This window comes from Brassica napus, chromosome C9 (assembly GCF_020379485.1).
Source record: "Brassica napus cultivar Da-Ae chromosome C9, Da-Ae, whole genome shotgun sequence".
Taxonomy (NCBI): Eukaryota; Viridiplantae; Streptophyta; class Magnoliopsida; order Brassicales; family Brassicaceae; genus Brassica; species Brassica napus.
In genome coordinates this window covers 28,224,513-28,368,691 of record NC_063452.1, presented here as the reverse complement: position 1 = coordinate 28,368,691, position 144,179 = coordinate 28,224,513, and the positions used below count along the sequence as shown (strand labels likewise).

At 36.4% G+C, this 144,179-nt stretch overlaps 11 protein-coding genes, 1 long non-coding RNA gene and 2 other non-coding genes across 15 annotated transcripts in view; 8 read left to right on the top strand and 6 right to left on the bottom strand.

Annotated features, from left to right (window-relative positions):
* LOC106391462 overlaps positions 1-356 on the top strand; it is a 3,393-nt gene extending 3,037 nt beyond the window's left edge. The window contains exon 2 of the mRNA XM_013832105.3: positions 1-356. This exon is cut by the window's left edge and continues 2,139 nt beyond it. Coding sequence (XP_013687559.1) covers positions 1-206 — 206 coding nt within the window. The 3' untranslated portion in view covers positions 207-356.
* Positions 357-1,195: 839 nt separating this feature from the next.
* On the bottom strand, positions 1,196-5,237 carry LOC125592844 (uncharacterized protein At3g43530-like). The gene is made up of 6 exons (XM_048768327.1): positions 4,334-5,237; positions 4,180-4,260; positions 2,854-3,612; positions 2,619-2,780; positions 1,647-2,526; positions 1,196-1,565 (listed from the first exon to the last, which is right to left on the bottom strand). Exons 1-6 carry the CDS (start codon positions 4,868-4,870, stop codon positions 1,300-1,302), a joined length of 2,685 nt encoding a protein of 894 aa, XP_048624284.1. The 5' UTR covers positions 4,871-5,237; the 3' UTR covers positions 1,196-1,299.
* A 101-nt stretch (positions 5,238-5,338) lies between these two features.
* LOC106416700 (probable sodium/metabolite cotransporter BASS5, chloroplastic) lies at positions 5,339-7,658 on the top strand. The gene is made up of 7 exons (XM_013857617.3): positions 5,339-5,606; positions 5,704-5,751; positions 5,840-5,895; positions 5,968-6,095; positions 6,171-6,617; positions 7,039-7,375; positions 7,477-7,658. Exons 1-7 carry the CDS (start codon positions 5,459-5,461, stop codon positions 7,537-7,539), a joined length of 1,227 nt encoding a protein of 408 aa, XP_013713071.2. The 5' UTR covers positions 5,339-5,458; the 3' UTR covers positions 7,540-7,658.
* An 8,037-nt stretch (positions 7,659-15,695) lies between these two features.
* LOC106416722 lies at positions 15,696-17,871 on the top strand. The gene is made up of 2 exons (XM_013857639.3): positions 15,696-15,976; positions 16,306-17,871. Exon 2 carries the CDS (start codon positions 16,570-16,572, stop codon positions 17,074-17,076), a length of 507 nt encoding a protein of 168 aa, XP_013713093.1. The 5' UTR covers positions 15,696-15,976; positions 16,306-16,569; the 3' UTR covers positions 17,077-17,871.
* A 9,763-nt stretch (positions 17,872-27,634) lies between these two features.
* Positions 27,635-30,163, top strand: LOC106417168. The gene is made up of 4 exons (XM_013858014.2): positions 27,635-28,700; positions 28,827-29,141; positions 29,216-29,392; positions 29,475-30,163. The coding sequence occupies exons 1-4, from the start codon at positions 27,635-27,637 to the stop codon at positions 30,161-30,163; spliced, it is 2,247 nt and encodes a 748-aa protein (XP_013713468.2).
* Positions 30,164-39,547: 9,384 nt separating this feature from the next.
* Positions 39,548-41,082, top strand: LOC106418478 (zinc finger A20 and AN1 domain-containing stress-associated protein 7). The gene is made up of 2 exons (XM_013859202.2): positions 39,548-39,804; positions 40,344-41,082. Exon 2 carries the CDS (start codon positions 40,377-40,379, stop codon positions 40,902-40,904), a length of 528 nt encoding a protein of 175 aa, XP_013714656.1. The 5' UTR covers positions 39,548-39,804; positions 40,344-40,376; the 3' UTR covers positions 40,905-41,082.
* A 6,854-nt stretch (positions 41,083-47,936) lies between these two features.
* On the bottom strand, positions 47,937-57,107 carry LOC125592843. The gene is made up of 2 exons (XR_007328511.1): positions 48,514-57,107; positions 47,937-48,405 (listed from the first exon to the last, which is right to left on the bottom strand). It is a non-coding gene; the product is annotated as an uncharacterized LOC125592843 (long non-coding RNA).
* Positions 57,108-76,968: 19,861 nt separating this feature from the next.
* On the bottom strand, positions 76,969-78,409 carry LOC106418624 (ATP-dependent Clp protease ATP-binding subunit CLPT2, chloroplastic). Its single transcript, XM_013859363.3, has 5 exons — positions 78,043-78,409; positions 77,919-77,957; positions 77,741-77,850; positions 77,487-77,666; positions 76,969-77,272 (listed from the first exon to the last, which is right to left on the bottom strand). The coding sequence occupies exons 1-5, from the start codon at positions 78,288-78,290 to the stop codon at positions 77,115-77,117; spliced, it is 735 nt and encodes a 244-aa protein (XP_013714817.1). The 5' UTR covers positions 78,291-78,409; the 3' UTR covers positions 76,969-77,114.
* Positions 78,410-83,648: 5,239 nt separating this feature from the next.
* On the top strand, positions 83,649-87,345 carry LOC106417795. The gene is made up of 5 exons (XM_013858541.3): positions 83,649-84,616; positions 85,797-85,949; positions 86,055-86,191; positions 86,279-86,509; positions 86,615-87,345. Exons 1-5 carry the CDS (start codon positions 84,199-84,201, stop codon positions 87,107-87,109), a joined length of 1,434 nt encoding a protein of 477 aa, XP_013713995.2. The 5' UTR covers positions 83,649-84,198; the 3' UTR covers positions 87,110-87,345.
* Positions 87,346-95,130: 7,785 nt separating this feature from the next.
* LOC106417169 lies at positions 95,131-98,081 on the bottom strand. The gene is made up of 4 exons (XM_013858015.1): positions 97,932-98,081; positions 97,034-97,868; positions 96,466-96,887; positions 95,131-96,321 (listed from the first exon to the last, which is right to left on the bottom strand). The coding sequence occupies exons 1-4, from the start codon at positions 98,079-98,081 to the stop codon at positions 95,131-95,133; spliced, it is 2,598 nt and encodes an 865-aa protein (XP_013713469.1).
* Positions 98,082-105,267: 7,186 nt separating this feature from the next.
* On the top strand, positions 105,268-105,340 carry TRNAK-CUU. Its single transcript has one exon. It is a non-coding gene; the product is annotated as a tRNA-Lys (tRNA).
* Positions 105,341-105,859: 519 nt separating this feature from the next.
* LOC106416514 (protein transport Sec1b-like) lies at positions 105,860-110,529 on the bottom strand. Of its 2 annotated transcripts, none has more exons than XM_048768326.1 (21): positions 110,140-110,529; positions 109,806-109,864; positions 109,613-109,694; positions 109,441-109,519; positions 109,315-109,365; positions 109,119-109,215; positions 108,978-109,010; positions 108,603-108,728; positions 108,324-108,515; positions 108,172-108,255; positions 107,977-108,075; positions 107,781-107,857; positions 107,599-107,695; positions 107,340-107,465; positions 107,163-107,258; positions 106,942-107,064; positions 106,762-106,836; positions 106,494-106,672; positions 106,299-106,389; positions 106,119-106,208; positions 105,860-106,035 (listed from the first exon to the last, which is right to left on the bottom strand). In XM_048768326.1, the coding sequence occupies exons 1-21, from the start codon at positions 110,210-110,212 to the stop codon at positions 105,979-105,981; spliced, it is 1,986 nt and encodes a 661-aa protein (XP_048624283.1). In that variant the 5' UTR covers positions 110,213-110,529; the 3' UTR covers positions 105,860-105,978. The 2 variants fall into 2 exon arrangements, with proteins under 2 accessions (XP_048624283.1, XP_013712882.1); XM_013857428.3 differs by having other exon boundaries at positions 106,762-106,839; positions 110,140-110,525.
* Positions 110,530-139,416: 28,887 nt separating this feature from the next.
* On the top strand, positions 139,417-139,523 carry LOC125593630. The gene has a single exon (XR_007329530.1). It is a non-coding gene; the product is annotated as a small nucleolar RNA R71 (small nucleolar RNA).
* Positions 139,524-142,661: 3,138 nt separating this feature from the next.
* LOC106418050 (ankyrin repeat-containing protein BDA1-like) overlaps positions 142,662-144,179 on the bottom strand; it is a 2,629-nt gene continuing 1,111 nt past the window's right edge. Inside the window, exon 2 of the mRNA XM_013858731.3 lies at positions 142,662-144,179. This exon is cut by the window's right edge and continues 53 nt beyond it. Within this exon, the coding sequence (XP_013714185.2) occupies positions 143,211-144,179 (969 nt within the window). The 3' untranslated portion in view covers positions 142,662-143,210.

Below are 144,179 nucleotides of genomic sequence, written 5' to 3'. Positions count from 1 at the left end.
GGGAAAGTTATGAAATTCCAGATGAAATCCTATCTCAGGTTGTCTACCCTCCGCATGTGGAAAGAAAGAAAGGAAGACTACAAGAAACTAGATTTCCATCAGCTGGGGAATATCGGAGGAAGAAAAAGAAGAAGTATCCACCATTGGTGTGTGAGAATGATGGAATTGACAGCGATGAAAGTGGAAGCGATGGAATTGATGAATGAGTCTTACTTATGTGTTATGGAACTTGCTTATGTCTTGTGAGTCTTACTTATGTGTTATGGAACTTGCTTAGTCTTGTGAGTCTTACTTATGTGTTATGAAACTTATTTATGTGTTGTAGAACTTATTTATGTAATGTGTTGTTTCTGTCAGGTACAACAGGTACAATTGGTAAAACTTCATTAAACCTAACATTCATGTTTTTGTGTTGTTATACTGGTACAACTAGTAAAACTAAAAATAAGTTATACTGGAATAACTAGTTCAACTATGTCTAGTTTACTAAAATAGGTTCTACTGGAATAACTAGTACAACTATGGAGGATCTGAAATTTAAATATTATTTTAGGTTTTTTCATATTAATAAAACATTCAAATGGTCTAATTTTAAGTGTTTGGATAGGTTTCTTTGTGTTTTGTATTGTTTTTTTTTTTTTTCTGGATTTCTACCTCCATCACAAAAGTTTGCTTGATCTACCTTATACTTTTAAGGTTTGTTAACATATTTGTCCACATATTTTTTGAAAAACATACATGACAAGTATTTTCACAATAGTGATGATTTCATTGTATCCGGGCAAACACATGTTAACATAAATGAGTGGTACAACTTAGATAATGGTATTTCTCTTTGGTACAACTAATATATTCAGGTTTCACTGCCAAAGTACAACTCTGTACAAACTAGTATAACTAATAAACTAGTACAACTTTGTGCAAGCCAGTATAACTAATAAATTAGTACAACTTTGTAGAAACCAGTACAACTAAAAAACTAAAACAACTTTGTGTGCATAATGAGTTTCAAATAAGTGGATTCCCAGATAAGTCCTACACTTTTTAATTTAACACTAGGTGTACTAGTTTTTCTAGTTATACTACTTTCATATTTTTTGGCATAGTTGATGCTGTAATGTTGTTTTACTTCCCACCTGTAATTGCAACCTGTTCAACCACCAAGTTTGGATTTAGGTTTTAAAACACACACACATACAAGTTTTAGGTTTTAAAACACACACACATACAAGTTCATCCGTTTTAGGTTTTAAAACAAACACATACAAGTTCCAAAAACAACAACATAGTTCAGCCAAATCAGTTTGGCGTAAAAGGAGACCTCAACAAATGAGAACGCTTGGGCACCCTCTTTGGCATCTCAGCAGGATCCTGTGAATCTCCAACCGAAGCTGTGTTCTCTAAAGCGTCATCAACTCTAACCTCACCTTCCTTCTCCAAAGCATCATCATCTACAACCTCATCTGTCTTGTCCACAACAGCTTTTTCCGCAGCAGCCTTCTCAAATCTCTCTGCAGTGTCTGCCATAATTTGAAGTGTAGATTGCTCATCTCCATCTTCAGTATCTACATTGAACAAAAATACATCCTGACTTAGATCATCATCATTAAAAATAAAATTTGAAGTTATATGTTATCATGACTTACCTTGCATCAACTTCTCAGCCTCTACCTCGATATGTTTCTCACCATCCTTCTCAGCCTCTGCCTCAATCTGTTTCTCACTATCCTTCTCAGCCTCATCACCCTTGTCAGCCTCTGCCTCAATCTGCTTCTCACCATCCTTCTCAGCCTCATCACCCTTGTCAGCCTCATCACCATCCTCGCCCTCCTTATCAGGCTCATCATCACCATCCTTATCAGCCTTATCACCATCCTCACCCTCCTTATCAGGCTCATCATCACCATCCTTATCAGCCTTATCACCATCCTTGTTAGTCTCATCACCATCCTTATCACCATGTATCTCACCCTCCTTATCACCATGCATCTCGCCCTCCTTATCACCAAGTATCTCAGCCTCCTTATCACCATACATCTCGCCCTCCTGGAACGACCAACTTTCTCTCTGGATTTTTTCTTCTTCCAACTCCTTTACTCTTGCTTCCAGAAGACGAATTGTTTCGTCTCTCAATGCAAATCCATCATCCATTCTTTTGTTCAACTTCAACTCTAATTCTCTTAAACTCTCACGACCTGCTTCGCCCCCTGTTTGAACTCCTGCCTCACCCCCTGCCTCGCCTCCTGCCTCGCCTCCTGCCTCTCCTCCTGCCTCGCCTCCTGCCTCGCCCCCTGCCTCGCCTCCTGCCTCCTCTTGTTGCTCTCGGGTTCTCACATCCATCTCATATAGATCCGGCCAGAAGATTTTTTTCCCTGGTTCCATTAGGATCTTGTTCCAACTGTCAACAGCTATGTCTAGCGTATCCGAATCATCTATCAGCTCCAAGTCTTCAAAAGTCCCTTCATCCATTATTTCATACAAAAGGTCTACTTCATTTCCTTTTGGTTCCAAAACACTGATAATCTCCTGAAATGACCAACAACAAATTACACATTTAATTAACTATGAACTTGAAGAAAATGACATAAACAACACTTAAAAAAATTATAAGCTTTTACCTTTGTGTTTCCTAGCGTCCGATAAATCATGTCAAGTGGAAATCCTGTTGTTCCGGTCCTCTTGAACTTCCATTTGCACATTCTTGGACAACCATCAAAACAGTTTGGAACAGGCTCTCTGAATCTTTCCCTAAGGACAGGGATACATTCAAATGCTAATATCTGCACATCATTTCACACAATCACTTTAGTTATATTATAACAAATATGCTTATGAAAAATGTTATTCATATACCTCCAAAGGGTTGATAAACCCAGGAAATACCCACTGTGCATGCTCTGGGATCCCATCACGAAAATGATCCCTTACATGAAAAATCTCCTTCATGCAATCATCAAAGGTGTAACGGCCCCATGGAAATTCGGTGCAAAACTCCAAATCTTCTACTGCTTGGAGAAGGAAATACTCAATGAAGTATCCTGCTTTGGACCTTCCTCTTAAAACTGTAGCCAGAAAGTAAAGAACCGCCATCCTCAGACGATCGCCACTACCATCAAATTTCATCTTCTGAAGTTTCTCCTTAACATCCGCTTCTGTCACTTGCAGACCCTTTTCCTTCCCATCCTTTGTCTTCTTCACTTTAAAATACTTTCTCGCAAACTTCAGTCTCCCTATGCTCTGATAGTTTTCTGGATATGAGTGGCAGTATAAACCAGAGAGGAGGCTATGTTCCCTGATAGAGTATCTAATTGGAACACCGTTTACCCCAAACCAAGCTTGTCGACCCTTCTCTGTATGCATAGTACGAAGTAGCAACATCCACAATCCCATCACTTTTCTTGTTGAGGTACAATCCATGTGGAATATATGCTTGAACTGAGGATGTTCCTGAAACCAACTCTTCTCTGAGGCATCCAACTTACCAATCGTCTTGTTCAGAAAATCGTGTTGATGGCACCTTGAGGAGAGCTTGCAACCCTTTCCATAGTTGCTCGGATTGAAGAAAAAACCAGCAGGTCTGTCAGCTTCTACGGTCATATCATCACTCTCAACCTGAAAAATACAAACAAAATACAAAGAATAAATAACTGAGTTATACAACACATAAACACTTAGTTGTACCAGTTACACTAATTAAATTAAAAATAATATTACTAGTTCTACCAGCAAGCCTAGTTATACAACAACAACACCATCTCATTAAACAGTTATACAAAATACTTCTCTAGTTATACTAGTCAGACTACGTATAAGAAGCGTAGTTGTACCAGTTATATTACTTATAAAAAAAAATTTACTAGTTATCCTGAATTTGTTTACAACATATTATTACCAGTTGCACCATTTTCACTCTTTTAGTTGTACTAGTAATTTAATACTCGGTTGTATTAGTTAGACTAATTATACTTTTCATAGTTATACCAGTTATATTAGTTATAAGAAGTGTGGTTGTACTAGTTATACTAGTTCCATTGATTCTGTTTTACAACATTTTATTACCAGTTGAACTAGTTTCATTCTTTTAGTTGTACTAGTTACACTTCTTATATAATCACTACTTATTTTTTTTTTCGACCCTATGATAAATATTTCTAGAACCATTTAAGTTGACTTGTTTACCGTTCTTGGAGCGTCGTTGTCAATGGCAGCAGATCCAATAGCAGCCTCATGTGAATTTGAATCTATGTTGTTAGATCCAATCTGCTCACGGTTCCTATTTGTTAGTCCAATTTTATCATAAAAATTCCAAAACCATTTTAATTGATTTGTTTACCGTTTGCCCGTCATTGTTAATGGCAGCCTCGGGTGAGCCTGATTCTCTGTTGGTAGAAGTTATTGGAGCTTGCAGTGGATTCTCCGCCTCATTGGGTGTTTGAGTAGGTGATTTTTGTGGCTCAATCGGAACTGATGGGCTTGGCGTACCCTCTCTATCATCCTGCGAAGGTAACTCCGTTGATAGTGGCGGATAATGATCAGGATCGGCTTGATGTTCTGGTGAAGATGCGGTCTGAGGCCGCTTGGTTGGATTGGACGAGGACTCATCGTCTACACCACTGTCTCGCTTCCTCTTCTTCTCTGCGGTTTCAATCTTCTTTTTCTCTGCATCTCTTTTTTTTTTAACGGCTTCTCTCCTCCTTTTCACCGCTGCTTGTTTTTTCTTTATCACAGAGTCTTTCTTCTTCTTTTCCGCCTCAGCTTTCTTCTTCTCCACCGCAGCTTTCTTCTTCTCCACCACTGACTCATTCTTCTTCTTCTTCTCCGGCGCACCTTCTTTGTTCGTTTGTTCGGTGAAACGAGTCTTTGGAGCCATAGTGTTTCAAAGAGTAACACGAAATAGAGAAACAAATGAGATAGAGGGAGATCGTGATGATTGTGGTAGAGTTTGATTAGTGAGATGAGATAGAGGGAAGGGGGAGAGATCGTGAATTTTTTTCTGTTGGTTATGTCGGGGAAGAGGAATTAGGGATTTAGTTTGATTTAGGGGGAAGGATCCGGGAAGGGCACGCGGGTCGGGTTAGTGGGTGGGGTAGGTTGGTTGGATATGTAAATAAGTTAAAGTTTTAGGTTTTATAGTATTTTCAGCTTAATTTCGATTTATTATTAATTCATTAAAAAAATAAAAACAGAAGTGTCCTTTTCCAGATTTTTGTGTGCCCATTTGGTCGATCTCAGCATTTGATTCAAAAAAACGAGTGCTTTTGAGACGATAGGTTGGTGTGGCGCTCGCACGTGCGTATCACGTAGATGTAAATATTTTTCCACGCCTAGTTTCTAATGAAACGTTTTCTTATTTAGGTTGATAATTTGGTACGTCGTGCTTATAATGATGCTGCGTTTTGCTTCCACGTATCTCTCTGATCAAGATAGTCGTTTTGGCTATTTCTGAATCAAAAATAAAATGGGCGTGATCTCTCCTATCGAGACTCTGTTCTTGAAGTCTCAACATCGTCTTCTTCAACCTCGAGATTATTCCTACCCTGTGGTTTCTCATAAGACTCAAAGAGTTGCAAATTTCCCCCACTGCAGCTTCTCATTTCTTTCTCTAGGTTTCACTTCTTTGTCCTTTGTTCTAACACTTTAATTCTAACCATTTTATATGTATATGTCTTCAGTTCTTGTTATTGATGAGTTTGATTCTCACAGGTTCATCATCTGTAGATTTTCCATTACGCAGTGATCTGATTCTGCAAAGTAAGTAAAATATGGAACAACTGTGTTTTTGTTTGGACTGAAGCAATTTAATTTTGGGTGTTTCCTTGTTCTACAATCCAAATTAAAGATGGTAGGTTGAGTTTTCCTTGGAGGAGATATGTCTCAGAATCTGAATCAGCCGAGGTAAAACATAACCGTACAAGATCCAAGTCTTCTTTCGCTTTCTTGGCAAGTAACAGTTGTGTTTGGTTTCAGGTCTACAATGAGAAGGTTTCTATAATGGAAGTGCTAAAGAAAGCCAACTCTTTTATTCCTCATGTGATTCTCTCAAGTACAATCTTAGCTCTTCTCTATCCACCTTCTTTCACCTGGTTCAAGCCAAGGTTTGGATCAACCTAATTACTAACTTGATCATGATCTTAATTACAAATCTTGAATTACTATTTCTCCGTCTTTAGGTACTTTGTGCCTGGCTTAGGGTTCATGATGTTTGCTGTTGGAATCAACTCTAACGAACGAGACTTTCTTGAAGCTCTTAAAAGACCAGACGCTATTTTCGCCGGTTACATCGGACAATACCTGATAAAACCTCTCTTAGGATATATGTTCGGCCTAATAGCTGTCTCCCTTTTCAAGCTACCTACTCCAATAGGTGCCGGAATCATGTTGGTATCATGTGTCAGTGGAGCTCAACTATCGAATTACACAACTTTCTTGACCGATCCTTCACTCGCGCCGCTTAGTATTGTCATGACATCGATCTCAACAGCTACCGCGGCACTCGTTACACCCATGCTTTCTCTCTTGCTCATTGGTAAAAAGCTTCCCGTTGATGTGGTTGGGATGGTCTCTAGCATTCTCCAGGTCGTGGTTACACCAATTGCCGCAGGACTTCTTCTGAACCGGTTAGACACAAGCTCAATCAATTAGAAATGCATGCATGTCAGATTTATGAGGCTTCAAACATATACGGCACGAGTTGTTGGGCTTTTCTCAAATTCATGTGCAACTCTATCCAATATATGATATTATCCATTTTGAACCTTATCTGCATAGATTTTTTTTTTTTTTTTTGGTTATTACCTAGTAAGTCTAATATTTATTAGCTTTGGACACATGACATTACATATATCAAACATTTTTTTGTCTAAACTTTCGATTTGACACTTTGGTTGATATCTGTATGGGTCGGATCATACTTGTCCTTAGGGATTTTTCTAAAACCAATTTTCATATTGATTAATTTGGATAGGATGAGAGTTTATCCAAAACACTTTCAATGTACGGCTACCTAAAACTAATGTTACATGAGAAATGTGACTACAGGTTATTTCCAAGGTTGTCTAATGCGATCAAACCATTTCTCCCGGCGCTAACGCTTATCGATATGGCTTGTTGCATAGGAGCACCCCTCGCTTTGAACATAGACTCAATCTTGTCTCCGTTCGGTGCAACCATTTTGTTACTCGTTATCACTTTTCATCTCTTGGCTTTCGTCGCTGGTTACTTTTTAACTGGGTTGTTCTTCAGCAAGGCACCTGATGTAAAGGCCCTACAAAGAACATTATCCTATGAAACAGGAATGCAAAGTAGTCTTCTTGCTCTGGCCCTCGCGACAAAGTTCTTTCAAGATCCTCTTGTTGGAGTGCCTCCAGCAATCTCCGTGAGTTTAAAAAACCGACCTCGTCTTGTTACATCTCTTTGCTTTTAGTTCTTAACATGTTTTTTCATTCTAATCATAGACAAATTCTTATTTTTTGGCAGACGGTGGTTATGTCTCTGATGGGTGTCTCACTTGTTACAATATGGAAAAATAGAAAGGAGTAGTGACATAAACCCTAATCTAAGATGTTCGAAGACATTTATAGGTTGTTTATGTTGGCTGTTCTAATTATTTCTGTAATGACTCTTATGGTTGTTCTTTTTAAATTGTTTCTGATACAACACCCGGTTGACTAAACCAGAACAGAGTCGATAAGCCAGAGAACAGTACGACTGTACGAGTTATGAATCAGAATTTTATGGAACCAATATATTAATAATGGAGAAATTCTTAGGTTAGCTCCCTAGAGTGAATCTTTCACCTAACAAATAATATCTTGCCAACTCACGTTCAGTTTTTGAAAAAAAAAGGGTTAAAAATTATAAATATAATAATTAACTACAGGAAAAAAGGAAAACCATAAAAGTTAAAGTTAATAAGCAAGCCGTGGGTCTCAATGGTCTCAATGCGTCTTCTTCTTCATGGGTACATAAAAGAAAAGAGCCTGTGTTTGTGATTTTCAAGTCTGCTTTGCTCGAAAACAAAAAACTTGACAGCCACAACACAATCCTCTTCCTCGGGAGAAAATGAGGACACTGCTACGTTGGTGACCATCTGAGTTTGGCAGTGAGGAAGAGCTACTTCTGGTAGAGACATACATCTTGGATCAACTTTATTTTCTTCTCTTTGTTCCAGGTACTTAAAAGGAGGACCCCAACCACTAATGTATATACTTAAATAAATCATATGACTGCGACTTGTGCCTCACGAAATCAAGAAGTGGAGGTAACTATGCTGTCTAAGAAAAAAAGGCTTAACAGTTTAAACACTTGCAACTGCTAAACTAGATTCTTGCCCTTGAAAACTTATTTGTCTGTATCAAATCTGAACAGTGTTCCAAAAGAAGTTAAGAGATCTTCCAGGGAGCTTGGTGTCGCAACAAGCAGTCTGCCTCCATTTCTGTGTGTAAACCTCTTATATTTGCATTATATTCATTGTTTTTTCAGGTCTTGACTTCTAGTTTGCTGGCTTCCACAAAACTCTAGAGTTCATTGCCACCATTTATATGTCTCAGTGCTGCTCCATAGTGATTTGATTATAGATCTGGAACAAAAAAAATGTGAGTGCAAAGGGCTCAATGTTTCTCCATCTCAGATTCAGGATTCAGTTTAGACTGTCATGTTTCTCCATCTCCAGACTCAGGATTCAGTTTAGACTGTGATGTTTCTTCATCTCAAGGTCCAAGTTTAAAAACGGTTTGCCAAAAACTGAAGACTAAAAATATGTTGCATTCATCACTTAAAACTCTACATGATGAGGTAGTAGTAACTAGTAACTGAAGTAAATGAAATATATGTGCTGTGTATTGGGGTAAACTATCTTTGCTTGAATAAAAGAGAAGCTAAAACAAAACAAAACAAAAACTCTTAAAATAGATGAATTTTGAGAAACACAAAACTTAGTATGAGCAACGAGGGAGGAAACAAGCCAGAACATCAAACCGAAAACTCACCTCTTCCTCGTCTTTCATCTTCTCAAGGTTAGCCATATCGTGCTGAAGAAATCTTAAAAGTTAAAACTCAAATTTTCTTCGTCTCTTTTCTGTAATCCATGAAGAAGAAGTTGACGGAGTTAAGTTTATCTTTTTCCTTTTTTTCTGTAGATAATTATATTTCTAATTATTTACTTTTTTTTTTTTTGAACAATACTTGGGTACCCATACCATGTGGCGAATTGTTAAATTCATCTCACCTTTTATAACTAACATGTAAGATTAGTTAAAAAAAATGGATGAGAAAAAACAACACTGACGATAATGTCTTATTCAGAACCCAAAACTCTAAAAATCTAAATCTAAACCCTAAACTTTAAATTTCAAATCTGAAACTCTAAACCCAAAACTCTAAACCCTGAAACCTAAATCCTAAACTCTAAACTCTAAACCCAAAACCATAAACCATAAATCCTAAACTCTAAATTCTAAATCCTAAACCCAAAACTCTAAAGCATAAATCCTAAATCATCAGTCTTAAACCCCAAATTCTAAATCTTAAATCCTAAACCCGAACCCTAATCAAGTGATGGGTTTAGGATTTAGGGTAATGTTTAGGATTTATGGTTTAGGATTTAGGGTTAGAGTTTAATTTTTAGAGTTTATGATTTAGAGTTTTGGGGTTTGGGTTTAGGATTTAAAGTCTACGGTTTACGATTTGAGGTTTAAAGTTTAAGTTTTAGGTATAGGGTTTAGAATTTAGTTTTTTAGAGTTTTGGGTCATGCAGACGACATTAAAGTTGGTTTGTTTTTTTCAGCCATTTATTTTTAATTTTACTACCATTTTAACTAATCCTACATGGCACTTTGGTTGGTTGGTTATAAAATATGAGGTGAATTTAACCATTCACCATAGGGAGTAAACCTAAGTTTTGCTTTTTTTTTTCCAAAAACTGAATATGAATTGGCAAGATATCATTGGTTAGGTGAACCTTTGGTATGGTATGCATTTTACCTAAGAATTTCTCTTAATAATGCAATTGTGTTTATGCAAAAAAAGACACTTAATTTTGGGATTGCGTTATACGCAAGTTTTGTTTAAATGGTTTTCTTCCGTATCTCATTTTATTGAGTACAACAACCAAACAAGAAGATCTAAGGGGCATGTGCCAAAAATACATCTATCTATCTATACTATTAAAGTAGGATCCTATTTTAAAAATTTTGGATTTTGCCCTTGACTTTTCATTATATTTACATTTAATGTCATTTCTTTTTCATTCATAAATATAATTAATTTTATTAAATGAATTTACAAAAAAACAAGATGAATATGAGTTTCCTTATAAATCATAGGTATTATATTAAATTACCTAATATTTAGCCAATTTAAAAGATTGCAATCTTTCAATTTAATACTTAACAAAAATGATTTTATAAATAGCATATATATATAATCATATCTAATTTTAAATTTATTGAATATTCTCAAATCTAGGTTATAAATTATTGTGAATAATTATTTGATTTTGTTTGATCTATGTGGATGCCGGTTTATTTTCACAATGTAAATTTTCACGTGTATTAATTTTTTTTACTAACTTTTTTTTAATGGTTTTTAACTAAATTTACATTATTTTGAACCCCAATAAGCATGAGAGCCGTAGATATTAAGATTTTTATACATAAAATACATTGATTTAATTTTCTATTTTTTCAAAATAAAAAAAAAATCTAAACATTGTTTTCAATTTTTAGAAATGAAATAAACATTTCTTAAGAAAAATACAATACAAATATATTTTTCTAAAAATTAAATGATTTTGGTCAATACAATTTCATGAATCTAAATAGATGATCAATACAATTTCATGAATCTAAATAGATAATATTATTGAAAACTTAAAAGTAAATGAGTTCAAACGGCCGAGACATATATGTTTTCGTCGAAAAATGAGACGAATTTAAATAAGGTGGATCTACAATTTTATCATTTTTAACAAAGCATTTGATGAATTTTTATTATATTTTTACAAAGTATAACATCCCGCGCTTTTAAAGCGCGGGTCAAAATCTAGTATTCTATTAAAACTGAAGTACAAAGCATTGCTTGCCTAATTTTAAGCGATTTCTTACATCTTTTTTCATTTTTTTAAACTAATTTTAGCCACTTCATTTATTGTCTTTTCCAAATAATTCGACAACATTTATTACACAAATTTAAAATAGAAGTTACCTATTTTAATTGTTTTATTACATCTTTTACATTATATTTTTAACTCTTCTTAACTACTTCAGTAATTATCTTTATCATAATAATTGGACATCATTTATTTTAGAGTTTTTCTTGGGTTCAGCCCCTAGTAGGGCTGAGCCAAAAAACCGAATCCGAAGAACCGAACCGAACCCGATCCGAAAAAGTAGTACCGAACCCGAACCGAAATTGATTAAATATCCGAACGGGTTCAAAATTTTGGTATCCAAAAATAAGCAATAATTATCAAAAATTATTTTTTTTTTAAATATTATTAACACTGTCAGCAAAACACTAAATCCTTGGATAAACTCTAAACTCTTAGGTAAATCTTAAACCCTAAATCATATACACTAAAAACTAATCTTAAAAACTCAAAATCCTAAACACTAAACCCTAAACTCTTGGGTAAACCCTGAACCCTTAGGGTTTAGGATTTACCCAATTGTTTAGGGTTAAGGATTCTGGGTTTAGTATTTTTTAAAATATAGTTTTAATGTTTATGATTTAGAGATTATGATTTATTCAAAGGTTTAAGTTTTAACCGAGGGTTTAAGATTTAGGATTTAGGGTTTAGAGTTTAGTGTTTTGCTGACGGCGTTAACACTAATAAAAAATTCTCTTTTTGGTAGTTACTAATATTTTTTTTCTTAAAAATATAGTATAACTTCACAAATTATTATTATCTTATTTCTTTTTTTAAAAGATATTGAATCTTTTTTTTTAGCAAGATAGATAAACTTTTTATTTTACGTGTTAACCATAATAATATCTTTGATTTGAATGAAATTGTTTCATTCGTGACAAAAAATTAAACCAATTAACAAAAAAAATTTTATTTGTTTACATAATAGTTAGACATTAATATTTAGGTATCCATTCGGATATGAAACAGTTCTTTCAAGTATCAAGATTTTTTGGTTTTAAAATTAGGTTTCGTTTGGGTATTATAAATTTATTGGCAGAATTTGAGTCGGATCCTCCTGGATTCGGGTCAGTTCGGTTAAGATGTGTACGAATCTAAAAAATTTCCAAATAACCTATGTATTTAGAAATGTCATTACACAATTTATAAAAAGGTAAACAAATTACATTCGTGTGCGCGGGGATCAAGATATAGTAAACCTTAAATTTGAATACAAATCTATAATTTAAATTCAATCAATGGGAATTTGCCAAAATGATTCAAAACTTGATTGTAAATGAAAAATTATACCCAAACTTCACACAAATGTAAAAGTAACCTAAAATCTTTGCGAAATTATAACAAGCCCCTTATGACCAACCAAAAATCAGAATGCATTTTTACAAATAGTGATCTTAAAAATAATTTATAAATTTTTTCAAAAATATTTTGATGGGGTGGGGGGGGGGAATTGAAATAATGTAATTATAAACATTTGTAAATGATTTAAATCAAGGTGTAGTAAATTGAATTGTTTTTAACATAGACGTGAAGGTAGTGTGTCATGGTTTTTTTTGTTTAGGGTTTGGTAACATATGTTGTAATATTGTTTGTGTTAAGGTTAGATTTTGAAAGCTTAACTTTTTTTTGAAAAACTAAATTATGACTTATATGCGTTTAATTTTGTGTATATTAAACATTTTAAAAATTGATTTTAAGTTTTATGAAGTGTTTGTTTCTACTTAGTTATTTTGAATTTAAAGTTTAGGTGACTTAAGTCTTCCAACAAATAATGCACTAGAAGACTTAAGTCTTCTGCGAATAGTAAATTTAGGGTCTACAAGACTTACTTGAAAGTCTTCTGAATCATAAATATGTAACCTTATTGGGATTTTTGTTTCCCTATATAAAGAAAATTTACACATTTTTTTTTCATTTCAAATGGTTGCAGTAAAAAAGTTATGTTTGTCATTGTAAAACTCTCAAACCTCTCTCTAATCTCTTTGAATTTGAAAACACCAAATTTTATATGAGTTTCTCATTTTATCTCATGTTTTTCTCACTGGTTTATTTTGTTTTTGCAGGTTTTTTATTACATGGTTCTCATCTTTCACTCTTTTAAAGGTAGATCTATAAATCATATTTTTTTTTCATTTGGTAACTTCTTGTTGTTTAAAGCTCTTACCTTTTGAAAACTTTTTCTATTGTTTCGAACTCTTACTTTATTTTTGAAGTTTTTCTATGTTTTGAAGCCATTTGAATGCTTCTGGATATGTAATTTTTTTCAGATCTGAGGCAGACTTGGAAGACTTCCTGGAAAGTCTTCTCGGAAGTCTTCTAACATTTAATGCACTAGAGGACTTCATGCGGAGTCTTCTCCCATGTCTCCCCTTCCATAACAGATCTGAGCATTTTAGTAAGTCTCCATGTCTTATTTTTCTTCGTTTGCTAACTTTTTATTGCTTAAAGCTCTGACCTTTTGAAAACTTTTTTTGTTGCTTAAAGCTCTTACCTTATTTTTGATTTTTTTGTCTGTTTTAGGCCATTTGAATGTTCTTAAATATGCAGGTTTTTTAGATCTGAGTCAAACTTTGGAAGATTTCCAAGGAAGTTTTCTCGGAAGTCTTTTAACATATAATGCACTAGAAGACTTTCTGGAAGTTTTATGACAGAGTCTTCTCCCATGTCTCTTTTTCATAACAAATCTTAGCGTTTTGGTAGTCTCCATGTTTGTTTTTCTTCATTTGGTAACATTTTGTTGCTTAAAGCTCTTACCTTTTGAAAACTATTTTTGTTGCTCAAAGCTCTTACCTTATTTTGAAGATTTTCTTTGTTTTGAAGGCATTTGAATGCTTTTGAATATGCAAGTTTTTCAGATCTGAGTCAAAATTTGGAAGATTTACATGAAATCTTCTCGGAAGTCTTCTCGGAAGTCTTCTAACATATAATGTATTAGAAAACTTCATGGAAGTCTTCTGACGTGTCTCCTTTTTATAATAGATTTGAGCGTTTTGGTAAGTTTCTGTATCTGATTTTTTTTCATTTGGTAATCTCGTGCTGCTTAAAACTCTTACTTTTTTTCAAATTATGCTCTGAATCTTTCATTTAGTTTCAGATCTGGAGCTATCAAAGTGGAGGAGCTTTCCAACTATCTGGTAAACAGATCTGAGTGTGTTAAAGTTAATGGAAGTTTCAAGTTTGAGGAAGAATTCATGCATGCGAAGACTTCCTAAAAAACTTCCTGGAAGTTTTCCACGCAGTCTTCAAAAACCTGAAACATGAGGACTATCAAAGTCCAAACTTATCTATGTGGAGGAATGATCTCTAACTCCAAGTGTAATAGTTTTGATTAATATACATGAGTTAACAAGAAAATGTTAAACAAGTTTTATAATTTTAGAGAAAATGAAATTTTATTACACATTAACTTGGAAGACTTCCAAGGAAATTTTCCATTTAAGTCATTTTTGCTATTGTAAATATATAAAGAAAGACTTCAAGAGAAGTCTGCAGCAAACTTTTATGGAAGTTTTACTTTGTAAATATTGGCTTACTTTTGTTTTTTTAAAAATCTAGAAAATACCAGAGAAGATTTACTCGGAAATCTTCTCGGATAAAATTGTTAATTTTGCAGTTGACCGAATTGTGTTAGAAAGAAGACTTTCTCTATAGAAGACTTACATGGAAGTCTCTTCAACTGTCAGTGGAAGTCTTCTCACCGTCCCTGAAAGTCGTCTTAGGTTACTTTTGCAACTGAAATTAAAACTTAAATATTTTCGTGAATAATCCGAACTTCTGGAGTAACTAATGCAAATAAAAGTTCCAAAAATGGTCATAGGTTTGTTTTGCATTTGATTTTATGTTTTGAGTCATTTTTGCAAAAACCCCTTCAAACAATGCAAAAATAATCTAAAATAGTAAAATTACAACTATACCTTTATGACCAAAAAAAATGTAAACACTTTACAATTATAACCTTGGAAAATCTTCTCCTAAAACACTTCTCACAAGTCTATTCATATACTTAATTTTTAAATTAATTAAAAACTTAATTAAAGATATTCTGAGATAAAATAAATTGAAATCATGTAAACATATAAATTTTAAATCATGTAAATTTAAATTTAATAAGTTAATTTTTTTCACACAAATGAGTGAATATAGATTGTAAGTTATAATTGTCCATTAAGTTAGGATTTGATAACATATGTTCAAGTAATGTTGGTACTTTAAGGTTAAAAATGAGAAATATCCTATGATAGCACTAAAAAAGTTTTGGTCACAAAAATAGACCACAAGAAGGAAAATGACCAAAATGTTTCATTAAAAAGATAAATATACATTTATACCCTAGGGTTAACTAATTCAAATCTTAGGGTTTAGAGTTAAGGTGGAGATTTGGGATTGATGTTTAAAATTTTATAAAATAAAAAATAAATATTAAAATTTTGAAAATAAAAATTTTAAAAATAATTTCAAAAAGTATTTTCGAATTACAAAAAGAAAATTTGAAAAAAAATAAAAAAAAAATCGAAAGAAAATTAAAAAAAAAAATTTATAAAAAAGTTAGAATTTGAAAACATATAAGCGTAATTAGTTACGCGATCTAGATCTTCGATGTTTTCGGCGGCGATGAGAAAGGCGATCTAGATCTTCGATGTTTTCAAGGCGTTGGGATCCTGGGATTTGGGAGGTTTATGAGGATTGGATCTGCGAATCATTTGCTAATCTTCGATGGTTTGATTTGGGAAGGTGGAATTTGGGAAAAACATGGCGAGTCAGAATCATAGCGACTCGGATCTCGAATTCGATTTCGATCCTCATTAAGACCGAAATCGAATCATTATAGAGGTATCGTCGCTCTTTCCTTTCGTATAATCAATCAAGGATCTGGGATTAGCGCATCATCTAGAAAAGGGAATCACGATGGAACTGATGTGGAGATAATTTGGGGATTATGGGTTTCGCGATCGAGATTGTCCGGGGAGATTGAATTCAATTACAATTATAGGAGATTTCGCGAAAATAGAGGAAATCTTGGGAACGGAATTATGAGGATTTGGGATCAGTATAAAAGGAACATGGAGTTTACGCTTTTTTGCATCATTTTACTCGAAACTTTCTCTCTTGCTCTAAGCAAAGATCAACGTTTCTCTTTTCTTTCTTTTGACATGACGCAGAGCCAACTTTTGGGTAATGTGGGGGAGGTGAAGAACGGTGAAGGCACTCGCAAAAGGCTGAAAATTTCGGTTCCCCATTTCGATAACTCAGCCTTGATCAAGACCTTCTCTAAGACCTTGCTTGGAAGATGCATGAATCCTGAGGAGCAGGAGATGAAGGCGCTGATTTCGAACCTTCCAAAGATCTGGAAGTTAGAGGAAAAGGTGGTTGGTACAGATTTGGGTTTCGGGAAGTTTCAGTTTGATTTCTAGAAGGAGGAGGATATGGAAGGGGTTCTCAAGCTTCAGCCCTTTCACTTTGATTACTGGATGCTCTCATTGGCACGCTGGCAACCAAAGAAGTCTTTGCTCTACCCATCAGAGATCACGTTTTGGGTTCGTGTGATTGGCATTCCGGTGGAGTTTAAAACATCACCTACTTTTGAGAGCATTGGTGATGCTATTGGAAGGACGGTGGCTGTGGACGTGGATCATTCTCGAGTTCAAGTGGTGGTTGATGCGTTTAAGGAGCTCTGTTTTGAAACCACAGTGGATTTCACTGGCGGAGAGTTTTATGAGGGTGAGGAAGCTCCAGTGTCGCTGCGGTATGAGAAGTTATTTGGCTATTGCCAAGTCTGTGGCAGCCTTTGTCATAAGGACGAAGTGTGCCCTTTAGACGCGAAGAAAAACAAGAAGAGTCCGGAGAAGAAACGGGAGGCAGAGAGGCAAATGGTTCGTGGTACAAAGGTGGAAAGCATGATGACATGGAAAGGAGCTACAAGGGTGTTGTGATAAACGGGAATTCACAGAACAAAGGGAGAGAAGGGAGAGATTACTATGGTAAAGGCAAGGGCAAAATGGTGGAGGAATCAGAGTTTAAATGGACGAATGTACCAGAGAGAGGAAACAAGAGGGCATATACTAATCGAGGAAACTATAGGGGAGAGGGTGATGCATCTCGTCACAGATCTGCGAGGAGAGAGGATACACGATTTGGAGCTCAGAATGAACAAGCTAGAGAGCAACAAGGGAAAAGAGGGGTACGTGAGGAAGCTCAGGAGGAGGAGAGATTAGGAGTGCAAGGGCCAGGAGCAGGGAAGCAATGGCCAGGAGGAAGAAGAAGTGGCTTATGTGGAAGAGGAGCAAGGCCCGGTGGGAGGTGATACAGTGAAAAAGCACGGGTTATGTAAGCATTTGTTTAAGCCCACGTTAAGCACGGTGGGAAGCTCTAAGATGATGGTCTTCAATGCGCTGGCGTCTCCACGAAAACGAGCTGGAGCTAAGACAGGAACACGGCAAGGAGACAACAGTAAGCAAACGGAGAATAAGGGTCCTTCAAACCCGAAATCTGGTTATCAGAAACCTTGATTTTATAGATAGAGTCTTTCTACAAGAAAGGTCGCGTAAGCAGTGTTTGTTTTATGGTTTTGTTTGTTTCCCGGTTCTAATAAGCTTTAAGAGCATTTGGGTTTTATTTGAGTTAAAGAATAAGTTGTGTCTGGTCTTTGCTTTGTTTTTATGGGTGTTGGTAAGGCTTTCTCTTGAGAGTAAGCAATGGATTAATAAAAATGCTTTGTGGTTTTGGTATTGTGGTTTTTTTGAATTATGTTGCATTCGGATTTGGTACAAGTGTGACAGTTCTGGTATTGTGGTTTTTTTAAATTATGTTGCATTCGGATTTGGTACAAGTGTGACAGTTCTCTACAGGGATATGAGCGATCTGATGTCATATTTAGGTACTGGAATATGGATAGTGTTGGTTTAGTTGGTTTCTTTGGTTTATGTGGTTCCTTGGTGTTAACTACGGGCCTCAGGGTTTACTGGATTGATCAGTATCTGTGGCAGCAGTGGGGCAGGGGCATAGTTGTTATGCAATGGAGGATTATGTTGCGGAGTTTGGATGGTGTCGAACCAAGAAGACTATGTGAGGTGTTTTATTTTGATGGTAAGGCTAACACAGTTCTTTGGTGGCATAAGCACTTCGGGATTTTTGGATTAGTTAGTTTTGTATATGGGATCTCAAGGTGTAACTTTAATCAATTGCTTAATGTATGTTATTATATTGTAATTATAAAGAGGAATGTAATTGTTTTACTAAGACTTCAGTTTGGTGGGGGAGATTTCATGCTACGTAAAAGGTTCAGATAGTATATGTGTTTCGTTACTTGGAAACGGTTTTGAGGTTTTCCAAATTAATACCTGGTGTATTTTAAATAATATACATAACGATACAGATTCATGCTGTGATATAGAGGCATTGTTGTTTTATGCTTTGAATGTGAATTGGGAAAGTGGTAAAGATGAAGAAGACAAAGGGTTGGAGTTATTATGGAGTTTTATGGAATGGTCACAAAGAAAGGAATACGCTTGTTTTGGAGGCATAGGGTATCTTTACACCCGTTGTTTTTGGCTCGCCGGAGCAATTAAAATATTATTTTTTAAATGAGGGTATTAAGTTGGAATTGTCGAAGAATGGGAAGCAAATGGACTATAAGCTATTTGAGCGAGATAACGCATAAATATAAACCGAATTTTTTATTTTTAGCAGAAATTAAGCAAGAACCAGAATTTGTTCAAAAATTTCAAGCTCACTTTGGATATGATAATCTGGTCACAGTAGATCCATTGGGGAGAAGTGGGGGTTTGGCACTTTTTATACCAACTAGAGTCGTTGGCCGCGCTACGCGCGGAAAATGATTTTAAATATATTAAATTTATATTTATCATAAATTTTATAATTTCAAAAATTCTATGAAAATTTTAAATATTTTACATAATTCAACCAAAATTATATAATATATTAACACCAAAAATTAAATGGTGATAACTTGGTTATTACTTTGTTATTTCTTAACTTGATAAACTAATATTTATCATAAGTGTATATGTTGAAGACTGCCTTTCTATAAGTATTTTTTTAAAGATAGTTATAATGTCTATTGTTTTTTGAAATAAGATCTTATTTTAGTATTGAAGCATTTAACAACTTTCATTCAATGTCTCAATTAAAAAAATAAAAAATATAAACATTGTTTTTAATTTTATCTTTATCAATTTTCTTTACAATTATTTTTGTATTTTAGTAATACATTAAAATATTATGTACATTATTTATAATATATTTTTATTATTAATATCATTACATTGGTCTCTAAAATATTTAATAGTTGAAATAACTGAACTGAGCCTATATTATATTCTTATAACTTTAGTGGATATAAAAATATATAAGTTGTTCAGCCGTATGTTCTTTGACAAAGGATATCCCAATTCAGTCATGTTATTGTAATGACCGAAGAAGACTCCTAGTTATAAATTTATAAACATGTGTAAGAAATGATGTATTTATATTTGGTTAAACATAAAAATTACACCATATTTAATAATCATTCATTTACTGAAAATATAATAATGTGAGCTTGTGTTAAAATGAATCTTTTGAAATAACTCAACCATAAATTAAGAAGTTGGTAAGATTAGTTATGATATTCATTATATACTTTGTTTTTTGGAAGGATTTTGTCTAGCGAGATTATAGTTTTGATGGGTTAGACTTCTAGAATTCATTTACTTTGTAACCTAATTTCCATTTTGTATCATACACAAGAGAACACTGAGGTTCGTTTTTGAACAATTTGAAAACTAAGGGATAGACTTTGCACTGCTTCAAGTTCTCGAACACATTGTTCCTTAAGTCTCAAATGCATTGGCTTCATATAAGCAGTCCTCTGTATCCTCAGTGTACACTGACCATCCGAACAACTCTCATGGAACATGGCTTGAACAATCTCTGGGTGTCACATCCGAAAAGGAAGACATTTCCTCAGTATATCATCTGGCTATAACAGTATCCGTTGTGCTTCATAGTAGACAACTGATCATGCTCGATACATTTCTGACTGTAACTGAATAAACCAAGTTGGTCACTATCCCAAAAAGTCTCAGGAGATGTTTGATTCCTATTTTCAGCCTGACATGAAAGTTTGAAGAACACTTTTTCAGTTGTTTGTCCCATGTACAGTTCTTCACTTTCTCCACCTTAGTATTACTTTTCTCGAAGAATTCTTCTATGGTGCAAGTTTTTTGTGGTTCCACTACGTCTCGCGTAGTTCCAGCGACTTCTGCAATAAATTTTTTCACTCTGCAAGGTAATATTAAACCACCATTTGAAATGTAATGTTGTTATATTTGAATAAATTGTGTTAAAGATATGAAAAGGATCATTGTGTTCAATACTTTTCTCCATGTATTTCAAAGACTTGAATTCCCGACGTTCTGACGCCCAATGATGCCTATCTGTAACGTTTCAGCACGGAAGACAAATGAAAACTGAAAATGATTGCTAAAACATCAACCAATAGAGTTACAGTGAACCTGAGGGATATTTAACAATAGGCTATGAACAAAACTTTAAATATTAGTTATCCATTGGAAAGAACGTATTTCTTCACCTAGTGAGTTCATCACGATACTTACAAAGAAGTGTTCTTTAATACACAGGACATGCATACTATTTTGTATAAAACTATGATGATGATGATGATCTCTTGTTCCTGCTCCACACAACAAATCAGCATGTTGGTTTGCTTAGTTCTTCAAATCAAGTAAAAGAGGTCAATACACAGTTGCTTTGATGTGTCGACAAAATCAGCAATTCAAATCTAAGTTTACACTTGCATCAGATATTTTTAAAAATTGGGAAACATGAAAAAAAGAGATCAGTGTAACCTTCTTCTTCTTAGCTCAAGGAGATTTATAAACTGTACCAAAAACACAGCCAGGCTTTGTGAAATTGAGAAACAAAGATATGTTTTCCCACTTATGTGTGCTTCATGTTTAGGTTTTTAGTAGATCTAAATGGTGACTGAAACGCCAAAAGCAAAAGCTTAAAAAATTGAAGAATCTGAAGGTTGTGATACGGATAACCTTACCAGGAAGAACAGATGAAAGACCCTTGGATTTTGTGATTTTTTTCCTTGACGAAAGTGATCGATTTCGCCGGTGTGTTTGCATATGATACTTTCAACACGTTCTTCAACACGATCGAGGAGCAAAACCTTGTGAGATATATAGTGAGTGGGATGAAATATGAAACCTTGCATCACAATCCCCTGCAAGAGTTAAAATAATTCAGGTTTAAGGATGCTATTTATAATATTATCGACTGAAAGTTGGGGAATAGAACTCATACCTTCTCATCGATGAGTAGGAGCTCTAAGCCAAGAAAGGCCCCAGCTTTGGCTATGTTTTTTGCCTCCTAAAAATGGATTAGCCAGAATCGAAGCTGTGACTCAGATCGTCCTGGTGAGATGTCGATGAAATACATGGTGACGGGAGATTTTCTGGTGGTAAGCTGAGACTTCGTGGTGGATTTCATAGCCATGGATGTAGCTTTTGCAGAGTTGATTTTTAGATTTAGGTTTAGAGATAGAGCTATATATAGGAGAAGTATCAAGCGGAGGTGGAGCAAAACTTTTAAGAATTGCTTTAACATCGTCATTGATTGAGAATCTAAAGGGGAAAAAAACAGAAACTGGAGAAGATGAAGTGGAAGAGCCTGGGAGAGTCGCTAAGCTTAGACGAAGAAGCATGTTTATCTACATGGGCTGGATGGGCCACACTGATAATCTTAATAAAACCTAAACGAAAGCCCATTCTATCTAAGCCATATATGACATGGCAAAAGGAAGTCTTCTGATTGGTCTGAATTTCCAATCTGATGTGGATCCCCTCAGAGGGCTTTATATCTGGCTTTTAGTATAGTTTTGATGAGTTTCAGGTGAAGGTATTATATTCTAGCAATCGAATGATTGATGTGGAAGCGGAGGCTCTTGGTAAAAAGTTTTATCTCACTTTTGTGTATGAGGATCCAATGCGAGAGCAAGTGTGGGAACGGTTAACTAGGTATGGACTGGCGTGATCTGATCCCTGGTTTATTATTGGTGACCTCAACGAGATTACAGGAAATCATGAAAAAGATGGGGGATCTGTGAGGAGTGCAGATTCTTTTATTCCTTTTAACAATATGATAAGAAATAACGGTTTACTCGAATTCCCGGCCCGGGGGAATAAAATGTCATGGCAAGGGAAAAGAGGAAAAGAAAAAGGGGCAGTGACGGTTAGATGCCGTCTTGATCATGCTTTAGCGAATGAAGAATGTCACACTTTATTCCCATGTTCTTTTACAGAGTATTTAGGAATGGTGTCCTCTGATCATCGGCCAGTGGTAGCTTATCCTGAGGATAAATTTCCTAGGAGGAAAGGACAATTTCAGTTTGATAAAAGGTGGATTGGACAGGCGGGTCTCATGGAATCAATTACATCAGGTTGGATAGACTATAACGAAGGAAGAGTTGAAGGGAGAACACAAAATATAGTAGAAAAAATTAGTAATTGTCGTTACGAAATTGCTAAATGGCGGAAAGATAATCCTACAACAAGCTCTTGAGGAGGTACAAACAGATAATACTAGGTCTCAAGAGGATATTCTGGAAGTATCTAGGAAATTACAAGATGCATATAAGGATGAGGAAGAATACTGGCACCAAAAAAGCCGGAACATGTGGTATGCATCTGGGGATCTTAATACAAAATTTTATCATGCTTTAACACGTCAACGACGGGTTCGCAATAGAATTGTTGGATTACATGATGTGGATGAGAATTGGATTACAGAGGATAATGGTGTGGAAAAAGTGGCAATAGATTATTTTTAGGATCTCTTTAGTACCACCTCCCCATCGGAATTTGATAGTTTTCTTACAGAGGTTACACCGGCCATTACTCCTCAGATGAATCAACTCTTGTTGAGACTAGCGACGGAGGAGGAGGTCAAAGATGCTTTGTTTATGATGCATCCAGAAAAGGCGCCAGGGCCGGACGGCATGACAACTTTCTTTTTCCAAGACTCCTGGCATATTATTAAGAATGATTTAGTAGAGATGGTGAATAATTTTTTGGTCTCAGGGGAAATGGACACAAGATTAAATATTACTAACATATGTATGATTCCAAAAACAGAGAGACCTACGAGGATGACATAATTAAGGCCAATTAGTCTATGTAACGTAGGCTATAAAATTATTTCGAAGGTTTTGTGTCAGCGATTGAAAATCTATCTTCCATTGCTCATCTCCGAAACTCAATCGGCATTTGTAGCAGGAAAGTTGATTTCTGATAATATTCTTATCGCCCAGGAAATGTTTCATGGATTACGGACTAATAAAGCATGTCAAGGAAAGTATATGGCAATCAAAACGGATATGAACAAAGCGTATGATAGAGTGGAATAAGACTTTATTAAGGCCTTATTACAGAAATTAGGATTTGACCTCCATTGGGTCAAATTAATGATGGAATGTATATCATCGGTTCAATATAGGGTTCTAATAAGTGGTCAACCACGCGGCCTCATTGTGCCCCATAGGGGCTTACGTCAAGGAGATCATTTATCGCCTTATTTATTTATTTTATGTACTGAGGCTCTAATTGCAAACATAAAAAAGGCAGAGAGGGGGCAACAATTAACGGGGATGAAGGTAGCGAGAGCTTGTCCGGCGATATCACATTTGCTTTTTGCGGATGATAGTCTATTCTTTTGTAAAGATCAAAAAGAAGAGTGTCAAACCATTCTTAGGATTTTAAAGGAGTATGAGGCAGTTTCAGGACAGTTAATAAATTTTGATAAGTCTTCAATTCAATTTGGACACAAGATTGAAGAGTCCGTTAGACAAGAATTAAGAGATATCTTGGGCATTCAGAATCTTGGAGGAATGAGATCTTACCTTGGTCTGCCAGAAAATATGGGGGTTCAAAGATTCAAGTTTTTAGTTTTGTACAAGACCGGCTAAATAATAGAGTCAATTAGTGGACTTTTAGGTTTTTCACAAAAGGAGGAAAGGAAGTGATCATTAAATCAGTGATTACAGCATTACCAAATCACACGATGTCCTGCTACCGTTTACCGAAGGCAACTGTAAAGAAGCTGACGAGTGCGGTTTTACAATTCTGGTGGAGTCCAGGGGGAAGCACTAGAGGTATGCATTGGAAATCATGGGACAAAGTATGTGCAGATAAGGATGAAGGAGGTTTGAGATTCCAAGACATCACTGATTTCAACACGGCGATGCTTGGTAAACAGTTTTGGCGACTGATAGAAAAGCCTAACACTTTATTTTCAAGAGTTTTCAAAGGTCGGTATTATAGAAATGCTTCACCATTGGAACCGATTTGTTCATATTCTCCGTCTTATGGCTGGCGGAGTATTGTTTCTACTAGATCTCTGGTAAGCAAAGGACTAATCAAAAGGGTGGGATCAGGATCTTCTATCTCTGTATGGAATGATCTTTGGCTCCCAACCACTCGCCCGAGACCAGCTAATAAAAATCAACACAATTTATATCTGGACCTTAAAGTTGAGTCTCTCATTGACTCTACCTCGCGCACTTGGAATTTAGAGGCAATTTGGGTTCTGGTGGATCCACAGGACGTGAAACTTATAGAGAGCATACCACTGAGCAGGACTCATCGGATAGATAGAGAAGGATGGCACTTTACAAAAATTGGGAAATATTCGGTCAAATCAGAATATTAGGTAGAGCGGATCTATCCAGATAGAGAAAGACCACCATTACTGATTGGCCCCACAGTTGATGTTTTGAAGGCTTACTATTGGAAAATACGGTGTCCACCAAAGTTGAAACATTTTCTATGGCAATTAGTGATAGGGTGTATAGCAGTGCGGAAGAATCTACAAGCAAGAGGGATTCAAGGGGATACTTGTTGTGTAAGATGTGGAGCTCATGAGGAATCGATAAATCATGTGTTTTTTGAATGTCCTCCAGCTCTCCAGGTTTGGGCTCTCTCGAAGATACCATCAAATCCAGTTTTTTTTCCAACCAGTTCCCTCTTCACAAACATGGATCATCTATTCTGGAGAGTTTTTCCGCAAATGGAGGATCACCAGTTTGCATGGATACTTTGGTACATCTGGAAAGCTAGGAATAATAAAGTTTTCAGTAATTTGGATATGAACCCTATGGATACGCTTAAATTGGCAGAAACGGAATCGACATTGTGGGCTGAAGCACAAGTATTACATGACCAGAGGACGGCTCCACAAATAAATGCGATATTACCGTCAATCCCAGGAAAAAGATGTTTTACAGATGACTCGTGGAAAGAGGGATCTAGTTTCTCAGGACAAGGTTGGTTCAGTACTTTGGAAGGTTTTGATGGTTTGTTGGGAGCGAGGAATGTTAGGGCTAGTCTCTCATCTTTTCATGCGGAAATGGAAGCGTTACTCTGGGCAATGGAATGCATGAGGAATTTACGTCAATTTCAGGTTACGTTTGCAATGGATTGTTCCCAATTGGTGAAGATGGTTTCAGAAACAGAGGAGTGGCCAGCTTTTGCAAGTTATTTGGAAGATATCAGGATCCTGAAAGAGTGCTTCACCTGATCAGAGCTTATCTATGTACCACGGACGCAAAATTCAAAGGCGGATAGTCTAGCACGCAGTGCTAGGAAGCAACCGTCTTTTGTCGTTCACATGGATGCAGATCACCCGATTTGGTTTAAAGAGTCAGTATGAGTCTGTATAGTTGATGATAAAAAAAAAAAAAAATCTAAAACTATAAAAAAAAAAATTATTTTATTTTTTATTTTTTTATATCTAGGGTATTAGTGTCATTTTACCTATTAAATGAAACATTTTGGTCATTTTTTCCGTTGTTCTATTTTTGTGACCAAAACTTGAAAATGGTATATTTAGGAGAATTGCCCTTTAAAAATTAAAACTTGACAATAAGTGTTTATTTTTTAAATATTAAATATTGTATAAATTGATTTTATGTTTAATAAAGTGTTTATCACCATCTAGTTAAAATATTTGATTTCATGGTGTAGGTTTAAGAAGTCTTTTAGAACGTAAAGTAAATTTATGGTTAAAAGATGTCTAAAGTCTGCTAAACTGTAATGCCGTATTAGAATTCTTGAGAAGTATGCTAAATTGTAATACACTAGCATAATTTTTAAGAAGTCTACTATACCAATTTTTTTAACCTAATTGGAATTTTGTCTTCTTATATTAATTATTTTTACACATTTTCTATCTTTCTATCAATTGATTACAACAAAAATATAATGTTTTTCAATACTTTCTTGCCTCTTTCTTACCTTTTTTAATTTCAAAACACCTAACTTTATATCAATTTTTCTATCTTTTTAGGAATTTATATTATAATTTTTTTTGTATATTTTAATATTTTCTAATTATTAAAATTTATTTATAATTTTATTTATATTTTTGTATATTTTAATATTTTTAGAATTTGTATAAAACTTTTAAAATAAAAAATTCTTTTAATTTTTCATAAGTTTAAAAAAAAAAAAATTATGACAAATTTTTTGTGGAATGCTAAAACAACTAATTTGCCGGGAGAAGGTCATTGGGGATTCATCGAAATTCTTGATTTTTTGGCAATTTTTTTCTCTCGTCGAAACATGTTCTTTAGAAACGAAGACGACTTTCTTAAGGATATGGTTATCAGAAAATAGCGGGGTTTTTTAATGTATGTGTTTTAGACTTTTAGCTTACCAATGAAAATGAAATATCAAGCTTTCTTTTTTATCCTGAGTTTTTAGGCCTAAAAATTAATTTCACGAGAGCTTGTTTTCGGATACGCGAAACCCTATCGTTGAAGACGCAGATAGGTAGCCAATGCTACTCGAACCCAAGGTAAAAACTCCAGCCGGAACTCATTTACCACTAGGCCAAGCCGAAACCCATTTACCACTAGGCCAAGACGACTTAGTTTTTTTATTATTTTCCTTTTAATTACTAAGAAGTTTTTGACAGAAATTCATAATTTGGTAAACTCAATACTACACCATATAATATCAATTTTTGTCTCAAGCGTTCTTAGTTATGTGATTTTTAATTGTGGGTTTTTGTATTTTAAATTAAACTAACGACAATTGATCTATACATAAGTTTACTTGACGTTGTGACTGATTCTATTTAATACAAAGCAACTATCAGATATCGAACTCAGCAACTAATCAAAACGAGAAAAAAAATGAGAGGCGATAGAAACGGTGACGAGAGGGGAACTAGGGTTTTCATCTCAGATCTTCTATTCTGATCCCAGATCTGACTCTTTTCACTTTCGAAGGGTGAGGTAGACTTAGGTTTCTTGTCGCAAGTCTTTGGAAACCAGATCTGGCAGTTTTCGTCAAGATTGAGAAGCAGATCTACGACCTTCTGGTTCCAAAGTTCATTCTACCTGACCTCCTAGCAGTCAGTGTAGTTCATTAGGCCTGTGTAGCTTCGATTCTGTTTTGATAAGCGATGAATCGCCCTAGAAAGAAGAAGGAATCATCGTTACTCCATGAGCTGAAAAAGCTTGAGCTATTGGAAGAGGGAGAGCTTGTGGATATTCCAGAGCTGGAAAACGAGGACTTGATAGAAGAAAACTCGATGAGCATCATCGTCAGATGTTTAAACCCTACAGTCCATAAAGTGGGGGGCTTGGTTAAGGCGCTACCTCCTATCTGGGGGATGGAAGAAGTGGTTAAGGGTAGAGGCGTGGGAGAGAATAAGGTTCAATTTTTCTTCCAGCACGAGAGGGACCTACAGCATGTACTCACCAAGGGGCCTTGGTTCGTGAATGGCTGGATAGTCTCCCTCGATAGATGGGCCCCTAACGCAGGACCAGAGTTCCTATGTAGAATCCCCTTCTGGATCCGTATTAGGGGGATTCCGGTTCACCTCCTCAAGAAAGAAGCAGTTGAAGGCTTGATAGGGCCGCTGGGAAAAGTGGAGAAAGTTGAGCTCCATGCGAAGAACTCCTCTTCGGTGGAGTATATATGGGCTTTGGTTTGGATTAATACAGAGGAACCTCTACAGTTCAGGAGGATTGCGCGTTTTAAGTCAGGGGAAATAGTTCCAACAGAATTGGAATACGAGAAGCTGATCAAGGTGTGCTTCATCTGTAAGCGTCTAACACATGACCAGATCTACTGCCCTATGCAAGAGGGCCGCGAGACGCTTGAAAGTGGCCGCAGGACAGCTGTCAAACAGGAAGGGGAAGCTGCGATCTTAGCTAGCTCCAGAAGGCAAAACAAGGAGTCGGCGGAGAGGAGACCAATCACTAAGAGAACTCCAAAAGGAGGTCGAATATCAAGATCGGAGCAATCTCCACGCAGAGCTGTGAGCACACGCAAGCGAAGTGAGGCTGAAAGGAAAGGCAAAAATGTGGTAGGATCCTCTTCGCAGGTGTGGCAACCAAAGAGTTCTCAAAGTCTGCCTACTAAGCAAGTTGGGGGTTCACGGAGCACAGAGGAATCATCAGCCGTTCCACGGACTAGGAGTGACTCTCAGGGCCCGATGACAAAAGGAGCATCCTCAGGAGCAAGTCACGAATCTCCATCTGTCTTTAATAGGCTTAGAGGAAGACAAGACGTTCATCCGCACTCTGGCCATAGCTCTGAAAAACAGAGAAGTAATGAGAAATAAAACTCATCGGTTTTTGAAAGACTAGGGGAACAAGAGGCAAGCCCCATTCCGGAAAAAAGAATCACTGAAGCAGAGCCAAGTGGTACTAAGAGAAGGAGGCTTAGCAGAAGTGACGAAAGGATTCCAAAAAAGGCCAAGGTTGGAGAACTCCAAGAAGAAGGAACCCCGTCGGTCTTTGAGAGGCTAGGCTCGCAAGGCAAGGGTTCTGGAGGAAGAAGTTCGGGAAGTAGGAGCTCAAGTGAGAAACATCATTCTGCCTCTGTGGCAGCCAATACCCCTAACCGTTCCGCGCAGCGGATAGTGCTAGGGAGTGGAAAAATTGTGGAAGAAGGGTTGATGGGTAATTCCAACCCTTCGAGCCATTTAAGAGGATATTGAGCTGGAACTGTCTGGGGCTGGGGAATACCCCGACAGTTCGTCAGCTGCAGGAGATACACCGGGTGTATTCTCCTGATATAATATTCCTCAGTGAGACAAAGAACAGAAGATGGTATATGGAAGAGATCATGGTAAAGCTTGGATTTCATGATCTTAGAACAGTGGAACCAATTGGTAGAAGTGGAGGATTAGCCGTCCTATGGAAAGAGGCATGTAAAGTGGAGATCTTACAAGCCGCACAGGCGGCTAATTGATCTAAAGGTCACCTGGAAGGATAAATCTTTCTTCCTCACAGGTGTATACGGAGAGCCAGTGAAAGGAAATCGAAGTGGGGTGTGGGAGAGACTCACCAGAATAGGAGTTAACAGAGATGCGCCTTGGTTTTTAACCGGCGACTTCAACGAAATAGTGGACCAATCAGAGAAACTTGGTGGAGCTCTTAGGAGCGATGTAGAAGGAGCAGAGTTTAGGCAGATGATGTCGGACTGCGGCCTCTGGGAAATCCAACACAAGAGCTACAAGCTTTCCTGGCATGGGGTTAGGAACAATGATCTGGTACAATGCAGGCTTGACAGATCATTGGCAAATCAGGAGTGGCTTCACCTTTTCCCGTCAGCTTCAGCGCGCTACCTCAGTAAAGGCTGCTCTGACCATAGCCCGGTTATGAACTTTCTTGATGGAGTGGAGTGGAGAAAGCGACCTATGTTCAGATATGATCAGCGGTGGATCAAGAAGGAAGGTTTCTCAACCACTGTGACGAGCAGCTGGTGCGGTAGAGAAGCAGGACAGGTGAGCTTAATGCAGAGAGTAGCAAACTGTAGGAAAGCTATCTCAGGATGGAAGAAGACTGCCAAACCGAACTCTGCTATCAGGATACAAGAGCTCCATCATCGGATGGATGAGGCTTCCCGCAGGAATCTTTATGTGCCGGGAGAGCTAAAGCAACTAAGGCAGGAGCTCAATGAGGAGTATTACAATGAATAAATATTCTGGAGGCAGAAGAGTAGGCTGGATTGGCTGAAGGCGAGAGACCAGAACACACGGTTTTTCCATGCAGTCACTAAGAACCGTAGAGCGCAGAACCAGATTCATAGCCTGGTGGATGCAGATGGAAAGGAATGGTTTGAAGAGGGGGACCTGGGGAGAGTGGCGGAGGGTTACTTCAAGACCCTTTTTTTCTTCAGAAGATGTAGGCATCAGCTTGCAGGAGTGGGAGAATATGCCCCCAAAGGTTTCTCAGGACCAAAATGAGGAGCTCCTACAGGAGGTAACTCTGGAGGAAGTGAAACGAGCCGTTTTTGAGACAAATCCTCAAAAATGTCCTGGTCCCGATGGCATGAGTGCTTACTTCTACCAACATTTCTGGGAGACTGTGGGCAGGGATGTTACAGAGATGGTGAAGAAGTTTTTCCAGACTGGAGAGCTAGAGGAGGGGATTAACAGAACCAACATTTGTTTAATCCCAAAGAAGCTTAATGCAAACAAGCTAGCAGACTTCAGGCCTATCAGTCTCTGTAATGTGGCTTTCAAGATAATCACAAAAATATTAGCTAAGCGTCTCAAACGGATCCTTCCCCTCCTTGTCTCAGAAACACAGGCTGCTTTTATTGAAGGCAGAGTTATACAGGACAACATTCTGGTGGCACATGAACTTCTCCATGCGCTGAACTCGAATAATAAGTGTTCTGAGGAGTTTATAGCAGTGAAGACAGATATCTCCAAAGCGTATGATCGGGTAGAGTGGCCTTTTTTGGAGATGGCGATGAAGACCTTGGGCTTCTCAGAGCATTGGAGAACGCTAATTATGGCTTGTGTGTCATCAGCTCAGTATCAAGTTCTAATCAACGGGACTCCGTATGGTGATATCAAACCGACAAGGGGCCTAAGACAAGGTGATCCTATCTCGCCGTACCTCTTTGTAATTTGTACCGAGATGCTCATGCAAATGCTAAGAAGAGCTGAGCAGAGAAGAGAGATTACGGGTTTGAAGGTGGCTAGGGGAGCCCCGGCGATCTCCCATTTGCTGTATGCAGACGATCGTCTTTTCTATTGCAAAGGAAGTACGGTGGAGCTAGACAACTTACTGAATCTTCTGAGCAACTACAGCCTAGCCTCTGGTCAGCGGATCAATCATCAGAAGTCATGTATTTACTTCGGAAAGAATATTCCGCAGGAGAGAAGGGACCAGATTAAGGCTAAGATGGGGATAGAGCAGGAAGGAGGAGAGGGAACTTACCTAGGGCTCCCAGAAGCTTTTGGTGGGTCCAAGGTTTCGATCCTTAGTTATCTGAAAGACAGAATGCGTGAGAGGGTTTAGGGCTGGCAGACGAGGTTCCTTTCGCCGGCTGGCAAGGAGGTGATGCTGAAAGCTGTCGCTCTTGCCCTCCCAACGTACACGATGGCGTGCTTCCTATTACCCAAAACGGTCAGCAAGAAGATTGTTTCCATTATGTCGGAATTCTGGTGGAAAAACAAGCTGGAAAGCAGAGGTATTTTTCGGAAGAGCTGGGATCAGATGTGTAAGCCGAAAGCAAATGGGGGTTTAGGTTTCAAAGATATCGAGGCATTTAATCTAGCATTGCTAGGGAAACAACTGTGGAGAATGTTGTCTGTTAAGGACTCTCTGTTCACTCGAGTCTTCAAGAGCAGGTACTTTGCAAAGTCTGATCCGCTGAGCGCAGGATTAGGATCGCGGCCATCTTACGCTTGGCGAAGCATCCATGCAGCACAAAAGCTGATTCAACAAAGGGCTCGAGTTTTGATAGGCAGTGGAGAGGATACAAAAGTATTCCAAGATTCAGGGATCGGTCAGCAACCCGCAAGAAGAGCACAGGTGGTGAGGTGGAACAGTCGGGACTCAAGACAATACCTCCGCCACAATCTAAGAGTAAGGGAGCTGTTGATCAACCAGGGAAGAGAGTGGAACATGGAGCTTTTGACAAGAATTTTCCCAGATGATGAAGCGAGAAATATATCAAAGATCAGAACATGTGGGAATGGCAGTAAGGATATCTACATCTGGGATTACAACAAAAAAGGGCACTACACGGTCAAATCTGGTTACTGGGTTCAAGTCAATGTCCTTGATAGATCTGCAGCAGTGGAGATTGATCAACCAAGTTTAGACCACCTATTCCAGTTAGCGTGGAGCACAGAAACAAGTCCCAAAGTCCATCATTTCTTGTGGCGGTGCATTAGTAATCTGCTACCAGTCGCAGGGAATCTGGCTAGAAGACATATCGCAAAAGAAGCTGGGTGTCTTAGATGTGGCTGTGATACCGAAAATGTCAATCATGTTCTCTTTCAGTGTCCTTTTGCACGCTTGGTGTGGGCACTGTCACCTATTCTGGCCCCTCCAGAAGGTATTATAATGAACTCTTTGTACTCGAATATCTATCATGTTCTCAATATAAAGAAGGAATATCCGAGAGAAGATATACAAGCAGAGATAGTGCCTTGGATATTATGGCGCCTGTGGAAAAACAGGAACGAGCTGTTGTTTAAAGGGAAAGAATTTGAGGCAGGGAGTCTTATTCTGAAAGCTCGAGAAGATCTAGAGGAATGGCAAGGAAGGTGTCAGGGGGAGATAACTGCGGCTGAGAAAATTGAGGCTAAGAGAGCTACCACTTCTGTCCAAACACTTACTTGGAAGCCACCCCCCACTGATTGGTTGAAATGCAATAGTGATGGAGCTTGGCATCAGAATAGAGAGACCAGTGGGCTAGGTTGGATTTGTAGAGACGCGAGTGGTCATGTGTTATGGGCAGAGGCGAGAGCGGTAACAAAGATGGACTCATCCATCCTTACGGAGGCTGAAGCGTTGAGATGGGGAGCAGAAACTTTGGCAGGGTTTGGGTATAAGAATGTCATCTTCGAAACTGATTCTCTGTCATTAGTTAAGATGATAAATGGGAATGAGGAGGTCTGGCCGGTTCTGCAACCAACTGTCGAGATGATTCGCCATGCTTTGTTACGGATTCAGAGTTATGAAGTGCGGTTCTATCCTAGAGGAGGAAATAAGGCTGCTGACAGAATAGCAAAGGAAACTATCACTTTTGTGTCTAATGTTCTCCAGTTATATTCTGTAGTGCCATTGTGGTTGAATTATCATGTGAGGTCTGATAAAACAGTATACACAAGCAATATTGGCTAATGGAAGTATTTGATGAGTTAAAAAAAAAAAAAAAAGCAACTATTAGATGTTATAAGGCCTTATCTTTTTAGCACTTCTCCTTGGTTTTATTCTTTTAACTTCTTGTTCAGAAAGGTAGGATTCTCTTCAGATAAAGGAAAACAGCAAGGCGTTTGGTTATGCAATGTCAAAACAACATGATGACTTGACATTAAAGGTGGGTAGGGTCCGTAGGGATGTGTAAGCCACTCATTTCTGCATGTCTCATGATTGTTCAATTTGAAAGTTAACATACTTTAGAAAATTAAAGGGGTCTCTAATAGCATTGGTTATGAATCATGGTGGAAGATGATTCAAGCATTATCTACAGATTATTCGTTGTTTTGCTCAAAAGAAGAATGAAATGTCTGATTAGAACAATTAATTTCTATATATTATAAGTATTTTATGAATGCCTCGTTCGTTTTGTCAGAGTATCGTTTGATGCATTAATGCAGCTTTTTAATCTTTAACTAGTCTTTGATCCGCGCGGTCATTTTTTATAAAAATAAATAATTTATATACATTTTAATATTATAGATATATAATATTTACTATATATATATATATATATATATTATATGACATGTCTACACCTAACATTATTATTGTTTATACGTTGTAATTTTAAGTGTCCCTATAATAAATTATTTTAGTTATTTGTTTATCTGAATTAGTGTTTTTAAAAATCGAACTGATCTGGTGGTTGGTCCAAGTTCGACCTTGAACCGGTCATGTAGTCGGATTGGATCCAGTCATTGGTTTGACCATGAGTCATATTGGATCTCAAAGTTATTGAATTTAATAAAAAATATTAAAACGATCAGAATTCTATAAACCAACCATATGAACAAAAAATAGTTTATATTTATAGAGTTTTATATTTGATATTTATATATAATTTAATTATGTATGATATTTACTATTTTACTTTTTAAACCGTGGTCTAAATAAATATTCGGTTTGAGTTCCAGTCCAGTTTTAAAAACATTGATATGCATGTATTTGTACATTGTAAAAATTTGGAATATAAATTAAAACAATATATAGGAACATATATATAAAACACATTATATATTATATGTTATAATGGTGAAACTCTTATTTTATTTTTCATATAATTTCACTATTGTAAATCCATTTTGGTATATATATTAGTCTAATCCACAGAGGTTTAATTAACATATTAATAAATCATATTAGTAAAATAATTTATAAGTAAATAAATGGGCCAATGTATACATTAGAATAGCCTATTAACATAAACTGCCAGATTAAATAGCTAAGGTAAATTTTAAAAAGTAAATAAATGGGCCACGACTTTTATTTCTTTAGGACTAACTAAACCAATCTGCAAATCTAACTAATTTTTTTCCGGACCATTCATCTTCCCATCAACCTTGTATTTTGTTTTTTTCCGGTGAAGCCAAAAAAAATATTTCCTACTCTCAATTCATCGACCTTAGAACATGCGCAATAAGGAATCATTAGCTCGAATCCATAAAAAAGAAATATTAAAATATTAGTGTAAGGCACAAATTTTGTAAGGATCAATCAGAAAAATCCTAACATAAAGATTGATCCTAGGTGCTTTTCGTTACTGTGTTGTGGGCCCTATGATACGTGGCGGCTCACGATTGATCCCTTTTTTTTTTAATTAAACGAAAAAAAAAAAAAACTAATAAAATAATTAAAATTTAACATTGGAAATCGAGCTCTCCAGTTCCACCATTGTAGGTGCCCTTAACGGTATATCTTCGTATCAAAGAGCATAAGTGGATCCGCTTAAATTTTTCAAGGTTAGAGTCTCCAAAATAGCACATTTCTAAGTTTATGTCACAAAATAGCTCTCAAACACTAAAATGACCAAAATAGCATTTTATCTTTTGAAAAATTTAATTTTATTTTATTTTTCAAAATTTGAAATCTTATCCCAAAACCATACTCCTCAACTCTAAACCCTAAACTCTAAACTCTAAACCCTAAATCTTAAATCCTAAACCCCACCCCTTAACTCTAAACCCTAAACTCTAGATACCACCTCTAAACCCTAAACCCTAAACCCTAAACCCTAAACCCTAAACCCTAAACCTTAAACTCCACCCCTTAACTCTAAACCCTAATGTCTAAATTAATTTACCATTGGGGTATAAATTTATATTTATCTCTTTTGATAAAACATTAAGTGTTATTTTGGTCATTTTTATTCTTATAGACTATATTTGTGACAAAAACATTTTTAGTGCTATCCTAGTCATTTTCTCTTTTTTTTTCAGATCCGTGTAATAATTGTTTCATACATATTGATTAGGTAATTCACATAGTCAAGGATAATCGGTGATTGTACAGATTGAAACTCGCTTTAAAAAACCTTCGGCGAAGATCAATGTTGATTCTATATTAGAGAAGTCAGATTGACTTAATTGCAGAATCTTCGTTTATATGCTAGAACAACAAAGTAATGTGATAATAGGAGTCACAGAATCGACATTGCAAGTTAAATTCAGATAATCTAATATTAGATGAATACTATTCCGAGTTTGGGCCAATTTTTCTCATATCTTATTTGCTTTCATACATTCAGTATTAGTAGTATCGACAAACTACTCTTACTGGAGTAAGAGAGGGACAATATTGATTTATACAAAAGCAAGACTAAAGGGAGAAGAAGGACAGAAAAGACGAAAATCAGTTGTTAAAACTCATAGTGAAGGACAAAAGACATGGTACGTAATTGTTAAACATTTATGCCCTTTCATAATATGTCATATGTTTTATAAAAAGAAACTATATCTTTATTTTTAAATGAATTATGTTGAACTTTTATACAATCTATAATAATATTTGACCTTTTGAATGTTTCGCACGATATTGGAGTTCTGAGAACCAAGTTTCAGCAAACCAGCTGCAAGCTGCAAATGAAGACAACAACCTTGCCGACCAATAGAAACAGAAAACGGTTAGTAATTACTTATTTATCTTACCTAATACATAAGATGATAGTAATATAGAACGATTTAGAATAAGTTAGAAGATTGAAAGAACCTTTCCTTAACTATATATGTTTGGTTTCATCTTGACTAAGTGATGCATTTCTAGGTACATGTTAATGATAGTCTTATATAAGACCAACATTTAAAGTAAAATAAATTCAAATAACCTTCTGAGAATGAATATGTTTGTCCAAAACTAAAGAAAAAGAATCTTACTATAGGATTATTTATCATGGATCTTGTTACCCTAATAGTATAAGAAAGTAAGCAATTGAAGTTAACAAACGTTTAGAAAGAAATTTACCATTTGAAAACCATCTCGAAGGTATCTGCTCTCCACCAAAAGATGTGTTTTGCTTCCATGAATGTAAGCATTTAACTTGAATTCACCATTAGTTTTTAAAAGGTCTATACTTTTGTGAGAAGAGTAAAATTTGACGCTAAAGACATGTTTAGGTTGAGGATCGTTCAATGCTTTCTTTCCTTTGACGCAATAGAGATGAGGTATATATAGTTGGCTTCCGTAATAGTAGGTAAAATAGGAGAGATATAGAAAATATTTTGTTAGTTGTGATTGGAACGAATTGAAAAGAGAATATACGGTTTTGAATTATTTACTAAACATTCTTTTTTTAAAAATATTGAATCATCATAATAACCAGAATATTCGTTTTTAAAGATTAGCAAAACGTGATGGGAAAGTTTAGATAACAAAATATTCTGATTTTGTTAGTTAATTGATAGTTTTTTATTATGATAGTTGCGTTGAAATAGGAAACAGTTTTGGTTGATTATTGAGTTTAGGAAAAAACGAATTTATTAGTTTTGATTTTGTGCAGTTAATTGTCGTTACTTTAGTTTTGATTACGGGTTTATAAAAACATTTAAAAATATTAGATATGATTTTGAATTAAATAATTCAAACGATAATATCATATTGTTTTTTTCGAGTGGATGTTGAATTACATAATATCGATTTATATTGATATAACTTATGATCTAAATATTGATATTTTCAGGCTTTATTGACGTTGCAATGACATGGACTTTCAACTATCTAATATGGTGGTTTTGCTTCTGCAGACCAAGCTTAACCAAGGTATTATCACAATGGAATTTTTGGTTTAAGTAAAATTATGAAAAACTATGTAGGAGTGTCTCTATTGACTAATTTGATTCAGTAGACGAAGATGAACTATGGTCACATAACAATTTAATTAGATGTTTTATGTTTTATGAATCTCGGGTCAAACGATATGTAGGAAATTGGAACCATAATGTTGTGGTTAAGTAATGGTTTTGTAATTGTATCTAATAATAATTATAAACAAAGGTAGGTAGACATCAGCATATATCGTGCGGTTTATAATTGGTTCGACATTTTCTGGTTTAGTAATCACGCATACATTAATATCGGTTTATAAAAAAAGGCAAAATGTTGTGTTTAGTGCCAGTGACATTCACTTGTAAATATCGAGGAAAACTAAGGTGTATTTCCTATTTGTATTCCTGTTTTAATAGTTTAGATTCTTACAACTAGTACAAAATTTAAACTCAATCTCTTGTATATTAATCCGACAGTATTTTTAAAGCCCTTTTAAATGATAAGTTTTAATAATTCAATATTTACGTGTCACTTTCTCAATTATCTTTACAGTTCTTATTTTTAAAAAATTCTATGTTACTAAAAATATTATAACTGTGCCATGGAATGAACCACTCAATTTTATATATTTCTCATTTAATAAAGCAATCATATACTACAAAACTTCTTTTCAACCGATTAACTAATTAAACCTCCTTATTTAGTTCAAGTGGTATGACTTGATCGTTTAGCCTTCTCTTTTCTCACTCTATCATCTTTGGGAGAGATGACTTCATTTTCGAGCACATATTGATCGTTTTCTGGTAGGCTATGTTTGGATTGTTTATAGTTTAGTCGCTTAGATTCGGCAATTTAAACAGACTTATATACATTCTACAAATCAAACTGTTAGTTTCATATCCGAACAACAAATGACGTTTACTTTTTTGCAATACGTGTGAAACTGTCTGCCTTTGGATTCTACGTCCGTGGTATATTAATGAACACTGATCTGTTAAAAAATTTCATCAAAATCCTTATACCTTCCATATAACTTGCAAAGGCTGACCATTATTCTGGTTCCAAAACCATATTCACCAACTTTGAACAATTCGTTGTAAATGTAACAGTAAACTGTGTTAGATTCTTTATGCATTCCATTGTCCAAATGAAAATTTTATCTCCAAGTAAAGTGGCGACGGACTCGATCTCGTATTCCTGGCTCCTATTAAACTGAAGTCGCTTTGATCAATTAATTGAATAAATCTACTGTTCTCAGATCGCTTTCTTCTCCAATCTAAGCACAAATTTAGTTTGGTATTTTGGGCTTTTCTTCTTCTCTACACGCTATGATTTCAACGTCGGTTACAGACTCTCTTGATTCTTCTGTCTCCAATATTATTAATCATTTTAAAAAAGATCGTAATATTGACCTTTATCATAATGTCTTTATAGAATCCAAATCTCCACGGTTTTAAAAAGTTCAGAATCGAAAAATGCATACACCATGATTGATTGGATTACAGTTTTAAATTAAACTATAAAACATCTAAAATCGACATTTAACCAAATTAAGACCATTATCAGATCCAATTACGAGTCTAATTCATGTCATTTTTATTTCAGAATGTTTTCCTAAATCTAATTAGGGTCTTAATTTTTGTTTAATGTTGATTTAAAATAGTTTATAGTTTAGTATAAAAACAATAAACCGATTATAATTATAGTCTATATGGGTTTTTAGATTTCACACCTTAAAACCGTGGAAATATAAATCTTAATGTGAATAATTAAATCTAGAACTATTACTTTCTATTTTCGGAGAATGGTTTACCATTTTTTTTTTTTTAGAACTATTACTTTTTCTAAAAGAAAGATTGAAACTATTGACAAAATAGTAAGTTTCTGTGAGAAAATATTTCGAAGATAGTAGAAACTGTGGATTGCGGGGAAAATGGGAAAAGATAAATTTCCTTTCTAACCTCAAAATGGATCAGTAATTACGCTAATATCCTGACCAAGGGTAACCGTTCGATTAAAGTCGGCGTACAGATCCAACGGTAAATAACGATTCAAAAGCACGCCAAGACTGACGTCAAAAAATGAAACCCAAGACCGACATAACCGTGTCTCGTACCCAAATTATATAAACGAAACATTATTCTAATAAAACCAAGTTGCGTGTTTGGTTATCTTTTCTTTCGTGTAACCTAAATTAAGGGATTTGTTCTAACAAATCTCTCTAGAATCCAAAAGTAAGAATCCCGTCTCTCTCTCATCTTCTTCTCGGGAAGATCAGAAAACAGCTTTTTGTGAAATTCCATCCCCAAGCTTTGAAGATCGCAGGAAAATTCTCGTTTTGATCTGACCGTTTCTGGTACGTGAACTTTCTCTAGTTAGCTCTGATTTGTTTGTTCTTCGACAGATCTGAACATGTTTTGGGATAAAATTGTCTTAGGTCATGCGTAGAAATGTTTCTTGGTGTTTGGGTCATTTCCTAACGATTTTTATGTCCATTTAATTTGACTATCTCTGAGGCATCGATTGAAAGCTTGAAACTTTCATGTTTTTTTTTGTCCTAGAAATAGATCTTATTCGAAGCTAGGTTGAATCGAATTGAATCAAATTAATTATAGAAGTTGTGTTAATCGAATTGAATCGGAGCTGAGTTGAATCGAATTAAATCGATCTGATTATATGGAAGTTTGGTTGAAATGGAATCAAGTCAATTTGATTATATCTAATCTGGGCTTAATCAAATTGACTCAAAATGATTAAAATCGGAGCTGGGTTGAATCGAATTGAGACAAAATAATATTCTTTGTTGTTCTGATTCAATGGCAACCTTTTTTGAAAAAAACTTTCTTCTGTTGATGTCAGAAGTTAATTTTTGTTTTTGTTTTTTGTTTAATGAAGGTGAAGAAGACAGGATTCTAAAAGACAACAACAATGAGCTCTGAGCAAAACAACAGCACAAGCTTCCCACCAACAGAGCCAAAGCTCTGCGACAACGGGTGCGGATTCTTCGGGTCACCCTCCAACATGAACCTCTGTTCCAAATGTTACCGAAGCCTACGTGCCGAGGAAGATCAAACCGCAGTTGCAAAAGCTGCGGTGGAGAAATCACTTAAGCTTCCATCTTGCAATCTCATCACCGCACCAGAGCCAAAACAGCCTCTGGAGACCAAACCAGCCTCGTTGGAAACCGTTGTGATTGCTGGGACGTCTTCTGTTCCTCCTGTAGCTACGGGACAGGACGAGGGAGAGCCTTCGAAACCCACACGGCCGAACAGGTGTTTCAGCTGTAACAAGAAGGTTGGAGTTATGGGGTTCAAGTGCAAGTGCGGTAGCACGTTTTGCGGGAGCCATAGGTACCCGGAGAAGCATGAGTGTAGCTTCGATTTCAAAGAGGTTGGACGCGGTGCAATCGCAAAGGCGAATCCTGTGGTCAAGGCGGATAAAGTCCAGAGGATTTGATTTGATGTGATGTGATCTGTCTATCTTTCAGTTTATTCCGAGAATGTTGATGTGATGTGGTCATGTTCCATGTTGGGTTTCTATGAATCAAAATGAAAATTGCTGCTATTGGTTTTCTCATGAATCCTTTTTAGTGCTTTTTAAGTCTATTGAAATGGAGTCTCTCTTTGCTTCTCAAGATTTGCTTCTTGGTTATGTTTTGATTCGCAGCTTGATACAGATGAGTTAAGAGATTAGTGCCTTCGTTGTCGAATACCATTTACTAGATAAAATGGGGTATCGATCAGTTTGATGTATTGTGTCGGTGTGAGTCATCAGGTAACAGCTGTGACCTGTGTTGGAAAGACGATACAATTTGGAAAATGGAAATAGATTTTTGAGATTAGTTCTTCATTTAGTTGTCTACTGAATCCACTATTACATTTCGAGAAAAGGTTTACCATCTTACTGGAGAGTTGGTATACCAAATATCGGTGGTGGTGAAAAATATTTGGATCTGTCTGAACAGTTTGGCTGGAAAAAAACATGTCCATATCTACGTGAAAGAAAATGTCCAGAAGAAGGATAATGGGTGATAAACAAGATTTTTATCCAAAGCTAGGTACTTTATGCCGGTGTACTTATAGAATTGTTTTCTACTGCCTTCTGACTCAAAAAATGTGAAGGCCTAGGATTTAGAGATCTCTTGAAATTCAACCATGCCTACTAACTAACCAGATTATCTAAAAATCCAAACCAAAATCCGATCAAAATATGACCCAAAACTCAACCCAATTTTTAACCCTAAATCATTTTTTCTCTTCTTCTTTTTTTTCTGGTCAAACTATGATTGCATTGCAAAATAAACAGTTTAGCCTCCACTGTAGGAGGGCAAGTTTACAAACACGAGAGCTGATTTTGCCACTAGATTAGCCTCAACATTACATAACCGAGAATTTTTTTTCTTCTTCATTGACGCTTTTTCCAACGTAGAAACAAAATCGAAAATAAATAATCACTCACCAGGTTTTTGTTTTTTTATCCCAAATCGATCAACTCATAGTGTTTTTAATCAATTATTTTTAATCAGTTATTTCTTATATGAAATCAAATTTCATCATCTACGTATAAGATTCATGATAAATAATAATGCAAAATATTACTAGTACAATTTCAACTAATACAATTAGAACAAGTATAACTATTACAAATAAATTGAGTATAACCTATATAACTGGTACAACTAGAACATGTATAACTAATACAACTTTGCAATTAATATGGTGATATTTGATTATTTTCATTGCATGAATGATCTTAGAAAAAAAGATGTTGTAGAATAAATGAGACATGTTGGTCTAATCTTTACCCGCTTGTATGTTCCAAAATTCATAAATAACCCGTATTTAATAATATTTGATTTGATGATCGCCTAGCACGTAGTGTCAGGAAGCAGCCGTCTTTCGTCGTTCACATGGATCAAGATCTCCCGGTGTGGGCCACAGGGTCCATATGAGTCTGTATAAGTCGATGACAAAAAAAAATATTTGATTTGATGATTATTTGTTTATACGTTGTACTAGTTATACTAATTGTACTATTTTTAGAAAAAAATCATCTTCATTTTTTTTCTCTAATAGCCGAAGAAAGTAGATGTGTATCCGAAAGAAGTTTCAGTAGAAGAGGATCTAGAATAATATATTGCAGAAGATGATGTAGAGGCCATCACTGAGTTCGAGAAGATGCATAAGAATTCATGTTTGGTATTTGGATTACGACAATAATGGCCTAAGTGGGACAACTGGTTTAACTACGGTGGTAATATTACCAGTTTAATTGTCGCAACAATTGAGTTGTGTTGTTTTAGTATTTGGGTGGAAGGCTTCTCGCCTCAAAGTCCAATATTATCTTGATATCCGCATGAAAATAAGATAAGAGATATACATGTAAACACATATATAAGAACAACATGGTGAAACTTGCATGTTTTAATATATTTGCATAAAAAGTAGTGAAAAGTGATGATATATATGATTTTCTATGAGATGTTGCACATGCTTAGAAAATTTTTTAAGATTATCAATAGATATATACTTCCATCAAGAGAATGAAAGCAAAATTAGAAAAAAGAGTAGATTATGTATGACATGTATAATTGATACAACTAGTACAACGGAAAAAAAAAAAAAGTAAGATTAGTAACCGGTACAACTAAGTTATTTTAATAATACGTAGTTGTACCGGTTTTGCGTTTTATCATGTTAAACATAGTTGTACTTTGGTTGTGAAACTAAAAAAACTTGTTGTACCATGCATAAAATATATATGCATCAGTTGTACCATTTTCGTGTACATACTATGTCTAACAAATAATGAAATCATAATTTTTTAAAAAATATGTTTGGTGTATGATATTCCAAAATAATTTGGCTAAACAAGTAAACAAATATTTAAAGTATAAGGTAGATCATGTAAACTTATGGAGTTCTATAATAATTTTCAAAAAATTATAAAACTTCAAATAAATTAAGAGAAGCTTTCTAATCACATACCAATTTGGATATTTAATTGTTTTTTTCATATGGAATACCAATTGGCTATGTTAATTTCTCAAACATCAAATTTGTACCAGTTGTACTAGTAATACCAGTCTAATATACAATGAAAATTATACAAATTATACTAGTTATACTAGTTGTTTATTTTTTTATAGCTTTTAGGGGTTGTATCAATATTTTCACATAGTAACTTTCGTAAAATGTGTTTGTTGTTTGCTTTTGGTAATAATATGGTTAATCTAGTAAACAAACTTTACAATATGAAGTATATAATGTGCATTTAAGAGTTCAGTGTAATAATTTAACAAAAGTTTGAAAACATCAAATAAAATAGAAGAAACTTTGTCACTATGGATCAGTTAGGATATTTATTTGTCTATTCCATATGGAAAACATGAGTTACTAGTCGTGCTCAGGGACAGAGGTAGCTATAGGAGAGGGGGGTCACCTGACCCCTAATTTTTTGGAAAGGTATTTTCGAGAACGTAACCTTGGCCCCATGATTTTTTTTTCAAAAACTTTATTGACGTGTTTCTACCTTGGTAAAATCCCAAAGCTACTCACTAATTATTTTAAAATTATTATCATTCATTTGTCCTAGTTGTTTTCTGTTGTTTTTTTGTAGCTGTCCAATATTTCTATCCACTAAAAGTAATGGATCTAACTTTATTTTACACATAAATAATTTATTTTATTTTAGTTATTTCAATAGATGTAAATAAAATATAAATATTTAACTAATATTAATTAATATATTTAATTGACTCCAGTCAAAACTGAGGCTGGCTCTGCCCCTGGTCGTGCTGGTAGTAGTAGTTGGATATTCTACATGAATTATACCATTTATATACTAGTTATACCACTTGTTAGCATGTTTAGTTCTACAAGGTATACTAGTTATACCTAATCGAAGGAAAAATGTGAGAATATAAATAGTGTGGCTGTAATTGAAGAAGAGAATAAATGATCACGTGGTTAAGATTAAAAAAGAAGTGGGTCACATGCGAAGGAGAGAAGGAGATAAAGAAAAATGTTGTTGTTGTGATTAAAATAAGGAAGAAATGATTTTGGGTTTAGATCGTCTATTCATTAATGAAAAATGGTAATTTTATCACCTTTGGACCACTAAGATTAAAGTTCGTTGTGTGAGATTTTTTTTAAGATCGCTTTTTAGATTAACTTTCTTAAAAATAAAGATATTTTGAACGCAAATAAAGGAACACAACCATCATATCGCTGACATTTTTTTATTATTTATAAGAGATATACTAGATGATTATCCGCGCACATGCCCAGAGTGAGTTTTTATACTAATGTTTGTTCATTAAATGGTTTTAACATGTTGCAACACTATAATCTTTATCGATTGTGAATTGACCAATACAAATGTTGATCTCCTAAATGTATAATCGTTGTTGAAAAATTAATGTATTATAACTCTTTTTAATTATTTTTGAGACTTCGTATCCACAAAAGGAAACTAAGTTTTGCGGCTGACACAAATAACCAAAACCAGATATGTAACATCGATTGTAAAAGAACAAAAGAGGATAAGGTTTTCTGCTCTCGATCTGTTTACTATTGACTCTCCATAAGTAATTTCATTTTTTACCTTTATAAAATTGTGATTTCATTCTCGTTTATGTTTCACTGATATGAGTTTTTTTAAAAAACCTTTTCTACGAATTCAGTGAATTACATAAGTGTCAGTTTAAAAAATGGACATCTGGAAGAATTACTTCAACTCCAGATACATATCTAAGAATTAATTGTTTTGAAAAAGATCACCGGCAAACTCTATTCACAAGTTAGTGTTCAAATCTAATATATCAAGCTGTTATAGAATATAAGTGCAGACTCAAAATATAAATGTATGTTTAGTATATATTCACCAATTTGTCTAAAAATTATATAATTCTAGAAAACAAAACAAATTACTTATTTTATTAACCAACGCTTTGAGGTTTAGTTACTTATGAGTATGCCAATAAAAAAATATATAATACTTTACCATTCTAATATATGTAAACTATGTATAAACTAAGAACTGTTTAATTTATTAAATGATTAACCAAAAAATTTATAATAAATAGTTCAAGTCTCTCATTCTTACAATTATAATGTCTAGATAGGATATTAGGGAAAATGTTAGACGGATGATCAAATCTTTCATTCTTCGAACAAACTCAAAAGGAGTTAATTGTAATCTTGTCATGATATTTCATTAAAAGCTATTTAGGAATAAAAAATAAGACTTTTTTTTGTCATCAAGACGAAATAATTTAGCTTGAATGAAATAATTTAGTCTGAATGAAATAATATATATAGTGCTTCCAATACTAAAACTTACTTCGATTTGAAGAAGTGTATTTCTGGGTCTTTCTGGATCAAATAACATGTTCGAAACCACCTAATTAAAAATAATTTTTATACATAAAAGTATATACATTAGAATTAGAGTAAGCACATAAATCAAAATCAACACATTTTATTTATTTACAATCATGTTTTTGGTAAATAAATCAAAACAATCATATTATTTACTTTATATGGTATATAATTAAAATTTAGTGATATTAACAAAGATATATATATATACAGTTTATTTTAGTATAAATATTTATTATTGACATTTCCTTATCATATGATTTTATTAACATTTGTATATTTGCTGTAACAAAAATTTAAACCGTTAATCACAAAACTTTTAATTTGAGATTTTTATTACAAATTTAAAAATTAAAATATTAAGATCTCAATAATTTTCAATAAAAATTTTGAAATGAACATATTTTATATAGTATATAATTTAATTTAAATGATATTAATATATATATAATAAATATTTATTAACGAGACTTCATATTCATACGATTTATGATTATTTGTATCTTGGTTGAACAAAAAAAGTTAAACCATTGATCACAAAATTTTCAATGTGGAACTTTTACCTTTTTTAGTAATTTATAGTCATTTAAAAAAAATCAAAGTATAACATATAAGAAAAAATCTATTTTTTTTTATTATATGATTAATGTGATTGTTTATTTTATTTTAATAATATTAAAACAAAAGAGAGAGGATACAATTTTTTTTTAATGAAAATGTATTATTCATAATCATTAATTGTTATATATATGTTAATCATATTAGGTAATTATGTAGATTTTATTTAAGGAAAGAATTTAGAATATAATTTTCTACACTACTAATCAATTTGATATTAGTTTGATAAAAAGTATAAAAATTGTAATATATATATATATATATATATATTTATATGGTCTAACTTATTTTTTTAAAGATTTTAAAAATCATCATAGCGATGACACTGGCTGCAAAAACTTGTTGCAATGCTCCGTTATTAATAAATAGTGGATTTTTATAAGATATTTAATTCAAAGAGGAGTTAATGTTCAAATATAAGATGGAACATATACAAAATATCCAATTCTTGGCTACCGGATACTCAGGCATGGCCACCAAAACGTCACGAGTGGCCAGCAAAAATTCACGATCCAATCCTGACTATTTCAAAACAAAAAATGTAACTAAAGTGGCAATTTTGTGACAAAAAATAGCCTTGAAATAGTCACAAAGAGAACCATGACAAACTTTAATCACGATGTAACCAAGAAAATTTTGTGAACATTTGTCATGAATATAAAAGTGACACAAAACATGACAAACTAGCTACGATTTGCAACAAAAAGTTTGTGGCCTAAGATATATATATATATATATTAAATAGTTTAGAAAATCTTATTCACGGTTACATTTCATGAAAAAAAAACTGTGACCATTTTACAGAAAAACGTCTCATCAATTAGCCAAATAAGTGTAGTTTCTAGTTATAAAATAGCATGAGAAACAATCCTAATGTATAATTCAATGAATAACCCTAGCAATCCATCGATCAGCAATTCGACATTAAGCCTAAAAATTCCTTAAATCTCAGAAGTGATCTACTCGACATGAAAACAATAGCACAAATCATAATCTGAATAAAATTTATAAATGAATCAAACATGAGTTCGAAGAAGACTGAATGAATTCTTTATAATCTCTATAAATCTAAAAAAAAGCTTCGCTTTCAACTATGGCTTAGGATTAGTAAAAATAGGTTAAAATAAGTTCAAGGGCTCATGTGCAAATACAAGAAACTTTGGCCAATTTGCGGTTATTGAACCTCATTACATCACGAGTTGGGTGTCGTCACTACAAAAAAATATGTACATTCTTGGCACATGATATATGTTATAGTAAGGATTTCATAGCGAATTCATAAATGCTATGTATACGGCAGCTATCATAGGTACCCGTTTTACGGGAGCATTTTGTAAATGCTATGAAAATTGGAAATACGATAGCAATATTTAAATGCTAGTATTAACTTAAATAACGATTCATATTTCGTGCTACGATACATCTTTACAATAAAACAAAAATAATTATAATTAAAATAATTAAAGTTAAACTGAAAATTATTTTATAATTAAAAATAAAATAAATTTATTCATAAATTAAAATTGTTTTATAAATAAATTTCAGTTTACGAAACTAAACCAGAAATTAAAAAAATAAAGTAAACCACCACAATTTCTCCAATTAGGTTTACACTAAACCAAAAAAAAAAACACTATTCCTAAAATACAAAGGAACACTCCAGCCGCCCTCCTCCATGTGCGCCTGGCCTCCTCCAGCCTTGACAGGAGACGTCGTCGTCTCTGCTTCCGGCCTCAGGGTCTCCTCCACTACAGTTTTTGTGCCTTCTCCGACGCAGCTTCCGAGGCTTCACCATCTCCGCGTCCATTGAAGTCAAAGGAGAGTCGAGATGAAGCGAGGAGAGTCTAGCAGAGGCGAGGAGATTCTAGCAGAGGCGAGTCGAGTCGAAAAGAGGCGAGGTGGTAAGCTTCCGGAGCTTGAGACGATGTGAACTTCATGGCAGGGAGAAGCAATTCGATCTGGAAAAAAAACAGAGAGCAGAGAAATTAGATTTAAAAAACTGCATAATGAGAGAAAGAAGAGAAGATGACAAAGGTGTGAAGAGAAAGAGAGATCGATTGAGAGACCAGATTTTTCACGGAAAGAGGGAAGAGGAGGAGATGGAAGAAAAAATTTTGATTTAAATTTTAAAAGTTCAACTTTGTGATTGGTATTTAGGTATTAGAAAATAGAGTTAAGAGTTTATGAAATAGAGTTTAGCATTTAAATTTAAAAATTGAAGTTTTGAAAACAGATGTAAAATTTAAATTTAAGATTTAGATTTAAAATAAATTTTGATTATATCATTTTTTTTAATATATAGGCACTTTCTTAGCCAATAACATGCTCATCATATCTTCTAAACTTTTACAATTTTTTTTGTTAATTGATTTTCTATCTTTGGGAAAGTTATATAAAATTTTGATTTATAGTTATATTTAATTTATATCTTGGATAATAAAAAATTTATATATCAAGCTTTTGAATTTTTTAACATAAAAATTAAAATATTAATTTAAATTGAGTAGATATGATACTGACGTGTTTGATTTTTATATAAGGTTAAAATAGATATTAAAAGTTTGGATATAGTGTATGAAGTTAAGGTTTTTTTAAAATTTTGAAAAATTATAAACTTAATAAGGGCTTGAACCTTTTAATATTTTGTTACTTTTGTAAGTAAGAGTTAGAACATAATTAGGGTTAGAAGCTTGGATATAGGGTTTGAAATTTAAAATAAACTTAGTGTTTTATGATATAAGTTATATAAATAAAGTTTAGTGTTGTAAAACAAATTTTAGTGTTTTATGATATAAGGTTTGAAGTTTATGTTTAGAGTATTGAATGTATAGTTTATGTTTGAAGTTAGAATTTAGGATATAGAGTTTGATTAAAGATTTGTAATTAGGAAATAGTGTTGGAATGTATATCGTCAGTTCAATATAGGGTACTTCTCAATGGTCAGCCATGAGGTTTCATAACTCCCCAGCGGGGCTTGCGTCAAGAGGATCCTTTGTCTCTTTATTTATTTATCATGTGCACTGAGGCATTAATTGTGAATATTAAGAAGGCGGAGAGAGTGAAATAATTAACTGGTCTGAAAGTAGCAAGAGCTTGTCGAGCAATTTCTCATTTGCTATTTGCAGATGACAATCTTTTCTTTTGTAAGACAAATAAAGAGAAATGTCAAACTATTCTCAGGATTCTAAAGGAATATGAGACTGTCTTAAGGCAACAAATTAATTTCCAGAAATCTTCAATTCAATTTGGACATAAAATTGAAGAATCTAGCCGTTAAGAATTGAGAGATATTTTGGGAATCCGAAATATAGGAGGAATGAGATCTTATTTAGGTTTACCAGAAAGTCTGGGAGGTTCTAAGGTACAAGTGTTTGACTTTGTACAAGAATGCTTGAATAATATGGTTAATGGATGGACTTTTCGATTCTTTACTAAAGGAGGGAAAGAGGTGATTATTAAATCGGTGGTTACGGCATTGCCAAATCATGTGATGTCTGTTTATCGGTTACCGAAGGCTACAGTTAAAAAGTTAACAAGTGCAGTAGCTCAGTTTTGGTGAAATCCATGAGGAAGCACAAAATGTATGCATTGGAAATCATTGGATAAATTATGTGTTCCTAAAAATAATGGTGGACTAGGCTTTAAGGATCTTATTGATTTTAACACGGCGATGCTTGGAAAGCAATTGTGGAGGCTGATTGAGAAGCCAAATACTCTTTTTTCAAGAGTCTTCAAAGGACAGTACTATAGGAATGCTTCACCCTTGGAACCGATCCGTTCATACTCTCCGTCATATGGCTGGAGGAGCATTATTTCTGCTAGATCTTTGGTTTGTAAAGGATTAATTAAAAGGGTGGGAACAGGTTCATCTATTTCAGTATGGAATGATCCTTGGATCCCAGCCACTCGTCCGAGACCAGCAAACAAAAACCTTCAAAACAGTTACCCGGACCTAACAGTGGATTCTCTCATTAACTCGGAATCCCGAACATGGAATTTACAGGCAATCAGGGCTTTGGTGGACCCTCATGATGTAAACATTATAGAAAGTATACCTTTAAGTAGAAATCAGATGGAAGATAGGAATGGATGGCATTTCACTAACAATGGGAAATACTCGGTTCAATCAGGTTATCCAGTGGAACGGGTCTATCCTGACAGGGAAAAACCACCAGAATTTAATGGTCCCACAGTGGATATACTAAAAGCTTTCTACTGGAAAGTGCGGTGGCCCCCCGAAGATACAACGTTTCTTATGGCAAATCCTTTCAGGATGTATAGCGGTAATGAAAAATCTACAAACGAGGGGAATACAAGGGGATATATGTTGTGCTCGATGTGGAGATCCGGAGGAATCAATAAACCATGTGTTTTTTTAATGTCCTCCAGCACGTCAAGTATGGGCTTTATCTAAGATACCATCGAACCCCAATATTTTTCCTATTAGTTCTTTTTTCGCCAACATGGATCATCTATTTTGGAGAGTCAATCCAGGGATGGATGACCACCAATTTGCATGGATATTATGGTATATATGGAAAAGTCGGAATAACAAAGTGTTTAGTAATCTAAATATTGATACAAGGGACACACTGAAAATAGCAGAATTGGAATCAACACTTTAAGTTGAGGCACATGTAGTAAAGGATCAAACGAGGGAGCATCAGGCACAAAACAGACCCACAGTACCGACTTCAGGACGATGGTGCTTCATAGATGGTTCATGGAAAGACAAGGACTTATTTTCAGGGCAAGGCTGGTATAGCACTTTACAGGGGTTTGATGGTTTACTATGGGCAAGGAATGTAAGGGCATGTCTTTCACCTCTACATTCATAGGTGGAAGCATTAATTTGGGCAATGGAATGTATGAAAAATTTAAGACAGTTTCAGTTTACGTTTGCAACAGATTGTTCTCAATTGGTGAAGATAGTTTCGGAACCAGAAGAATGGGCAGCATTTGGAAGTTACCAGAAAGACGTTAAGCTTTTAAAAAAAAAATTCTTCAACTCAGACATCGTTCATGTACCCCGGACGGAGAACCTACGGGCGGATAGCTTAGCACGCAGTGCTAGGAAACAACCGTCTTTCATCGTTCACATGGATGCGGAGTTACCAATTTGGTTTACAGAGTCAACATGAGCCTGTAAATGTTTGTTGCCAAAAAAAAATTAGGAAATTATAGTTTATGATTAAACAGATTAAATTTTGAGTTTAATTTTAAGATTTGAAATTATAACATGAAAAGATAGTTTAAGGGTTGTCTTTAGAGTTTAGAGTTTAAAACCATGTTTAGGGTTTAGGGATTCAAATAGCATTTCTTAGCGTTAGAAAAATGCTATTACATGTTTTTGATAACATTACTGAAACCGCTTAAATAATGTTTTTGGTACTTAATTATAATTTCCCGCTAATTATTGGCGGAATCAGTGGTTTTTTTTTTCGCTCACTTAATTTTAAAAATAACATTAATTAAATGTTATTTTAGGATTCATCCTATCATAGCGTTTATCTAATGCTATTATATAAAACATAAATTTCAAACTCATCTACGATAGCAGTTTAGTAAAACGTGCTATAATAATGTGCTATCAATGTGGACTTTTTTGTAGTGCGTTCGGTACCCATGTGGTGTTGCTTGACACCACACTATAATCTCAGCAGCTTCCTCTCGTGCGTTAGACGGACCACTCTTGAGTAATATGCAGACAAATTTTTATCTAACCAATGGATCGACCTCAAACCGGCAGAATTTAAAATCTAAATCGGTTTCTATATCTTGTGTAAAATTATGAGCTTAATCCATTGGTGGGAAGACCTCCATCCGGTGTTAAACCTCTGACACATCAACACTGTTATGCATCTCAAATTACTCTAGAATCTCCAAAATTCTCCAACGTGTACATGAACCTGCAAAGACCCTAAAATGAATCCAAAACAATAATTTATACTCTGAAATCAGAATTATGACATGGTTAAAATTCATACAAACCATGGTATATCAATTCTTTACTTTGTATGGGGAGGAATAAGGAAGAAAACATGATAATGAAAGATTTTCGGAAGAGTTAAAACTCAAATCTTGACAAATAAAGAAAGATGGGAGAAAATGGAAGATATGGATTAACACAAAAATGACAATACAGGCAATCTTGGAGGTGTATATAAACAAAGCCGGGACAGAGAAGAAAGGGGGAAGAAACTTAGTCTCTGCAATTACGAACCTTTGGCTTTATTTTCTTCTTTTGCTAAATGAGTTGCAAGTCACATAGGTTTTCTTGATATAGGTGGTTACTCTAGTGAACTTAGACAGGTTTTACTGCCCGGTTTATTAAATTTCTGTTGTAATCTCCCTTCCAGACAAACATCATGTTTGATTCAGTCTCTAGAATGCTTATACATAAACTCAGAATAAAAGTCTCTTGTTTTAAGTTTGTTTTTCGTATTATCTTATTTCGTTTCTGCATATTTTTGATTACTTGTCATTGGCTTTGCAGACTAAACCCCCGTAAAAGCTTTGTTTTCTTCACTATTATTTGATTGTGCATATTTCGACTCCCAGAGTTAACTCTTTGCCTCAACTGGATTAACTTGCTTAATTGTTTGGTATAATGCTAAGTTATTGATATAGTGAACTCTGTGCTATTCTGAGTAGATTTCCATTGCCTGTGATAGGTGTTTAGTTTAATCACCTAACTGCTAACTCATTTCCATTTTTTCTTCTTTAGGGCGTGCATACAGCAAGGGAACAGTTTATAAGCTCGGTGGTGTTCATTACAAAGACTGCGCTCCTGCTCAATCTGTTCCTTGCCCCCTGAAGCACAATCTGAATATGTTGATGCACCTTACTGGCTTGGATAACAGCACTAATGGAGTTTGGACGAGAAGAAATATCAAATCTCAAAGGAATATGAGCAACCAAAAATATGTGTTGTCTGTTCTTTTGGTGGCTTGCGCAAATAAGACAATCTGAGGGAACATTGAGACCCCAACCCTTTAGCCTATCCATGCTTGGGATTGAGGCTTTGAATGCCATTGAAAAAAGGAAGCTGAACCTGAAGATGACTCCAAGTCTCTGAAGCTGTGAAAGTAGTTTTGGGAGTAGCATTTCCGATTCCTTATATAAGTCATATCCACCGAGTTAATTATTCATGTTACCTCTTGCAGAGAGTTCTTGAGAAAAGTGATTACATGCCGGCATCAAATGTCAAACGTCTCATAATATATGTAATAACAAAAAGACATACACACACAATACTAAACAAGTCAACAAAATATTAAAAAGAAGAAAAAAATATATTTGTTTTATTTAAAACTTCAACCGCTAGACAAGACACCAATCATCAAATACCAATACACTCCATAATATATGTTTAAGTTACACAAATTTCAAACTCTTTTATTTAATATATAATAAAAACAAACAAGTTTTAATTTTTAAAATAAAACTCTCTCTAATTGTTGTTGACATCTGGTGGTAAGATTGTTGTTGTTAATGTTGGATCACCTTCGAAGAATCTGTTATTTGCTATCTCTATCTTGACATCCTCTTTCGAACATATGAATATTTCCTTAGCCATATTGCAAAATTTGCTACACAGTAATAAAAGTACTCACTAAGTTTTGCAACTAATAAGAAAAAATAGAAAAGAAAGAAAACTTACGGCCAGGGATGGTCTCCAAGAATCATCATATCTCCATCATCATATATAAAAAACATTTTCCATTGATTGTGCATATGCAACTCGCCTTTGATATCAAAGAGTCTTTCTAGTTCATCTATCAACTGATTGTATCCATCAAATATAGTTAAATCTACAGTCCTTTCTATGACACCTTCCATATGAACCTGGGCAATAGGCATATCAAGAGAATACAAAAATTATAGTAATTTCAGTCTATTGAAAATTATGCAATTTTAATCAAAATCTAATTTTAGAATAAAACTGTCGATGAAAGAACACACACACACACACACATATATATATATATAATTTACCACACAACATAACCTTTTACTAAAGTCTACGTTTTCTAATGTTTGGGTTGTACATAATAAATAGTTTAAAACTTGAATAGTAAGTAAAAAATAAGAAGATGGTGATCTTTTTCATACCTTAGTACGACTTTTAGCTTCGACATGGTCAACCCTTTCGTTTTCAAAGATTTTAGAAATCTTAAATTTTTTGTATGAGTCAATAGGTTCCACTGGATCCTTTGTTATAGCGGGAACCATTAGATCAACTCCAAACGGTCTGCAGCTAGTAGTTGCGGTTGTGGTTGACGTTTCTTTCATTGCTTGAATCATTTGCTCACTGTAGATGGTAGGGAATGAGAATCTCATGGAAGATTGTATGCTCGATTGTCTAAATTCTTGGCCTTGGGACAAGGTAGGAGCCCACATTTTTTAACCTATACACATCAATAGAATGATAAAGAATTCACAAACAAGTTTTAACTTATAGAGTAATGTTTACATACCAAACTCATGTACTTCGATTTGACGTTTATGTTTTAGATCATCTGACTTGAATATTTTTGATGAATGTGTTAACAGCTCAATCTCCCATGGAGATACCTTATCAAGTCTTGGAATTGTTGCACCTTCATCCCATTGCACCTATAAAATAGAGTTATTGGATATTATATATTACTCTTTTTAATATATATTCTAAAATAATATATGTAAGTGGAACTAATACTATTCTTACTTTTATACTTCGCCATTCTGAATCCTTCCAATGAGTGGAGAAATCTCTTACTCCTACTATTGTTCCATTGTATCTATTGTAGTAAAATCATTTGTGTAAGTAATCATATTTTGAAAAAATAAAATAAAATAAATGTTTAAGATTCACCTTATTTCATTTAGATCTTTTCCTTCGAACTTCATCGAAAATTTGGAGCCTATACTAAACTTGTTATTCACTCTGTCTACAAATTTTTCGAAGTTGACAAGGAATTGGCTCGACCTCATATCATCACATCAAATAAATAAAAATATATTTTCAATAAACTATTTACATAAAGTTTAATTAGAGTAAAACAATTATTACCTTGGCTTATATAACACAACGAACATACATTTGTTTTTAATAGCATTCAGTGCAGTAGCAACCACACTATGGTGCATACTCTGTTTTGAAATTAAAGATGTTGGTATGTTGCGTTGATGATGAGCTGCTTTACTGATACCAACTCGTGATTCCCCATTCTCTCCTCTAGGATAACAAGTAGTTAAAATACAAATTGAAGGAAAGAAAGAGATCGAAAATGGCAAAACGGATATATATACCGAAGGAATACAAAAGAGTCTACAGCAACCAGTTTTTTTCTTTTTGCAAACTCATTCCAACCAGATGTGAAAAGATGTTTTTTGGTGTACCTAGTTGCTTGTTTGTAAACATAATATAGATCAGTAATAAGTACTCACAAATTTTGAAATGAAACATAGAATGGTCACCGCTTAAAGTGTGTTTAAAACTCCATTCATGACCATAAATATCTTTAGCAATTATCTCTTGACTTGTGGTTAGCTGAGACATATCCTAAAAACATTAAATCCAAAATTTTATATAAGGATTTACAATATGAGTTAATGTAAGCCCAGGGTAATTACCAACAGGGGAAGACAGTCAATGGCATGTCTTTTATACAAAACAAAACCACCATTTGTGTGGGTATCAGAAGCACTTGACACCTTGGTGAAATAGTTAATGTTTTGTATGTTGTTTTCGTTTTTAGGAATAGGGATTTCAACATCCTGAGAACATAGAATTTATTAAATTACTTAAAAGGGATTGTAAGAAGAACTAATGTTAAAATAAATAAATTTTATTTTTCTACTCACAGATATATCCGACACCAAAGAAACTTCTGCATAAATTTCATTAGTATTGGTCTCTACCTACGAACATAGATAAAATATACCGGAAACAATATCAGTAAGAGTCTAAGTCATTTTACATCATCTGTATTTTATAAATAAGAAACATATATAATCAAAGAGGCATACCTTAAGGTTGATACTAAAAACATTACAACAAATTTTTTAAGGAATATCAAAAATTGGTTTTAGTTGAAAAAGATCTTCGTTCATAGAGGAAACTAGCTGGTAATACCATCAAATTGTTGAGTAAGTCTTACAAATTAAAATATAAGTGAAATGATATAAAAGTTTCAAAAAAGATAAAAAAATATTGCCTGCTCTATATGCCCCTGGGGAAAGTAATATACTTTCTCTCCAACTTCTGGAGTATCAAACAGAGGTCCAGCACATAACTTCCATAATATACCATTCAAATAGTTATTGGTTTCATCAATAGCTAGAAATAAAGAAAAAAATATTAGGGATATATGTTTTTCATTAATCGAAAACCAAACTCGTATCCAAGAATTTCTCACTTATACCTAAAACTTCAGGTTGTGCATGCATGATTTGATCACCAGCCATCAACAATTTTTCTAAACACTTGGTGAGAACTTTGATCTTTATTTATTTTGGTTTGAACTAGTGTGTTTTTCTTAACTTGTAAATCTTATATGTATAAAGTATATATATAGGTGAAAATATTCAAATACTTCATAAATATATTTACGAATATGAGTTTTGACTAATAAATTTTACTAGTTGCCAAAACGTATATGGTCAAATATGTATCTTTAGAAATATCGAAAGTTCTTTAATATCAATAAATTATGTTTCTAGATATATAATAATAGTGCAGTATAGTACATGCGCCATTCAGGGTCAGTTTAGAGGAATGGACAATGGGTGCACCGCCCCCAGGGCCCACGAGGTAAGGGCCCCATAAAACAAATTTTAGTTAACCATGTAATTATTTAAAGTGTGGCAGATGTTTTCAAGACTCATATGCACTGTCACTGTGCCGTGTGTTTAAGAAGAATATACATAGCCACGGAGTCCAGAAAGTAAGGGGCCCATTAAAAAAATTAGTTAACCTTGTAAAATGTCCACATATTATTTACGGTTTCTTGTTCTTCTTTTTTCATTTAACTTGTTCTCACAAAACCTTTCATCTTCCTTCCCTAAATATCAGAATTTTTGTAACATCAAACACTTGAATTTGATCACCCTAGTCGCTCTGGTAAGATTTCGTTTTGAGATCATTGATCTATGATATGGCATATATTTTTGTGTTCACACAATTTTCATTTGAAAAATATCTGAGAAAAATCATGTTTGTTTATGATCCAATTTATACTTTGTCTCCATATATTTTTTGCCACATCCAACGTTCCTATATATCATCTTAATATGACGAACTATAAATAATTAGTGTGTGAATGGTCTAACTGACTTTTCAAGTTTTTTTTTCTCTAATTTCAGGTTTACTCATTTTTAGGAAATCTATAATACAAGGTGGAATAAACTTGATAATAAAATAAAATGAAATAATTTTTTATTGTTTGGAAAAGTTTTTTTTTCTTGAAGAAGAATTGAATCTTGTGTTTACCTTACGTAAGAGCTCTAGATGTTTTCAGATGCTTATTATTCTAGGAAAATGAGTAATGGAGACAAAGAAATGAAAGAGTTGTTGGTTGTTTAGTATTTTAGTTGTAGTAACAGTTTTATAAGTAGCAAGTTTTTATATGTTGGAGGCCTAATTAAAATTTTTGCCCCAGGGTCTATCAAGTGTATAAGCCGACCTTGTTAATAACTACTATAATTTATTTTAATTAAGTATTTTTATTAATCTAAGGGTAATCTTGTATTAACATTAGTGAACATCCTTTTCCCTCCAACTAATCATAACAAAGTGAATTGATACACTAAAGTTCAACATGTCTTATTTTGCCAATTCCTTTTTTATAATCAAGTTTTAATATATTTTTAATACGCGTTAAACACACACACACACAAAGCAAATCTCCTAAAAGATCTTAAAATGGATATGTTTGACCCAAAAATACACAAGGAGGAAAATGACCCGAAAAAGTTTCATTAAACAGGTAAAAAACTCTTAAGGGGTGTTATTCAATCTGTGATTTAAAATCAATTACTAATGTTTTGCATTCCATCAAATTTTAAAATTTTAAGATAATTTAAAAGAATTCTAAAATCTCTGTAGTATGCCTTGAACTTTAAGTTCACTTATTTATTCATGAGACTCTATAAGAGATGATTTGAAATCAATTGAAAATACAAAGAATTTTAAAATCCTTAAACGTTGAATAACACTAGATTTTAAAATAGAATTTAAAATCATCACTCGAATTATGATAGGTTGTGTTTAGATTTAAAGTCTATTAAAATACATCGTTGAATATACTTTTACTCTATAGAAATATAAATATAATATATATCTAAATAAATAATATATATATATATATATCAAAAAAAGTTTTTGAATGGAAAGATCTTTTAACTTTTTGAAACTTTTATTTCGAAATTCTTCTTTTTTATTTTTTATTTTAAATATGAATATTCTTTTTTGAAACTATTTTAAAATTATTATTTTAAATCTTAATTATTATTATTACCTCTCACAGAGGGTTCTTGAGAAGATTGATTACATGGCTCCTATTCTGGGACTCACTCACCAATAAAATAAGAGGCATACTGGAAACACTTGGGCCTCTATCTCATGTTTGTTGTGACAGTGGACCATGTCGAGTCTGATTATCAAGCCAAGTCTTTGCCGAGATACTTGATCAACTTCGTACATAAAAAACCGGCAAGCAAGAGTACAGAGCTTGCAAAGCCTCTTCCTAATCCAACTGCCTGCTCTAGAAGAGTCCACATTCCAAAAATACTGATCACCAATCAAATGCAGTCTTATCGACTAGACCAAAAGAGAACTCGAGGCCACAAAAATTAACCAAATCAGCTTTAGCTCAAGGAATTTGTTCCAGTCCACAAGCCTCCTCAAACCAAGTCATCCACTTTGTTGGAGGTACAAACTGATTCTGAACTAATTTTTGCCTCCCTTTGAGCATTGTTAGAAGCACTTTCCTAGAGAAAACTACTGCACATCTGCTCTATTTTCTTAAGACATTGGTTTTGTAGCAAGAAAATAGAACATCAAAACATAACCGTGGAGTGTATGACATACTTCCAAATGTTCAATATCCCTATGAAAGAAACGTGCTTGATAGTCCAAGAAGAAAACTGAGAGTTGAGCCTATCTAACAAGGGTTGGTTGTCCTATTTCCTGAGTTTTCGAGTAGTTAATGGTACACCGAGACAACGAATAGAGAAAGAGCCATGTTGTAGACCAAGAGATAAACGTTATTGCCCTGCTCCTATGACTCTAACATCCATCAAAGAATACCACTATTTTAGTCTTATTTAGAATTTTAGACCCAAACCAGAAACTTGCTTAAAATCATCAATGATTTGGAGAAACCTTTAAGTGATGACTCCTCTCCATCAAAGAATAGGAGAACATCATCTACAAAGTTGAGATGCATTACTAGCGGAGCCTCACATAAAACATCTTTATTAAACATGAGAACCAAACATTAATGAATCCCTTTTCAGGTATTATTTTGCTTGGGTTTGGTTTCAGTCAATTAAGTTTTTCAATTTTGTTACTAAACTGAACCAAAATTTTCCGTTTTTCAATTAAATTATGGCTAAATTTGGAAATTTACCGCTAAATTTGTATAGTGGTGGTTACATTTCATACTTCTATTTTTGAGAAAATTAGGTTCAGATGCACATTTCTGGTTATCAATTACACTATCAGTCACTTTATAACATTCACACACTTTGATATGATAAACCTAAATTGCCCTCAGTCTAGTCTAAATATATTACTAACTATTATTTAACCTGAGCACAACTTTTTTTTTTTTTAATTTACATGTTCAACATCGATATTTTCCCTCATCATCTTTTTCACTTTCAGAACTTTCTTATCTTTTTCTCAGTTTCAATAACTCAATTCCTAATAGTGTTTGAGAAACCAAAACATGAAGTCAAACCCAGTTTCAACATCACAAACTCAGCTCATACCCAACCGCCTCTACTTTGCTTCTATTTTTGTTGCCTCCTTTAAAAAGACGGTAAGTCAACTTTTCAAGATCTCACATTTTTGTAATAAGAGATTTTGAATTTTATATTTTTTGATTGGTGATTCTTTTTAAGATTTTGTTGTTTCAAGATGTTACATTATTAACCATCCTCTAGTGATTTTTTTTAAAAAAATTTTAATTGGTTTTTTAGAAAGGTGAGATTTTTATTAGTATGCAAAATGATTAATTTTTTTTCTAGAGCACAACTTTCATTTCATTAAGCAAACTCAAACATTCGGACCATAATAGGAGAGAGAGTTGATTAAAACTCCACAAACATAAAACATTACAACATAAAAAATAGCTAGAGCTCTTAGATAGAGAAACAGTGAATTCAAAGTAAAAGTTGAGTGCGTTGAAACAGTTTCACGGCACCGTCGGAAACTTGAGATTTGGTCACTTTAAATTGTGACATTTGCATTCAATCCGCACCTCTGAATATTGTCAGGACAAAATCCGTTGTAACTTTAGGCCCCGAATGGACCGCTACACAAGATAGCAAAACGGTTACAGATATGGATAGACAATTCCATTTAAGGGAAATACTCCTTAAAAGGACGCAATAGATGAATAGAGAAAAAGGTTTGCTTCTCCAAAGAGAAGGATGCTAGAGGTGATCAAGATGGTAACTCGTGGCCATAAAATTATGTGCTGTGAAGTTAATGGGCTGAGAACCCGAAGAATAAAGTTCACTGGGCTTATCAGGCTCATAATAACTATGTGATGGCCCACCAGCCCAAGAGAAGTAACGGATTGACCTCGTTGGGAAGTGAAGAATGGTGTAGCCAGAGCGGCGGCGACTGACAAGCGGTTGGGATAGGTTCAGTGAGTGGAGAGACATCGGATTGGACCTCCGATCTGCTGCTTGGTGTGGATAGGAACAAAGCAGGCTGAAGCCCAAGAGTGTAGTAGGTGGAGACGGCGGAGAGCACAGATGCATGGACCAACAAGAATCTGAATCTGAAAATCGAGTTATATGTGGAACCCCTCGAACACAGGAGGTCGAGACGTCGAAAATTGTGGTTTGAAGTTGAGCTTGCGGTGAGGTTGACGGGAGGTTCTGTAAGCTGGAAAAGCACCAGAATGGAGAGGTTGGGATTTACAGATCTGAGGTTTAGAAACACAGATCTTAGTCGTAGTGGGGACGGACCAGAAAGGAGGAGACAGTGAGCAAATGAGGTAAATAGATTCACATATCGGGAGCCTCCAGAGAAGAAAAAAACGGCTGTAGAAACGTTCGACCAAGTTGGATCCATCGGAGCAATGGGTGACAGAAAACGAGAAGAGCTGCGAGAGGAAGACACGGAGGTGGAGAAGCCCGATGCCGGCAAGCTGTGGCTCTACTGACATCATGAAGCAGCGGGAGAACTTGTAATGTATATCGTCAGTTCAATATAGGGTACTTCTCAATGGTCAGCCATGAGGTTTCATAACTCCCCAGCGGGGCTTGCGTCAAGAGGATCCTTTGTCTCTTTATTTATTTATCATGTGCACTGAGGCATTAATTGTGAATATTAAGAAGGCGGAGAGAGTGAAATAATTAACTGGTCTGAAAGTAGCAAGAGCTTGTCGAGCAATTTCTCATTTGCTATTTGCAGATGACAATCTTTTCTTTTGTAAGACAAATAAAGAGAAATGTCAAACTATTCTCAGGATTCTAAAGGAATATGAGACTGTCTTAAGGCAACAAATTAATTTCCAGAAATCTTCAATTCAATTTGGACATAAAATTGAAGAATCTAGCCGTTAAGAATTGAGAGATATTTTGGGAATCCGAAATATAGGAGGAATGAGATCTTATTTAGGTTTACCAGAAAGTCTGGGAGGTTCTAAGGTACAAGTGTTTGACTTTGTACAAGAATGCTTGAATAATATGGTTAATGGATGGACTTTTCGATTCTTTACTAAAGGAGGGAAAGAGGTGATTATTAAATCGGTGGTTACGGCATTGCCAAATCATGTGATGTCTGTTTATCGGTTACCGAAGGCTACAGTTAAAAAGTTAACAAGTGCAGTAGCTCAGTTTTGGTGAAATCCATGAGGAAGCACAAAATGTATGCATTGGAAATCATTGGATAAATTATGTGTTCCTAAAAATAATGGTGGACTAGGCTTTAAGGATCTTATTGATTTTAACACGGCGATGCTTGGAAAGCAATTGTGGAGGCTGATTGAGAAGCCAAATACTCTTTTTTCAAGAGTCTTCAAAGGACAGTACTATAGGAATGCTTCACCCTTGGAACCGATCCGTTCATACTCTCCGTCATATGGCTGGAGGAGCATTATTTCTGCTAGATCTTTGGTTTGTAAAGGATTAATTAAAAGGGTGGGAACAGGTTCATCTATTTCAGTATGGAATGATCCTTGGATCCCAGCCACTCGTCCGAGACCAGCAAACAAAAACCTTCAAAACAGTTACCCGGACCTAACAGTGGATTCTCTCATTAACTCGGAATCCCGAACATGGAATTTACAGGCAATCAGGGCTTTGGTGGACCCTCATGATGTAAACATTATAGAAAGTATACCTTTAAGTAGAAATCAGATGGAAGATAGGAATGGATGGCATTTCACTAACAATGGGAAATACTCGGTTCAATCAGGTTATCCAGTGGAACGGGTCTATCCTGACAGGGAAAAACCACCAGAATTTAATGGTCCCACAGTGGATATACTAAAAGCTTTCTACTGGAAAGTGCGGTGGCCCCCCGAAGATACAACGTTTCTTATGGCAAATCCTTTCAGGATGTATAGCGGTAATGAAAAATCTACAAACGAGGGGAATACAAGGGGATATATGTTGTGCTCGATGTGGAGATCCGGAGGAATCAATAAACCATGTGTTTTTTTAATGTCCTCCAGCACGTCAAGTATGGGCTTTATCTAAGATACCATCGAACCCCAATATTTTTCCTATTAGTTCTTTTTTCGCCAACATGGATCATCTATTTTGGAGAGTCAATCCAGGGATGGATGACCACCAATTTGCATGGATATTATGGTATATATGGAAAAGTCGGAATAACAAAGTGTTTAGTAATCTAAATATTGATACAAGGGACACACTGAAAATAGCAGAATTGGAATCAACACTTTAAGTTGAGGCACATGTAGTAAAGGATCAAACGAGGGAGCATCAGGCACAAAACAGACCCACAGTACCGACTTCAGGACGATGGTGCTTCATAGATGGTTCATGGAAAGACAAGGACTTATTTTCAGGGCAAGGCTGGTATAGCACTTTACAGGGGTTTGATGGTTTACTATGGGCAAGGAATGTAAGGGCATGTCTTTCACCTCTACATTCATAGGTGGAAGCATTAATTTGGGCAATGGAATGTATGAAAAATTTAAGACAGTTTCAGTTTACGTTTGCAACAGATTGTTCTCAATTGGTGAAGATAGTTTCGGAACCAGAAGAATGGGCAGCATTTGGAAGTTACCAGAAAGACGTTAAGCTTTTAAAAAAAAAATTCTTCAACTCAGACATCGTTCATGTACCCCGGACGGAGAACCTACGGGCGGATAGCTTAGCACGCAGTGCTAGGAAACAACCGTCTTTCATCGTTCACATGGATGCGGAGTTACCAATTTGGTTTACAGAGTCAACATGAGCCTGTAAATGTTTGTTGCCAAAAAAAAATTAGGAAATTATAGTTTATGATTAAACAGATTAAATTTTGAGTTTAATTTTAAGATTTGAAATTATAACATGAAAAGATAGTTTAAGGGTTGTCTTTAGAGTTTAGAGTTTAAAACCATGTTTAGGGTTTAGGGATTCAAATAGCATTTCTTAGCGTTAGAAAAATGCTATTACATGTTTTTGATAACATTACTGAAACCGCTTAAATAATGTTTTTGGTACTTAATTATAATTTCCCGCTAATTATTGGCGGAATCAGTGGTTTTTTTTTTCGCTCACTTAATTTTAAAAATAACATTAATTAAATGTTATTTTAGGATTCATCCTATCATAGCGTTTATCTAATGCTATTATATAAAACATAAATTTCAAACTCATCTACGATAGCAGTTTAGTAAAACGTGCTATAATAATGTGCTATCAATGTGGACTTTTTTGTAGTGCGTTCGGTACCCATGTGGTGTTGCTTGACACCACACTATAATCTCAGCAGCTTCCTCTCGTGCGTTAGACGGACCACTCTTGAGTAATATGCAGACAAATTTTTATCTAACCAATGGATCGACCTCAAACCGGCAGAATTTAAAATCTAAATCGGTTTCTATATCTTGTGTAAAATTATGAGCTTAATCCATTGGTGGGAAGACCTCCATCCGGTGTTAAACCTCTGACACATCAACACTGTTATGCATCTCAAATTACTCTAGAATCTCCAAAATTCTCCAACGTGTACATGAACCTGCAAAGACCCTAAAATGAATCCAAAACAATAATTTATACTCTGAAATCAGAATTATGACATGGTTAAAATTCATACAAACCATGGTATATCAATTCTTTACTTTGTATGGGGAGGAATAAGGAAGAAAACATGATAATGAAAGATTTTCGGAAGAGTTAAAACTCAAATCTTGACAAATAAAGAAAGATGGGAGAAAATGGAAGATATGGATTAACACAAAAATGACAATACAGGCAATCTTGGAGGTGTATATAAACAAAGCCGGGACAGAGAAGAAAGGGGGAAGAAACTTAGTCTCTGCAATTACGAACCTTTGGCTTTATTTTCTTCTTTTGCTAAATGAGTTGCAAGTCACATAGGTTTTCTTGATATAGGTGGTTACTCTAGTGAACTTAGACAGGTTTTACTGCCCGGTTTATTAAATTTCTGTTGTAATCTCCCTTCCAGACAAACATCATGTTTGATTCAGTCTCTAGAATGCTTATACATAAACTCAGAATAAAAGTCTCTTGTTTTAAGTTTGTTTTTCGTATTATCTTATTTCGTTTCTGCATATTTTTGATTACTTGTCATTGGCTTTGCAGACTAAACCCCCGTAAAAGCTTTGTTTTCTTCACTATTATTTGATTGTGCATATTTCGACTCCCAGAGTTAACTCTTTGCCTCAACTGGATTAACTTGCTTAATTGTTTGGTATAATGCTAAGTTATTGATATAGTGAACTCTGTGCTATTCTGAGTAGATTTCCATTGCCTGTGATAGGTGTTTAGTTTAATCACCTAACTGCTAACTCATTTCCATTTTTTCTTCTTTAGGGCGTGCATACAGCAAGGGAACAGTTTATAAGCTCGGTGGTGTTCATTACAAAGACTGCGCTCCTGCTCAATCTGTTCCTTGCCCCCTGAAGCACAATCTGAATATGTTGATGCACCTTACTGGCTTGGATAACAGCACTAATGGAGTTTGGACGAGAAGAAATATCAAATCTCAAAGGAATATGAGCAACCAAAAATATGTGTTGTCTGTTCTTTTGGTGGCTTGCGCAAATAAGACAATCTGAGGGAACATTGAGACCCCAACCCTTTAGCCTATCCATGCTTGGGATTGAGGCTTTGAATGCCATTGAAAAAAGGAAGCTGAACCTGAAGATGACTCCAAGTCTCTGAAGCTGTGAAAGTAGTTTTGGGAGTAGCATTTCCGATTCCTTATATAAGTCATATCCACCGAGTTAATTATTCATGTTACCTCTTGCAGAGAGTTCTTGAGAAAAGTGATTACATGCCGGCATCAAATGTCAAACGTCTCATAATATATGTAATAACAAAAAGACATACACACACAATACTAAACAAGTCAACAAAATATTAAAAAGAAGAAAAAAATATATTTGTTTTATTTAAAACTTCAACCGCTAGACAAGACACCAATCATCAAATACCAATACACTCCATAATATATGTTTAAGTTACACAAATTTCAAACTCTTTTATTTAATATATAATAAAAACAAACAAGTTTTAATTTTTAAAATAAAACTCTCTCTAATTGTTGTTGACATCTGGTGGTAAGATTGTTGTTGTTAATGTTGGATCACCTTCGAAGAATCTGTTATTTGCTATCTCTATCTTGACATCCTCTTTCGAACATATGAATATTTCCTTAGCCATATTGCAAAATTTGCTACACAGTAATAAAAGTACTCACTAAGTTTTGCAACTAATAAGAAAAAATAGAAAAGAAAGAAAACTTACGGCCAGGGATGGTCTCCAAGAATCATCATATCTCCATCATCATATATAAAAAACATTTTCCATTGATTGTGCATATGCAACTCGCCTTTGATATCAAAGAGTCTTTCTAGTTCATCTATCAACTGATTGTATCCATCAAATATAGTTAAATCTACAGTCCTTTCTATGACACCTTCCATATGAACCTGGGCAATAGGCATATCAAGAGAATACAAAAATTATAGTAATTTCAGTCTATTGAAAATTATGCAATTTTAATCAAAATCTAATTTTAGAATAAAACTGTCGATGAAAGAACACACACACACACACACATATATATATATATAATTTACCACACAACATAACCTTTTACTAAAGTCTACGTTTTCTAATGTTTGGGTTGTACATAATAAATAGTTTAAAACTTGAATAGTAAGTAAAAAATAAGAAGATGGTGATCTTTTTCATACCTTAGTACGACTTTTAGCTTCGACATGGTCAACCCTTTCGTTTTCAAAGATTTTAGAAATCTTAAATTTTTTGTATGAGTCAATAGGTTCCACTGGATCCTTTGTTATAGCGGGAACCATTAGATCAACTCCAAACGGTCTGCAGCTAGTAGTTGCGGTTGTGGTTGACGTTTCTTTCATTGCTTGAATCATTTGCTCACTGTAGATGGTAGGGAATGAGAATCTCATGGAAGATTGTATGCTCGATTGTCTAAATTCTTGGCCTTGGGACAAGGTAGGAGCCCACATTTTTTAACCTATACACATCAATAGAATGATAAAGAATTCACAAACAAGTTTTAACTTATAGAGTAATGTTTACATACCAAACTCATGTACTTCGATTTGACGTTTATGTTTTAGATCATCTGACTTGAATATTTTTGATGAATGTGTTAACAGCTCAATCTCCCATGGAGATACCTTATCAAGTCTTGGAATTGTTGCACCTTCATCCCATTGCACCTATAAAATAGAGTTATTGGATATTATATATTACTCTTTTTAATATATATTCTAAAATAATATATGTAAGTGGAACTAATACTATTCTTACTTTTATACTTCGCCATTCTGAATCCTTCCAATGAGTGGAGAAATCTCTTACTCCTACTATTGTTCCATTGTATCTATTGTAGTAAAATCATTTGTGTAAGTAATCATATTTTGAAAAAATAAAATAAAATAAATGTTTAAGATTCACCTTATTTCATTTAGATCTTTTCCTTCGAACTTCATCGAAAATTTGGAGCCTATACTAAACTTGTTATTCACTCTGTCTACAAATTTTTCGAAGTTGACAAGGAATTGGCTCGACCTCATATCATCACATCAAATAAATAAAAATATATTTTCAATAAACTATTTACATAAAGTTTAATTAGAGTAAAACAATTATTACCTTGGCTTATATAACACAACGAACATACATTTGTTTTTAATAGCATTCAGTGCAGTAGCAACCACACTATGGTGCATACTCTGTTTTGAAATTAAAGATGTTGGTATGTTGCGTTGATGATGAGCTGCTTTACTGATACCAACTCGTGATTCCCCATTCTCTCCTCTAGGATAACAAGTAGTTAAAATACAAATTGAAGGAAAGAAAGAGATCGAAAATGGCAAAACGGATATATATACCGAAGGAATACAAAAGAGTCTACAGCAACCAGTTTTTTTCTTTTTGCAAACTCATTCCAACCAGATGTGAAAAGATGTTTTTTGGTGTACCTAGTTGCTTGTTTGTAAACATAATATAGATCAGTAATAAGTACTCACAAATTTTGAAATGAAACATAGAATGGTCACCGCTTAAAGTGTGTTTAAAACTCCATTCATGACCATAAATATCTTTAGCAATTATCTCTTGACTTGTGGTTAGCTGAGACATATCCTAAAAACATTAAATCCAAAATTTTATATAAGGATTTACAATATGAGTTAATGTAAGCCCAGGGTAATTACCAACAGGGGAAGACAGTCAATGGCATGTCTTTTATACAAAACAAAACCACCATTTGTGTGGGTATCAGAAGCACTTGACACCTTGGTGAAATAGTTAATGTTTTGTATGTTGTTTTCGTTTTTAGGAATAGGGATTTCAACATCCTGAGAACATAGAATTTATTAAATTACTTAAAAGGGATTGTAAGAAGAACTAATGTTAAAATAAATAAATTTTATTTTTCTACTCACAGATATATCCGACACCAAAGAAACTTCTGCATAAATTTCATTAGTATTGGTCTCTACCTACGAACATAGATAAAATATACCGGAAACAATATCAGTAAGAGTCTAAGTCATTTTACATCATCTGTATTTTATAAATAAGAAACATATATAATCAAAGAGGCATACCTTAAGGTTGATACTAAAAACATTACAACAAATTTTTTAAGGAATATCAAAAATTGGTTTTAGTTGAAAAAGATCTTCGTTCATAGAGGAAACTAGCTGGTAATACCATCAAATTGTTGAGTAAGTCTTACAAATTAAAATATAAGTGAAATGATATAAAAGTTTCAAAAAAGATAAAAAAATATTGCCTGCTCTATATGCCCCTGGGGAAAGTAATATACTTTCTCTCCAACTTCTGGAGTATCAAACAGAGGTCCAGCACATAACTTCCATAATATACCATTCAAATAGTTATTGGTTTCATCAATAGCTAGAAATAAAGAAAAAAATATTAGGGATATATGTTTTTCATTAATCGAAAACCAAACTCGTATCCAAGAATTTCTCACTTATACCTAAAACTTCAGGTTGTGCATGCATGATTTGATCACCAGCCATCAACAATTTTTCTAAACACTTGGTGAGAACTTTGATCTTTATTTATTTTGGTTTGAACTAGTGTGTTTTTCTTAACTTGTAAATCTTATATGTATAAAGTATATATATAGGTGAAAATATTCAAATACTTCATAAATATATTTACGAATATGAGTTTTGACTAATAAATTTTACTAGTTGCCAAAACGTATATGGTCAAATATGTATCTTTAGAAATATCGAAAGTTCTTTAATATCAATAAATTATGTTTCTAGATATATAATAATAGTGCAGTATAGTACATGCGCCATTCAGGGCCAGTTTAGAGGAATGGACAATGGGTGCACCGCCCCCAGGGCCCACGAGGTAAGGGCCCCATAAAACAAATTTTAGTTAACCATGTAATTATTTAAAGTGTGGCAGATGTTTTCAAGACTCATATGCACTGTCACTGTGCCGTGTGTTTAAGAAGAATATACATAGCCACGGAGTCCAGAAAGTAAGGGGCCCATTAAAAAAATTAGTTAACCTTGTAAAATGTCCACATATTATTTACGGTTTCTTGTTCTTCTTTTTTCATTTAACTTGTTCTCACAAAACCTTTCATCTTCCTTCCCTAAATATCAGAATTTTTGTAACATCAAACACTTGAATTTGATCACCCTAGTCGCTCTGGTAAGATTTCGTTTTGAGATCATTGATCTATGATATGGCATATATTTTTGTGTTCACACAATTTTCATTTGAAAAATATCTGAGAAAAATCATGTTTGTTTATGATCCAATTTATACTTTGTCTCCATATATTTTTTGCCACATCCAACGTTCCTATATATCATCTTAATATGACGAACTATAAATAATTAGTGTGTGAATGGTCTAACTGACTTTTCAAGTTTTTTTTTCTCTAATTTCAGGTTTACTCATTTTTAGGAAATCTATAATACAAGGTGGAATAAACTTGATAATAAAATAAAATGAAATAATTTTTTATTGTTTGGAAAAGTTTTTTTTTCTTGAAGAAGAATTGAATCTTGTGTTTACCTTACGTAAGAGCTCTAGATGTTTTCAGATGCTTATTATTCTAGGAAAATGAGTAATGGAGACAAAGAAATGAAAGAGTTGTTGGTTGTTTAGTATTTTAGTTGTAGTAACAGTTTTATAAGTAGCAAGTTTTTATATGTTGGAGGCCTAATTAAAATTTTTGCCCCAGGGTCTATCAAGTGTATAAGCCGACCTTGTTAATAACTACTATAATTTATTTTAATTAAGTATTTTTATTAATCTAAGGGTAATCTTGTATTAACATTAGTGAACATCCTTTTCCCTCCAACTAATCATAACAAAGTGAATTGATACACTAAAGTTCAACATGTCTTATTTTGCCAATTCCTTTTTTATAATCAAGTTTTAATATATTTTTAATACGCGTTAAACACACACACACACAAAGCAAATCTCCTAAAAGATCTTAAAATGGATATGTTTGACCCAAAAATACACAAGGAGGAAAATGACCCGAAAAAGTTTCATTAAACAGGTAAAAAACTCTTAAGGGGTGTTATTCAATCTGTGATTTAAAATCAATTACTAATGTTTTGCATTCCATCAAATTTTAAAATTTTAAGATAATTTAAAAGAATTCTAAAATCTCTGTAGTATGCCTTGAACTTTAAGTTCACTTATTTATTCATGAGACTCTATAAGAGATGATTTGAAATCAATTGAAAATACAAAGAATTTTAAAATCCTTAAACGTTGAATAACACTAGATTTTAAAATAGAATTTAAAATCATCACTCGAATTATGATAGGTTGTGTTTAGATTTAAAGTCTATTAAAATACATCGTTGAATATACTTTTACTCTATAGAAATATAAATATAATATATATCTAAATAAATAATATATATATATATATCAAAAAAAGTTTTTGAATGGAAAGATCTTTTAACTTTTTGAAACTTTTATTTCGAAATTCTTCTTTTTTATTTTTTATTTTAAATATGAATATTCTTTTTTGAAACTATTTTAAAATTATTATTTTAAATCTTAATTATTATTATTACCTCTCACAGAGGGTTCTTGAGAAGATTGATTACATGGCTCCTATTCTGGGACTCACTCACCAACCAACTACCATTTTGAATATCTTCATCAACAATAAAATAAGAGGCATACTGGAAACACTTGGGCCTCTATCTCATGTTTGTTGTGACAGTGGACCATGTCGAGTCTGATTATCAAGCCAAGTCTTTGCCGAGATACTTGATCAACTTCGTACATAAAAAACCGGCAAGCAAGAGTACAGAGCTTGCAAAGCCTCTTCCTAATCCAACTGCCTGCTCTAGAAGAGTCCACATTCCAAAAATACTGATCACCAATCAAATGCAGTCTTATCGACTAGACCAAAAGAGAACTCGAGGCCACAAAAATTAACCAAATCAGCTTTAGCTCAAGGAATTTGTTCCAGTCCACAAGCCTCCTCAAACCAAGTCATCCACTTTGTTGGAGGTACAAACTGATTCTGAACTAATTTTTGCCTCCCTTTGAGCATTGTTAGAAGCACTTTCCTAGAGAAAACTACTGCACATCTGCTCTATTTTCTTAAGACATTGGTTTTGTAGCAAGAAAATAGAACATCAAAACATAACCGTGGAGTGTATGACATACTTCCAAATGTTCAATATCCCTATGAAAGAAACGTGCTTGATAGTCCAAGAAGAAAACTGAGAGTTGAGCCTATCTAACAAGGGTTGGTTGTCCTATTTCCTGAGTTTTCGAGTAGTTAATGGTACACCGAGACAACGAATAGAGAAAGAGCCATGTTGTAGACCAAGAGATAAACGTTATTGCCCTGCTCCTATGACTCTAACATCCATCAAAGAATACCACTATTTTAGTCTTATTTAGAATTTTAGACCCAAACCAGAAACTTGCTTAAAATCATCAATGATTTGGAGAAACCTTTAAGTGATGACTCCTCTCCATCAAAGAATAGGAGAACATCATCTACAAAGTTGAGATGCATTACTAGCGGAGCCTCACATAAAACATCTTTATTAAACATGAGAACCAAACATTAATGAATCCCTTTTCAGGTATTATTTTGCTTGGGTTTGGTTTCAGTCAATTAAGTTTTTCAATTTTGTTACTAAACTGAACCAAAATTTTCCGTTTTTCAATTAAATTATGGCTAAATTTGGAAATTTACCGCTAAATTTGTATAGTGGTGGTTACATTTCATACTTCTATTTTTGAGAAAATTAGGTTCAGATGCACATTTCTGGTTATCAATTACACTATCAGTCACTTTATAACATTCACACACTTTGATATGATAAACCTAAATTGCCCTCAGTCTAGTCTAAATATATTACTAACTATTATTTAACCTGAGCACAACTTTTTTTTTTTTAATTTACATGTTCAACATCGATATTTTCCCTCATCATCTTTTTCACTTTCAGAACTTTCTTATCTTTTTCTCAGTTTCAATAACTCAATTCCTAATAGTGTTTGAGAAACCAAAACATGAAGTCAAACCCAGTTTCAACATCACAAACTCAGCTCATACCCAACCGCCTCTACTTTGCTTCTATTTTTGTTGCCTCCTTTAAAAAGACGGTAAGTCAACTTTTCAAGATCTCACATTTTGTAATAAGAGATTTTGAATTTTATATTTTTTGATTGGTGATTCTTTTTAAGATTTTGTTGTTTCAAGATGTTACATTATTAACCATCCTCTAGTGATTTTTTTTAAAAAATTTTAATTGGTTTTTTAGAAAGGTGAGATTTTTATTAGTATGCAAAATGATTAATTTTTTTTCTAGAGCACAACTTTCATTTCATTAAGCAAACTCAAACATTCGGACCATAATAGGAGAGAGAGTTGATTAAAACTCCACAAACATAAAACATTACAACATAAAAAATAGCTAGAGCTCTTAGATAGAGAAACAGTGAATTCAAAGTAAAAGTTGAGTGCGTTGAAACAGTTTCACGGCACCGTCGGAAACTTGAGATTTGGTCACTTTAAATTGTGACATTTGCATTCAATCCGCACCTCTGAATATTGTCAGGACAAAATCCGTTGTAACTTTAGGCCCCGAATGGACCGCTACACAAGATAGCAAAACGGTTACAGATATGGATAGACAATTCCATTTAAGGGAAATACTCCTTAAAAGGACGCAATAGATGAATAGAGAAAAAGGTTTGCTTCTCCAAAGAGAAGGATGCTAGAGGTGATCAAGATGGTAACTCGTGGCCATAAAATTATGTGCTGTGAAGTTAATGGGCTGAGAACCCGAAGAATAAAGTTCACTGGGCTTATCAGGCTCATAATAACTATGTGATGGCCCACCAGCCCAAGAGAAGTAACGGATTGACCTCGTTGGGAAGTGAAGAATGGTGTAGCCAGAGCGGCGGCGACTGACAAGCGGTTGGGATAGGTTCAGTGAGTGGAGAGACATCGGATTGGACCTCCGATCTGCTGCTTGGTGTGGATAGGAACAAAGCAGGCTGAAGCCCAAGAGTGTAGTAGGTGGAGACGGCGGAGAGCACAGATGCATGGACCAACAAGAATCTGAATCTGAAAATCGAGTTATATGTGGAACCCCTCGAACACAGGAGGTCGAGACGTCGAAAATTGTGGTTTGAAGTTGAGCTTGCGGTGAGGTTGACGGGAGGTTCTGTAAGCTGGAAAAGCACCAGAATGGAGAGGTTGGGATTTACAGATCTGAGGTTTAGAAACACAGATCTTAGTCGTAGTGGGGACGGACCAGAAAGGAGGAGACAGTGAGCAAATGAGGTAAATAGATTCACATATCGGGAGCCTCCAGAGAAGAAAAAAACGGCTGTAGAAACGTTCGACCAAGTTGGATCCATCGGAGCAATGGGTGACAGAAAACGTGAGCTTGAAACGAGAAGAGCTGCGAGAGGAAGACACGGAGGTGGAGAAGCCCGATGCCGGCAAGCTGTGGCTCTACCGACATCATGAAGCAGCGGGAGAACTTGCACATCAATATTCGGACCTGGCAGAGAGTATATGCAAGATGATTGATTAGATCTAATTGATCTTGATATGTGATTGATCAATCTTTTGGACATGGTCGATGGTTTTTACTCGAAGGACCCTTGATTGTAGCACGAATTCACTTCCCAGGATGGTCGATGGTCTCAACCATTGTCTTTATCAGACTGATAGAAAACATATCAAAAATCTCCCGATCACTGCCCAGATCCACAACAACTATTATGTACAATTCAGCGTCCATAATTTCACTTTCCATATTTTATTTGTTCACAACTTCTCCATCAACAATTAATTTGTCAAAATTCATCCATATACACATCATATTATCTCCAGTAAATTATTCACACTTTGTCCACTATACGATGTTCATCATATTTTAGTTTTTTACAATATTAATTTATACTCCCTCCGTTCCTTAAAAATACATATTCTAAAGAAAAATTTTGTTTCTAAAAGATTCATTTTTTTTACATTTTCAATGCATGCTTTATTAACTAATTGCAAAATTCAAAAATCTTAATTGCACTAATTGATTTTTTATTAGTTTAAAATTGTGGAAAGAAAATAAACACAAAAATTTATGTAAATTTAATGTGTTTTATTAAAATATGTGAAAAAATTAGAATATGGATCTTTTAGAAACATATGGAGTATATTTTAAAAATATGAAAGTAGATATCAGTTAAGGATATAACATGAAGTGTAGCTCCATTATTATTTTGTACCAATTATTTTGTTTTTATTTCTATTTTACATCTTAGCCACACAATACTACTACCTAATTCTAAAATCAAGGTTTAGATCTCTTGTTGTTACAATTTATTACCTTTTTTGAACAAACCTTCGTTAAATTAAAAAAACTCAGACAGAGTTATGGAGCTCTAGCAGAGCTACACCTTATGTAAAGCATCTGCATTGGCATTGTTAGGCCAACATTATCGGCGTCCCAGCAGGCCGTCCTTAGGCGAAACGGGCCGAAAAATAAATCAAAAATAAGAGAATAGAAGAGAGACGTGGGTTAATTAAGAAGTGTCAAACCTCATCCTTAAAGAGCACGTGGCACGGTTTGATTGGAAACCCGAAAGGGGTAGAGGAAACACGAAGGTCGGTTTCGAATAATCTTGGTCTCGACTCCTTTCTCTCTATTTCGACGGCGATTTCGACACGACGACGGCGATTTTCGACGCGACGACACCGATCAGTCGTTTAATCGAAGACTTCTCCGCCAAATCGAATATAGACGAGGTATGTGCTCTTCTCTCTGTTGTGACGATTTCGTTGCATGCATCGTGTTTGTAGGGGAAAGACGAGTTTCGGTGTGGAAATCATTCTCGGCGTCTCCCTATTATCTCTCTCTCGACGGCGATCCAATTGAAACCAGGTTTGTGTTTCTTCTATCTCCGTCTTGGTTTGATTTTTTTTTTTGTGCGATATAGAGCTTAGTATTGATGAGTTGATCTATCTACGTCTGGGTTTGATATTTTTTTTGTTGTGACGATGCTTCCTGATTGTGATGGTTTGTAATTGTGATGGTGTGTAATTTTTTTCTCAGTTGGTTTTAATGCTAAATTTCTCATATGTGAATTCTTTTGATCGAGTAAACAAAATTGTTCATGCGTTTATGCTAATTGTTCATAATTCTCTCATAGTTTTGATTGACTAAATATGTTCATATACATGTGAAATGCATTAGGAGCTTGTTATACTTGCGCAAAAGTATACTGATATTTTTTTTTGTTGTGACGATGCTTCACCTTTGTAATTTTCTCATGTTTTCAAGTTTAATGTTATATGTTTTATTTTAAATTTATCTTTTATATGTCATTACTAATTAAAATAAATAATTAATTTGCTAAGATACACCAAAAAGTCCTACCAATAATCCTATTATTTTGGATTGTCCCTAACTTTTGTCCTTAACATCAAAATAAGATTAAACTAATCTAAGGACCTAAAAATTAGGGACACCAATAATGTTGCCCTTAAGTCTTGGTACATGATAAAATGTGATAGGTAAAAAGAAATTACATAGTTGAGATATATCAAATATTATTCCTTGAGCTTACATTATTCAGTTAAAATCTAACTACAAAATTAATGATTTTTCACACAATGTCTCTAGCGCAAAGTGACTATAAATGTAAACTCAAAATGTACGTGCACTTTTTATGTAGTCATGTTTAATTTCAGTTGTTCGGTTAATTTTATTTTTGTAATGATTCGGTAGAAAATGGTATAATTTGGTTAGAATAAAATGAAAAAAATACAAAACTAACCAAACCAATAACCGAGTTAATTCTATAAACTTTCTAATCAGTTCACAACCTATAATCCAAACCTAAACCGTAAACTAAAAAATTTGGGTTCCTTTCAGCAGGTTCAGTGGGTTGGTTCATAACCGTGGGATTAGTAGTCACATTTACATTGTGTAACTGTTTCTAGTCTTAAAAAAAAAAACAGACAGCAGAAAGAAATGGCAAAGGCGAGAAGATTACACTTAATCTCAAGGATCGTAATTTTTGTGGAAGAGCTTAAAGTCTGTTAGGCAAAAGCAAAGAAGTGAAAATTAAGAATCAGTAGGATGAACAGATAAGAACATCATTGCAAACTGCAACCATAAATTTGGAGGCTTTAGTATGAAAATTAAGATGGCATAAATGGAGGATGATAAATGTAACAAACACACTATTCATCTAGAAATCCAGATTCAGAGGCAAAGGACTCTAACTCTTTAGCTTTTTCATCAGTGAAACCAAGAGTTGCCAGTATCTTGTGACCTGGAGATTCAACTTCACACCAGACTCCCAGCAATATATGGGCTGGCATTATTTCCCCAATACCACCTGTAACAATAGAGCAATGAAACGACGTTACTTAAGATTGTCTTAAAATCTTGCGGCAAGATTAAAGTAGCAAAGGACATGAAGACATGTAAGCTAAGAGATTAACAGACATTCAATCTCTCGACCCACATAAAAACAAGTAATGTTGCTCTAATAAAACTCAGCTGGCATAAGAGGAGATTCACCAAGTTTGAGTTAGAAGGGAGAACAAAACCTGCTTTGAGATTCTGATTGACAGCTGAGTCAAGAGCTCTTTGAGCATCTTGGGTTAAAGGAGGATGTTCAGGGCTGAAGGAATACAAATCTGCTTTCCCTAGTAACTTGATAGTTTCTTCACGAACTTTGTAAAGAGTTATCTTATGCGCCCTCAAGAATTTGGAAGTAAAACTAGTCCCTGCTCATCAGATTGAACACTAGATTAACTCCAATACCAATCACTTTGATAATCAAGAAGTAAACAACAAGTACCTTCAATCAAGATACCCATGAGAAGTGATTCAGTACCAGTGTTGGGATACTTGAGCTTCCTAGCTTCGAGCTCTCCCATTGCAAATGATTTGATTCCTCTCCACGACCATCTATACATTGAACATTACCCTCAACTTTCTTAAAGAAACCCTAATTCAACTTCAAGAACAACACTTACTTGGGCTTTTTCGCATCAGAAACCGCAGATTCTGGATTCCTGTAATCAGAATCGAGCACACAAAGTCTTGTAAGTTAGACGAGGGAGAACTCAAAATTGATCAACGTAAATCGAAGAAACCTACGCGGTGGGTAAGCTGGCAACGACGGCGATTCGGATCTTTCTGCGCGTTGTCGAGTTAGTTCGCAAGACGGAGGCGGAAGAATCCAGAGAGAGAGAAGAATCACCGGCCATCCATGGATTCGTCAGGTTCAGGGATTTTACTGGATTTCTTGTGGAGAAGAAGTGTATTCCAGAAGATGGTTTCTGACTGTAGAAAGAATCGATTTGGGAGATCCTTAGATTCGCCAAAGTAAAAGATTGAGAAGCCATTTCTATCGCGAAGAAAAAGGACTGACAAGTGTGTTCGTTTGGATAACGCAAGATACCTGGGGATGAAGAAGACCACGTTCTAGGGTGGCGTTTCGAACTACCACGTTCCAGGGTGGGCGTTCTCGGGTACCCATTCGGATTCGGTTCAGGTATATTCGAGTCTCGGATTCAAAGATTTTAGCTCCATTCAGATATTTCTACATTTTGGTTCGGGTTCGTTCGGATCTTTGCCGTTCGGATAACCCATTTAAATTGTTTTTAAAATTTTAAAATTCATTATATACTTTAAATTTCTCAAAATCTATAAATGAAATCATATAATTTTGAATAACATATGTCAAAATACATAAATTAACATATAAATTGGTTTGATTTGAATATTTGGATGAGAATCAATTGATATTTTAAGTATTTTTTGTTGTTTTTAATATACTTTAGCTATTTTAGATATGTACTTTGACTATTTGTATATATTTTCAAGTATTTTGGACAATTTAAACATATCTTATATATTTTGAATATTTTTAATATACATTAATTTAAAAATAATACATATATATAGTTATATTAATATATTTCGGATATAACTGGGTACCTGAAATATTTCGGTTCGGTCGGGTTCGGTTTCAGTTCTCTAAATACGAAATTTTGAATCCATTCGGATATTTAATTTATTTCGGTTTAGAGTCGATATTACTCTTTTAGATTGGGTTCGGTTCGATTGTTCAGGTCCGGATTTTTTCCCAGTCCTCCACCCTATATAGCTTGATTTTCATAAACGTTTGAAAGCCCAAAAAGATAAATAATGTTTCTTATTAAGGTTTAAACAAACCCTGAAACGGCCCATTTGGTAGAGCATGATCCTTTGATACGACGACGGCGCATGGCACATTTTTTATAAAATTTCAATCCTTCTTTGAACAATTTTGCTACAATGTGTATGAAAAGATTTTGTCGCAAACAGTAAAGTTCACATGTGGGTATAAAAGTCTTTATTTTAGACGAAAATGAATGCATGTATTTCAAATACTAATGCTTTCCATGTGTTTTCCCCCTCTGTCCTTTAGAATACTATACTCTTCATTTACTAGCTGATAATAAGTCAACGTCTAGGGAGACAAAGCATGAGAGAAGTTCATCTCCTCTTTATATCTGTCGCATGATTTTACTAGATAGTGGTGTTCATGCATGATCCGTTAAGTGAGAACAGAGAGAAAAACAAAGAAAAGTGCTATCTAATTAAAGGTAAATTACATTGAATTTTTTCATTTTTTGCTGTCGTCAGTTGCATAGTCGATTACTCATCTGACTTTTCATTTCACCTTAATTTAAATAATGGTATACTGTCTATAATGGACACATATACGAGAATGAGATCACAATAAAAAAATTCTATGATATGACGATTTTTCTTGCGACACAAAAATGGACAAAACTTGCGTTCACTCCCTCTTTTTATAACCAATCAAAATGTCTGCTACATTATTAATAAAAATATTATTTTTTAAAAACAAAATTAAAAAAATTGAAAAAAAAATGATACCACTAACAAAACCCTAAATCTTAAATTCTAAACTCTAAATCATAAACCCAAACTCAAAACCCTAAATCCGAAACCCAAATTCAAAATCCTAAATCCTAAACCCAAACTCTAGATCCTAAATCCTAAACCCAAACTCTAGATTCAAATTCTAAACCATAAACTCTAAACCCAAACCCTATATCCTAAACCTGAATCCTAGACCTTAAATCTAAACCATAAATCCTAGACCCAAAAGGTTTGAATTTGGGTTTAAGGTTTACAGTTTGATTTAGGGTCTACGATTTGAGTTTGGATCTAGAGTTTACGGTTTTGGTTTAGGATCTAGGATTTGGGTTTACAGTTTGGGTTTAGGGTTTAGGATTTGGGTTTGTAGTATAGGGTTTACTATTTGGGTTTAGGGTATAGGGTTTGAGTTTAGTATTTAGGGGTTAAATTTAGATTTATGGTTTACAATTTAGAATTTATGATTTAAAGTTTTGTTAGGCATCATTCTTTTTTTACTATTTTAAATTTTTTAAATAAAATTTAATATTTTTTATTAATTATTTAGGTGGCATTTTGATTGGTGGCAAGAAAAGATCATCAATTTAAAGGATAAGTTTTGTCCCACAAAAATCTATATGAAACATGTTTCTAATTACACCTCATTTATGTAACACACATAACCGAACTGGTTTTAATTGTTTTAAACCAACATTTTCAATGAGTTCAACAACTTGCATCAATACACGTGAACAAAATTATGTAGCAAAATAAAATTCAAATGTGGGTATAATTAGAGTCGTTATATTAGAAGAACGTGAATGCTGCATTTCAAATACTAATGCTTTTCATGCTTTTTTACCTTTGTCCTTTGGAATAGTTCTCTTCATTTGTTAACTACAAAGTCATTGTCTAGGGAGATCGAGCATGAGACAAGTTCTCATTGTCTCTTTACTCTTTATCTCGGTTGCATGATATTAGTAGACAATGTGGCTTTCCATGCATTTTCTGTTAGTAATTAGGGGACACCAGCCGGGACTTTTGCAGATCCAGCATCGGAGAAGCTATTCAACGACGTCGCTGCTCGAGTTGAAGAGCGTGAAATGCAGTTAATTCATCAGTTTCCCGATCGATTATCCGTCCAATTGTCAACAGAGGAGGTTGACAAGATCTTCCAAGATGTAAACTTTTAAAATATGTTTATATTTTAATAATTATTTTATAATTATTTAATTTTTTTAAAAAAATATTTTTCTAGGTGGCTCCTAGAAAGAAGGGACGGACGGTAGGCATAGACTCCGTCAACGAAGTCGCAAGGGCGACTTTGTCCTACGCTTCGAGACGAGATCATGAGACTTCTCATATGCGTGCTTGGATGGATGCCAACAGGTCCGCTTGGACTCCCTTGAAGATCTTCTCGACGTTATGGCGATTGAAAAGCCGCTTCTACATAGAGCGTTAGAGCAGAGATGACAGACTCTCGGGATGGGACAGCCTCCCCAGAATCCAGGGATCGAGACTCTCCGAAAACGAGCGGGCCCAACAACTACATCGATGGTGTGATCCATATTTTTTTCGTTTTGTAAATTCTAAATTTAAATATTATTTTATGACATTTGTCTCTTAAAAATATATATTTCAAATTTCAAATTTTCGTTTTATAATTTAAATATTTTGAATTTTAAATTTTAATTTTAATTTCAATATTATTTCATATATATAATACGGAAATGAATCGTATAGTCCTCGTAAAATTAACATGGAGTTTACTTGGATTCATTGTATAATCTTTGTAAGTTTTACAATGTCTTTACAACGAAATACTTGTAACTTCCTCATAAATTTTACAAGAACATTACATGCCAAAATTTATAAATTCGTCGTAAGTTTAACAACTATTTAAATACGATATTACAACAAAGTTTAACTCTAACACTTACAACGCGTTTACGACGAATAAGTTTTCTTCACTTTTACGATGAATAAGTTTTCTTCGGTTTTTCGATGAATAAATTTTCTTCGCCTTTACGATGAATACCTTTCCTCGTAAATTTTACATAGAGATTATGATGAATCTTACGACGATCGTTTAACAATGAAATGCGCTCCCTTGTTAATTCGTATTAACACTCCTATCACGACGAATTAACAAGCAATAGGCCCTTGTAAAGTCAGTTTTCTTGTAGAGTAAAAAAAACAAAGAAAGTCGTATCTTAGATGTGTACATTAAAATCTTTGATATTTTCAAAATTGAGCAACATGAAAACAACTTCATTTAGTTTTCGATAGTTACGTAATCAATTAATCATTTGACTTTCGGTATTACCTTATTACAAATAATAATATATTGTCTAAAATGGACACATTGGTACGATCACAATAAACAAATTCAATGACAGACAAATCTTGATCAGTTATGAAAGTGGCTTCCACAAAAAAAAAAGGTATTTCTTTGACAATTGTTTTCATTATTTTTTATTATAATTTTTAATGATTATTTTATTATAAATTAGAAAAAAAAATACAAGAATAGTTTTTTACAACTAACAGTTTATACTTACTCTATTAAAAAGGAAAGGTATGATTTAAAATTTTACACATCGGAAAAATATATCTTTAATTTTGATTATAGTGCATTATTTTATGAGATTATCTATTTATTATAATTTTAAACTAATAAAAATTTAATATTTACAATTAAATTTTTGAAAGTTACACTTATTCATTATCACCTTATAAAACGCATAGAAATTATATATTTTTGAAACAATTTTTTTCAAAAGTTGTATCTTTCTAAAGTGGAATATAGAAATGAATATATTTTACGAGAATTAATAGAACTAAACTCTAAACCAAAAGAGTTTCCACCACAAGTGACAGTGGTTAAGAATTAATCATTCCAATAATCTAGTAAAGAATAAGGCCACTTGGCCTACCAAAGCTCGATGTCGATCTCTTCATGTCCATTGCTTATGCTGCTTGACTAGATCCGAAGCTTTTTTTGGTGCGCGGTGCAGGTTATACCGGTTCTGATGTGGGGTGGTACTTCTTCCATCGGTTCAGGTGACGCAAAGCTCAAGTATTTCTATGGTGGTCTGTCGTGTCTTTCCTGGTTTCTTGACTGTCTGTGTGTATTGAAAGCTCTCTGTTTCAGATAGGTTTTAAGCTTTGTTCTGTCTTAGCCTAGATCTAAGTTCAAAACCTCTCGCTGTAAGTTCGGTTTTGTGTCAAGTTCGCAGCTTGTGGGTCGTCCTTGTGGAGCTTCAGTCTGAGGTTTCTTCATGGAGACAACTTGAGAGAGTGTAGCGAATTCAGATTTAGGGGTTTGGTGTATTGTTTTGAGAGATTTGTGAAAGGAGATTTAGTTGTTATTGGGCTTGTGGATTGTGTTTGGTCTGATGGTTCTGTTGGGAGTTATCATTTTCTGCTTTCTACGGTAGAGTTTCTCTGCCTTGGAAGTTGGTTTTGCTCTGTCTCCTTTGAGGTTTCTAGCTCTTCATGGTGGTTATCCTTGGTATGGCCTCGCTGTTAGTCTTCTAGTCTTGGTTTTGTTATCTTCAGTTTGTGAAGCTTTGGGGCTGAGAAGTAATGTAGTTCCTTGGTTTGAAACCAACGGGTTTTCCGGATTACTTGGTAAGGAACCGTGGAGCTATAACTCAATTGCGTGTAGTCTTTGAATAGTTAATTGCTAACCGTCGTCTTCTTTAGCTGCTCGAGTTGAAGATTGGTTCTCGGTGGCTTCTTGTAGAGGAAGCAATCTTATGTGTGGTGGTTGAACGTGTTGCATTGGTGAAAACGTTCTAGGAGATCATCTTCCAACTCAAATAATTAGGCTTGCATCGCTTTCTCTTTCACATATGCTTCTGGCTCGGTTTAGCTTCTCCTTTCTTGAAGTTCTTCGCTTATCTCCCTATGCTCCTTATCAACATCTCTTCTTCCTTTAGTCTAGTGTATGTTTTAGTGGATGTATCAAACTTTGTCTTCGGATGGTGCCTATCACCACTAATGCTGCCTTATGGCTCCGGAAAGGTTTGAACATCTTTGCTGACTTTGTGTACTATTTTGTTGAAGTTAATATTAATCCATGGGATGACAAAAAAAAAGGCCACTTGGCCTACTGTGTTTTAACACCGTAAAACATTTGAGTTCTCCTGCAATTTAAATCGAATATCTTTTTACAAAAAAAATAATCTAGTAAAGAATATAATCTATTAAGCCAAGTACGACTTTGTATATTCACTTTGTATTGTCTCTCAAAGATTCCGCATACTGAATCACTTTCCAAGAAAAAAAAACCTTCTCTTTCGTTCTCTCTCGTGCATAGTTTTCATACAGCTTCAACAATATAAAGAGTCCAAAGGACAAAACCCGGTTACATCTCCAATGGATCGCACCGACCAATCAGAGTCCACGACCCGACCCGAAAACACCGTCGTCCTCTCCATCGACTGTCTCAAAGGAAGCTCAAAAAGCGAGGAATGGAGCGGCGATATGCTTCAAACCGGAGACATAGTGGAAGAGATCAGGATCGGTTCAGGACCCGGTTCGGCTATTTTCAAAGCTCCGTTTAAAGGAGGTAAAGCTTGGCTCCAGAAGGTTCTTCACAATTCGTACAGGAACAAAGAAACTTCGATTGTTGTCAGAGTCAGACGTGGCTCCGAAGATCTCTCTGATCTTTCTGCTTGTATTGTTCCTAACGAATCCGCGGGTAAGAGACGGTACATGCTTAGATCCATTGATGACCCGAATTATACAGTTGGGTTCTCGGATCGTACTGAGTCTGTTTGCCTCGGTATACAAGGTGAGTTCACTCGGTCGGTTAATTATCTTTTGGTTCTTGTGTTGACTTTTCTGGCTTACTTTTTGAATTTTACCTTGGTATCGTACGTAATCGTACACGCTCATGCTTCTCAGTAGGTAAAATTCAATTAATGCAGTTATTATTCATACGAGTTTTTTCTTTTTAATTAAAAGTGTACCAATTAATTTTTAACTGTTACTCTTTCTGTGTCAGGTTTTTACACGAAGATTTAAAAATATAAATTTTTATGTAATTTATTTTGATTTCGTAAAAATAACATTAAATAAAACTAGTTTAACCAATAAAAAACAATATAGAATTTTGTAACCGATCATAAATTTCAAATGATATTAAATTTTATCTAAAATAGTGAAAAAATCACTTATTATGTAACAAAATAAAAATTCTTAAACAACACTTAAAATGATACAAAAGAGTATTAAAAGTGTACCAATTTGTTGTTTATCAAAAAAGATGAATTTAATTCTAAATTTTATAGTAATGATCTTTCTTCCAAAATATACTCAAGTTTTGTGAGTTAAAACAACAACAAAAAAACGAAACATAAAATATTTTTACATTTAAGAAAAAAATATTTATACATTATAAGAGTTATTATTTGATCATTAACTATACACTAAGAATGATTATTTTTCTTGGTCCTACAAAATAAAATAAACTAAAGAAAGCTTCCACTCAACCAAAATTTGCTACTTTGACGCTGGGTAATACTCCCTCCGTATCACTTTAAGTGATGTTTAAGAGAAAATTTTTGTTTCATTTTAAGTCATATTTTCAAGTTTCCATTTAAAAAGTAAATGCAATTTTATGTTTTTGACTGTTTGTAATCTGCAGTATAATTTTCTATTGGTTGAACTATATGTATTTATTGTTGTTTTTAGACAAAAGAAAAAAATTAAATAAAAGTTTGTAATTTCTTAATAGGTGTGCAAAAACCATAAAATCCACTTATTTTGATACAGAGGGAGTATTATACTAGCGATGGGTTGGTGTAGTGGCTAAAATTCTGGAAAATTCTGGATTATTCAATTGATGACTTTAGCAAATAATTACTTAAATGTGATAAATATTTTAGATTTAAGTTTTATTGGAATGAAAAATTCTATAACCTCGCTTATTGGGAGTACAAAATAAGAAATGTTGTTAAAATGATTTACAGCTTCAAGAGGGTCAAGAATGGTGGAAGCATTGGGGAGAGCTAAGCTTCAAGATGGCTATGTTTCATATCCATGGGAAAGGCGGATGCAAGAAGCTTTACCAATCTCTGGATCCAGCAACTTTCTCTCCATTCTTTTTCTTCCTAAAGCTTCTGGTAAGAAACATTTAATTAAATTTTCAGTCACACATTCATTCGATGAAATTCTTTTTCCATGTTTCTTTTTATTTTAATCCATGTATAATATACTTTTAAAAATAGTTCATGAAAGGGCGGGTTCTCGGTATAATGACTTGGAAGACACACTTGCTCGTGCAAATGCTTGGCTAAGTTGTTCACAAGCTAATGGCGTACCAATCGTCTTTATGAATATTCAGACTGAATCTCTGCTCACTAAGGTCAGATTGTGATAGTTTGTGTAATATTTTTATTTGTGCATAGAGAGTTTGAATATGAAAATGTTTATCTTTTTTATCATAGTAAAGATATCGGGAGAGACCGCCTCAGCAACGGTAAATACGATGACTTCGCTTTCTGATCTGTCGAATCTCGCAAACGTGAGTCTCTATGGGTTTGAGGATTATCATGGAGTTGATATTGGTGTTGTGAGAGCGGTTCGGCTTTGGTATGCTCCTCTAGGTGTTGAGTTGCCACTTGAAATCAAACTCAGAGATGATGACACCAAACTTGGTTTCTCCATTAGCCGCACTGAAGAGGTGAAAATATCTATTGAGTTATGTATAATATATCAGCATCTCTTCCAAACAACACTTTTTTTTGCTAAGAAAACAACACTTTAAATTGGAATATTTCTTCCACAGGGTTTCATTTATGTCTCCTCAGTAACGGACCACGAAGATGAGAGTGCACCAGCTGCAAGATCGGGCCTGAGCTCATTATACAGAGATGCAGCCAAAGCCTCGCGTCGTCTGGTGGTTTCACGTGTCGGTAGCCAGAAGGTATTGCCGTGGATGGTTTCCTCTACAGGAGCCATTCGCTGCTACGACACCGTTTCGCTCAGCCAGAAACTGTCGCTTCACCGTTACGCAAAGGTTTCCATCATCCTCCACGTTATCCTCTGGGACAACGCGACTTTCTCCTCACCGCCCAGGAGCAGCATGTTGTTTAGTAACCAAACACTCGACTCGAGCGAGTTTTCGTGGCATCGAATGGCTCCGCCACCACGACAGGTCGGTGACAGACAAGTGATGCCATTGCCGGATGACGAGGATGATGTGTTCAGGTTGGAACGCGAGAATGTGGGTAATTCTTCGTTTAAGTTCCAAGAGATCCCTTTTACTAACGAGTCCTTGTGAGTTGTGATGAGATCTCACATTTTGTGTGTTATATTTTTGGGGATATGTATCTATACGTGCATGCATGCATGTAAATAATTGGAAGTAGGGTTTGTTCCGGTGATGCTAGTTTCTGTCTTTGTAATGAAATTTTTTTTAGTTCTTCCTGCAAGGCATTAAGCATAGAGCCAGTAGCTCAGCTGGTGTACTAGAGAAGTTCACTAGTTTGATCTAAAACTCATAGGAGTACTTTTTAAGACCAAAATAAAAATCTCAATTTATTTTTCTTTTTACCCAAATTCGTAGAAGAAATATTGGATATGGATCTTCACAAAAATCAGAGGATAAATCATCTCATCACGGCATCACCAATACCACGTAAAACTCTCACAATAATCTCTCTCCTGCAGGCAACTTGAACCATCTTCTTCTGTCAATATAATCTTCATTTACACTAAAACCATGGACATTACCATTTTCTTTTGTTTCTTTCTAACTTTTATCAATTTTATTATCCTTGTATGGTTAATGTTAAATTTGTTTCAGTGAGCTAATTAAGTAACCCAAAAACTGGGAGTACAATCTCAAGCTTTAACAAATGCACAGTAAAAAATAATAATCAAATTTTACATTTTTAATATAATGGGCGCATGTCCACAATCTCATCTCATTGCATTCGGTTAAGCGTTGTGTAACACCAAATAAATGCAATTGTTAAAAATAACTTATCAGAGATTCTAGTGAATAAAACATTCTGCTTGGTTCTACTCATCATCAGCTTTTCTCTCTCTTAACTTTCATTTTCTCTCTTCCATCTCTTTAACTTTCTCAGATTTTCTTGGTGATCAAACTGTTCCTGTGGCTCCCCAACCGAAAACGGGTTTCCTTTTGTTTTCCTTGATCTAGTAAAAGCGGTTTGTCCATTTTTGACTTGGATCGTGTGAGGTTCAAGCAACAGTTCGTTGGGATGAGTTTTGTCCTTCCGATGTTTACCTGTCTATGTGTAGCGGTGATTTTGATTCGATGATGGTTGGTATGGGTTGTGACTTTATATCATCCTCTGTGGAAGTGATCTATGGATTCGTCAATCGTGTGGCATTTAGGAGGTCTTGCACCTCAATCCAAGGCTCTTCTCTCATGCAGATCCTCAACCAGTTGTGTATGACTGCTGTAACCGGTCCGGGTTTGGAGTTTGTAATTATTGATTGTGACTTCGTATCCATTGAACCTACGGGATCCTCTTTCTTTGGCTTGATGGAATCTTATCGCCACTTCCTTTCGTAGTTGGCCTAGCTAATGATGTCTACGGCTGCTCTGGTTAGCGGATTTTGTTGTACCGGAGGGAACTCACGGCTAATGACATGCCGGTGTGAGGCAGGTTAAGTGAGAGTCCTGTTTCAACTTTATTAATCTGTCTTTTGTGATTATGTTAGGTTCATGGTCTGTTTGATCTTTTAAGTTTAACCATCTATCTTAGAATTATAATTTTTGTTTGTTGTTTCTGGTTTTTCAGTTTGTTTCCTATGTGTGGGATTAGTTTCCGGGGATATTCATGTCGTCCGCCGGCTTTAGTTTGATCGGGTTTGTGTGGATCTCTGATTGGTGTAAATCTGTTTGTGTTCTAATGAAATCTGTTCAAGGAAAAGAAACATGGTGCGTTCCAAATCATATAAACTCTCACAAAAACAACTTTTAGTAAGAGAAAGCCACCAAAATAAATTCCAACTTAAAAAAAAGCAAAAAAAAACCTGAACTTGGATTCGAGCAATTTAAATCCTCATCTTTTAAATATTTGCCAATTTAGGGTCCGATTGGTTCAAACGCAGCGGTTGCGGGTGCGGAAGTTTGCGGATGCGGGTGGTTGCAGTTTCAAGTGTTATTAAGCATTTGAAATGAATGGCACAACGTTTGAAAATTGTTGCGTTTGCGGGATATTTGTGACTGGTTGATTATAAGATATTGCATCAGTTTAATAATAAATTACCGATATTAACATATTATAACATTATAAAAATATAATACGCCATCTTTAGAGAACATATCATCTTCATCAAATTCCCAAATCGACGAGACATCCTTCCACTGAAAACACAGAGCAAAGAAGAGTTCTAGGTCCGATGAAGACAACAATTTGTAGTACCTCTAATGACAGGTAAATTTCATGTGGATTAAAGTTGTGAGAAAATTTTTGGCCTTGTAGTTGATTTATGTTTGTGTCCCTGTTCTAAAAATCGGCCGTCTAGCCGCCTAGGCGCTACGCGTCGCTTTTCCGCCCCGATTTATGCCAAATCGGTTAAAAAAATCGGATATTCGATTTTTTCCGCCTAGACCGCCTAAATGACAGCCTAGCCACCTAGGCGGCCGCCTAATCTATTTTTTATTATTTTTTTAATTATTATTATTATTTTTTTTTTTTTTAATAATATTTTTATTTATTTATTTGATCTAATATTTTATAAATATCATTTATATTCATAATTTTGATGAAAATTACACTATATTAAGTTTATATATTCTATTTGTGTGTTTTATACAATTTTAAACATGAAAATGTATTAATGTTATACACAATTAAAGATTAACATGTTTTATAACATAGTAACCATCTAAAAATTCCGGCCCGCATAATTTCCGATTAATCCCCGATTTTCTCTTTAGGCGCTAGGCCCAACCCGACCGCCCGACTAGCGCCTAGCGCGTTCCCGAACAGAGGTTTGTGTTAATGGCTCTATTGACAGATTGTTGAATGTGAAAGAATAATTTTGGGTCTGAGAAACAAGAGATACGTGGGTGAATCCAGATATTTACAAAGCCACGTGATGACGACGAGAATGGATTGTGGTCATTGCTTTGTAATGATTGATTGATTATTGGTTCTATGAGAAGAGATACTCATGTAAAGAAAACAATAAGCTGTTCAATGAATTTTAAAAGCTATTAATGGTTGGTGATGGTGTGTTAAGTGTTGTGTCTCTCTTTTGTCTACTGTTCCTTTGTACAACCCGTGACCCGTGTCTGTCTCTTCTAGTGTTTTTAGCGTTTTTGTCCCAATAAAGTTAACTTCGCCTTATGCTTGCATTGCATCTCTTGTTCACACTTGTTTTTCCAGTAAATCTGCAATTCTCAGTCTAGCTCTTGAACATGGATATGAAACATACTGAGATTAGCATAGAATGCGTCTTTGAGTATTTCGTAGTAATCTCTATTTCATAATCACGAGTCATTGAGAAGAACAGTACTTAGACAAAAGAGAAGAAAAACTAGAAACATGAACAACTTTTGAAGTTTCTCTCACAGACAATACAACGTAGTAGAAGACAAGACCAACTCTAGGACATGATTTCTGCAGATTAAGATGCAGGACAGATATCCTCCAAATTGTAGAAAGTGAAAGATCAGAGACAACCAGAATAAGGAGCACACGAGAGAATTCAAAAACTTTATTCTTGTATATTAGAAACCTTTTAAACAATCCTCCTAGATCTGTTTAATCCGATTTACTCTCAGTCACACACGACTAGAGACGGACCAGTTTCTAAACTCTCAAACACACAAAGGTCGAGATGAACTTCGCAAGTCACTCACCTTAGCTAGCTTGATAAGAACAACCCTCTTGCTCAAGCTTTTCTCAATAAAACGTCTTACCTAAATCTACCTAAAGCAATCTAGTTATATACGTCCCCAACAATATTCTAATCACAAATATTGTGATAAACCCAAATCTTCTTTGCTTTGCACCAAAGCAATATCTCGGACCAATGAGCATCTGACACATCATTGTTCAACAACTAACTTCGTAGCATCATGTCACACACCGTTGCACTTGTGTAACCCATCCGTTTGACCAAAGAGATCCAAGCTCCAAATCTTGAGCTTTTATTCTCCCCCTTTTTATCTGAATGTGACATCCTAAGCTTCCTGCACCAGCAAGCATGACACAGAGCATTCCAAAACCAGATAGACATATGATTGTTAATTCCACAAGAACCAAATCATAATACATTAAAAGTTAAGCTTAACACATTGTTTTGAAACGTCATGATAGAATCGAAGTTATCCTAAAGTCTTAGCACTACATTCCGAAATCATATCTAGATAGAAACATCAAAATACTGAAACACAGAACAACGAGTGATAACTCATTCGCTAGCATCTTCTTCATCACCATCTTCGTCCTCCTCTTCATTCTCCTGCTGAGTTTGTGAGTACTGGGCATACTCTCCCCCTGCTTAGGTGCACATTTAGATAAAACTTATCTGTTAGCAACACACACATAAGACCTACACAATAAGACATGATATTCTTACTCCTCAGACGAATACGAATCGCCTTAAGGCTATCAATGGCTCGGTCAATGTCTTCCTCAAGACTAGCAATGCTTGAATCAGCTCATGTGTCTCGTCCATCCTTGATGTCTTTGATGACCAGCTTTGGAAGTCCAGTGAATTCATCATCTCGAGTGTCAGGAGGAATAATCCGCTGAAAATGAAGAACTTGCTGAATCAAGGTAGGAAACATGATTCGACGAGTCCTCTTTGTCTTAGTGTTCTCACCCATCGAAATGATCTGATCATACACTAGCTTTTCGAAGTCGAAACCACCTTTATGATGGTGAAGCATGTAGACAAACTTGAGACGCTCTTGATTCATGGATGTGTAATTCATCGAAGGGATCCAGATTGAACAGAGCAGCTTATACAACACCTGACTTGTAGCTGTGAGAAACTTCGAGCTCATATTTTCCCAACGATTGATCTGACCATTAGTGAGAAAACCACATACTTCATCAATATTATCCTCCATCCAGTTGGGATCTTCCTCAAATCCAGGAATAGAATACAAGGAATTAATCAAACTCGGACAAAATTCAACCAGAGAGCCTCTAACATACACAGCTACACCATCATCTCGTTCCTCAGCATCATGAAGATTTGCAATGAATTCTCTTACCACATTCGGCTGATAAGCGTCAAAGTCGATGAGAGTGTGAATCAATCCAGCATCGGTCACAATTCTCCTGACATCAGCTAAATTCTCATCCAAGAGATCGAGGCGTTGTTGATTGATGAACTTCCTGCGTCGCAGACCTTGGTACCTTTCAGTCGCCGCTAAATTGATGAACTTTGGGGTTGAAGGCATGCGCTTTGGTTGCAACAAATCAAGGTAGAACTAAGCCTTAGTTTGATACATGCTTCGGCTTTCCTCATATCTCTGTTCTTTGGACAGATTCGCCGGAGTCTCAGCTTCACCAAGGGTATTGTCATCATTGTCATCGGAGGAGTTTTCAGAGAGAGATTCAACTTCTTGTTCGGTCGGTTCCGGCGGAGGTGGAGAAACAACAGTTGGAGCACGGAAACGAGAATGCTTCCTTGATTGCTGACTTGAGCCGGTGGACGTCACATGAGTATCCATCGGAGCTGTCTCAGTGTCCTGAGAGAGTGCAGCTGCAGTTTCCGCAATGTTCTGGAGTCGTGTGCTTCGTCTTGATGGTTGCATATTGCTTTGAGAGGGAAGAGTGTGTCGACCAAGAGAACTCAAATGTGGCACAAGGAAGACACCGATTTCCCTACTTACCCTAGAAACACCTCAAATGGACCATTAGTAAAACAAAGAACCGGCCCAGACCAGGCCCAACCAACAGCTTAGGATTTTTTTTTAAAAACAATTATGAGACCCGTGAAGAAACAAAATTCAAAGCATAGCACAAGAATATAACCAAGTGTGAAGAGCATCACATTGGCCGCAAGAGATGTTGGATGAGTGAGAGAAGGAGAGCCTTGTCGAGCAGTAACAGAGTATCAATAATAAAAGCTAAACCTGTACAGACTGATAAGGCACAATGTGATGTCTTTTGCAAGAGAAGAATCACTGATGTCGCTTTCCCACACAGTTTGTCACCAAAATTTTTAGTGAAAATCAATGAACACCACCCACGTCTGTAGCTATTTCTCAGCCGAGTAGCTGTCACAAACGAGATCATCTCAAGACTATTTTTCAACCCCAACTCCATTATAACACTCATCTGCATGGTCTGGAAACATAGTATAGGTATCTTGTGTGTTTGCCTCTTCAACCCGAGAAATTAGATCAATTGTTCACCAAGAGAGTATCAATCAATATGGTGAGATAAGGAACGAGATCAGAGACAAAGTGGGGCAATACCCTGCTCCGAAATGAGTTATCACTAGAAAAGGATATCATCTCAGCCTAGTCAGGACAATGATCGAACTCATAGACAAAGTGGGGTGACACCCAGCTCCAACACGAGTATCCATCATTCCAAGCCTTTTTGCTTTAAGTTCATGTTTCTTTGTATTACGCTTTGAGTCATCTGTGCAGCAACTTTTACTCATACTTAGAAACACTCATCCTCTATTATGTTTCCTCTTTCTATCCAGACGGTGATCAATGCTCAAACCGAAAATGTTGCAGCATCCTGGTCCAAGATGAGTGCCTTTCATCAGTGAAACAGACGAGAGTGATATCATGAGTCAAAGTCAGAATGATTTTCAGGGAATGACTTGTTGGTTCAAGGTGTTAGTGTTGTGGTGACATCCCCACGTGTAGTACAACGTCTATACAGTGACTCTCCTCTCATGTCAGGACTTACTCAGAGATTGAGAATTCCCAACGCCTTCCGGAGGCCCAGAAAGGTGTTGTAGTCCAATGGTTTAGTAAATAGATCAGCAAGTTGCTTTTCAGTTGATACATGCTCAAGGATTACAACTTTCATCTCAACCAACTCTCTCACAAAGTGATGCCATATATCCACATGCTTGGTGCGTGAGTGCTGAACAGGGTTCTTAGAGAGATTTATAGCACTCATATTGTCACAATGAACGAGCATAGGATCATAAATGATATCATAATCCACAGCATTTGTTTCATCCAGAGCAGCTGTGTACAGCAGCTCCCTAAAGCTATGTACTCAGCCTCAGCTGTTGAGAGCGATACACAGTTCTGCTTCTTGATGTGCCATGACACCAAGTTGTTGCCTAGGAAGAAGCATCCTCCGGATGTGCTATGTCTATCATCTAAGCAGCCGGCCCAATCAGCGTCACAAAAACCTGCAAAATTGACGTTAGTTTCAAAAGTGTAATGAAGGCCAAAATCCAATGTACCTTTCACATATTTGATTATGCGTTTGACATCATTCATATGTGATTCCTTTGGCCGGATTGTAGTAAGGTATAAGAGACTCCCAATCATGGCTCGATAGAGCTTTTCGTCCACTGGTTTTCCATCCTCATCTCTTGACAGCTTCTTGGTTGTACTTATCGGAGTGCGTGCGATCTTACTGGTATGCATTCCAAACCTCTTGATAAGGTTCTTTGCATATGTGTTTTGAGATACCGTGATTCCATCAGACTGTTGCTTGATTTGCAGCCCAAGAAAATAACTCAGCTCTCCAACCATACTCATTTCAAACTCCTTTGTCATGGTTTTGACGAACTCATCTACCATACCTTTAGACGTTCCTCCAAAGATGATGTCATCGACATACACTTGGATGATCAAGATGTCTCTTCCATTTTCTGCTATAAACAATGTTTTGTCGACTCCCCCTCTCTGGAATCCAGCTTTAACTAGGAACTCTGTCAATCTCTCATACCAAGCTCGTGGGGCTTGTTTAAGACCATAAAGAGCCTTCTTGAGCTTGTAAACATAGTCAGGGAAATAAGGATCTTCAAAACCCTTAGGCTGAGTAACATACACTTCTTCTTGCAGTATGCCATTCAAGAATGCACTCTTAACATCCATCTGATATAGTTTAATCTTGAACTCGCATGCCATTCCAAACACAATCTGATTGACTCAAGCCTAGCAACTGGAGCAAATGTCTCATCAAAGTCCACACCTTCAATTTGCGAATATCCTTGTCCTACAAGTCTCGACTTGTTTCTGACAACATTTCCTTCTTCATCAGTTTTGTTCTTATGAATCCATTTTGTTCCAATGATGTTAACACCATCTGGTCTTGGAACTAACTCCCACACTTGCAATCGCTCAAACTGCTCTAGCTCTTGATGCATTGAGTCTGTCTAGTATTCATCCTCCAACGCTTCTTGGATGTTCTTAGGTTCGATCAGAGAGACTAAGCACTCCACAGTGTTCATCTTAGCCATGAAACACACCAACTTAACCATTTCATTGAAGTCAATTTGCTTCTTGCGTGTGACCCTTTCATCGAAGACTCCACCAATCACATCTGCAGCAGAGTGGTTCTTATGTACCCGTCCTTGATCAAGATCAACTAGTATTGCATCCTGTTCAACTTCCTCTTGGCACTCATACTTAACATGAGCTTCGATTGGTGTAGCGATTGTTGGTGTCACACAGTCAATGGTTTGTGTTACTCTGGCTTGGTAGAAACCAACATTATCGTCAAACACAACATTCACGTTATCACTCACGAACTTGGTGCGTTTATTGAATACTCTGTATGATGAGCTGTTAGACGAGTAGCCAAGGAACATTCCAACATCACTTTTAGCATCGAATTTTACCAAGTGATCTTTATCATTTAGAATGTAGCATAAGCACCCGAAGACATGCATGTGACTCAGATTAGGAGTTTTTCCTTTGAAGATCTCATACGGTGTAGTCTTTGTCTTAGGTCTCACGTATACCCGGTTTATCACATAACATGCGGTACTCACTGCTTCTGCCCAGAATCCTGAAAGGGCACTGTTACCACAGAGCATTGCCCGTGCCATATCCTGCAACGTTCTGTTTTTCCTTTCGACGACCCCGTTCTGTTGAGGAGTTCTAGGAGCAGCATATTGATGGCGAATTCCTTGACGTTGACAGAACCGATCAAACTGTTCATTTTGAAATTCACCCCCATGGTCACTATTGTTCTGGATGATTCCACCTTTTTCTTGTTTCAGCTGTAGCGCCAAGATACGAAAGCTCTGAAGAGCATCAGACTTGTTTCTTAGGAAATCAACCCAGGTGTATCTTGAGAAATCATCAACAAGAATGAAGATATATCGCTTGCCAGCAATGCTTTCAGGAGTAATTGGACCCATAAGATCCATGTGAACCAACTCCAATATGCGCTTAGAATGAATCTCAGTAATCTGTTTATGTTGAATCTTAATCTGCTTTCCTTGACAGCATGCTCCACATACAATATCAGTCTGATTCTCTAGATCAGGCACTCCACGAACAAATTCTGCATTTACTAATCTCGTCAAACCATGTGTGTTCATATGACCAAGTTTCTTGTGCTAGAGATCAAGTCTGGATTCACTAGCAGACAGACACAGGTGTGACGGCTTCCACATATAACAATTATTCCCTGAGCGAACTCTGCATAGGACGAGATTTCCTTTTGAATCGACAGCACGAGATTCTTTACTGTTGAAAAAAACCTCCAATCCATCATCACAGAGTTGGCTAACACTGATAAGATTTGCCTTAAGTCCATCTACGAAATAGACATTAATGAGTCTGGGAAGATCAGCCCTCTCCATCACACCTACACCACGAATTTTTCCTTGTCCTCCATCACCAAAGGTAACTTTGCCTCCTTTGATGTGTTCAAGTTTCTCAATGAAGTCTTGATTTCCTGTCATATGCTTAGAGAAACCACTGTCAAAATACCATGGGGTCTCAACCTGATTGTGAATTTTGGCACTTGTAAAAGCAACATTACTTATCACATCGTTTTCGCCTCGTAGAGTAGCAAAGTTACAGACAAACTCTTGTTCCGACTCAGTGTGTGGCTCAATACTCTTGTGAGGTATCACAACTTGAGAGAGCTCCTTGTAGTTAGGATATAAATCACACTTACCTATCCACACGTTACCGTAAAATGCAGGTTCCACATAGAGCCGGGACATTGTCCCAATGTGAGAAGATGATAAAGCGTTGCTGTCCCGGAGGTAAGCATCTAAATTTTCTTGTGGTTTTCAGAAAGTTGACTTTCCAGCGGCTTACTCTTATCCACCTCCTTAGCAAGTAACTCACTGAGCTGATTGACTTTTACTTCAAACTGCTTATGAACTCTTTCTTGTTCAGTCATGGCTCTCTTCAAGGCTAATATTTCCTGATCAGACTCTTTTAAGATAGATGGAGCAGGTGTCTGTAACGAGCTTTGTTCTAACTCCAAAATGTTCACTTGTGCCTTTAACATGGCCTTGTTATTGAGAAGTTGCAAGTTCTCATGACTGAGTTCAGCAAATTTATCGAAAAATGTCTTATACTCTATTTCAAGTTCTTGATTTAGTCCATCGTCTTCCTCTTGGTCACTTAACTCAGCAAGATTTTCAGACTTCTTATCATCTTCTTGTCCGATCAGGGCTATGAAGTTTAAGTGCATCTCCTCATCTCCACTATCGCTATCCGACTCTGTGTCGCTGAAGCAAACAAGAGATTTATCCTTCTTTAAGGTGTTGGGACATTCACTCCGATTATGCCTGATTCCTTTGCACTCAATGCATTTCAGCTCCTTTCTCTTGGCTAGGGGACACTCGTTTCGGAAATGACCATATCCTTCACATTCATGACACTGAAGATCCTTCTTTTTGGAGTTTTTTGATGAGCCCAGTCTTGAATGTTGAGTGTTTCCTCGGTCAGATTCACTCCTCTGAGAACGTCCGCTTGAACGACTCCTACCTTTTTCCATATGCTTAACAAATTTGTTGAAGTTTTGAGCCATAAGTCCCAAAGTTTCTTCAATTTTTGAGACTTTGTCACCTTCATTTGCGTCAGCCTTAAATGCAATACTCTTTTGAGTGTTTGCCAGTCGATCAAATTTCTCAAGGTCATGAACCTTTAGAATACCAGACAGTTAATCAAACTTCATCTCATCTGTGTCAAGAGCAATGTTGAGAACCGCTTTGTATGCTTCGAACCTTGGTGGTAACCATCTCAGCAACTTCTTCACCAAATCCTTTTCTTCATATTTCTTCCCAAGTACATAAGACTCACTTGCTAGCTCGCTGATCTTTGAGATAAACCCATCAATAGGTTCATCGTCATCCATTCTTAGGTTTTCAAACCTCGATGCAAGATGATCTATCTTGGTCCTTCGTACACTGGTATTACCTTCAAAATGATTGACCAGAGTATCCCAAGCTTCCTTATCTGACTCGCATCCTTGGATGATTTTAAATTGCTCCAAATCAACAACGGCAAATATTAACAGTTAAGGCTTTCGAGTTGAACTTTGAGGCTGCTTTATTCGAGTCAGTCCATTTGTCTTTAGGGTTTGGTCCCAATGTTGATCTTCCATGAGAACAGTGGGTGCAGATCAACCTTCTTCAACCGCAGTCCAAGCATCCTCATTAATTCCTCGAATTAGATGTTGCATCCTTGCTTTCCAGTGGCCAAAGTTGCTTCCATCAAGTATGATAGGCTTTTGCAATGTCACAAGTTCCTTCATGTTGTCCATGAAATCCGCAGGAACACAACCTGTTAGTAGTAAATGATACCACAGAGGTTTCATGCTCTGATACCAAATGAAAGATCAGAGACAACCCGAATAAGGAACACACGAGAGAATTCAAGAACTTTATTCTTGTATATTAGAAACCTTTTAAACAATCCTCCTAGATCTGTTTAATCTGATTTACTCTCAGTCACACACGAGTAGAGACAGACCAATTTCTAAACTCTCAAACACACAAAGGTCGAGATGAACTACGCAAGTCACTCACCTTAGCTAGCTTGACAAGAACAACCCTCTTGCTCAAGCTTTTCTCAATAAAACGTCTTACCTAAATCTACCCAACGCAATCTAGTTATGTACGTCTCCAACAATATTCTGATCACAAATATTGTGATAAACCCAAATTTTCTTTGCTTTGCACCAAAGCAATATCTCGGACCAATGAGCATCTGACATGTTATTGTTCCACAACTAACTTCGCAGCATCATGTCACACACCATTGCACTTGTGTAACCCATCTGTTTGACCAAAGAGATCCAAGCTTCAAATCTTGAGCTTACAGAAAGAACCAAAAATATTAACACCTAAAAGATGCAGGACAAGTTATGTTCTATAAAAGCCAGAGATGCAGCCTTTCTCAGCACTCCAGAAGCTATGCATCCCAAGATGCATGGATTCTAAATGAGAGACTGAAATTTTTAGAGTGCCGATAAATAATTGATGGAATGGAAATAAATGAAATGATAGAAATGGAATACATCAAAAAATGGAACGAAATTCATTCCATAACTAAATTTGTTTTGGAATCATTTCTCTTTGTATTTATCTATTTTTTCGTGGAATTGATGGACTGAATATTCCGTTCTATTTTTGTCAAATGGTAAATTCTTTTTGGAATTAATTGAATAATGCATTCCACGTCATTACATTCCAAAAATCAACAATCCACTTGCAACCTTTGGCTTTATTTAAGAAGAGAAGAACACATTTTATCTCATGTTGTAACTTTGCGTTGGGTTTATTTAAGAAAGAAGAACATATTTGATCTCAAACATTCTAATAAGTTAATTTGGGGCTCACGGAGCTTTTTTATTTATTGTCTTGTATTAAGTTAAGCGAGTTTAAGAGTTAACGACAGTTTATTTTTTTCACTAATAATAATTAACGGTTGATTTTAGAGTAGCTTAAATGACCTAGTCAACATAAATGTGAATTTAAATTGACCAATATTAAAAAGCTGAAGATTTAAATTGCTCAAATTCAAGTTCAAGGTTTTTTTGATTTTTTTCTTTAAAGTTAGAAGTTATTTTGGTGGTTTTCTCCTTTTAGTAAAGTAGAATTAGCTAAAACTTTTGTTACATAGAATGTGGCATAAATAAGGCAATTTCTCGATGTTTTCCGAACATTCCTAGTTTCCAAATACGTATGAGAGATGAGCAGTAGTTAGGCCATAAAGAATCAGAAAATATATTGTTGCCGGAAAAGGTAAAAAAATCAGAAATAATATTATCAGAAATATATTATCTTCTAACCAATAATAATTTGATAACTTTTTTGAAAAAGTAAAAAATCAGAAATAATATTATAGCTCGTAAAAATTCACAAAGCCATATTTTACTTATGATATATTATTTTGATGCTGGAAAAAAAAGATTTTGACGCTGTTAACCCCGTCAGCAAAACTCTAAACCCTTAAACTTTAAACCCTAAACATTGTTAGAAAAAAGCTAAACCCTAAATTTTAAGCTTTAAACCTTACACTTCAGGATGTTATAAAATTTGCCAAGTCATATTAATTTATAAAAAATAATTCATAAATAATATTGATTGCCGGATAAAAGATTTTTTTTTACGTTGTTAACAGCCTCTCCAAAATCCAAAACCCTAAATATCATCAGCAAAAAGCTAAACCGTAAACCTTAAACCCTAAAATCTAAGGTTGTTAACGCTTAGGGTTTAGGGCTTAAGACTTAGAGTTTAGGTTTAGGGCTTAGCGTTTAAAGCTTAGGGCTTAGCGTTTAAGCTTTTGCTGACGGCGTTAACAACGCCTAATTCTTTTTTTTTCCAACAGTTAATACTTTTTCTGATTTTTTTTTTCATATACAAAATATAATTGGCGAATTTTTATTGGCTATTATTTTTCGGTAGATAATACTATTTTTTATTTTTTACCTTTTAAAAAATAGAATATGAATTGTCAAATTGTTATTGCCTAGGTGAACACAAGAAAAACTCCATAAAGAATCAAAATGCCTTTCCCTTGATCAGCCTAATTAAGATTTAAATTATATCCGGGATTGCTCACTTGTCCCTACCCTCATTGATGTTAATAATGTCATCAAAGAAGTGGCTGCAACATTCACCGAAGTTATTATTGCACGTACTGATACCTCCACTCAAAAAACTTAAATTTCAGCACATTTGATGTGAAAATGTTTTTTTTTACGAATATAGTTTAGCATTTATTCAAAAAGAAATAATATTCTTTAGCTTTTGCTCTTTCTGATATTCATGTGAAAGAAAAAAAAAGTTTTAGAGACTTCTGTTGCTGCACTTGAGGTAGTTGTTGTTTGATATATTTGTTAGTAGCAAAATAAGATTTTCTTTATTTTATAACTTAATGTAGCTCTTCTTACAATCTCCTTTTTAAATAATTTTATGAACTTTTGTTTTCTTAGGAAGTTGAAATTCCTATTCCTAAAAACGAGAACAATATGTAGAACATTAAGTGTTAAGTGGTTTTGATACCCATAAAAATGGTGGTTTTGTTTTGTTTAAAAGACATGCCATTCAAGGTCTTTCCCTACTGGTATTAACTCTGGCTTACATTAATTGAAACTGCAAATCATTATATACCATTTTGTATGGAATGTTTTTAGGATATGTCTGCTAGAGATGTCAAATGGGCGGGTTGGGCGGATTTGGATGTGTTCGAATGAGTTTCATTTTTTTGCTAGACATTTTTGGTCGAAACCCAAATAGAACTATGTCCAAATGAGACCATAACCAAATAAGACCATGATTTGTTGGGCTGTCCACGGGTCCCATACGCCTACTTAATGCAAACAACATAACTTTCAGTTTTGAAGATGCAAAGATTCTTAAGTTTTTAATTTTAAAGATGTCATAGACTTAAACTTCATGTTTCAAAGTTATAAAAAACACACAAGTACACAACATTAAAAAGTGAAAACACACAAGTTCACAAGTTCACATAACAGAAACAAGTTCACATAACAGAAACAAGTTCACACACACTGACACATTCACCTTCATTCTCTTCCTCTTCATCTTTGGAATCACCTAACATATCAACAAGAAGTCAAAAGAACTGATGTTAACAAAACAAGACCAATACAAGATGACCATATCATACAAAACAAGACTCAATACAAGCAAGCAAATGCTTATTCATCCCCTAGGCATTTCAGACTCAATACATATCAGACTCGATACAAAAGATGAGATCTAGTCTGACGTGACTACTAGTGACAGATCAACCGTGACAGCTTACAACGTTGCTCCTAGAAACTGGGGTTACGGACAAACCTTCGAAGACTCAATACATATCAAACAAGTATTTCACATAACATAAACAAGCAAAGTCGACTTACTCATCGGTTTAAACCCATGGAGCCAGTTTCTTGTACATATGAGAGCTTGTACATTGGATGGTAGTATGCTTTTGTACTTGGTAAGGACCCGGCTTCCAGCACTAAAAGACGACTCTGAAGATACAATTGTAATGGGGATACAAAGACATCACATGCCATACGAGACAACTCCTTAAAGAGATAATTGTCTGCTAACCTCAAGTCAAGAGATAATTGCTAAAGATATTTAAGGTCATGAATGGAATTTTAAACACACTTTAAGAGGTGACTAATCTTTATTTCATATCAAATTTTGTGAGTTTAATTACTGGTCTATATTTTGGTTACAAACAACCAACTAGGTACACTAGAATGACATCTTTTCACATCTGATTGGAATGAGTTTGCAAAAGAAAAAAATTGGTTGCTGGAGACTCTTTTGTATTCCTTCCGTAAATTCATCTGTTTTGCCGTTTTATTCTCTTTTGTTTCTTGAATTTTGGATTTAAACTATTTGTTATCCTAGATGAGAGAATGGGGAATCACGAGTTGGAATCAGAAAAGCAGCTCATCAGCAACACAACATACCATCATCTGTAATTTCAAAACAGAGTATGCACCATGGTGTAGTTGCTATTGCACTGAGTATGTTCGTTGTGTTCTATAAAGGTAAATATATATTTTGGCTACTCTAACTAAACATTATGAAAATAGTTTATTGAAAAAATACACTTTTATTTATTTTGATTTGATGATATCAGGTTGAGCCAATTCCTTGTCGTCTTCAATAAATTTGTAGATGTAATGATTAAGAAATTTAGTATAGGCTCCAAATTTTAGATGAAGTTCAAAGGAAAATATTTAAATGAAATAAGGTAAATCTTGAAAATTTATTTTACTTTTTTTCAAAATATGATTACTTACACAAATGATTTTACTACAATATATATTATGGAACAATAGTAGGAGTGATAGACTTCTCCATTCATTGGAACGATTCAGAATGGTGAAGTCTAGAAGAATGTTTCTGAGTTCGTAAAAGTTTGGCGTTTTTGTTTACCAACTAGGCATGACTCACATAACCTTTCTTCATCACTTATCTTGGGCAATGCTTGAACCATCTCTTGTTGGGACATAGTTTTAATTGTTTTAAAACTTTCATGTTCGAACCTTGCATGCCACCTCTATGTATCGTCTTCAAGTCTTGAGCTTAGGCACATAGGCTTTCCAAACTTTAGATTTATTTTGGAAATCCTATTTGATGATCGTATGACTTTTACTAAGAGTCTCACGCTTGGATCATGAACCGTTGCTTGTCCTAGACTTAGTATGTTGCTCTTGAGATGAAGAATATATTAGATATTGGTTACTGGTTTTTGTTCACCAGTTTTGCCTAGAAAAAGGATTAATCCTTTACCTTCTATATTAATGTACAAATCATCTCCAAATTTTACCTTACCTTTAATTTTTTCCGTTCAGCTTCGAGAAGTAAGATTAGTTGCCAGTCATATGATTGTTTTCTCCATCATCTAGATACGAAATATCTCTTCCCCTTCCTCTGTTTCGTATTTCTTTGGTATTAGATTTTCTTCATCCAAGAATACAACTTTGTGCATATAAAGCACTGTATTAGCTTCTTCTATTGTCTCTGTTTTATTTGCTTCTTGTATCTTTTGTTTTGTCGGCAAGGTCATGGACTTTCTCGCTGGGCGAGTGCATCCGCAGCCTTAATGCTTTTTGTTGGTTGGTTCCATTATCACAAAGCAGCTCCAAAATTGGCTTGGTTCCAAAATGTATAATACATGCTGAATCACCATCTATCAGGACATACGGATGCGAAGTGGTTAGTTTTTTCACATAAAAAAAAATGTTGTCGATCTATCCTTCTTCTACTTTTCTTGACTTTGATCGATTTGATTTGTTGTTCTATATCTTGTGAGATGAATTTATCTCTTCCACGTCCTCTATATCCTTGGCCTCCTCTTCCGCGAATTTTCTCCCTCGTGATGTTGTAAAGTTTTGTTTATATGTATTTGAGTATAAAAGCTTGCCTTGTGTGTCTCCACTATTCTCCTCATCAAGAATTCTTTCTTCATATGCTTTTAATCTTCCAATAATATCTTTAAAAACCTGTTGAATTTAAATCCAAAACTTGCTCGAGAGAGGCTATGATTTGAATATACTTGCTTATAGGTAAACTATTGAGAAATTTCTTCAAAAGCTTGTTTTCCTCAATCGTTTTTCCAAAATAAGCTGACTTCGATGCAATCTCTTATAGCTTTCCCACAAAGCTATCTATTGTATCTGAATCTTTCATCTTGATTCTATCAAAATCGTACATAAGGGTTTATAGACGTCCTTCTTTGACGTGATTAGCTCCTAGGTGCCATGCTTTGATCATATCCGATATCACTTTTGAAGTTTCTTGTTCGCCTGCTTGCAGAATAAGAGCCTCCGGGATAGCTTGAAACAATAGTCCTATTGCGACAATGTCTTCGTCAGGTTCCTTCGTTCTGAGTTTGGTCGTATCTCATACCTTATATATTTTCAACAAGACTTTCATCTTCATGCCCCATACCGTGTAGTTAGTTGCGTTCAGCATGAGGCATGGGATCGATGGTGGTGTGTGATTTCCTTCGGGCGAGTTGGAATGTTTTGTCCCATGACTCTATTATCTAAAAGTTATGATACCAATAATATAAAGAATAGCTCTCTTCATTAATGTTTAGAAAATCATTCAACACTAAACTCTCAATTCTTTATCATTGTCACAACTCAACAATGGTATATATGGTGCTACCCCAACTTTGCTATTTCATTTTCCTATCCTAACTAACTTGTTAGATTTATCTTGGGGCTATCGAAGCTCTCCCTACCTCCTATGTGAAGTTTTATCTCTATAGATTTTAGGGGCTATTAGGCCGGCCTTTGTCGACAAAATAAATATGCTGAATAGCTGCTTCCGACATTGGTTGGTCATGATGTATAAGTTTTGCGGGACTTTTCTTGCATATGTTTATACTTAATATTGTTTCGTCATGAAGAGGTAAGAAGATTTCATGTCATCAAAGCCTTATTTGTTCTTCTTAATATGAAAATGTCTTTGAGAAACCATTGTTCACGTCTCTTCTTTGTTACCAGTGGTAGATAGTAGTAAAATACCATAAGTTACCAAACCAAACAAGCAGCCCGTCTAGCTCAGTTGGTAGAGCGCAAGGCTCTTAACCTTGTGGTCGTGGGTTCGAGCCCCACGGTGGGCGTATTTACTTTTTGTTTTCTCATTATTGTTTTATTGAACACACGGGCAGAGTTAAAAAAAATCAACCAATTAGTTTCTTTTACAGTTTTCAAACCAAGGAAACAAACAGAATGTGTTTATTTCCCTGTTCGGGAACGCGCTAGTCGGGTTGGGCCTAGCGCCTAAAAAGAAAATTGGAAATTAATCGGAAATTATGCAGGACGGAATTTAGATGGTTTACTATGTTATAAAACATGTTAATCTTTAATTGTGTATAACATTAATACAGTTTCATGTTTAAGATTGTATAAAACATACAAATAGAATATATAAACTTAATATAGTGTAATTTTATTCAAACTTATGAATATAAATGATATTTATAAAATTTTAGATCAAATAAACAAATAAAAATATTATTTAAAATAAAAAAAATAAAAAAAATAAAAAATAGATTAGGCGGCCGCCTAGGCGGTCATTTAGGCGGTCTAGGCGGAAAAAATCGGATATCCGATTTTTTAAACCGATTTGACATAAATCGGGACGGAAGAATGACGCGTATAGAACAAGGTTTATTTACATAAGGAAGACATCATGTATAGAACAAGGTTCATTTATTGTCTAGAAGGGGAGAAACCTCTCCAAAACAAATACAAGAGATTAGATGTCGATATCATCCAGTGAAATCTCCTCTTCTTCATTTATTTGTTTCATTTTCTGTACACAACATAAAGACATTGTTAGTCATTAATGAAACAGAGACGAATAGAACAAATTTGGGGGTGCGAAAGACTTTATACAGTAAGGAAAGTTTGGGGATCAAGGAAGCTGGAGGAGCCTAGGATAACTTCTCTGTCAAGCTTCTCCGTAAGTTTGTGGCAAACCCTTAGCTGTAACAAATCCAAAAATGTATCACTAATTATCCCATTTGGTTAAGCAATTGATGAATCCTCAGACCAGTCAATAAGCATTCACAATACCTCAGATCTCGTTGCTCCTCCTACTATGAAGACGAAAATCCTCTGCCCCTTTTTCTTGAATCCGCTAGATGCTCGTCCTAGAACTGAGTCACTGAAACACACATAGAGATTGTGAATAAAGTCAATGTTGATTGCACCATTATCATCAAATAAGATCTTTACAAGGACTTGAATCGTCAGAAAGATGGGAATTACCTGAAATATCCATCCTCAGAAAGATGGCGCCTTGCCCAAGTTGGTGTTCGTCTTGAATGAGGCAATACTGGACTCGCTGATGGAGACTGAGAGGCAGAATAAAAGGTTGGTTTTGGTTCATTCATACAAGGATAGTCTTGCTTTGGCAAATGACCTTTGTTAAGTTTCTCAACAAGTTCCTGAATAAAAAAGAGAAAGAAACCAAACATGTTACCGTATCTGTCTGAACAAACACTGCTGAAAGTGAAATAGAGATGAAATTTAGAACCTCTACGATTGGATAAAAACGAGACAGTTGCCATGTTTGAGTTTCACCAACCCGGTCTTTACGAGCCGCTCGCTTCTTCTGATTCACATGGATCAGAAGTTTCCAGTTATTAGATTTTCATGTAAGATCTCAGTCTTAAGACACTGTGATAAGAAAACAAGAATGAGGAAGAATACGTACCTTAAGGACATCAAACTTGAGAGAGAAAGATCCTGTTGTGCTCCGTTTAGATTCTGTATGTACTGGTCCAAGTAATCTCAAATTGTTCACAGCTACTACGTCATCCCCCGACAATTTCGCTAGCTGAAGGATTTAATCAAAGATGTAGAAAAGCTCAAAAATCATAATCAATCATCCTTAGCTTCCATCAAGCCTTTTGAGGGAGGAATAGTGTTTTATACCTCCATCATCTTTCGTCCCTTTTCACCTTCAAACTTCTTGGGGTAGATTGCGGCAAGAATCATCATCAACCGTAGCTTGCTTTCTTGGTTTATAACCTGGAAATGTTGAACATTTTCAGCACAACAATCTTATGATGTCTGAAACTAAAACGAAGAAGAAAAAAAAGAGAAGCTTACATTGTTGGTGCTCAAGAATTTGATGACGTCTTTTCTTCCAGCATCCCCAAAAACAAGGTCCTGCTCTAGCTTCCCGAGTTCTCTTAGACCTTGCTCCATTATTGTTCTGTTAATTGTTCTAGCAATCTGCAGTGACATTAACCATGTCTATTTTATAAAGTAAAAGGGATACCTTGTCACGTTAAGCTAATCAACGTGCAAGATAAAGATATTTAGTCAAACTTTCTTCAATGGTTTATGTTATAAGTTTAAAACTGACCTCTACATGAAGTGAGAGCTTGTCAATTTGCTCACTGTACTGTGGCAAAGCGTGAACCACCTTCTTCAAATCTTTTGATGAAATGTCACCAGAGTCTCTGGATACAAGAAGTCAATAAATTAATCAGAATAGTTCTAGTGGATCACTTGAATCGATAAAAAAAAAGTCAAACCGGTAAATACTTTGAACTGTGTTTCAATTGCGCGGCTTTGTTCTTCGACACGAAGTTTGTCATCTTCTCATGCAATCTTTCACTTGCCTAAACAAAAAAAACAAGAAGAGATTACTCCCAAACAAATCCACATAAATGACATTACCCACATGTGAAACATAAAAGTCTGAGAAAGAGGAGGCATGATAATATAGCAAGAGAATTACATCTGCAATATGAACATCACGAAGCTCCACCCAAATGGGATCTTCTTCATCTAAAAGAACCTCTCTCATTTCAGGATCACCACCACTTCTACTCGGAACCTATACACTAAGAAATAAAAGACAAAATTACCATATCCTGTAGTGATGAGCTCCAACAAAATTTTATAAGATCTGAACGCAAAATCAAAATGTCACCTCGTATGTATATTTATTTCCTTCCATCTTAAGCAAATCATGGCACATTGCATCATATGTCCACTCATGAATGAGAGGTGCGATCTAAGAAGAGCACAAAAAGGTTATTCAAGTTAAAACTAAAAGATAATTGTCTCAGTAAAGATCCAGACCTGGTCTATGGATCGATCCAGGATAAGTAGTTCACATGTTTCAGTCTGAGGAAAATCTTCGATTGTCTGTTTGTATCTTGCCAGACAGTTCCATACACCAGCAGCAAGCTTTGTAGGAATCAACTCTCGGTAAGTTGTCATTGTTGTAGCATCAAGAGCTTTGGCTCCACGGTAGCGCACAAAGGGGTATTCCTGTATACCAAAAGAGTTTAAAGATAGGATTGTCTTAGTAAATTCATCCTAAATCAAACAAAGAAGGTTTTGATTTGTGCCTCGTACCTTTAGTGAAGCCAAAACTGTAGCAATGCGTTTAGCTACCACATTCAAGCAATAATCTGCTCTCTGATGGTTCTCCTCGTCGCTATAAAGATCTTCCAGAGCGTTTTCGTTATTCGTAACGAACCCCTGCGAAGACAATACATAGAAGGAATTAATAAACAGATTTCAATGTACAAACAAAATGGAAATGTTGTTGAAACACATTCATTTTCCTGTAGACAAGTCAGTTCTAAGCTGTTTTAAAGCTGTGTGTAAGTTTGGGCTCAAGAGAAGAAACCAATAAGTTGATAGTTCAAGACTGAAACTCATTATCAAATATCACAATTGTCAAACTAAGAGACTGAAATAAATCAAGATTATAAACACTGAAGATACCTGAATGTCCATGCTAATGTACTCCAAGTTCATCTGCATATAATGAAAATCAAATTTACATAATCTTAACTATTTTGTGAGATTGTACGTGACTACTAAGGAAAGTGAGAACAAAAGTAGAGGTGGCATATAAAAGTCGACCTCTTTCAATGCGCTAATTCGTTTCATCGCTCTCATGTCCTTCCTGATGAGAGTAACTAAGCTTCTCGAAACAGGAGAGCTAAAGAAAACGAAAGCCCTAAAGCAACATTGAACAAAAACAGTTAAATCATTTCGGACAAGTAAGTCCATAGGTATAACTGAAAAGTTGTGAAATAGGAAGGACTTGGTCACATACTTTTTGTAAAGCGGTGATTTTCCAGTCATATCAGACAAAAACGCATTGACACTGAAAAACAAAGAAAAAGCTTCAGAATATCTAATTTCATCTGCTAGAAACTGTCTCAGATGAAAGAGCTTTTACTTTGATTCGGTCGGTTGAATGAAGTATATGGCATCAAAGGAAGTCATAGGTTGCCTCTGTCTAGTTATGACCTCAGCCACTAGAAAACGAAACGAAAAAAAAAAAACATCAAAAAAAGTATCCAGACAGAGAAAGCAAAGCCAAGAAGAATAAAACAAAATAATATACTAACAAGAAATGCCTTGTTGTGAGATCTCAGACATTTTGGCAACAGATGACATAACCTTCACTGTGAACTTGTCCAGAATAAGCACCTACATACATAATATATTTCCAAGCTGAGGGAATCAATAAAATGAGAAGAAAAATTGACAAACCCCATCCATAGAAGGTAAAGTTTCAAGCAATTTTTGTGTAGAAATCACCTTCCAAACTGATATGGGGGTCCCATTTTTCTCTGGCATAAGCATTTCATACAGTAATCCTGAGATCAAAAGTGACAACAAATACATTATAAACCAGAAAAACTTTTGTAAGATTACCATAGACACACGGCTTGTTCTTGATTTAAGTTTAACAAAGCATCCGACAAACAAACCATGAAACAACATCTGACTCTCATCACGTTGACCTAATTCGAAAGCCATAAACCCCTAAGAACGCACACGATTTCTCAAACGAAACCCTAGAACACAAACACCAGAAGCCAGTCGGAAACACATAACTGGTAAGAGAGAAAGAGGGGGAAAAGAAGCTCACTCTCGCGGGTGATTTGCCTGAAACTCTTGTGATCTCCGCCATTTGAGTAGGATCCGGAATCGGAGAAAGACATGGCGTTTGAAAACACGATTTTGATCGACGGAAATTAAGAAAATTACGGTTGACTCGAAGGTAAGAGACTCCGAAACAGATTCTCGAAAGAGGAGGAGAAGATTAGTGTGTGTGTTTGATTTTTGAAGATCTTCTGGATCGAAGAAAAAGGGGGGAGAATCTAGGGTTTACGTGGTGATGAAGAGAAAAGTAAAAAGAAGGAAACTTGGCGCTTCTTCTAGACTTTCCGGGTCGGCTCCGAGAGCGAGCGAGCCCACGATTTTTCAAACTCTGAACGATTTTTCTCAGAGAACGTGTGTGAAAGTCAAACTTTGGGACCCAAGAATGGTAATTTTATTAAAAGAAGTTTTATTTGTGAAAGTAACCCTCAATATAATCAGTACTTTCTAAATAAGCCCACTATCTAAATATCACCGCCAACAGGTACACCTTTCTCTCGTCTTATATTTGTTACACCAGATCACTCATCCGCGCCCGTGCGCAGATGTAAATATTTTTAAGAAACTAAAATATAATAATTTGTGAATTTTTATACGTGCAAATCTCCAAAATACCACTTTTCTAAGTTTATATCACAAAAATAGCACTCAAAAACTAAAAAGACCAAAATAGCATTTTTCTAAGTTTATCCTTTGAAAATTTTAATTTTTTTATTTTTCAAAATTTGATATCTTATCCTCAAAACTTCATTTCTCAACTCTAAACCGTAAACCCTAAACTCTAAATCCTAAACCTTAAACTCTAAACCCTAAACCCTAAACCCTAAACTCTAAACCCTAAACCCTAAACTCTAAACCCTAAACCCTAAATCCTAAACCCTAAACCCCACCCTTTAACTCTAAACCCTAAGTTTGTGACTTTTGATAAAACATTAAGTGCTATTTTTATGACTTTTGACCTTGAGTGCTAGTTTGGGAACAAAAACTTGATTTAGTGCTATTTTTATCTTTTTATCTTTTTATATTGTTTTATTTAAAATTTTATTTATAACTTTTTTTAGGTGTGGTGTTATAAATTTATGTGCAATATATTCAACTTGGTCATGATATTTTATTTCTAAAATTACTAAAAATTGATTTTAAATGGGGTAAATCTCCAAAATAGCACCTTTCTAAGTTTATATCACAAAAATAGCACTCAAAAACTAAAATGACCAAAATAGCACCTTTCTAAGTTTATCCTTTGAAAATTTTAATTTTTTATTTTTCAAAATTTGAAATCTTATCCCCAAAACCTCATTTCTCAACTCTAAACCCTAAACCCTAAACTCTAAACCCTAAACCCTAAACCATAAACCCTAAACCCTAAACTCTAAACCCTAAACCCTAAACCCTAAACTCTAAACCCTAAACCCTAAAATCTAAACCCTAAACCCTAAACTCTAAACCCTAAACCCTAAACCCTAAACCCTACCCTTTAACTCTAAACCCTAAATTTGTGACTTTTGATAAAAGATTAAGTGCTATTTTTGTGACTTTTGACCTTGAGTGTTAGTTTAAGAACATAAACTTGATTTAGTGCTATTTTGTCTTTTTCTCTTTTAAATGTGTTAATTATTTTTAATTCACCTTTTACTAAACTTTTCTCAAACTTCTTAATCAAGTCATTACTTTTAATTTTTGCATGAATACAGTTCCTTTTTTCAATTTTGAATTTTTATAATTGTAGAATTAACAGAAATTGAAAAAATATGTGTTCTAAAAATTATCTCATCATCAATGAAAACCATATTAATAGGAACAGCCTCTTTAAGAGATTTTATCCAAAATCTCATGATGTTTATTTTGATTTTCATCTAAAGAAAAATGAATTTTCTGATAGAAACCATGTGAATTAATTGTTTTCTTACAATATAAGACTTAGTTTTTATGAATAAGGAAGATTTTCTGTGAACGATGAATGATTGATTTATACTTATATTTATGTTGATTGTTTAATAGTTTAGATTTATGAGAATCAGTTGTTTATTTATATAAATTTTGGAGGTATTTAAATAATATTAAGGTTAAAAATCTATGATGTAAAAAGAGGAAATTGCATAAAATTATACATATATTTTTTTGTAAAAATAAAAGATGTATAACTATCAAAAGGTATAATCATATTGTTTCCTTTTAATAAAGAAAGAAGATATTTGATTTTTAATATCCTAATATTTTAAAAAAAAATTATATAAAGAAAAAAATTATATAAAAGGAAAATTCGTTTTTATTAAATCACATGTGTCAAAGATATTAAAATATTGTACTTTAATAGTTAAAATATTTCCTTTTTGTACAAATTTCCTTTTTCTAATTTTATTAATAAAACGAAAAAAATAAAAAATAAATATTTATAGATATTGTCTTTTATATAAATTTTCTTTTTGATAACAATCTAGTTATAAAAGGAATGTAGCAATAAAATAAGATAAAATAAAATGAATATTAATAATGGCAATTGTGATAATAAACTCAATTCATTAAGGATATCAGTGTAATAAAACACCCTGAAAGTTAACGTGAATGCGACACATTAAAAACTGACTTCTCAAATAATATTATAGAGATAGTATGTAATTTATTTAAAATGATATTAATATATATATATATATATATATATATATATATATATATATATATATCTTATTATATAAAGTAGAGTTCCCTCTCTCCAGGGTCTTCCACATCAGCAGACACGTCACAAATTCGGCTCACAAGAACCCGACACGTGTCCCCCTTCTTGCAATACACTGCGTTTCAAACTTTTTATATAATTATAGAGATTCTTTCTAATTTTTATTAGGTTCGTACACATTAATTTTTAAAAATTTAAAAATGCATTATTTACTATGATTAACATTTTTTATAATTTAAATTGATAATAATTTAATGAACATAATCTTATTAAATTTATAATTTCATTATTAACTAATAAAAGCAAAAAAAAAGGTGGCAACAAGTTACCAATTATAAACACAGATATGAAAAAAATTAAAATAATTTTTAAAAGACAAAAACAGTGTCAAGACGATGACCAAGCCTCTCAAAATATTCTGCGAACTAGCTCTATATGACAGAGAGGAAGAATCGCCACAAAAGAAGAAACCTTAAGCAGCAAGATATTGATTTCTCCCTAATTTTTTTTTAATATTCCTCTTCAAACGTCTTCTCACCCTTCTTCTTATATAAAAATGAAGCTCTTATTAGACTTTTGATTTCATTAGTGGCAAGTTTCGGCACCAATAAAGTCAAGAGCTTTTGCTTTCCAGGTTCGCTGTCACGCATTTCACATTACTCTTCCTCTTCTTCTGCTCCTCTTGATTGTTTTGATATTCGATCGAAAGATTCTTTTTTTTTTTTTTCTGTTTGGTTGATTGCTTGCGTGTTTCTCTGTTTTGGGTTCAGGTGAATTTCGGTGGTGGTTTGAAAACTCTCTTCTTAGAAAAATGGCTGAGAGGAACTGGTTGGTTTCGTTAGAGGATCTCCCTTCTCATTTGATCTTGGAGGTGTTAACCTCTGGCCGGCTTAACGCGGTTGATCTACTTAGCTTGGAGTTGACCTCTGAGGTATTTGGAGGAAGCTCTGGATTGTCGTACCCTTTGAAATTTAGATCGCTAGTATATATAATTATATATATATATATATATATAATATGAATATATAGTAATGAGACTTTATATTCCTATGATTTATGATCACTTGTATCTTTTTCGAACAAAAAAAATTAAACCATTGATCAGAAATTTTCAATGTTGATACTTTTATCATTTTAGTAATTTATAGTCGTTTTAAAAAATTCAAAATATAACATATAAGAAAAAAATATATTTTTTTAATTATATGCTTAATGTGATTGTTTAATTTCTTTTAATAATATAAAATTAAACAAAAAAGAGAGGATACTAAAATTGTTATCAAATATGTATTATTCCTAATCATTAATTGTCATATATATGTTAACAATTTTAGATAGTTTCGTAGCTTTTATTTAAGGAAATAATTAGAAATATTTTTTTGTACACTACTAATCCATTAGATAGTTAGTTTAATAAAAAAATATAATATATATTTATATGGACCAACTTATTTTTCTAAAAATTCTAAGAATTATCTTAGTGATGACACGTGGCTACGAAAACATGTTGTAATGCTCCAAAATTAATATATAGGGGATCCCGTGCTATGCTATGCACGAGCCAATTTTGTTTGCATTAAAATTATTGACACATATTTGGAATAAAAATTTTACCAAAAAATAAGAAATAACTATCAACACATTAAAAATAGTTAAAATATCATATATGGTCCATTTAGTTTTGTTCATAATTTTTTTGGTAAATAAGTATTTAATTTTAAAATATAAATCTATTTATTATTAATATATGAAAATTAAAAATTAAAACTAAAATATAATCTTAGAAAAAATAATTTTTTATTGAAAAGTATATTCAAAAGTATTAAAATCTGATGCCCAATAAATAGATAAATGTCCTACTAAAAATTAAAAAAAATATATATCTTCGTTTTTTTTTTGAACTTGCGTTTTGGTTTTGTTCTCTATTCCCTTCTTCTGTAGTCATCACCAATCTGAAACTTCAAAGATACAATATATATATATATATATAATTTGTATATAATAGACTCATACACAATATTAACCTTAGGTACAAGCAGGGGAAGCAGGTGCTTCTAGCCCTATTTAGGACCAGTCAAAACCTTAACAAATATTAATTAGATAATGTAGAACTGCTTATGTTAATATTCTACCAGTCAAGGCCTTAATTCATGTTACTGGTCCTAGTAGGATGATATTTAGGGTATGGTTTCCCCACTACCACCCACAAACACAATTTCTGCGGTTGGTAGCGGTTGTTGGCGTTTTGCAACAATCACTCAAACCGCTCTAAACCGTTTCAAACCGCTCTAAACCTCATAAATTCAAATGCTGGTTACAGCTAGCGTTTGCGGTTGCAGGCGGTTGCGGGAGGATAATTTTTTTCTTTAAAAAAAATAATATAAATACAAAAATAAAAATATTCAATAAAAATTTTAAATTTGAATTATAAAAATACTAAAATATATCTATTATATTTTAAGTAATATTATAAAATTTTAAAATTAAAAATATTTTTTATAATTTAAGAAAAAAAAATTAAAACTTTCTAAATATAATTTTTATATTTATTATAATATTATGATTTTTGATATTTTTATAATTATATAAAATGTAAATATTGTTAATTTATTATTTAACCGCTGGTGCATTTGGTTGTTAACCAGTCATAAGTATCCCGTAAACGCACAAATTTCTAATCGCAGAACTAGTCGTACAAATCTCTTAAAACCGCTAGAATCGCAAACACCCGCATCCGAAAACTTCCGCAACCGCAACCGCTGCATTTGAACCAGTCAAGCCCTTACAGTTTATTTAGATGGTGGCTTTAGGGATGGCAATTGGGCTTTTCCGTCCCGTCCCGTGCCGTCCCGAACCGCTGCGGGATCGTCTTCTGGCGGTACACGGCGGGACCATCCCGCACGGGATGCTATCCTCAAACTAGCTGCCCAATCCCGTACCGCTAAATGTGTAAGCCTTCGCGGACCGTCCCACGGACCGTCCCACGGACCGTCACATAAAAACATGAAATCAGCTTCTTCAAGCTGCTTATGCTTCTACCTGCACGGTCCGTGCAGCACGGATACTAGCTGGTAGCTGCCCAATCTGCTTCTACCTGCACAAACACACTTACCAACATCGAGTCATTACTTCAGCTGAACCACCAAACATAAACATGAATCATTGTTGTTTCAGCTTATATCATTTTATACAAAACATAAACATGATCGACCATAGAATATGCAAACAAGTGATGGATACTAGATATGCTGAACCACCAAACATAAACATGCTCGCCCAATCTGTGATGCTATGTCTCTTGCTTACAAGTTACAACTTGTTGCTTTACGCTTATATCATTTTATTAGATTACTTATCATAATTTCTGAGTTATTATAAATTTATACTCGTTGGTTGCTGACTTGAACATAGCAAAGTCACTTTGTTGACAAAAAAAAAAAGCAAAGTCACTTTCATATTGTCTTAACCAAAACACCAATGTAATAAAGCAAAACAACTCAATCATAGTACTGAAACAAATCCAAGAAACTTAAACATGAAACAAAACACCAAATCAAATCAAGACAGATATCAAACTTCCTCATCATCATTTTCCGCATTGGCAATGGAGTCAAAAAATGGTAATGTCTCCTCTTCAGGATCGATTTCATCTTCTGTAAATTTAAAAAATTGCAGCTAATTAGTGTTAAGGATAATGGTACTATACAACTAAGTATAATGTTAGTTATTTACCATGTTCATAAGCCTCATATCCTTTGATCCAATTCCTAGTGCATATCAGAGCTTGCACATTTTTAGGAGTAAACGGCTCCTGTATTGTTAAGAACTCGCGACCCGATGCTAAAGGAGGACTCTGAAGCCACTGTTCTGATAGGAATGCTAAGCAGATCACAAGCCATTGCAGCCAAATCACCATAACGGTGAGTGTTAGTGTTAGGATATTTTTGTGTACAAGCGATCCGTGCTCAGCTCTACGGAATGATAGGCGGAAGGAGACGCGTCGTTGAGTGTATTCTCCTGCTTCGATAGTTGATAAACCTAGAAATCCCGCTCTTAGGATACTGCCATATGGGTATGGGCCAGTATATGTCGTCGGTGGCTTAGTAGCAGCATGGGAGATTGGTCGTTAGGAGGGGGCCGCCTACTGATAGTGAAGATCGCGGGGTCTTCATGATCTATGATCGATGGTTCCGGCTACCAAGGTCGGTCCTTGGGGGCCTCCTGATATTTACTTGATGGTTCCGGCTACCAAGGTCGGTCCTTGGGTATCTATGCACGAGACCATGGAAGGTGTTTAGATTTATAGCTGCATCCTTCAGTGGGGATTGCCTACGTACCCTTCAGTGAGGGATCAAGCCGTTCGTAGTTAATGTATATGGAGGCACGGAGCCTAGATGGGTGCGGAGCCTGATGGAGGCAAGTAGCCTGATGGAGACGAGTAGCCTAATGAAGGCATGTGGCCTAGGGAGCACGGGGCTCTAGTGGGAACATGGCCTAATGGGCACGTAGCCTTGGGAGCATGGGGCTCTAGTGGGCACATGGCCTAATGGGCACGTAGCCTTGGGAGCACGTAGCTCTGTAGTTGGTAGGAGTCATCTGTTCTAGGGGGCACATGGCCGGAACAGATGGTAGACCTGTCGATATGCTGCAGTGAGCATGATGTGTCGAGGTGCTTCAGTGAGCATGGAGGGACCCTGCTGATGAGCTGGAGATCGTGGCCTGAGCCAGTAAGTAGAGTTGTAGACGTGCTGCAATGAGCATATATCTTCCCCTAGTCGGTAGTAACCACCAAAGTCAGCCTATCATAGGCATGTCGAAGAAGAAGGTCTTCCAGGTGCGAAACCTTGCCTCGGCGGCTGTAGAATTGGTGAGCTCTGATTATGGACGTCTTGGACCTTCTTCTTTAGGTTTAGAAACCTATATTTATAGTGGAGGTCGTGCCTCCCTCTTAGGATTTGGAAATATTCATTATATCCTTAGATAATAGAATATTTCTCTTTTTCTTAAAAGAGATCATATGTATTGGAATACTTCCTCTTTTTCTCGGATCTAGGGAGACTCCTTCTTGTCCAAGCTGGTACCTTATTAAAGGAAGATTTTCATTTATCCTAAGGCAGGATAAATCATTCGGCCTGGAAGCCGGAGGCAGGACCCAGGCCCGGAGGCAGGGACCCAGACCCAGACCCGGGGGTAGGAACCCGGAACCTGGGGGTAGGAACCCGGAACCTGGGGGCAGAAACCCAGACCCGGGGGTAGGAACCCGGAACCTGGGGGTAGGAACCCGAAACCTGGAAGCAGGAACCCGGAAGCTGAAGTATTCTCTTCATGGAATATTTTTCCCCAATAGTTAGTTTTCCAGAATTGGAGAATGTCCAAGCTCTCTATACTATCAATGTCCAAAGGCGGTTCATCAAGATAAGCTTCTAGAGTTGTCTTTCCAGTGGCAGCACCGTTGACTTTGCGAAATTTAAAGAATTCCTAAGAAGTTTTCGAAAAAAAAGAAATGATTTTAAGAAAAAACCAAAAAGTTGAAAATTTAAAAAACACTCACTTGGTAGTTCCCAAACAGTCCCATTGATCTTGCAGAACTGATATTTTGTGGAACCGTCTCACGTGGCTCTGTAGAAGGTGAGTTAGCCATGGATTTTTTGTCGTAAGACTAGAACAAAATACTCAGCTTCTGGCGCAAGTTCTTCAACTTTACATCACATGTACTCATGTCAAGCTTCCCTAAGCAACACTCGACAATTGAAAGCTTGAAACGTGGATCAAAGACTGCTGCCATTGCAAAAACACAACTAACTTCATCCCAATACTTATCAAACATCTCTTTCATCGGTGGCACCATTTTTCTGACAGTCTCATCCTCGCTATATTGATTTATTTGAAGCCACTCATGGATGGACCAAACCTAATAAAAATACAAGTTCGAAGTGGGGTAATTAGAACCTGACATCAGTTTTGTGATCTCTACGAAAGGGCACAAAAATTGGCATATCTTCTCAGCTCGCGTCCATTCCTTAGTTTTCCGATTTTAGGGTATATTTGAGGTATGACTGATTTATATAAACGATACGGCTGAGTTATCTAAACGATACGGCTGAGTTATCTAAACATTTTCTGATTTTAGGGTATGTTTGAGGTATGACAAAGTTATGTAAACGACACGGCTGAGATATATAAACGACACGACTGAGTAGTGCAAACATAGCATAAGTCAAACACTAAATACATGGTTGAGTTATGTTTCTTACATAGAAAACCAAAAATATAGGTTTTCTGCACCATTCCGGTGATAACTCGTCCATGTATCCAAGCTTTATTAAACTCTTCGTCTCTACTGAATCCGTCATTTCTTTCCGTCTCCTCCATTCTCTTCTTGTTCAATCTTCTCTTTCACTCAGATCTGAAAAAAAGTTTAGATTATCCAAATATGGGTGTCAAATCACAAATAAACTTAAATAAATACATCCCACAAATGTCGAATCGGGTGTTTTTTGGAATGTATTTGCCTTTTATCCTCATAATGCACACTTCTTATAGCTAGGTTTTCGGAGATTGGCGGGAAGTAACTCAGTCACAACTACATATATAAACCAGCCGTAAAAGAAAAGTAACTCAGCCACAACATAAATTAAAACTCAGCCACAAACTCAAAAAAACGCAGCAGAGAAGATGATTTCGGGAAATTGCAGTGAAGAATATTTTGTAGAAACGATTGGAGACGACGATTTCAGGGAAGACGACTGTGGAAACCGAAATTCGCACTTTCGATTTCCGTTTAGATTAGGAAAGTTAGGAAAATCCTAGTTTCCCAGAGGTCCCGGATATCTGCTAAACCACATGCCATGCAATCAGAACACGCAAATAAAGACGACAAGAAATAAGAAATCGTAAAAGAGAGCAAAGTAGGTCTTATTCTGAATTCGCGTTTGAGCGTTACAATGAGGTAAGGGCCTGGTCTACGAGAGCTGTCGGCGAAATTCCTAATTGTAAAACCCTAAAGCTGCTAAACCTAATTGAGTCGCAGCTCGAATAACAAAAATGGAAAATTGCCTAAACTGATCTAAGTGCTAAGTTTGTTGTCAAAAAGTTCTATTTTTGTGCCTCTCGCCTAGAACTCCTTATATACTTGCTCCTAGGTCGATTTACACTTTTCCCCTTCTGTCCTTAAGCCGTCATAGCTCAAAAATGGAGATATTCTGTTTTTCCTGATCCTCGTGATTATCTTCGGAAACTTCACATTTATCCGCGGAAACTTGACATTTATCTTGCTTTACAAACCAAACATAAACCGTCATACGGCTTATGAGCTTTTGGTTAAGAAATCGTAAGTGGGCTTCGAGCTTCGCCTTAGGTCTCTTTGGGCTATCTTTGGCTCGAAACATTTATTACGGTTTCTTCGATAAAAACAAACTGCCCGCGGTTTTTATCGTAAAGTTTGACTGATGACTTCGCGTGACGGGAAACATAGAATGATTTAGCCACGGTCTACGGGAGATAGCATTTTAAAGAGTAAACAAGAATGCATGGATTCGTGTCGTATCGACGTTTTGGGAGAGCACAATTTCTACGTAACGACCAAGCCGTGTACGTGCTTTGTCGCTATGTAGCGACCAAATTTGTCTCGATCTCGGTCACTACGTAGCGACCGAGCCGCATTCGTGCTCACGGCTCGTTCGCTACGTAGCGACCGAGCTTTGGCGTAGCGATCGAGCTTGGTTTGTCTATGGGCCAATTGCCATACTCGAGCTTGCCCGTGGTTAGTTCGGATACGTGTCTGTTGCTTTGGATAATCGGTATTTGGTTCGATTGAGATTTGAACAAAATTTTACCGCGAGGCTCTTTGTAAAGAATCTTTTTACGAAGCAACTTTCGTAAAAAATGATCACGCTGATTTTTACGGAGATTTGGACATTAACTTCATCGTAACCGTTTTTGACCCCAACAGTTAGCCCCCCAGCCCGTTAGAATCGTGGATTTCTGACGAGATTCTAGCGTGCGGTATGGTGAGTTAGGCGAGTTTGGCGTATTTAGGCGTAGTTCATATCCAAAAGTCTGCGGGCAAATAGTAACTTCTTATGCGTATAAGAAGGAAGGTAACTTCTCCATAGTCTTTCACTTGCTTATTCTCATAAGAAGTTTTTGAAAAGAAATAAATTTTTCCTTTCTCTCTATCTTTTTCTTCTTGTTTTTCCTTGAATTTTACAAGATGTCAAGTAGAAAGAAGACTTCGAAAAGAGGTACCTCCCGTGGTTCCTCGTCCGAAGATGCCCACGACGAGATTCTTATACCGAAGGTCGAGTTTGTGCCTCACTCGATAGACCCGGCCGAAAATGCGGCGTGGTGGACAGCGAGATATGGCTCGATTACTCCTCCTATCGAGAAGTCGTTTCCTGTCATAAGCCAACGTTCGGTCGAGAGGGGCGCACCGAGCAAAAGCACTAGTGACATTCTTCAGACCATTCGGTCGTTTTACCGAATTTCGGACGCGGTGGAATTTCGAATTCCTCGACACGGGGAAAGCGCTGATAATCCCCCGGAGGGTTACTTTACTTGTTACGAGTCGTTCGTAGTGCGCTGCCGTTTGTGGTTTCCGATTCCTGAAGTCATCGTCCGTGCGTTGGATCGTTTCGAGGTTTCGATGAGCCAGCTGAATCCTACCAGCCTCCAGCATCTTATTGGCGTCGTGATCCTGAGTTATGAACATGGTCTTTCCCTTACCACTGATCACTTGGAAGCGCTCTTTAGGCTGCAGCTCGTTTCGAAGCCAGAAAATTACCGGTTGACCCCTCGGAACCACATGTTGGTGATCAAGGGGTTTACCTCCAACTTTAACTCGTGGAAGAAGTTCTTCCTTTTTTGTCCGTATAAGCGCTGCATCTATCGAGGAGAGTTGCATTCCGTTGCTCCGGATCAGGCCGAATGATGGTCCCTTCATCAACCCGCTCCCTCCATTCCCCGAGGACACAGTCGAAATAAGGGATCTCCTCATGAATGGCCCGTTTTTCTGGACCTCCTTTACGCCGAAGAGGGTTCGCAAGGCATTGAGGCTCGTGCTTTCCGATTTCGAAACGGGCGTGGAGACGAACAGTGATTCCGAGTCTGATGGTCCTGCTCCTTGCGATGTTCCTGATATCTCATGATTTAAATAGTTTTTAACATATATGTATTATTCATATTAGTGTTTTGAGTTGCATTTAGGTGTCTACATTGCATATATTTGTCCATTTATGTGCATTAGAGTGAGGAGTGCACATTTGAGAGTTTCCGGTCCAATTCGAAAGGTTATCTCTGCGATTTACAGAGTTTGGGGCAGAAATGAAAGGCCAGGAGAATGCAGGGACCAAGGTCGCGAATTCAGAATAGTCGGTTGGGCTTCTTTGCACAATTGAAACTTTGGGGTTAATTCGAGTGGACTTTTATGCAATGTCAATAGTTTTGGGGTCACAGAATAAATAACCAAACGTTGAAGAGCCAGATATGCAATTATTCTAAAATCCACCATTGGAGGCTACGACCTTTCTTCCGCCAGATCTCTTTGACGGCGACGACCAGTACAGCCACGGTGGAGCTGACCACGGCCACGTTGAAGCTGAGCCCGGCCTGGAAAAGAGAATCCTGTGGTGGATGGCTTCGATTCAATCTCGGGTTTGAACCACGAGGAAGAAGAGCACGACAATTGACGAGAGACGGATTGAGCTTGGTTGTGACTCGGTGGTTCCGGTTCAGTGGAGAGCTTAGTGACGATGAAGCTTGAAGCGACGACATCCGCGAGTTGTAGCCATGGCGAAGAAGATGACTTGGACCAGAGATCCCGCGTGACAGAAGCCGATGACGAGAAGCGATGAAGAAGCTTTGCGATGGAGTGTGGTCGCGGCTTGGAGACGACAACTGGAGCTCTCGGATTGGTCTTTACGCAACGGAGAAGCTTGACTTCGGCTCGAGCTTGATTCAACGAGGAAGAGAGAGTCAGAGCTTCAGTTCGAGCAGACACATAGCGGCTCCATTGCAGCGGGTAAGAGACACCGCTCGCAACATGTCGAGTTGATGGCAGCGGCTTAGTGAAACGGGATGCATAACCCGCGCGCTTCGATGACCAATTGCGAGATTAAAAACATTGACCGGTTTAATCCGATTTGACTCTGGTTTTTGGGGTCAAACCAGCTCGAGATTTACCACTCTATAAATAGATTTAGACCTAAAAACCTAATTTTGATCTCATTTTTTCCGAAGACTTTGTCTAAACTAGTAAAAGCTTGAATCTTTTGATAATCTAAGGAAGTACTTCATCTTATATTTGTGTTTCTCTTGCTCATTAACATGATTAGTCTTGATCCTTACATAGGTTTAAGGTTTCTCATGGAGATTAGTGAGTAGTGACCTTGTGATTTATGGGTTAGATAGATTAGGGTAATTAAGTGGATATTTAGGATGTTTCTTGCTTGATTAACAATGTTCTATTCTTGCTAAGTGTTCTTAATGCTAGATTAGACTTGATCACTCTCATCTAGACCTTAAACTATTTTACGCCTGAAAAGTGTTTGTTAAAATGCTTGAATGAACTTAGTATTGTCTTTTACATGCTTGGCCAACGACAGTTGATGTCCAAGATGTTTAAGTGGTTAGTAGACTTGTGATTCATGCATGCTTGATTGCGTTAGCCAACGACAGTTGATGTTTAATTCATGATTAGCATAGGGGTTTTTGCCACAAGATCTTGTGGGTTAATCTATTTTGAATGAGATCTAGACCTATAAACTTGTTGATTGTTTTGTTTGAACATCCTAGATTGAACCTTGATCACCTTATATCAATTATCATTGCCCATGGATCAATCCTTAGCATTTGAAAGTTCTTGCACTTATTTCTTGATTGGATTTGAGATCACCTTGTTTATATTTCTAGGATATTAGCTTGTTACAAATCATCCATCTTCTTGCTTGCTTAGATTAGGAAAGCTTGTGTATTCTTGGTGTTATAGATCACTAGTTCCTTGTGGATTCAATCCTAAAATGCTACAATGACATACCATTCGATTGTGGTATTGTTGGCACATTAGGTTAATTGGTGTGTGCTTAAACGCTTAATCAGTTCCCGCGGAGGAGGCGAACGCGAGGTCACTGAAAGGTAAAGACATTGACCTTGACGATATAGATTTTTCCGTGGATGATTCTATTCTCCCAGGATGGGATCCGGACCTTGCTTATGGTGATGGGAGTGGTACGAGCGAGGCTCCTATCCCAGATTTTGACGATTTCTTCGCTGGTTTACCCTCGAGTTTCGATCCTCCCTCGTCTGTGGACGAATTGGGAAGGTCGAAGGTTGTCGTGGAAGGATCTCGCATCATCAATGGGGATAGTTTCCTTCTTTCGAGGGTCTTAACTTGCTTGGCTCGGCCCTCGAGGCGAGCCATAGGGAGGCCATGGTTTATCGATTCAAGGTGGAGAAAGCGGAAAAGGACCTTGCTCGCATGCAAAACGAAATTTCAGAGCGAGATTCGAGACTCGCCAGGGACCATGAAAAGGCCGTTCGTCGAGTGGAAAGAAAGGGTAGGAGAGAGATCGTCAAGGTGATGAGAAACCGTGCTTCCCAGTTCAAGACCGAGTATGGAAGCCTCAAGGATGCTTGTCGTGGTTCATTTGGCACCCTTTGGAAGATGCAGGCGGACGACTTCGTTTTCGAGGACGAGATGAGGGACATGAAAGATGGCATGAAGGACCATCCCCATGCTGAGGCGCTTATTCCTCTGATTGATGAGAGGATTCATGGATTCTGAGATCCCATCCCGGTTTCTCCCGATACGTTGGAGGTTACGACCAAGTTCGCTGGTGACGATGAGGAGGTGAACTATCCCGCGGATGCATTCAGAGCTTCCTTGTCCGGGAATTTTAACTTTGATCTGTGAGAGGTGAAGTGAGCGTTTGACGGGAAGAAGTTTTTACCTTATCTTGTATTTGTGGCCGAGTGTGGCCTTTATTTATCTATGTCTGGCCGAGTTTGGCTTTTATTTTGAGACTTTGCGTGGGCCTGTTTGGCCGCTTTATCTTTATCGGGACTGGCCGTTGGTGGCATTGAATCCCTACCGCTCTGCGGTTTTATATATATGATGAACATTTATCGAAGTGCATTGTTCTGAATATGTGAAATAAATATGAGTTGTCTTCTCCTATTTACTTCTAACGAGACGTTCAATCTGATGGTTCGCTTGAGATGTGAATTTTCGTACTTTTACGAAGTTTTCATGCACGTTAAGATATGGACGGAGAGACATGGTTTAAGATCTCGTATCACTTTTGGATATCATGTCTTGAGATGTTAGAGACCAATGTGTTGGGTTTAGGGCAAGATCTAGGTTTACTCTCGGCTTTAAGGTTTGTGCGGTGACTATCCGGCTATCGATTTTTCTATTGCGATTTCTATCTGATTCGTACCAATTTAAAATCCGCGACAGGTTCCCGGCTTATACGACTTGTATGGCACGAATTGAGCATCTCTCTAGAGACGGTTTCTAAGCCAACTGGAAGTGCTAGACCAAAATTTCAGATTTTTTTGTAGTGCGCTTTTATCCTTGTGTTGGATGTTCGAGGATCAGAAGAATGATCAGGTTGCGTTTGTTTAAGACGGATGGTGTGTCCGTCGGGGCCAATCGATGAACGGGGTGTAAATATTTGTTGAGTTTTTATGGCCGCATTCAGACAGTTGTTTGCATAGTTTCGATTTTAACTTGGCGACGTCTCGCAGTTATTTCAAAGATTATACATATGTTTTAGGTGCTGAAGAATGAAAGCTTTGTGATTGAGGCCAGGTAAGGCCATTGACAAGAGTCTAATGTTTGTAGACATTTTTATTTTTAAGCGTGTCCTGAGACTTTTTGCGTAGTTGAAGCGTAAGAGTTCGAAAAATGCGTATTGTAGTAAAAGTTTTAAAAAGCTCGATTACAATGATGCATCTTTTAAAACTTGGGAGTATACGAGTATACGTACCCACTTCCCCCACCCCCCCTTTTTATAGAGGGGGATAGATGAACTCGTCTTTCGACGAGCTGCCTACGTACCTCTTTCGAGGATCAAGCCATCTCATAGTTTTTTTTATGCCGCGAGTGTTCTTACTCGGCGGCTGTAGCCGTGCTGACCGCCTTAATCGTGGTGACTGTGGCAGGGTCGACGTTTTTGTCTGGGTTTTCCGGTTGAGTCATAGCATTGACTTCGGAATCGTGCTGAGTTTCGATGTCCGAAGCGTTCGCTTCAGCAGACGATGTCGAATCGTCTTTCTTTGAAGTGTTTTCGGCCGAAGCTGAGCTAACTTTGTGTGTTTGCGAGCTGCCATCGCGGTAGTTGTGATTTGTCTTAGCTTATGTTCTGCGAGAAAGCAAAGCCGCGACTGTTTCTGACAACCATAGATGGCTGCGATCCCGCTCTGGGTCGGGAATTTGACGCTGAGGTGATATGTAGATGGAACGGCTTTCATGGCGTTAAGCCATGAGGTTCCATGATCACGTTGTAGATGGCGGGATGATCGACCACCGTGAAATCGACGATCTATGTGATTTCCTTGGCCATGACTGGTAGCTGGATCGTCCGAGAGTCATCAATACTTCACCTGAAAAACCCATCAGTGGTTTTGGCTTTGGGGTAACTTCCCCGAGTTTGATGTTCATTCGTTTGAGAGTATCGCGAAAGATAACATTAATTGTGCTTCTTCTGTCGATGAGGACTCTCGCGACTTCCAGATCTCGTATGACAAGATCTATGACGAGTGGATCACAGTGAGGTTAATCGATTCTGCCGGCTTTGTCTCTCGTGAAAGTTATCGAGTTGCTTAGACCATCTCGAGGAGGAGACCACGTAGGCCAGTTTGCACTTGATTCGGCTTTTCGCTGGTAAGCCTTGATGGTTGAGACCGTGTCGTTGAAATACTACGATCCTCCGATGATCATGTTGACTCTGCGGCGATTGTTATCGTTTCCTTTCTCGTCTGGTCCTCTTCCGCGTTTATCCCCTGATTGATTTTTCTGAGCGGAATTCTCCGCGGGCAGATTCCTGTCCGTCTTCGGAGGGCGGTCGGTCTCGAGGATGAGATCTTTAACGCTTGCCTCCTCGGAGAGCTGTCTAGCTAGTAGCTTCGCGGCCAACCTCGCCCCCAAGACTTTGCAGTCAGTCGTGGAGTGGCCTCGGGACTGGTGGAACTCGTAGAAGGTGTTTTCGTCGTATCCTTGGTTGCAAGTCCATGTATTACTCGTGGTTCGGCCTTGATCCGAATTGATCGCGTAGTTATGCGCCCCTTGGAGTTCTTCACCCTCGTGATGGACGTACTTGTCGTTACGAGAGTTTTTCTTTTTGGTCTTTTGATCTACATCTTTCGAGGACGGGTTCATCGGTTTATGTTTTTGCGATAAAATTTTTGTTTCCGCTTCGATTATGATGTAGCCTGTTTCCTTGTGGTGGGCGTCTTGGATCGTCCGCGGTTTGTCGAGGGTTATCCATTTTCTGAATTTTGACTTGTACCAGAGCGTCTTTCTGAGCGCGTCTATGACCACCTTGTCGCTTATCCCGCTAACCCTTGACATCACCAGTTTGAACCGGCTTATGAACTCGCGGAGGGGTTTGTCTTCCCTCTGGGACAGACTCCAGAGGTCGACATCAGAAGTTTCTCTATCTATGAACATAGAGTATTGTTTGAGAAATTCCGATGCGAGCTGTCGAAAACATCCGATGGAGTTTCACTTAAGGCGTGCGGAACATTTGAGCGCCGCTCCTTCTAGATTTTTGACGAACAGACGGCAATAGCCAGCGTCCTTTTCGCTATCCTTTCGTCTGTCCCTTCCCATCGTGATGTGGAAAGCCTGGAGGTGCGCTTTAGGATCAGTCTTACCATCATACTTTGGTACTTTGATTTTCCCGGGTCAGATACCCTCGTATCAGAGATGCGGGCGGTGAAGGGTGTTTTTCGAGCCCCCTCGAGCAGTCTATTGATCTCCGGGGCAGCGCTGGTAGCGGGATGGATCTGGGATTTCACGGCCCTTACTTCCGCTGCAGTTTTGGTTACGTAATCGCGAAGGTCGCGAATGTCTGATTTCTCGTCAGCAGATTTCCTAGCTTGTCGGCGTTTGCTGCGAGTGACCTCGGTTTATTTTTTGGCCAGCTCCTCCTGTTTGACCCAGTAGAGGTTTTCCTCCTCTTCTGTCATTGGTTTATCGAATGGGGAGCTTTCCCGAGCCGATCGGCTTCTGGTTCTTCTTGGATGTCTATCAGCGTCCTCCTAAGTATCGTTGGAGACGTCGCTGGGATCCAAGTCGACATGCTCGACTTCATTCGCCCCCGTGTCCTTAGCAGGAGGTGGAGGACTCTCTGAGTTCCGTTTCTCGGCAGAGGATGTTTCGTTGGGATTCTGTCCTGAAGGACGTTCCCGCGACGTTCCAGGCATATCGTGTGGAGTTGTGAAGTCGAGTCTTTTCCCGCGAACCTTAGTGGTTCCGCGGGGACGGATTGCTCGAGTCCTTGCCGTTAAGGTTTCGACCCGTTTGGTCAAGGTGTTCACGAGCTTGTCCTGTTCCTCTGACCTTTTTTCATAGGTGGTGAACATCTTTTTAAACTCCTCAAGAGTTGCGGCGTTGGCTGGTGCGTTGACGGCGGAGACATCCGCTGCTGGAGTGTGGAGATTGGTGTCGCTTCCTCCGTTGAGAGGAATTTGCATGTTATCCGCGTCGTCAGTTGACATGTCTGGTTGAGCGTGTTGTGGCTGAGAGTTAGATTGATCCGTACCCTCCCTCCTTCTAGCGCCAAACTGTGGGAACCGAAATTCGCACTATCGATTTTCGTTTAAATTAGGAAAGTTAGGAAAACCCTAATTTCCCAGAGGTCCCGAATATCTGCTAAACCACACGCCAAGCAATCTGAACACGCAAGTAAAAACGACAAGAAATAAGAAATCGCAAAAGAGAGCAAAGTAGGTCTTATTCTGAATTCGCGTTTGAGCGTTACAACGAGGTAAGAGCCTGCGCTACGAGAGCTGTCGGCGAGATTCCTAATTCTAAAACCCTAAAGCTGCTAAGCCTAATTGAGTCGCAGCTCGAATAACAAAAACGGAAAATTGTCTAAACTGCTCTAAGTGCTAAGTTTGCTGTCAAAAAGTTCTCTCTTCGTGCCTCTCGCCTAGAACTCTTTATATACTTGCTCCTAGGTCGGTTTACGCTTTTCTCCTTCTGCCCTTAAGCCGTCATAGCTAAAAAATGGAGATATTCTGTTTTTCCCGATCTTCGTGATTATCTTCGGAAACTTCACATTTATCCGCGGAAACTTGACATTTATCTTCCCTTACGAACCAAGCATAAACCGTCATACGGCTTATGGGCTTTTGGTTAAGAAATCGTAAGTGGGCTTCGAGCTTCGTCTTAGGTCTCTTTGGGCCGTCTTTGGCTCGAAACGTTTATTACGGTTTCTTCGATAAAAACAAACTTCCCGCGGTTTTTATCGTAAAGTTTGACTGATGACTTCGCGTGACGGGAAACTGATGTGTCGAGTTTTAACCCGATTATCTAACTGCAAGTGCACAGTAAAGTACGCAGTAGTAATGCGGGATCGAATCCACAGGGACCGATGATCACACGTAGAGTTGCAGACAAGTTAATAGCTACAGCGAACGAAGAAATATTTTTGATGGTTTTTTATTTAATTTTCTTTAGTGTCACAAAACATAAACAAGCTGTAAAAAAAATGATTTAAACGATTTGAAAACTATTTTAAAACAAACGTTGGGCATTGGGAATTTTCAGGGATTTCTTTTTAATCAATATACAATTAATGGCATACACAGGGATATATTAAGAACCGTCTAGAACTCAAACACGATATTAGAATTAACCTACTTCCGTAGCGCTAATTCTCTATGTTATAGAAATCTCCACACTAACTTCCGCTGAGTTTCAATTTCTAAACAAGCATTAAGAACAGGTTCAATATGTTCACAAAGCGCAATAACATCAACTTCCGAGGGTTAAGGACACTTTGCTCATCTAAAGTATTTTCGGAAGTTCAAACAATCACTTTCGGTGCATCAAACAATCTGATATCATGAACTAAGTGATCAATTCAGTTCAAGCAGTAAGAAATCCATTAGATGAAGAACCAAAACGTAATCCCTTAGTCTACACACGTTTTATGAATCAAAACATCAAGAAATCCCCTATGAGAACCCCTAAACCCAACTAGATGACTACTCACACATAACTAAGCAAGAACAACACGATTTTGATGAAGAAAACATGATAAGATTGTATTAAAACAGAGTAAAGGTTCAGAAGATCTTCTCCAAATGGTTTTGAGATGAACTCCTTTACAAATCTTCACAAATCACACAAAACAAGTTACAAAACTCTCAAATCTCTCTCAAGAACTTGTAAATCTCCTTCTTGGTCGTCTCTAATCTTTTCTGAGTCCCAAAAGTCCTCTCTTCTCGTCCATTATTGAGGGGAGTGGGTAAAAAGGAGTGAAAAGCTCATTGGTGCGTGTGGAGCCCGTAGAGCGTGGGATCGGTCGATCCTCAGTGGTCGGATCGGTCGATCTAGTGCATGAAACCGTACGGCTTTTCTTCTTAGCTCTGGATCGGTCGATCCACAGACAATGGATCGGTCGATCTATGTCCTGTGCGATCAATACTTCTCATTCGGTCCATTGTTCGGTCCATCTTGCTTCTGAATAAATCCCGAATGCGTTCTTTTCTTGCAAGCTATCTAGTAACCTGCATATTACACTTAAGAACACCAAAACGCATCAAATAGACCAAAACATTAATTAAAACCGACCATTTAATTGCTCCAAAACGAGTTTAAAACCGTTAAAAACACGGAATATCAACTCCCCCAGACTTGAATCTTTGCTTGTCCTCAAGTAAAGAGGATTAAAATTTGGGAGCTCACTAACCCTCAGTAGACCTTACCTTGTGATTTCGCTAACCACTTAAATCAGAGACTGTCAAGGCATTCATTCCAAATCCCCACCAAGACCGCGCAAACCTTTCCATATTTCAGACCTGCAAGTCTCAGTTTCAAGTAATCAACTCTTTACATTCATTAAAAAGGGCGTGACCTTTCCACCAAAGATATCTCCATCAGGTATAACGGGCTCGGTGTTTGGGAGGCTGTTTTAGTGTTTAATTAGGTGAGGCTCAAGTGTTTGTGGGTATCAGCGATAACAAAAAATGCAAAACATTATGCAAAATCGCTGGAGAAACCGAGTATATTGATAACCACGTTTTCGAACTGCTCAAGTCTCAAATGATCAAAACCCAACAAATCTCAAACTCTAACCCCAAATTTAAACAACGCATCATCTCTGGTACAAAAATAAAAATAAATGTCTAAATCAAATCTACTGAATGAGATATAAACATGAACTCTCTTTTTTTTTTTTTTTTTTTTTTTTTTTTGATATTTCAGAACGAAAACTTATACAAACCGAAATCGAATATATACACTGCGATGCAATCACACACTTTCAACACCCAATTTTTCTATTTACACCTCTAGACACACAGGTCTGTATCTAACCACCTAAATGTTCCGATCCTACCTAAGCAGTCGGATGAACCATGTCTACCCTAATCTCTCCATTGTTTTTGCACATGTATGCACATATGATCAGTGTGTAAGAATGCATGGAGATGAAATAAAAGGGTAAGGTGTAGGTGTGGTACCAAACTATTGATGAGTCTGGCCATTCAGGATTATTAAAGAGTGGTAAAATGTGGTAAAGAAAATCCTGAATGTGTATATGGTGTACCGTTTCCTGATGTTGATTCCTGGTCAAAAGAAATTAAATTCATTAATGGTCAAAAATAGTTGAGTCGATTACAATTCACCGAGACTTGATAAAAGATTTAAGGAGAGGTTGTTTGGTCAAGTGGTTCCTCGGTTTGTCTGCGCTAACAGTCCTGAAAAATGGCCAATATGAAATGTAATGCACAACACACAAGGAAATAGTCTAATAATCATCACAGGGTCTGATAAAAATACGTAGAGAGTTTTTAAAACACAAGCAAATCCGATAAACTAAGAAAATAAAAGAAATAATGCAATATGGTACATAAGTAGCATCCTCCCCCAGACTTACTTCACACCGTCTCGGTGTGAAAATAATTCCAAGAGAGATTACCGATCAGGCGTTGCGGTCAGTGCGCCTCTTCGAGCGCCTCTCCAATGCTCCATCATCATCAGAGTCCTCCGCTGCCTCAGGTCCAGCAGCGGTGTCGTGAGCGCCTGAGTCGTCATCGCTATCTCCAGAAACAGCTGGCTGTGATGCGCATCCCTTCTTAATGTTGCAGATTCCCTTCCACATCTTCAGCAGTATGGAGTTGTTGGTTTGATGGCTCTTGATGGACCAAGCGTTGATCTCAGCAGCGGATGCAGTAGCGGGAGGTGCTGGTGGCAGCATATACGGAGTGAAATCCGTGGGGAAAAGACTTTCCTCATCTTCAGGCTCCTCCTCTATATCATCATGTGGTGCCTGCTGGTGTGTCGATGATGATGCGACTCCTTTCTTCTTCAGTGTCGCGGGTCTGGCGCAGAGAAATGCAGGCGGTGGTAGAAATATGAGAGCACCTGGATCAGTCAGCTCGGTGATGGCGGTATAGGGTAGTTTGACAAATTGCTCTCTCCCTTGTGGGTCATGGAACTGGTAGATATGAGGGGCTGACTTGTCGATGCTACCTCGCCAAGGGCCGGTGAGGTAGTGGCTGCTAATGAGTGCTCTCATGTCGAAAAAGTTCTGATGCATCCCCTTCTTATCCACCACTCTGTCAAAAGGTGGAAGAAACACTCCACATTGCCTTAAGATCCGTGCGATGACCGCTCCAAACCCACATCTCTTCGTGTCTGAAACTTTGAAGTACGCAAGCTTCTCCGCGATCACAGCTCCTATGTTTATGTCCTTCCCGCTAACATAGGTAATGTCTGCGCCCTGAGGCCATAGGTGTCCAGCCCCGATGAACAGAAGAGCTAGCTCATCTTTTGTCACTGCAGCGGGTTCTGTCTTCCCATAGATAACACTGCTGATCACTCTCACTGCATATCGCAGAACAGGGCTAGAGATGAAGTTTCCTGAAGTGATGAATTTCCAGAAATCATTGTGTTCCGGGAAGTTAGGAACACAAGATTGACGTCCTTTCTCGAACCCAAAGACGTCGCACAGCTGAAAGATGGTCATGGAGTGGAACTGCCTGTTCACAATGAAGGAGAACATCGCCTTATCAGCTACCGGGTTGTCCTCGTCAGGATGGTAGAGGCGGGCTGATGCGAGGAACTGCCTGGTCAAATCAGCATAGCAATCACAGTGGAGATCGAAGATGTACCCCATGCCAATCTTCTCGAACAAGGCTTCAATATCCTCGGTTATCCCCAATGCATCTGTAGTGTCTCTGTGAGCGAAGCGCGACGGACATATTTCCACTCCCCTCATCTGCTCGTAGAAATCATCATCATGTATATCCCACTGCTGGGTTATCTCTCGATTCGCAGGATGAGACCTATCCGTCTTTCGGAAATTGCCCTTTGTGCTGAGCCTAGCAGTCTGTACCGAGGAACTCCCACGCTCACCCTTCTTCTTCTGTCTCTTAGGCATTATCTGCAAAATTAATTCATCAAAACCCAAGTAAGAGACAAATAGAAAAACACTCTTATAAAATCAATTCTGATCAATCCCCTAAACATGTAAATTTAGCACACATCTCTTCTCAAAACTCAAGATAACACATCACACTCCATTCCAATTTTCGTTTTTCAATTAAACTCCAAAATTAAAATTTTTATTTTTCAGTTCCAAATTCATAATTGCTTAAAGAAATCATGCTGCAAAGTGTTAATCATCATGGATATTCAAGCATTTCATTCAAACAATTAGAATTTCAGTTTTAATTTGAACTTTTATCAACATTATGACCATTGGAAATTATTTCTCTAAAATCTCAATTCAACCCACGAAATTGGCAATCAAGGTAACCCATGAGTATAATCATCACAAATAAACCATCCTAGATGCCATTCCATTTAGAATTCGGAGATTCCCCAACATCAAACCCTAGGGCGATTTTAGATTCCAAAATTAGAGAGTCATACCTGTGTCTTGATGAAAACTGATGGTAGAAACGGATAAAGCTTGAAAAACTAATGAGTTTAGCACCAAGAATTACAAAAATCGGATGAGAGATGATGGAAATCGAATTTGGTGTTCTTGAGAGGTTTGAGAGAGTTTGAGAGGAGAGGAAGATGAAATATTATGTGTTTGATCGATATTTTCGCGAGTTGGGTGTTTTATGGGTGTTTTCCGGTTTAAATTAAGAGAAATCAAACCGGGCAATACTTACCTTAGATCGACCGATCCATACGAGTCGGATCGACCGATCGTTTCCTGAGATCGACCGCTCTACCTCACCCGGATCGACCGATCTCTTACATGGATCGCCCGTTCTGTTTCTGTTGGATCGATCGATCTCTGCCTGATCGTGATACATGCCTGAAAATCATCTAAAAACACAACCAAAAATCAATTCACACAAGAAAACATAATCACAAAAGAGAAAGAAAATCAACCATGTGGGTTGCCTCCCACTCAGCGCTTGTTTAAAGTCGCGAGCCTGACTATTTTGTTGTCCTTAGGCGAGATCAGGTTCCGATAAAGGAATGTTGGTTCCTTCTTCGGGTTTTGCATCTGTGAAGTAAGGTTTTAGCCTCTGCCCATTGACTGTGAACTTCCTCCCATTCTCTTCCAAGACAACAGCTCCATAAGGTCTAACCTCTGTGATGGTGAAAGGTCCGGACCAACGAGACTTAAGCTTTCCAGGAAATAGCTTGAGTCTAGAGTTGAACAGAAGGACTTTGTCTCCAGCAGCGAAGTCTCTCGGGATTATCTTTCTGTCATGCCACGCCTTAGTTCTTTCCTTGTAGATTTTGGTGTTCTCATAGGCGTTCAACCGAATCTCGTCCAGCTCGTTCAACTGAACCATCCTCCTTTCTGCAGCGGTTTTAATGTCGAAGTTCATCAACTTCGTTGCCCAAAAACCACTGTACTCCAATTCCACAGGTAGGTGACAAGACTTTCCATAGACCAGATTAAAAGGAGTGGTGCCCAAGGGAGTCTTGTAGGCGGTTCTATACGCCCATAAGGCGTCATCAAGCTTCACAGCCCAGTCTTTCCTTGTTTTGCCTACAGCCTTCTCCAAAATCCCCTTGATTTCTCGGTTCGATATTTCAACCTGCCCACTTGTCTGAGGATGATAAGGTGTAGCTACCTTATGCTTTACTCCATGTTTCTTCAGCAGTTTATCGAACGTCTTGTTGATGAAGTGAGAGCCTCCATCACTAATAACCACTCTCGGGATCCCGAATCTTGGAAAAATGACTGTCTTGAACATTTTCTTGACAACACTAGAGTCATTTGTCTTGCTGGCTACTGCTTCCACCCACTTGGAGACATAATCAACCGCAACCAGGATGTACTCATTTCCATAAGAAGATGGGAAAGGGCCCATAAAATCAATTCCCCATACATCAAAAACTTCAACTTCAAGGATGAAATTTTGGGGCATCTCATTTCTCTTACTGATGTTGCCCTTCCGCTGACATGCATCACACTTTGAGACAAACTCATGGGCGTCTCTGAAAAGTGTAGGCCACCAGTAACCAGCCTGCAGGACCTTAGAAACCGTCTTGAATGTTGCAAAATGGCCTGCGTATTCTGAACTGTGGCAGTGGAAAAGAATCCCTTGCATCTCATTCTCCAGAACACATCTCCTGAATAAACCATCTGAGCATCTCTTGTAGAGGAAGGGATCATCCCAGTAGTAGTGGTTCACATCTCTCATGAACTTTTTCCTCTCATACCCCTTCAGGTTCGGTGGTTCAATTCCAGCACATAGGTAGTTTGCAAAGTCTGCAAACCATGGGAGATCATCCTGAATTTGTCTCATGACACAGCAATCAGCCTGATCCAAATACTCATCCTCCAGCAAGGTGATCACATAGACATTCTCCTCGGGTAATGTATCATCCAGTGGTGTTTCAGCTTCCACTCTCATTCGGGAAAGATGATCTGCCACTCCATTTTCTGCTCCTCTCTTGTCTCTGATCTCAATATCAAACTCCTGTAGCAGTAAGATCCACCTTAAGAGTCTCGGTTTAGCATCTTTTTTCGTCATCAGGTACTTCAAGGCTGCATGATCTGTGTGCACAATTACTTTCGAGCCCACCAAATAGGACCTGAACTTCTCGAAAGCATAAACTACTGCCAGCAACTCCTTCTCAGTGGTAGCATACTTGATTTGAGCATCATCAAGCGTTCGGCTGGCATAATAGATCACATGGAGTTTCTTGTCTTTTCTCTGCCCCAAAACAGCTCCAATCGCGTAATCACTTGCGTCACACATTATTTCAAATGGCAAGTCCCAATCTGGTGGCTGCACAATGGGAGCACTGACTAGAGACTTCTTGAGAATCTGAAACGCAGCGAGGCAGTCAGCATCAAAAACAAACTTCGCTTCTTTGCACAGCAGACGGGTGAGTGGCCTCGCTATCATAGAGAAGTCTTTGATAAACCTCCTGTAAAAACCGGCATGTCCCAGAAAACTCCGAATATCCCTCACTGTCCTAGGAGGCTGTAGGCTGGTCATAACTTCAATCTTTGCTTTGTCAACCTCGATACCCTGCTCTGATATCCTGTGACCCAAAACAATGCCATCTTTCACCATGAAATGGCACTTCTCCCAATTTAGCACCAAGTTCTTCTCCTCACATCTTTCCAGCACCTTGCACAGATTAGCAAGGCAGTCGGTAAATGAAGAACCGTAGACTGAGAAATCGTCCATAAAAACCTCCATAATGTCCTCAATAAGATCAGTAAAGATCGACATCATGCATCTCTGGAAAGTGGCAGGAGCATTGCACAATCCGAAGGGCATTCTCCTGTAGGCAAAAGTACCGTATGGACAGGTGAATGTTGTCTTCTCTTGGTCCTCTGGATGAATGGGTATCTGAAAGAACCCGGAGTAGCCATCGAGAAAACAGTAGTAGGGGTGGTTGGCTAGTCTTTCCAGCATCTGGTCAATGAAAGGAAGTGGGAAGTGGTCCTTCCTTGTGGCTGAGTTTAGCTTCCTGTAGTCAATGCACATCCTATGCCCTGTGACTGTTCTGGTAGGAATCAGCTCAGCCTTCTCATTTGTGATGACAGTGATGCCACCCTTCTTAGGAACCACATGAACCGGGCTCACCCAAGTGCTGTCTGAAATTGGGTAGATCACCCCTGCACTCAACAGCTTTAGAATCTCCTTTTTCACAACTTCCATCAGTTTGGGATTCAGTCTTCGCTGGTGCTCTATGGACGTCTTTGACTCATCCTCCAAGTGAATCTTGTGCATGCAAAGATCTGGAGAAATACCTGTAATATCATCCAAAGAGTACCCCAATGCTTTTCTATACTTTCGCAATTTTGAAAGAAGCAAAGCGGTCTCCACATTATTCAGGTTAGCACAAATAATAACAGGATATGTGGAATTCGGTCCCAAGAATGCATACCTCAGCCCAGCTGGGAGGGCTTTAAGTTCCACCTTTGGAGCATTCTCCTCACTCCAATCTGGTTGGGAGGATGACGGTTTGACGGTTTTATCGGTGCCTGAGTCTTCAAGGCTGACATAGGCGACATGCTTCTCAATCGGTGAGGCTGAATCCAAAATCTCAGAAAATCCAACCACTTCTTGGTTCATGAACCCGAACTCACTCTCCCTTTGGGTCAATGCGACTTGTAGAGGATCATCAGTGTGCAACTCTTCATCCATTTCCTCCACCAGTTCAGTCAATGTATCAACCCAGAAAGTCTGTCCATCAATAGTCGGATTTTTCAGCACCTTCTCCACATTGTATCTCATCGCCATGTCTCCTAGACGTAAGTCTATATGCCCATTCTGTACATCAATCATGGCTCCAGCAGTAGCTAAAAACGGTCTGCCCAAAATGAGAGGATCTTTAGGTTCCTCTTCCAGCTCCAGAACTACAAAATCGGTAAGCACATATCCCTTTCCAACACCAACAGGGATGTTTTCTAGTACACCGACTGGTCTTCGCACTGATCGGTCAGCAAGGACCAAGGAGATCCTTGTAGGTTTGTAGTTCGTCATGCCTAGCCTCTCAGAGACAGAGAAAGGCATTAGGCTCACTCCTGAACCCAGATCGCAGAGACTCTTCTCAAAGGTAAGTGATCCAATGCGGCATGGTAGAACAAATGCTCCGGGATCTTCACGCTTTTTAGGCATGACATTTTGTAGAACTGCGCTACATTCCTCATTGAGCATCAACACACCACGCTCTAGGCTCATCTTATCGGTAAGAATCTCCTTCATGTACCTTTTAAGAGAAGGTACCATCTTCACCGCTTCAACGAATGGCAATCTCACATGTAACTCCCCAACAAGGTTCTTTAGCTTCTCGTACTCACGTTCTTTGATCTTCTGCCTTGGTCTGGATGGGTATGGAGCCTTAGGAACATAAGCAGGAGGCGCCACATACACCTCTTCAGGTTCAGAGGAATTTGGCTTCGTTGACACGGGATCGGTCGATCCAGATGGACCAGATCGGTCGATCTCCGTCCCCTTGGATCGGTCGATCTGTTCCTGAGATCGGTCGATCTCTTTCTTATTCGATCCTCAATCGTTTTTCCACTCCTAAGTGTTACAGCATTCACAAACTCCTTGGGATTCGTCTCTGACTTCCCTGGTAGAAATCCAGGTGCTGTTCTGCTGCTGGAGGCGGTTTGAGCAACTTGCTTTTCCAAAACTTTCAAATGGGTGTTCAAAGCTTCAAACTTCCCATTAAGCTCTCCATACATGTTATCCACCTTGGTGTTTATCTCTGCAGTGCTATTCTTCTGACCTTCTAGCACCATTTGCAGCATCTTCTTAATTTCGTTATCCTGAGAAGACTGTGACGAAGAGGCATTCCCTTGATTCTGGTAGTTGTTGTACTGCTGCCTTTGCTGAAATCCTGAGTTGCCCGAGTTGTTCCCCTGATATTGATTTCTGTTCTGATATCCTTGGTTGAACACACTCTGGTTCTGATTCTGGTTTTGCCTGTTTCCTGCCTGAGGGTAGGACTGATGTTGTGGATTCTCCACATTGTTGCTCCGGTAAGACAGATTATTTTGCTGATTTTGACTCCATCCAAGGTTCTGATTGTAGCCTCTGTTGTAGTTTCCTTGACCACCAATGTAGTTCACATCAGCTTGCATATCATCTGAATCATCACCAACAGTTTCTTGTGAGGAACGATAGCCTTGCTCCTCCACAAATTTCACAGATTTCTGATCTCTCTTGAGAAGCATCTCAATCTTGGCATTCAGCTCATCTATCTTCTTGGATTCATAACCAACACCCTTCTGGCTGGTGTCAAACCTTGACTTGCGGTTTGCTTTGCTGGATGACAGGTTGTTCAGCAAGGTGTAAGCTTCTTCAACAGTCTTGGTCATGAAATCACCATTACTTGCTGTGTCCATGGCATCTTGACTCTCTTCATGAACTCCATTATAGAAAATGTTCAGCAAGCTCACATCAGTGTAACCATGGTGAGGGCAGTCCTGTGTGTACTCCTTGAAACGCTCCCAAGCCTCATGAAAGCTTTCTGAATCAAGCTGCTGAAAGCTTCCAATTCTGCTTCTCAGATATGTGGACCTTGACTTGGTGAAGAAATGCTGTAGAAAAGCAGCTCTTGTCTCTTCCCATGTAGTAAGAGATCCTGGAGGGATGGACTTTAACCATCTGATAGCTTTATCAGCTAAGGAAAACGGGAACAACCTGCATTTCAAAGCGCCTTGAGGAACTCCATTATGTCTGCTGGTGTCACAGACTCGCTCAAAATGCTCCAAGTGATACATCGGGTCCTCAGACGGGTTTCCATGAAACGGATTTTTCTCCACCAAATTAATGAGACCAGTCTTGATCTCAAAGTCTCTTCTCTCAATGGGAGGTGGGCGAATCCCAGAACGATCGGCATAGAATGCATCTGGTGTATCATAATGTGCAAGCGTCATCCTAGGCATGCCATAGTCTCCAGCCTGTTGTCTTGCAGCTACACCAGCCTGCTGATTATCACCAGCATTGTTGCCTTCTCGTTCATCTACAGGAATTGGATTTTGCGGGTTGTCCTGAAACTGGTCTTCTTGGTGTTCAGCCATTTCAACCTCTTCAGCGGACTCAAGTCTTTTCTTTTTCACTTGTCTCTCTAGGCGGCCGAGCTCTAACTCCAAAGGTATTAAATTCGATGATCCTTTGCTTCTAGTATGAAATCCGCTCATTCACCTGAAAACACAAACAGAAAGAGAAAGACAGAAACATTAGATAAAATAAAAATGCTATAGTCTTAAACTGATCATTAACTCTAGGGTGACCAAATGGTCCCCGGCAACGGCGCCAAAAACTTGATGTGTCGAGTTTTAACCCGATTATCTAACTGCAAGTGCACAGTAAAGTACGCAGTAGTAATGCGGGATCGAATCCACAGGGACCGATGATCACACGTAGAGTTGCAGACAAGTTAATAGCTACAGCGAACGAAGATATATTTTTGATGGTTTTTATTTAATTTTCTTTAGTGTCACAAAACATAAACAAGCTGTAAAAAAAAATGATTTAAACGATTTGAAAACTATTTTAAAACAAACGTTGGGCATTGGGAATTCTCAGGGATTTCTTTTTAATCAAGATACAATTAATGGCAGACACAGGGATATATTAAAAACCGTCTAGAACTCAAACAAGATATTAGAATTAACCTACTTCCGTAGCGCTAATTCTCTATGTTATAGAAATCTCCACACTAACTTCCGCTGAGTTTCAATTTCTAAACAAGCATTAAGAACAGGTTCAATATGTTCACAAAGCGCAATAACATCAACTTCCGAGGGTTAAGGACACTTTGCTCATCTAAAGTATTTTCGGAAGTTCAAACAATCACTTTCGGTGCATCAAACAATCTGATATCATGAACTAAGTGATCAATTCAGTTCAAGCAGTAAGAAATCCATTAGATGAAGAACCAAAACGTAATCCCTTAGTCTACACACGTTTTATGAATCAAAACATCAAGAAATCCCCTATGAGAACCCCTAAACCCAACTAGATGACTACTCACACATAACTAAGTAAGAACAACACGATTTTGATGAAGAAAACATGATAAGATTGTATTAAAACAGAGTAAAGGTTCAGAAGATCTTCTCCAAATGGTTTTGAGATGAACTCCTTTACAAATCTTCACAAATCACACAAAACAAGTTACAAAACTCTCAAATCTCTCTCAAGAACTTGTAAATCTCCTTCTTGGTCGTCTCTAATCTCTTCTGAGTCCCAAAAGTCCTCTCTTCTCGTCCATTATTGAAGGGAGTGGGTAAAAAGGAGTGAAAAGCTCATTGGTGCGTGTGGAGCCCGTAGAGCGTGGGATCGGTCGATCCTCAGTGGTCGGATCGGTCGATCTAGTGCATGAAACCGTACGGCTTTTCTTCTTAGCTCTGGATCGGTCGATCCACAGACAATAGATCGGTCGATCTATGTCCTGTGCGATCAATACTTCTCATTCGGTCCATTGTTCGGTCCATCTTGCTTCTGAATAAATCCCGAATGCGTTCTTTTCTTGCAAGCTATCTAGTAACCTGCATATTACACTTAAGAACACCAAAACGCATCAAATAGACCAAAACATTAATTAAAACCGACCATTTAATTGCTCCAAAACGAGTTTAGAACCGTTAAAATCACGGAATATCAGAAACATAGAATGATTTAGCTACGGTCTACGAGAGATAGCATTTTAAAGAGTAAACGAGAATGCATGGATTCGTGTCGTATCGACGTTTTGGGAGAGCACGATCGCTACGTAACGACCAAGCCGTGTACGTGCTTGGTCGCTACGTAGCGACCGAGCCACGTTCATGCTCGGTCGTTACGTAGCAACCGAGCCGTGTGCGTGCTCGGTCACTACGTAGCGACAGCGACCGAGCTTTGGTTCTAGCTCGGTCGCTACGCAGCGACCGAGCTTGGCTCGAGCTCAGTCGCTACGTAGCGACCGAGCCGTGTGCGTGCTCGGTCTCTACGTAGCAACCGAGCTTGGTTTGTCCGTGGTCCGATTGCCATACTCGAGCTTGCCCGTGGTTGGTTCGGATACTTGTACGTTGCCTTGGATAATCGATATTTGGTTCGATTGAGATTTGAACAAGATTTTACCACGAGGCTCTTTGTAAAGAATCTTTTTACGAAGTACAACTTTCGTAAAAAATGCTCACGCTGATTTTTACGGAGATTTGGACATTAACTTCGTCGTAGCCGTTTTCGACCCCAACGACATCGGAGAAGACAAAACAGAGAGTTAGTTTGAGTAAGATGGAGTAAACACAATGTCGACAACGATTTCAGAACATCGGCGGTTAGGGTTCCTTTAGTTCTTCGAAGAAGTTGTACGTGTTGTTGAGACAATTGATTGTTTTCTATTGATAATGTGGATAATTAATTAATTATGTGGATTTAATGTTTTAAAATAATTTCAATTAAAAAAAACTAACCAAAGGCCCTTATTATCATTTACTAGAAGTATACAAACATTCTAGTAATTTAAAAAAGATGTATAACACTATAGTCATAAACCAGCTTTTCTATAACATTCTAGTAATTTTCTATTATCATAATAACTAAGGTATGTTCCACATAACCAATGTTCTAAAAATCGCTAGGCGGTAACTAGGTGATTTATAGAGGACTAGTGACTAGGCGGATTATTCGGGGCCTAGGCGAGGCCTAGGCGTTAGCAAATTGTTGATTTATTTTATATATTTTATACATTTGTATAACATATTTTAGTTTTTAACTTTAATTATAAAATTATTGTGATGAATTATCAAAATTAGATATACAAAACAGAAGAAAGTAGACAAATTTGTAGATTTGTAATAATATTATTGCTTTATTTAACATATATAGACAATTTTAGATCGATTTTAACCAATTTTAACTGATTTAGAACAGTTTAAACCAATTTGAATCATATAGATCGGTATAAATCGGATTTTAAAAAATCGTTTCGTATAGGACCGAGTTGCTGCCTAGGCGCCGCCTAGACCGATTTTTAGAACCCTGCACATAACTATTGTTAGATATGTTATCAAGGAAAATTACTCAAAAACAATTTAGGGAATTAGAACACACAAATATTGCCATCAATCATCTCTCCAACGAATCTTGAAAATAGGAAGTTCATGTTTGTCCTAACAAAGAGATATTATTCATATTTTACATTGAACAATCTAGCACACAATCAACACTACTTAACGTCTTATTATTACCAAACACACAAACTCACATCACTACACTCCTTTTGCCTGATTCAAAGTTGTCAAGCCTTCAAGAATCAACTCGCTTCTTGGTTCAGGTATCTTCTTCTTAGACCGTTTCCACCGCAGGAAAAGCACAATCATGTAAACAATAACAACAAATATAACCCAACCAATACTGAACGATAAGTACCCTATCGTATCTGGGGATATAACAGACATTGAGACTAAGTAAGAGACATGGAGAGGCACCATTATCCATAGAAAAGACCAGACATATTCTTCTCCAGCTGGTAAAAAGGTAAACGCCATGAGACCCGCTCCTTCAAAAGCCATGCTATTCACGCTCCTTAGAACATTGAAATAAGTTTGGTTCATCACAACCTTACCAACACTCTTCCTACCACTACTTTCCTCAGCATTGCTTTGGTACACACCTCCAGGTGGTTGAAGAGCTGTCTGATAAGTAGTCGTGATTATTAGTGCAACTATCACTAAAAGCGCGCTACGTGATCCATCTGATATGTGTTTCCTATACCGGGCTGCTTTTGTGAACAAATACTCTTTGAAAGGTATAGGTGATCTCAATATTTCTGATAATTTCTTCGACTTTGGTAGAGAGTTTGCGATGTCACCTCCTGATTTTCGAATGGTTTCTTCGATTTCTCGATTCCTATATCTCTGATTTTGCAAAATATCTAGAGCGGTTAAGCCATTCCGGTTATAGATGTTTCGGTTAACCGCTCGAGAACCTAGCAGAATCTTTATTGCCTTGATTTTATCTTGATATGCTGCTATATGCAAGGCTGTGTTACCATTCTGATCACATCGGTTCAATACTTGCATCTCTAGCAATTCGGCATCTATTTGACGCAATCTCTGCACCCATCCCACGAGTACTTCGAGTTCTTCATATCTATCGTTCATAACCGCAATGTGTAGAGGCGTCTCGCCGTTTACGTTCACATCTTTAACACAACGAGGACAAGCCAAAAGGAACTC

Bases quoted from the DNA above. Each gene is read 5' to 3' on its own strand.
- LOC125592844 (XM_048768327.1), bottom strand. From the start codon at position 4,870: ATGGCTCCAAAGACTCGTTTCACCGAACAAACGAACAAAGAAGGTGCG. The intron at 3,613-4,179 runs GTAAACAAGTCA...TGTATTTTTCAG, and splicing joins ACAACGACGCTCCAAGAACG to GTTGAGAGTGATGATATGAC. The intron at 2,781-2,853 runs GTATATGAATAA...AATGATGTGCAG, and splicing joins GGTTTATCAACCCTTTGGAG to ATATTAGCATTTGAATGTAT.
- LOC106416700 (XM_013857617.3), top strand. From the start codon at position 5,459: ATGGGCGTGATCTCTCCTATCGAGACTCTGTTCTTGAAGTCTCAACAT. The intron at 5,752-5,839 runs GTAAGTAAAATA...TCCAAATTAAAG, and splicing joins CAGTGATCTGATTCTGCAAA to ATGGTAGGTTGAGTTTTCCT. The intron at 6,618-7,038 runs GTTAGACACAAG...ATGTGACTACAG, and splicing joins GCAGGACTTCTTCTGAACCG to GTTATTTCCAAGGTTGTCTA.
- LOC106416722 (XM_013857639.3), top strand. From the start codon at position 16,570: ATGGAAGGGGTTCTCAAGCTTCAGCCCTTTCACTTTGATTACTGGATG.
- LOC106417168 (XM_013858014.2), top strand. From the start codon at position 27,635: ATGAATCGCCCTAGAAAGAAGAAGGAATCATCGTTACTCCATGAGCTG. The intron at 28,701-28,826 runs GTCACGAATCTC...TTGAAAGACTAG, and splicing joins AGGAGCATCCTCAGGAGCAA to GGGAACAAGAGGCAAGCCCC. The intron at 29,142-29,215 runs GTAATTCCAACC...ATACCCCGACAG, and splicing joins TGTGGAAGAAGGGTTGATGG to TTCGTCAGCTGCAGGAGATA.
- LOC106418478 (XM_013859202.2), top strand. From the start codon at position 40,377: ATGAGCTCTGAGCAAAACAACAGCACAAGCTTCCCACCAACAGAGCCA.
- LOC106418624 (XM_013859363.3), bottom strand. From the start codon at position 78,290: ATGGCTTCTCAATCTTTTACTTTGGCGAATCTAAGGATCTCCCAAATC. The intron at 77,958-78,042 runs GTAGGTTTCTTC...TTCTGATTACAG, and splicing joins GTTGCCAGCTTACCCACCGC to GAATCCAGAATCTGCGGTTT. The intron at 77,851-77,918 runs GTAAGTGTTGTT...TTCAATGTATAG, and splicing joins TCTGATGCGAAAAAGCCCAA to ATGGTCGTGGAGAGGAATCA.
- LOC106417795 (XM_013858541.3), top strand. From the start codon at position 84,199: ATGGATCGCACCGACCAATCAGAGTCCACGACCCGACCCGAAAACACC. The intron at 84,617-85,796 runs GTGAGTTCACTC...AATGATTTACAG, and splicing joins TGTTTGCCTCGGTATACAAG to CTTCAAGAGGGTCAAGAATG. The intron at 86,510-86,614 runs GTGAAAATATCT...TTTCTTCCACAG, and splicing joins CCATTAGCCGCACTGAAGAG to GGTTTCATTTATGTCTCCTC.
- LOC106417169 (XM_013858015.1), bottom strand. From the start codon at position 98,081: ATGGATGACGATGAACCTATTGATGGGTTTATCTCAAAGATCAGCGAG. The intron at 97,869-97,931 runs GTTCTCAACATT...GGTATTCTAAAG, and splicing joins GGTTCGAAGCATACAAAGCG to GTTCATGACCTTGAGAAATT. The intron at 96,888-97,033 runs GTAAGCCGCTGG...ACGTGTGGATAG, and splicing joins TGCTAAGGAGGTGGATAAGA to GTAAGTGTGATTTATATCCT.
- LOC106416514 (XM_013857428.3), bottom strand. From the start codon at position 110,212: ATGTCTTTCTCCGATTCCGGATCCTACTCAAATGGCGGAGATCACAAG. The intron at 109,865-110,139 runs GTGAGCTTCTTT...TTTTGATCTCAG, and splicing joins CAGGCAAATCACCCGCGAGA to GATTACTGTATGAAATGCTT. The intron at 106,840-106,941 runs GTACGTATTCTT...CATGTGAATCAG, and splicing joins TCAAGTTTGATGTCCTTAAG to AAGAAGCGAGCGGCTCGTAA.